Here is a 144,179-nt window from a genome sequence, read left to right on the forward strand (position 1 = left end):
CATGAAGGTTGCAACTTTCAATCAAGTCCTCAGCAAAGCTTTTCAAACAGTTTTATGGTAGTCATGTGGTGGAAATTTCCAAATTTGACGCTTTAATAACAAAAATATGTCCAATTTAATTCCCTATTTCAACGTGTACTACATGCACCCGCGTTTTTTCAGCAGAATGATTGACTTGCCCTTGCATGTGTTTATGACCGGTGTCACCGTCAGGGCAGGATACGCTCACATTGTCGCGAACACCCGGTATCAACACAATTTCATAGAGATTCGTTAACACATGCACATGATACAGTCGGGATCGTACAGTCGACTCAGCTTTTAGCAGAAATCTCTGATAGCTAGGGAAAAGGGTTCAGTCACTTATATTGTTGTCACAGGTAATGCGCAACGCAGTGTTTACAAATGTGGTGTAAGGACAGTAAGGTTTTTGTACCAGAAACCGAAACGGAGTAAAGGTATTAACGATATGCTACGTTTCATGTGTGTAGTGAGTGTGAGTTGGGTTTAACGCCGGTTTTAACCGTATTCCAGTTATATCACGGCGTGTCAGCTTAATGTGGGGGCAAAGCCCGAAGTGATGCAGGTCTCAGACGTTTATCACCTCGGTGAAACCCACGTGCACGGGTATGGTGCTGACAAACCTAGAAACATAAATGGGGCGAACCGGGATTCCAACCCACAATCATAGGTTTCTGGCGTGTTTAAGGGACGCAACTCTGCACAGCGAATCGCGGCACCTTAGACTACTGGGCCACCCGTGCCCCCTTCATGTGTGTAAGTACGCCCAGGTTAGCCGCATAACCCACTGAAAGGAAATAGTGAGGAAACAATATAGACATTTTTACACAAAGAAAATGTTCGACTCGTTTCGGAAAACTTCATATTCACATCACTACTCGCTAAGTTCTTTCAGTTGGGTGTTCCGGGATAAAATAGATCCTCGTTTACCCCTGCATCCGACGTGAGGGATCTTGACTTGCTTCGTATGTGAGGTGAGGTGAGGTGAAATGGGGTTTAACGTCGCGTCCAAGATTATTCCACTTATATAGCGACATGCATGTACGTGTGTGTGTTTGTGTGGCTGCTTGTACTAGTCCGGACTTATGCCGATTTATAGTGCTAGTCCACTGAGATACCATGCCGCAGTTTAACATGAATACCCGACTCAGACACAGTATACTGACTTCGAGCCGACCAGTCCTGGTTTTAGCCCCTTAATGCCGAGCGCCAGACAGGGTAACAACAAGTACCATCTTTTAACGTCTTTTGGTATGACGCGGCTGGGGAACGAACCCCGGACCTTCCGCTCTCCGGGCGTACGCTCTACCATTAGACCACGGAGGCGGTCCTTCGTATGTAAATTACGGATTTGCCTAGCCACGGTATTTCTGTGGTATGTAATAATGGTGGTTTTGGTGGAGTTACAGACGTACTAAGCGTGCTTTACACCACACTGTATTTACTATGAATTGAAACTAGTTGTCAATCAAATATCATTCTTAATGTCTAAATGTGTATTCAAACGGCAGTTATGCCCCATATGATTCAAATATCAATTCTAATGTGACATAGCGGGCCCGTGAAGATCCGGGTGGGAATTTGTCTTCAGCAACCAATTCTTGTCGTAACGGCATCGGATGGTCAGGATCGCTGACTTGGTTGATGCGTGTCGATGATCCCATTTGCGTAGATCGATGCTCGTAATATCAGTCATTGGGTTGTCTGATCCAGAGTCGATGATCTACACACTGCCGCCATATAGCTGAAATATTGCTGAGTGCGGCGTTAAACAACAAACAAACAAATCTATAGCTTTACTTCTCATTACGTCAGAATATAACCCCCTCCCTGTCAGATCCACGCCATGCACTGGATAGTATACCAGGACACACTTGGGTTCACAGGATTTTGACAAGTGTTTTTTTTTCATCTGTAATACGCCTTGAAAGCTTTCAGCGTAGTACACTTTTAAAGTTTGTTGTTCTCAAAATATCTTCATTTCGGCTGTTGTATTTTATGAGACCATCCTTCTGATATTCGGGGTGGTGTCTTCTGACAAAAGAATTTGTTCCAGAACAAGAAAACAATTTGCTTCAGATTGTACGAAAACAAAATAAGTTTTCGCTTGTCAAAAGGTGTAAAAAATGTGGTTTATGTCCTCCGCTCACAAAATAAAATACATTTCCTGAATATGTGGCCGAAAATCTCTTACAAAAATCGCCTTTTCAAAGGTGCGTTACGAAATACAATTCAGATTTACACATCAAATTGATGAAAATATCACAATACTGATGAGCTTCCTGGAAATGATAATTTAATATCACTCTTTATTGAGGAACTCCGTATCAATTAGAAGGAAATTACTGCTTCGGGACGCACTGCGGTGCAAAATATGGAGATGGTTTTTGTTGTGTCGTTTCTCATTGCCGGTGCTAGTCGTGATACTTATGCCTCCTGGGACCAGCCTCGTCTCTCACGACTCTGTTGGTTGCCTTTTTCAGCATTCAATATATTTTAGTATTATTGAGACGTTCTATAAATCGGCAAACGGAAACCTTTAAGATGCAAGCCTGGCAGCGCTAAATTGATGTCCCCGGAAATGAGCGGGTCGAACACCATAACGGCTTTCAGATACGTCTGACAAACACAACCAGGCTCTATCACAATAAGTGTTAATGACTCGCATATGGAAAGAAAAATTGACCGCTTATAAATAATGTATACTTATTGTAATTATAGCTCGAAGCACCTCTGGCTATCCATGGTTTCAAGGTCAAACATCAGTGACCTCGAACGCCCTAGTGTGTCTGTTCAAAGACCACACCACCACATTCATGAATAAGGTCAATAATGCCAATTGTATCGACCCACAAACAAAAGCTAGAGACATGAGAGTGTGTTGAACGTAAATCATGTTATGATCTTTGATATTATGACGTAAGTAAAACGTTGGGTCAAGGTCAAATTGTCCTTTCTTCGGGGTACACAATGAAAGCCCCTTGGTATAGACTTTGTTGGGGCTGAAGCACCAAAATCTGGATGAGTGAGTGAGTAAGTAAGGTTTTACGCCGCTTTTAGCAAAATTCCAGCAGTATATCGGCGGGGGACACCAGAAATGGGTTTCACATATTCTACCTATGTGGGGAATTGAAACCGGGTCTTCGGGGTGACGAGCGAACGCTCTAACCACCAGGCTACCCAACCGCCCCAAAATTCTGGATAAATATTGATGGCAACGATACTTATTTCTGATTCAGATTATTTCTCCAAAAACCACCATCGATGGTACAAAAGTAAATATATAGTATGTGTATATCAAGATGGCTGTGTAGAGTTGTGTTTTAATTTCAATTTATTAAATACAATTAATATGAAAGCAGACAGGCATTTAAATACTTTTAACTTAGTAGTTGTTGTCAAACATTTCAATGAATGTACATAAGACCATACAAGATATTTCTCAGGTGTATCTTTTATAAGAAAGGCTTCACAACGGAACGTAGATTTCAACATTAATTCGCGAGGAACAGATATTCCGTAATTCGGAGTAGCGGGGTGTCCTTTATAGAAGTCATTGTGTTTTTCTCTGATCACCTTTCTCTCTGTTCCTCATCTTAAGCGGAGACATGAGCTCATTTATTGTATTGTTGGAACGGCGTCACATTAAATCATTTGTGATGTTTTCAACAATGCATGACGTCAATGCATTTACATGACGTCACTTACTATGGGTTTATTAAAAAAAAAAATAACAAATGAAACAATTGGAAGGCGCTAGCCAATCAACATTCAGCAAAAAGTATTAATGCTGAAATTAATTTCACTTCAATCTCATTAAAACTACTACTACTACTCCGCTACTCCAAGATCTGAGGTCATCCCATTACAGGGCATGTCAGAACGACTTTACATCCAACCAATCAGAGCGTCGCTTACGATATCACGAGGGCGTATTTTCTGATCTTGCAACCCGTGAAATGTTAACGCGATGCATTCCGAACCACAGTTACGAGCTCTCCGACTGATTCCATTAATCTCTCGCTTCAATGGGATAAACGTTTCCAACGGTAGTGACATCCCTAGCCATTGGAGAACACTGCCATACAATCTATACATCTATTAGAACTTTCAGATTTTCTTTTGTTCAATTTTAAAATGTTGAATCAGGAACTTTGTCAACATATTGTTTATAGTGTAGCCTGGAATGGATGTTGCCAGTTTGAAGCTAGTGCCATGAAGCTCGAGAAAGCTGCGTTCTGATTAGCTAATGTCGACTTCCTGTTAGTCGTTTCATTGGTCGGTCAGATTCGCGAACGGTCATTCTGACGTGACCTGTAATGGGATGTCTTCAGGTCTTTGGGTTGCGGAAGTTCAGATTAAAATGAGATTTTAATTAGATTGAATTTCACGTACATCCTCGTCCCTATGGGAATTATTCAAAGCACCGTTCCACACCTTGCATTCGTTAATCGGGACATAGTGATATTTATTATATGACTTGGAACTACAGCATAACAGCGTTTTTATTTTTATATGCATCACAGTGTTTGTGTGTTTGTTTGTTTGTTTGTTTGTTTAACACCGCATTCAGCAGTAGTCCAGCTAAGTGACGGCAGTCTGTAAATAATCGAGCCACACAATCCAGTGATTGACACCATGAGCATCGACCCACGCAATTGGGATACGATGACATGTATCAACCAAGTCAGCGAGCTTGACCATCCGATCCCGTTATTCGCATTTTACGACAAGCATGGGTTTGTGAAGGTCAATCGTTACCCGGATCTTCACGGGTATTCAACACAGTAAAAGACACTTCGTATTCGTAACTATGTTCCAGAAGGACGACACGGACAAACGAAGCATATTATAACATGTGGCTTGTCATCGTGATCTCCTATGACGGATTGTTTATTTCTTGACAGAAGGAAGAATTGTATCGGGGGAAATATGTGACTTTATTGATGTTGTGTCATGCCATTCTGGACACATCTTACATACACGATTCTCGATGAGTGACTGAGTTGGGTTTAACGTCGCTTTTATTCCAGTTATATCACGGCGTGTCAGCTTAATGTGGGAGGAAAACCCGAAGTGATGCAAGTCTCAGACGTTTACCACTTCGGAGAAACCCACGAGCACGGGTATGGTGCTGACAAACCTAGAAACATAATCTGGGCGAACCGGGATTCGAACCCACAATGATAGGTTTCTGGCGTGTCCAAGGGACGCAACTCTGCACAGCGGATCGCGGCGCTTTAGACGACTGGGCCACCCGTTTCCCCGATTCTGGATGAGAAAACCCCAACATAAAGAGAATGTGGAGATAAGCATTATGTGGTTAGTATTTTCAGATTTGCAGGTGTTATTGAATATTTGAAACCAACACATTTCATTTGGAACCGACGGCCATGTTACCGACACTGTAACATAATATGCATCAATCATTTTCTTTTTCTCTCCACGTTATCTTCCCGAGGCAAGAGACTTATAAAAGTCTATAAAATCCATTTTCCACACTTGCCAAACTAGGCTGGAATTATGGAGTTATATATTGGTTGGACTAACGAGTCTATGAATAGTCCAATAAAAATCGCGTAGCGATATCGACATCCGGTTCATAAATTGTCGTGCAGATTTCGTTTGATTGCAGTATTTGCAAAGCATGTGTATCGCTAACTCGGCGTCAACAGATATATTCCAGATCTTTTCATGTTTTTAACACTTGCTCACTGCACGAAGCAAAACAATATAGGTTTTGATTGTCGATCAGATCGTCTTTACTGGGCGTCGACGTTTTGTTTGAAGCAAAAATGCAAGTACAATCTGATTGGTCAATAGGGTGTGTGTGTGGGGGGGGGGGGGGGGGTGGGGGGGGGGGGGGGGGCATAGAAGGGACATAACTCGTAATAGCTACTGGTGGCGAGATCGAGCCCAGAAATTCCAAACCAGTTCGACAAGGGTTGTAACTGGATTTTTTTCAGTCAGTTAACTCCCTTGCCTCGGGAAGATGTTCTATGTGAACACTCACATTTGTGACACAGATATGATGTCATGATACTATGGACAAAGTCACTAATTCCGTTATGACTGGAAGTGAACTCGCCTGGTTAGCTGGGTGTGCAAGGAAAATAATAAACCGAAGTTGTCCTGATAAATATTGTTTAAACTTTATATCATTTCCTATAATATTTAACTAATGTGGTATCTATTTCGCCAAGCTGAATGACCTTTTTGTCAAATTCTGTATTGAAAGGAAAATGATACTTATCAAGAAATGTATACACAATGATTCATCCACACAAAAGATTTCCGGGTTTCAAATTCCATTTAACAATGCTTTTCATCCAATCAGCATCCACTCTGTTTGTATCACAATCCACTTTTAATAACATTTATATTTAATCATTAACATTACAAATCCAACTGTGATTCCAACAAAGAGACTTATTGATAGCAATAAATGTTCTTTAAATTGACGATTTTATAGATCACTGGAACCTCAACCTACCTGTGTCACTATGGTAACAGAATAAATGCAGAATGCATATTCCATTAGTGCTTTCATATTACGTCCATGTTTGTGGAGATTAGCCACGCATCCTGTGCGTGAACGTTCCTTCCTGTGACTGTGTCCGCGCTGCGTTGTGATAGCTACGATCAATAGTTAGGGTTTATATTAACATGATTGATGTCATTTATATGGTTTGAAAATACACAGGTTGGATCACTTTATTAACCTTTTCATGGTATTATTTCATTCAAACCTATGCATGGACATAATAAGAAGAAACTTCTTTATAAGTGAGTGAGTGAGTCAGTCAGTGAGTGAGTGAGTATGATATTACGCCGCTTTTAGCAATATTCCAGCAATAGCACGGCAGGGGACACCAGAAATGGGCTTCACACATTGCACCCCTGTCGGGAATCGAACCCGGGTCTCCGGCTTGACGAGCGAACGCTTTACCCACAAGGCTACCCGACCGCCCCTACTTCTTTATAAACACGGTCTACGAAACCCAAAAATAATCATTATGAAAAGAAAATTAAAAGCAGAGGTTTTGTATTCCGTCGATCAGAAATATGTAAAACGTTTAAAAAAACTTATTTACTGTCGCTATCAATATAAAGAAATTATTTACAATACTATAATTAAAACCTGTTGGAAATTTTAAAAACTCCCGCCCCCACTTTATATTGTTAATTGCTCTTTTCCCCTCTATTAGATCTGACGAAAATCAAAATAATATGTCTGAAATTAGACAATTTAATTTTTAATTGTTATGTTTCTCGAACTACCGACCTAAGTACAAATGTTCCAGAATAACGTCATTGTTCGTAGCAGCAAAAATCGCATAAAAAATGCTTTGCTTTGTATCTCACAGTATGCAAATGTGTCTAATGTAGCGTTAATCCGTACTTAGTGAAACTTATTGAAGGGGATAAACCTAGGACAACTAGGCAGTTTTCGCTAAATTGATTAAAATCACTCATCCGCTTCCGCTATATCTCATAACCGTTCCATTGCTGGACTCTAACAGTGACGTTTGTGGTTCTAGAACACTGATTTCAAAGAATAACCAATGAATGCATTCAAGGGAGAACACTCGACAGAATGAATTGGACTGTATTCCAACTTGTTCGTATTCCTGTACAATAAACTGCAGGCATTCAGACGTCATATTTATTAATTGATCGTGTCATTGTGGCAGATCCTCCATATGCATCGATTGAAAAATTGCGAAATGTACTTTACGACATATTAGATGTTGGTTGAAGGCGGTGCCGTGCAGGTCAGTGAAGTTAATATACAAAATTATACTCAATATCTCAGATAGATCGAGCTTAGTGTCACGTGGGTATGTCAGTTCTCTGACTATGCCTACACTTTGAAGGGTGTTCCCTGTAACAAAGGTTGACGTCAATTATCTAACGGGGAAAGTTATCATTCAGCTGCCTTTCTGGTGTCTGTGTCTACGCTCTAACTGGTGAATTTGCTCCAAGCAATCCCGTTAAGAGATGAACGGTTGGACATATTTTCATGTAGGGGCAGTGCCGATTCTCTACGGGTTGGCATTGAAATGTAGAAGCCCATATGTTGTCTTCATGCCTACTCTCTAACGGGTTCTATGCCTACTCTCTAACGGGTTGTCACTTACGTGTAGGGGCCTATATATTGTCTTCATGCCTACTCTCTAACGGGTTGACACTATCATGGAGCGGCCTGTATGATGCTTTCATGCCTACTCTCTAACTGGTTCTATGCCTACTCTCTAACGGGTTGTCACTATCATGGAGGGGCCTTTGTGTTGCTTTCATGCCTACTCTCTTACGGTGTCTATGCCTACTCTCTAACGGGTTGAGACTGTCATGAAGAGGCCTTTATGTTGTCTTATACCTACTCTCTAACGGGTTGACACGATCATGTAGAGGCCTTTATGTTGCTTTCATGCCTACACTCTTACTGGCTCTATGCCTACTATCTAACTGGTTGACACTATCATGTAGAGGCCTTTATGTTGCTTTCATGCCTACTCTCTTACGGGTTCTATGCCTACTCTCTAACGGGTTGACACTATCATGTTGATGCCTTTATGTTGTCTTCATAACTACTCTCTAACGGGTTCTATGCCTACTCTCTAACGGGTTGACACTAACGTGTAGAGGCTTTTATGTTGTCTTATACCTACTCTCTAACGGGTTGACACTATCACGTAGAGGCCTTTATGTTGTTTTCATACCTACTCTCTAACGGGTTGACACTATCACGTAGAGGCCTTTATGTTGTTTTCATATATACTCTCTAACGGGTTCTATGCCTACTCTCTAACGGGTTGTCACTATCATGTAGGCACCGTTTGATTGCTTTCATGCCTACTCTCTAACGGGTTCTATGCCTACTCTCTAACGGGTTGACACTATCTTGAAGAGGCCTTTATGTTGTCTTATACCTACTCTCTAACGGTTTGACACTATCATGTAGAGGCCTTTATGTTGTCTTCATACCTACTCTCTTACTGGTTCTATGCCTACTCTCTAACGGGTTGACACTATCATATAGAGGCCTTTATGTTGTCTTCATACCTACTCTCTAACGGGTTCTATGCCTACTCTCTAACGGGTTGACACTATCATGTAGATGCCTTTATGTTGTCTTCATAACTACTCTCTAACGGGTTCTATGCCTACTCTCTAACGGGTTGACACTAAGGTGTAGAGGCCTTTATGTTGTCTTATACCTACTCTCTAACGGGTTGACACTATCACGTAGAGGCCTTTATGTTGTTTTCATATATACTCTCTAACGGGTTCTATGCCTACTCTCTAACGGGTTGTCACTATCATGTAGGGACCGTTTGATTGCTTTCATGCCTACTCTCTAACGGGTTCTATGTCTACTCTCTAACGGGCTGACACTAACGTGTAGGGGCCTTTATATTGTCTTCATGCCTACTCTCTAACGGGTTGACACTATCATGTAGAGGCCTTTATGTTGCTTTCATGCCTACTCTCTAACGGGTTCTATGTCTACTCTCTAACGGGTTGACACTAACGTGTAGAGGCCTTTATGTTGTCTTCATGCCTACTCTCTAACGGGTTGACACTATCATGTAGAGGCCTATATGTTGTCTCCATGCCTACTCTCTTGCGGGCTCCATGCCTACTCTCTACGGGTTGGCATTGAAATGTAGGGGCCTTTATGTTGCTTTCATGCCTACCCTCTGACGGGTTCTATGTCTATTCTCTAATGGGTTGACACTAACGTGTAGGGGCCTTTATGTTGTCTTCATGCCTACTCTCTAACGGGTTGACACTATCATGTAGGGGCCTTTCTGTTGTCTCTCCCTGTGTTCGTTCTAACGCGTTGGCATTGCCATGTAGGGACTTTTGTCTTCATGCCTTTGTTCTAACGGGTGGATATTGCAGGGTACGTTAGTTTAATACGGTATTACTATTCAATGCGGCGTTAAACTCACACAAAAATATCTTGCCTACAATCCTCGCTCATGTGGAGATTTCACAGATGGATTTGAGTGCCCTGATGAATATATAACCGGATTTAATAATACCCCTGAGATTGAAAAGGGTGTTTTATATCCTTTATGAAAATAATCCTCCTTTTTTATGCGTTTTCACAATAACTTGTGTTTCACATTTAGATGATGGCCTGTACATTCAGGGACGACGTCGGCGTCGACTACGTCTTCTACTACTACCATATAATACGCATGCTGAGACGTTAATGAATCAAGATTAGCTCCATCCGGGTCCCCGGTATACACGGTCTCTAGCAATGTAATTAGTTGTATGTGTTGTGTATCATTAAGACTTGATCGATGACCCCGCCTAGAGAGGAGGGTCCAGCGTTGGGAGGCTGATGTCACGTCAACGTCTCCGACGGAGAGGTAGGAAGCGTATGTTTCACGTGCACGGTGGGATGTGAGAGTGTGGACAACGAACGTCTAGGACGACCGGTATACAAGTTGCAGACGGCAAACTGCACGACTTCAGCGACTTTTAAAGGTGAGACAAACATAGGTAAATTGTTGGCGTTTTAATGTTCAGTATAGTCTCAGAGATTGTTGAGCTGTGGCTCACGTGTCAACGTGATAATATAGATTTTAATTTTATAGATCCTTCAAATGTATTTCACATGTCTCCGAATTAGTACTGTAGCGTTTCGTGAGTCAACTTTCTCATGTTTAGTTCAGTCTCCGAAATAGTACTGTATTGTTTCATGTGTGAACTTTCTTATGTTTAGAACAGTCTCCGAACTAGTACATTTCTGTTTCATGTGCCAACTTTCTCATGTTTAGTTCAGTCTCCGAAATAGTACTGTATTGTTTCATGTGTCAACTTTCTCATGTTTAGTAAAGTCTCCGAACTAGTTCACTTCTCTTTTATATGACAACTTTCTACTGTTTAGTAATGTCTCAGAGATTGTGCAGTTATATTTCACGTGTCAACTTTCTAATGTTTAGTAAAGTCTCAGAGATTGTCCAGTTAAATTTCACATGTCAACTTTCTTATGTTTAGTAGTCTGCGAACTAGTACACTTCTGTTTCATGTATCAACTTTCTTATGTTTAGTAAAGTCTCCGAGCTAATACACTTCTGTTTCAGGTTTCAACTTTCTTATGTTTAGTAAAGTCTCCGAACGAGTACACTTCTGTTTTATGTGTCAACTTTCTCATGTTTCGTACAGTATCCGAGCTGGTACAATTCTGTTTCACGTGTCAACATTCTAATGTTTCGTACAGTATCCGAGCTGGTACACTTGTGTTTCATGTGTCAACTTTTTCATGTTAATTAAAATGTCCGAACAAGTCCTGTAGTGTTTCATGTGCCAACTTTCTTATCTTCAGTAAAGTCTCAGACCTATTACACTTGTGTTTCATGTGTCAACTATCTCATGTTTAGTAAAGTCTCAGAGATTGTGCAGTTATATTTCACGTGTCAACTTTCTTATCTTCAGTAAAGTCTCCGAACTAGTACACTTCTTTTTTATGTGTCAACTTTCTCATGTTTCGTACAGTCTCCTAACAAGTACTGTAGTGTTTCATGTGTCAACTTTCTCATGTTTCGTACAGTCTCCTAACAAGTACTGTAGTGTTTCATGTGTCAACTTTCTCATGTTTCGTACAGTCTCCTAACAAGTACTGTAGTGTTTCATGTGTCAACTTTCTCATGTTTCGTACGGTCTCCTAACAAGTACTGTAGTGTTTTGATGTGCCAACTTTCTCATGTTTCGTACAGTCTCCTAACAAGTACTGTAGTGTTTCCTGTGCCAACTTTCTCATGTTTCGTATGGTCTCCTAACAAGTACTGTAGTGTTTCCTGTGCCAACTTTCTCATGTTTCGTACAGTCCCCTAACAAGTACTGTAGTGTTTCATGTGCCAACTTTCTAATGTTTCGTACAGTCTCCTAACAAGTACTGTGGTGTTTCATGTGCCAACTTTCTCATGTTTCGTACAGTCTCCTAACAAGTACTGTAGTGTTTCCTGTGCCAACTTTCTCATGTTTCGTACAGTCTCCTAACAAGTACTGTAGTGTTTTATGTGCCAACTTTCTCATGTTTCGTACAGTCTCCTAACAAGTACTGTAGTGTTTCATGTGTCAACTTTCTCATGTTTCGTACAGTCTCCTAACAAGTACTGTAGTGTTTCCTGTGCCAACTTTCTCATGTTTCGTACAGTCTCCTAACAAGTACTGTAGTGTTTCATGTGCCAACTTTCTCATGTTTCGTACAGTCTCCTAACAAGTACTGTAGTGTTTCATGTGTCAGCTTTCTCATGTTTCGTACAGTCTCTTAACAAGTACTGTTGTGTTTCCTGTGCCAACTTTCTCATGTTTAATACAGTCTCCTAACAAGTACTGTAGTGTTTCATGTGTCAACTTTCTCATGTTTCGTACAGTCTCCTAACAAGTACTGTAGTGTTTCATGTGCCAACTTTCTCATGTTTCGTACAGTCTCCTAACAAGTACTGTAGTGTTTCATGTGCCAACTTTCTCATGTTTCGTACAGTCTCCTAACAAGTACTGTAGTGTTTCATGTGTCAGCTTTCTCATGTTTCGTACAGTCTCTTAACAAGTACTGTAGTGTTTCCTGTGCCAACTTTCTCATGTTTAATACAGTCTCCTAACAAGTACTGTAGTGTTCCATGTGTCAACTTTCTCATGTTTCGTACAGTCTCCTAACAAGTACTGTAGTGTTTCATGTGTCAACTTTCTCATGTTTCGTACAGTCTCCTAACAAGTACTGTAGTGTTTCATGTGCCAACTTTCTCATGTTTCGTACAGTCTCCTAACAAGTACTGTAGTGTTTCATGTGTCAACTTTCTTATGTTTCGTACAGTCTCCTAACAAGTACTGTAGTGTTTCATGTGTCAAATTTCTCATGTTTCGTACAGTCTCCTAACAAGTACTGTAGTGTTTCCTGTGCCAGCTTTCTCATGTTTCGTACAGTCTCCTGACAAGTACTGTAGTGTTTCATGTGTCAATGTCCCAGCGGCCTGCAGTTATATTTCACGTGTCAACTTTCTAATGTTTAGTAAAGTCTCAGAGATTGTCCAGTTAAATTTCACATGTCAACTTTCTAATGTTTAGTACATTCTCCGAACTAGTACTGTAGTGTTTCATGTGTCAACTTTCTCATGTTTCGTACAGTCTCCTAACAAGTACTGTAGTGTTTCCTGTGCCAGCTTTCTCATGTTTCGTACAGTCTCCTAACAAGTACTGTAGTGTTTCATGTGTCAATGTCCCAGTGGCCTGTAGATAACCGAGTACGTAACAGGCAAACTAGTGCGTGAGAGCATGAGCAGCGATCTACGTCTGACTGGAATGTCGTTCATGCTGATCCAGGTCACTCATTGTGTAGATCGAGAACATTTTGACACCTATTCAAGTGAACACATACGTTTGGACAAAACGTGAATAGGTAAATACACGTAACATGATTAGCTTGGCCATGGCGTACTTGTTCCGACAGGGTAGGTCGATCTTGCCTACGTCGACTTTGTCTTCGCCGACCTTAATACATGTACATGGATATTATTGTTATACCTTATACTGTTAACATAGCCTTGTAGGCAGTGTTGATGTGATGCCGTGTTTGTAGTAAACAGCAAACAGCTGATTTAGAAAATATATCAAGGATGTTGGCGTTACTCAAATAAACAGACTGAAATATAGCTTAATGTGAAATCAACAATGATGACATCGTCCATTTGAATACCTTTATTGACCGAGGTTTTGATAGGTATTTTTGGACAGTCTGACCCTTGAGGTTTCTAACACCTGCCTCCTTTTCAAAGAAACTCAGTAAAGATTAAGAAAACCTTTAAACATTTCCGCTGTGCTAATAGTGAAATATGTTCCACTTAAAGTTGCATAAATATATCCTGTTGATAATTCTAAATATGTGATTTCTGGTAAATACTTGAAAATGTGTGATTCCTGAATGATTTGATGTTAAAAGGTGCATAATAAACCCATCCAGTAAATTCCTCAAAATGTGTGTTTTCGGGTTTGTTCCACTTTAATGAAAGGTAAAGAGGTAACTATTGCTTGACCAACCAACCTTGACTAAACCTGGTATGTGAGGTGCGTGAAATATAAGTAAGTTAAAGGGTGCTTTGAAACTGGTTTTGAATTAATTACCCAAATATATCATCACTGCGAGTAACAAGGTAATTTCCAGGTAATTGGATTATTCTATCAAATGGTCGTTCCTTATATTACAAAACGTATTTGTAGCAAGGATAATCCAGGAAACAACATACATTGATTCATGCCTCCTGCTGTGTTTTCTAATTCATACCATGGCGAATCGTATTTCGGTATTAGTGGAGACGAAATAACACAAGATTATATTTCATAAGGCCCCCATGTTGATAAGGTTAAAACAAATTAGGACATCAGATGGGATTAGCCCGAGCGTTTATTTAGTCAAGGTACGCTTTTAAACGGGTTACTATAATATAGACTTCAGTGGTTAACACACTTTTTTATATATAATATGAAGCCTATAGTCCTTTAACTAACATAAGGGTGGAGGGGGTGCGGGCGGGTGGGTGGTGTCACGGGTGGTCCAGTCGACTTAGACACCATTCGCTGTAAAGAGTTACATCCCTTAGGCACGCTACAAATCTATGATAGTAGGTTCGAATCCCGGTTCGCCACGATACTGTTTCTTGTTTTATCAGCACCATCCCCGTGCTCGTGAGTGTCACCAAAGTGGTAAACGTTGGGCTTTCCTCTCAGACAGTGATGGAACTGGTATACAGTTCAAATCGGCGTAAAACCCATCTTACTTACTCACTTAAGACGTAATGTGAGTCAACATCACACTCGTTTGGTTTCACCAAAGTGGTACCAATCCAAGAACACCACTTCAGGCTTCCTCCCACATGAAGATGCCATGCCCTGCTATACCTGAAATACTTTTCAAAACGGGCGTTAAAACAAACTCACTCACTCACACAAGGTGACTGTATAAAATGGAGGCTAGTCTCCTCAGTCCGAATAGGTACCCAGGACGTCATAACCGTCTAGTACAGTGGGCGAGTGAGTGTGGTTTTACGCCGTTTTTAGTAATATTCCAGCAATATCACGGCGGGGGACACTAAAAATGAGCTTCACACATTGCACCCACGTGGGGAATCGAACCCGGGCTTTCGGCGTGACGAGCGAACGCTTTAACCACTAGGCTACCCCACTACCCAAAAGTACAATGGGCTTGGCTGACAGTTTGTCATCGTACCGGATAGCGTGTATCAGGCTCGGTAACCTGACTGTGTGGATCGCTGATCACAATATTAATCACTGATTTGTCTGGTCTCGATAATTTACAGGCTGCAGTCATGATTCTGTAAAACCACAGCGTAAATCAAACAGACACAAATCGTACAATGTTTGGCAATATGTATTACCTTGCTTGACAACGGTATGTGTCTATACGGAAATGTGGCTTCACAGTAAAAATAACGAAGTTGTTATCAATAAATTGTGTCAACTTTGCCATCCTTCAACTTCTAAGAAATGCCTATCCAACAGTAATTATTACCTGCTTTCTTCAACACTCTGGTCCATCTGTTTTGGGTAAGCATATTAAGACAACAAGAAACGTCAACCACACAGTCACGGTTATCCACCGATAAAAGGTAAAATAGCGGTGGAAATTATATGAATGGATCACTAAACAAATATAATAGGTTATTCGCTAAGACACGTCTTCAACGATGTTTGCTGCAAAGTGTGATGTACTTATTTCACTAGCAACTTCTTTTGTTCTTTGTCACGACGTTTCAGAGCTACTTCTTGACGCATTCACCCGAGAAAGGAGCCAGAAGTAGCTCTGAATCGTCGTGACAAAGAACAAAAGAAGTTGCTATCCATAAAAGTGTCATGTATTCAAGTTCTAAATGCCTATCAAAGCCTTGATGCATTTATTTGTTTTCGCATGTGGCAACACCAGCTGGCGTTCTCTAGACGCGATAGTAATTGGCGACAGCTTACAGGAGATATTTAGGGAATAAATAAAAAATGATTAAAAACTGCAATACATGCGAACATGGTAGATGTAAGGTTGATTGAAGTTCTGAGACTCATATGCTTAGGAATTGCGTAATAGCGAAATCATTTGCGTAGACATTACATGACGTCGAAGAGGTTTACCGACAAAACGCTTCAGTCAGCTGGCTCCTAACTGTTTCGCTGTGACATTTTAATAAGACGCTATGGAAAATGGACAAACTTGAGGGACGTGCAGTGGTAAAGTACTTGCAGAAAAAGGGCTTAACACCAAAAGCCATCAATGAAGCTATGAGTATAACACTAGGGCAGGATGCCCCTTCCTGTGCCACTACAAAGAGATGAGCAGCAGCGTTTAGTGAGTGAGTGAATTGGGTTTAACGCCGCTTTTAACAGTATCCCAGTTATATTACGGCGTGTCAGCTTAATGTGGGAGGAAAGCCCGAAGTGATGCAGGCCTAAGACGTTTACCACTTCGGTGAAACCCACGAGCACGGGTATGGTGCTGACAAACCTAGTAACATAATTGGGGCGAACCGGAATTCGAACCCACAATCATAGGTTTCTGGCGTGCCCAAGGGGCGCAACTCTGCACAGCGATTCGCGGCGCCTTAGACGACTGGGCCACCCGTGCCTCCTGCAGCAGCGTTTAAGCATGGCAGGTAGAGCCTTGAAGACGACCACTGTCCTGGAAGGCCTGTGACGTCAGCAACACCAGGAATGATCCAGGGATGATCCACAGAATCCTGATATGGTGATGACCGGCCAGCGATTGAATGAGCGTCATATTCTTCAGTAGGCATTTCCCTGGAGAGAGTACAGTCCATTATCACAGAAACGTGGCAATGATGAAAGTATCAGCTCGCTGGGTTCCAAAACTTCTAACATCTGATCAAATACTCACCAGGCTCAACATGTCATTGGTTATTTTGTGCTCAGTTAGAAGCTGATCCAGGAATATTTTTGCAACGATTACTGATTGTAGATGAACCTGGATTCACAACTTCCAGCTTGAGTCCAAATAACAATCAACATAGTGGAAACATTTGACTTCATCGACACCTTAAAGGGCAAAGACATTTCCGGAAAGGTTATGGCCTCCGTGTTCTGGGATGTCGATGGATCATTATGGGGAACTATCTTCCAGTGTTAAGGGGGGCACGGGTGGCCCAGTCGTCTAAGGCGCCGCGATTCGCTGTGCAGAGTATCCAGGGTACCTTATACCTTGGACCCGTTCGCCATCATTGCTTCATTTCGGCAACCCACGTCTGTTCAGGAACTGATGCCCAAATGATAACCGGCACGTGTCTTTATATGTCAAGAAATATTTCATGCGATCGAAACGTTAAAGAATAGCCATTACTGGCAGAAAATCTGAAAATTTTCAATTTCCATATGTAAAATAGTTCTAATTAAACCCAACAGCAGTTGCCTATTATGGTTGTTTTTTTTAAGTTTTATATCAAATCATATTTTAAAGAATATAACCACTCAGAAATATTTTTTGAGTATTTACTAAGTGCCAGTACAGTTTTAGATATGATACCGTTAATGATTCTCCCAAATTATGTTTCTACGTTTGTCAGCACCCTACCCATGATTGTGGGTTTCCCCAAAGTGGTAAATATCCAAGACCTGCATCACTTTCCTCTTCCATCAATCTGAAACGATGTGATAACTTAATTAATGTTCAAAGCGGCGTTATTTTAAACTTACTATTGACAGAGACATCATTTATGCACTGATTCGACAAATGCCATGAATGAGAAAAAAAGTAGATTTTGGAGAAGATGTGGATGAGTAATGGCAAAATATGATTGTCTATAAGGGACCAACCTTATTTTAAGTCAGTGCCTCAAGACATAGTTATTTATTACCCTCGCGTGATTCTTATTCGTAAATATCATATATTTTGGAATAAAAACTGTTATTGCTAATATACGATATTTACCATACAGAAGCACACGAGGGTAATAATAACTTTATAATTTAATGTCTTTTTCAGAATAATTGATGTTTACGACGTTATTTCTCTCAGTGAAGTGGAAATAGAATCCGCGCATTTTGGAGTGAACCGCGCTATTTGTCACATAATGTCAAATGTCTTTCAGCCATGTTTCGTACTATGTTTGGGCGAGGCATTGTGAAACCCTTACCTGACCAAATTGCATTTTTATTAAAATTAGATTTAAGTTCTTGCTACCGAGAACCAAAGTTCTGAGGACATCGGAGGTCACCTCAGAACCATCTTTCGCGAACTTTGACCGACCAATGAAATGACTAACAAGAAGTAGACATTGGCCAATCAGAAAGCAGCTTTCTCGAGCTTTACGGCAATAGTTTCAAACTGACGACTCCCATTACTGACTACGCTTTGAAAATATTTTGAAAAAGTTTTCGATTCAAAATTTGAAAACTGAGCAAAAGAAAATTCTGAAATGTCTAATAATTGACAGAGATGGAAAATCTCTTCTGTTGAAAATGCTGATCCCATTGAAGCGATAGATAGACGTAATTGTGACGGAATAAGTCGTATAGCCCGTAACTGTCGTTCGGAATACCCCGTGTTAACCTTTCCGAGGTTGCATAATTAGACATTCTGACTGACACTTTCATGATCTGTTTAGCGACGCTCTGATTGGGAAAGGGCGTTCTGGGGGAGCCTTAATTGGATGTCCACAGATCTTTGTTTCAGTTGTCATAGAAGAAACACGCATACTTTGTTATAATATCGAACTATGGATCAAAGGCCTCTCAGTTTGCCATGAACAAACAATTTGAACAATGTAGCAACATTATATCTTTTTGTTTCATGTTTCAGATACCACGATGTCCAACATCACCGACTCGACGGGTCCCTTCTTGTTGGGAACTCCCGCTGCCATCACCATAGCAACGTTCACGAGCATCATGGGTGTCCTGACGACGGCAGAGAACCTGCTGGTGTTCCTGGCATTTGCCACTAACAGTTCCTTGAGGAAGTTCTCCGACTACTTCATCCTGAACCTGGCCGTGGCAGACTTTCTGATTGGTTGTGTCTGCATCCCGCCCTATATTCCCTACCTGCTGACAGGAGTATGGGAGCCCGGCAGGGCCTTCTGCAAGATATGGCTTCTATTTGACTATATATGCCCTGCTGCATCCACCATCAACATCTGCATTATCAGCATTGACCGCTACTTGCAGGTATCTTTCCCTTTCAAGTACAGAGCCAGACAAACCACGACGATGCGGATGGTGATGATGTTGATCCCGTGGATCATCGCAGGGCTGACGTACCTGCCCTCCATCCTGTTCTGGGAGATGTGGACTGGGCTGGATACCATTCCTCACAAAGTGTGTTTCGTGCCATACTACTACACCTTTGAGTACGCCATATTTGCGTCCATGGTCGAGTTCGTCATGCCGTTCACTGTTGTGGGGGCCTTCAACATTCTAATCTTCATCCTCATCCGTAAACGCTCCAGGGGGATTTTAGGACAGAGCAGAGTCGAGCCCATGAAGCAGGTTCAGGGAGAAGCGACAAAGGATTCACAGACGTCAGGGCCAGCGAAACCGTCCCTGGCGAAGGACAAGAAAGCAGCACGTTCCTTATTCATCCTTGTGTTGGTCTTTGGCATCTGCTGGATGCCCTACGAGGTGTGTGCGCTCATCTCCAGCGTCTGTGCCGACTGTATCAACCCCGTCTTCTTCGAGTTCACTTTCTGGATGCTGTGGGTAAACTCCACCATCAATCCGATCCTCTACCCACTGCTGCACAAGCGCTTCAGAGAAGCGTTCTTTAAGCTAATTGGGCTCCAAGCCAGAAATACAGCCAGGGTCGCAACACTGGCCACAGTTCAGTAAGTGGACGACATCGTCGACGGTGGCCCAGGACATACCACCGCATGATATTATATAACTATGGTTGTGTTCATCAACAGTGGCCAAAGTGCAGGTGGTGAACGACAGCGTCGACGGTGGTCCAGGACATACCACCTCATGATATTATATAACTATGGTTGTGTTCATCAACAGTGGCCAAAGTGCAGGTGGTGAACGACAGCGTCGACGGTGGTCCAGGACATACCACCTCATGATATTATATAACTATGGTTGTGTCCATCAACAGTGGCCAAAGTGCAGGTGGTGAACGACAGCGTCGACGGTGGTCCAGGACATACCACCTCATGATATTATATAACTATGGTTGTGTCCATCAACAGTGGCCAAAGTGCAGGTGGTGAACGAAAGCGTCGACGGTGGTTCAGGACATAATACAGCATGATATTATATAACTATGGTTGTGTTCATCAACAGTGGCCACAGTGCAGGTGGTGAACGACAGCGTCGACGGTAGCCCAGGACATACTACTTTATTATATTACTTCGTGCTCAGCAGAAAACCCCTGAAATGTTCGGCCGTACTTGACTCACAATCTGTACTTGCTGTTATATATTCGTTCAATTTCCCATTCAGTGAGATCAGTGCTTAAAGCTGTGACTCCTTACGCACAGCACCCGGGTTCGATTTCCCGCAGGGGTACAAAGTGTGAAGCCCATTCCTTGCGTCCACCCGCCATGATACGGCGTTCAGAGCGAGGCAAAGCCATACTAACTCCTTCACATATCGGGGCGGTGGGTGGCCTTGTGGTTAAAGCATTCGCGCGTCACGCCGAACTCCTGGGTTCGATTCCCCGCATGGGTACAATGTGTGAAGCTCATTCCTGGAGTCCCTCCGCCGTACTATTGCTGGAATGTTGCTAAAAGCGGCGCAAAAATACAACTCACTTTCACATATCAAACTGTGTCTGTGTACATGTGTGTCTGTATTTGCATCTGTTATTAAACCAGTGTCGTCGTACATAAAATAATGGTCATTGATTGGATGGTTGTGGGTTCTTCACTTTATTCAGTACTTCCAAGCCACGGGCCTTTTTGTACAAACGAAATACAATTTAGGTGCAAACAGTATAAAAATACAACACATTTCTTTGCTTTTTTTCACAAAAGCAGTTTTAACATAAATCCATATTATCAAAGAGTGTTTGTGTTCTTACAGCATTGGCATAAAACAAGTACTTTGCTGTATTCATATTGATAATAGGGTCTTGCGATGACAGTAGTGTATTAAACTTCAGAATATTTTAAAGATGTAAAATTAAGAGTTTATGTAACTTTGCCTGTGAAGCTGGGTAAATTAACAAAAAGTGATATTCATTTTCGATATGGTTTAAGTTTGAAACGTGTTTTCTCACACATTTCAAGGGTAGCCTAGTTGTTAAAGCGTTCGCTCGTCACGCCGAAGACCCGGGTTCGATTCCCGACATGGGTACAATGTGTGAAGCCCATTTCTGGTGTCCCCCGCCGTGATGTTGCTGGAATATTGCTAAAAGCGGCGTAAAACCATACTCACTCACTCACACATTTCAAGACTTACAAGTAAGTTGATGATCATAGACAGTATACGGATTATTATTTATTTTTAAATGAAAACAAAAACACAAACCACATGTTGATGCAAATGTATGAAGAAAGTATGATCATTTGGTGAGATATAAACTCTGATAAACACACTATTGATCAATATCACAGATCGCACACAGCACTGGGGCTAAACTAGGCGATTTCAAAGATTACACTGAGGACATGCGAGTAAAGATGATCATTACTGTCACTAAATGAATGTCAATTCATACGGTCATGGGTTGTGTTGCACCCCGGGTATATGCACGTGACACCCGGGGTACGTTCATGGGTTGTGTTGCACCCCGGGTATATGCACGTGACACCCGGGGTACGTTCATGGGTTGTGTTGCACCCCGGGTATATGCACGGGACACCCGGGGGTACGTTCATGGGTTGTGTTGCACCCCGGGTATATGCACGGGACACCCGGGGTACGTTCATGGGTTGTGTTGCACCCCGGGTATATGCACGGGACACCCGGGGTACGTTCATGGGTTGGGTTGCACCCCGGATATATGCACGTGACACCCGGGGTACGTTCATGGGTTGGGTTGCACCCCGGGTATATGCACGTGACACCCGGGGTACGTTCATGGGTTGTGTTGCACCCCGGGTATATGCACGTGACACCCAGGATAAGTTCACAGGCTGTTGTCGCAAGCCGAGTATATGCACGAGACACCCAGGATAAGTTCACAGGCTGTTGTCGGAACCCGGGTATATGCACGAGACACCCAGGGTAGGTGCATGGGTTGTGTCGCACCCCGGGCATATGCACGTGACAGGAGACATCCAGGATAGATATGAACTAGATCCGATACCGCATCCGACCGTCACAACTTGAAGATGAGGGAAGTATGGAATCCTAGTGGGGGCATTGTCGCGTTGTCGCATTGCCGCCCTTAAAAAGCAAAAAGTGTCAACATTAACCAAAGCGCGACAATGTGACAATGCGCTTTGGTTATGTTCCTTCTATGATGCCATAGGGAAGAGAATGAAGGGGTCATAAAATATAGAGGTATCACAGGAAATACGCACTTTCACTTGATGTATCCAAACATTTCCCTTTTTGTATATTGTATGGGTATATTTTATTTTCATAAAACCAATGTAAAGTATGCTATGACGTGGTTCATATTTTTTTTGTATCTCATATTGCCATCAGTCTTCACATCGGATTTTAATATGATGCAAAACACTTTAATTTGCTTTTTTTAATACCGATATCAACAAAGTTTCCACATGATGGCGGCCTGTAAATAACCATGGAATAGAATCGAATCGTACAGTGTACACTGGGCAGGATCCGGGAATTTGAAAAGTTTTAAAATGTACCATGGTTGGTTTGTTTGTTGTTTAACGCCGCACTCCAGCTATATGACGGCGGTCTGTAAATAATCGAGTGTGGACCAGACAACCCAGTGATTGATATCATGAGCAGCGATCCACGCAATTGGGATCGATGATATGCTTCAACCAAGTCAGTGAGCCTGACCACCCCATCCCGTTAGTCGCCTCTTACGACAAGCATAGTCTCCTTTTACGGCAAGCATGGGTTGCTAAAGACCTATTCTTTGCATCAACCCAAAAAGCCTTTCTTGAACACCACGGCAGCAGGAACACATTGTTTTAGGTTAGACCACAATGAAATTATCTGAATTTCATTAATTTTATTTATAATACGGTTGGCTAAAGGTCATTAATTATATATTTTTTTAAACTAACTTCAAGACAAATGTTTAAGAAAACAGTCGATGGGTGCGATTCATATGAAGCTTGAATTTTGGGCAGGACGACGCATTTTGTGTTTGTTTATCAGTGAGTGAGTGCGCTTTAACGCCGCTTTTAACAGTATTCCAGTTATATCAGGGCATATCAGCTTAATGTGAGAGGAAAGACCGAAGTGTTGTACGTGTCAGACGTTTACCACTTCGGTAAAACCCACGAGCACGGGTATGGTGTTGACAAACCTAGAAACATAATCGGGGCGAACCGGGATTCGGACCCACAATCATAGGTTTCTGGCGTGCCCAAGGGACGCAACTCTGCACAGCGAATTGCGGCGCCTTAGACTACTGGGCCCCCCGTCCCGTTTGTTCATCAAGCAAAAAAGGAACCCATTTAGCGACTGTCTCCCCAGAAAGCACATATTCTTCAAACATATAAAAATCTGCAGAAAAGGGTATTTTAAGAGAAAATGGAAAGGCAACTTTATAAATGACCTTAACCTTATATGCAGGTCAAGGAAACGATCTTTGGATCAGAATACCATGTACCACTGACCTGTTTCAATCCTTAGAATACTGTAAACTATGTTTATAACTTACTGATGTGGACGAACTGGATTTTTTTGTCCCGGCTATTTGCTGACTATGCTGCATATATGCTTATAACCATGATAACGAATTCTGATCATAACGAACTAAAATTAGCAGTCCCTTTGAGTTCGTTATAACCATAGTATACTGTATTCCAATACAAATCAGTCACACCGGAATTACTGTACGCGAATATGATAATGCATCATGACAATAATAACACAAATTCTGCAAATCGTAAAATCATTTTATTCATCAATAAGCAAATATGTAATGTTTTGCCTGCTTAACATATAATCTCATATAAATTAAAGATACATATTTTGTTGGTTTAAATAGCATGACATAGAGTTCTGGTAAAAGATAAGAAAAAAGTACATGAGACAGGCATTACAGAGGAGGGAATAGTGACACAGCACTCCATCAGTGAGACAGGAGACGTCACTACGTCACTGCCGTGTTCCTCTACCGTGAATACATACAGATGCTCAGAAATGTATTTGACATTTTCAACAAACAATAAAGACATGGCCTGATTCCAGCAAGAGGGAAACAAGTGACTACGCAGACCGATGGACAGCCATACATCTCACAAACAGCAGTATTTCTCCTGCATCTGCCATTGTCTGCATCTATGCTACTCAAGAGAGTGAATAGGTTGGGTTTACACCCCTTTGAACAGTGTCAGCTTGAAGTGGGAGGAAAGCCCAAAGTGATACAGGTCAAAGACGTGGACCTGTTCCGAGAAACCCACAAGTACGGTGCTGACAAACCTAGAAATATAATCGTGCGACTCAGGATTCGAACCCAATTCATAGGTTTCTGGCATGCCCAAGGGACGCAACTCTGCAAAGCGAATTGCGGGACCTCAGACGAGGTGAATTTCATAAACAGCCTTACTTAATTAGTTGCCTGAAAATACACATCACAACTCCTTCTACACCACAAGGCAGCCATATGTATCCACTGTGATGAGGAACATGGTTATACAAACCTCTGAAATATTGACGAGGGACTCACAACCAGACATGCTCCTTGTTAAAATAACTCACACTACAGCAATACGTCAACACAAAATAGCAGACCTGATACATGTCACTACAAAGCAGGAACAATTGGACTAAATCTAATGATGAACAGACAACTCAGGAGATCAAGTGATGAGGACCACCATGACGCAATACATCCAAAAAGACTCCATTCCACAAATGATCTTAGAGCTAGGACTGTTGTCAGTGTTGTCGTAAGGAGTCATTGGGGCTGGGACGGGTAACTCAGATACTCAGGTCGGGTGGGTAGAGGGTCCTGATGGGTTTTAATGCTTAACGTAAAACACCTTTCAAACACTATCGTAAACGTAAAATTCATCTTTTTTTTATCGTAAATGCTTATCGTAAAATACCAAAAAATAACTGCTTAATGTAAATAAATAATTTACTGCTTATTGTAAAATGATTAAAATGATCAAAAACAGTCAGTCTTCAAGACCCAAATGCTTCGCCACAGAAAGCAGGCTGCGCAACTGACGCAGGGGACCAGTCTAGAATGTTTAGCGATTTGAGATTTTACCAGGTATTAAAAATATGAATTGTCGGGATGAAACGAAAACACAATTAAAAGTCCCATGTCCCTCCATGGACGATTTAGGAATTTTTCGCGACGATTTTATTGAAAAAGAAGAAAAATTACAGCTTAATGAAAAAGTACCCTAAATTTTACTGCTTACTGCTTATGGGACCCACCCATCAGGACCCTCTGCTAAGAATGACCCAAGTACCCACTGAACTACCTGGACCCCTGGTTTGTCACGTGATATATTGTTTAATAACAAATAATCTTGAACAATATGGTTACACTACAAGTCACTAATGTTTGCATTTCTTTCTGACTATGCATCCAGACTTTTATATGTGTGAACAAAGATATAACTTCCGTCAACTTCAGTATATGCATGACCAGATCGATTTATACTTGTATCAAAATACATTTTGTCCAGGGCTTGTCAAACTTTTCCCAATCGGACATTTTGTACCTATTTCTTGTGACCTACAGTGGGTACCCGGGCAGGGGCAGGTAATAGGTGGGTGGGTACCTGGGTAGTAAATTTGGACTCGTCCCAGCCCTAGAAGTCATGATACTCAGCTTTAAGGATGCTTTGTGGATGGGTGTTTGCTACAGGTGGATGAATAGTGGGGTAGACAGGAGAATGCTGGGTAGACACTAGAATACTTGGTAGACACTGGAATGCTGGGTAGATAGACTCTGCCATCAAGTAAGGAGTCATTAAAATAATGCTACAACCTACCACAACATGTGGCAGGGAATTATATAGTGGAGCCATTTCTTAGAAGCTCGGAAGCAATACTGGGGTCAACGGAAATACTGGGGTAGACAGCAGGAAACCTGGGTAGATAGCAGCATACTCGGGTAGACATTTGATTACTGGGGTAGACACTTGAATACAAGGGTAGACAGTGGATTACTGGGGTAGACAGTTCAATACTGGGGTGGTTGCCTGGCAACATGAGACAAAGGGGAAACAAGCATCTGCATCAACAACAAAAAGAGACAACTATATAAAGTAAGCATGTCTGGGTAACCATGGTAACAAGATACAAGTGATGATATCTGTATGTAGTAGTGCTACGATAGGCTTACATCAAATGATGGCGTCACGAGTCTTGAGGTACAGAAACACAGTTTCAGCCATCTGCACCACAGGGCCACATTCCACAAAGCGATCTTAGTACTAAGGTGATCGGAACTTTGATCCCAAACTTTAACAGAGGCTTACAATCATCGAATAGCTAAGATCGATTTGTGGAATGGGGCCCAGTGCTAAGTTTATTTTTAAAATCACACACCCCTCTCAATATAAAATAACATGGGGAGAGGTATTTGATAGTAGAAACACATACAATCATCATCACAATCAGAATTGGAATCCTGTGGCAGCGCCTGTACAATCATGTAATAATAAGGCATGAAAATAATGCTACAACCTGGCTTTTGTGTCTGGGAATTATCAGTAGGAGCCATTTCTAATTTCTCAAAAGTTTTATAATGACAAAGATATACAGTTAATTGAATGTTTTATCCATAGTTTACCTACACAAGGCATCAATGTTTCAAAGCCCCATCCACAAGTAAGTATTAGGCATTGGACAATGTTTAATGCTGCAAGCTCCAGATGTCTATACATTGAGGTGATATATACATAATGATATGTCTTCTTCAAAATAAATTACAAAATATATCCAACAGTAAGTATAAACATGTATCTATGTATCAAACAATAACTGGTAAGACTAACGAATTGGAATGTCTCGAAAACATCTTAAATGTCAAGTCAACATAGTGTCAACACTTCATCAACAAGTTGTCAACATAGTGTCAACACTTCATCTACAAGTTGTCGACATTGTCAACACTTCATCAACAAGTGGTCAACATGGCATCAACACTTCATCAACAAGTTGTCAACAAAGTGTCAACACTTCATCAACAAGTGGTCAACATGGCGTCAACACTTCATCAACAAGTTGTCAACATAGTGTCAACACTTCATCAACAAGTTGTCGACATTGTCAACACTTCATCAATTGGTCAACATGGCGTCAACACTTCATCAACAAGTTGTCAACAAAGTGTCAACACTTCATCAACAAGTTGTCAACATAGTGTCAACACTTCATCAACAAGTTGTCAACAAAGTGTCAACACTTCATCAACAAGTTGTCAACATAGTGTCAACACTTCATCAACAAGTTGCCAACATAGTGTCAACACTTCATCAACAAGTTGTCAACATAGTGTCAACACTTCATCAACAAGTTGTCAACATAGTGTCAACACTTCATCAACAAGTGGTCAACATGGCGTCAACACTTCATCAACAAGTGGTCAACATGGCGTCAACACTTCATCAACAAGTGGTCAACATAGTGTCAACACTTCATCAACAAGTTGTCAACATAGTGTCAACACTTCATCAACAAGTTGCCAACATAGTGTCAACACTTCATCAACAAGTTGTCAACATATTGTCAACACTTCATCAACAAGTGGTCAACATGGCGTCAACACTTCATCAACAAGTTGTCAACAAAGTGTCAACACTTCATCAACAAGTTGTCAACATAGTGTCCACATATCATCAGCAAGTTGTCAGCAACGTGTCAGCTTGCACAACAAAGCTTCTTATATTCCAGTGTCACAACTCGGAAACAGAAACTGATTTGAATATCTCACAGTGATTCTTCTATAACTATTGGAGAGTTCCGGGACGTCGACCTTGTCCAAATCAACATTTGATAGGTTTGTTCTCACTCTGCCACGAGGCTCAGTAAGTGTTCACCTATTATATCATAAATTGATCATTTATCAGTAATCTATGTATTTAACTTAAAAACAAAGGGACCACAGTATTCAAATTTTATATAAATATTGTATCTTTCCCAGTAAGTGTCAAAAACTGCATTCTGTAAATGTATTGTCCATATTACATAAGATAATACATGTAATAACGCTTTAATAAAACTGAAAATAATATTTCATTTTGTGAGCTTAATGAAGTAAATAATGAAAAATACTTTATTTATGTTGCAGATACAATATGTCCAGACAATTACACTCCCTGTGCCTGCAGCAGTCTTCACTAGAGTCTGGAATATGCTACAGTCTTAATCCCCATTGTTCTAGGGATTATCTGGGTCTGGGGATTTTCATAAGAGAACAATACTTGCCGGCAAAGTGAGAACACCCCAGAGAGAGGGGCTGATATAGACCAACAAGTAAGCTCAAAATGATCAATTTGAGCAAGGACATAATAAAACACAAAAACCCTGAAACAATGACTTCATAGCATCACAGACAAGGGAATACTAAACTCACACTATCATAACAATCAGTTTGTAATCATCGACTAGAATCATTTTAATATATTCCCTAAATTTCATAATGAAATGCCCCACACAAAAGTGTGGACAGGTCCATATGGTAGATGAAGGGGAGGTGGGTGGGTATATAGTTCAATGATAACACAATGCCACAACAACAACAAAAACAACAAAACCTTCAAGCCAAAATCACAACAATAAAACACAAAGTATGTATATGACAGTAGCGATAGGGCAAATAATTGTACAGCGCTGTGATAAGTTCGAATTATCTTGGGTAAATGTTATACATCACTGCTGAAAAGATGGACAACACATTTTTCAATAAGTGTATCCAGACACAAAATTAAAATCAGACCTTTTACTCCATTGTGATAACTTTCTGCTTGAACATCTCACAAACCCTTCACAGGCTATTGCTTCAGTTGAAATAATCAAATGTCAGATTTCTAAAATGATTAAGCTTTATTTCTTTGCCTCATTTGCACATTTCAATCTTAACAAAAGTAAATGAGACAAACATACCCTCTATAGTACACCCTTTTTGAATGCCATGCCACTCCAAAACGAAAAGGTGTATAAAATATCCCAAACATAATTCAGCTTTATTATTTTCATTCAGAACTGTCCATTTGTGTTATATACCTTGTTCAATTGACTGATTAGAAAGCTCACCAAAAGGGATCTGCTACAGTCATGTCAGATCTTCATGCAGAAGGGGATCACACAGGAAGTAAGAGATTCCATGTTCACATAGTTTTTCCCTACATATCTTATCCTTGCCGGCCATCTCACCTTAAGAAGAGCGTCACCATGCACAAAGAGTGGATGAGGGTAAAATCAAGGTGTAACGACACATTGAAACTCTAATGCACAGCAATACATGGCCTTTAATACCTTACCAGATACATACGGACATGTATCGCAATATACAACTATACAACTATACATATAACGCCTTTTTAACTTTCATAACAAAACATTATAACCTAAATTAATAAGGTTAATGAGCTTTAAAATCAGGTTTTTGGTGTCAATTTGGCTTCCCTATAACTATTTCTGATGGACTTGGAACAGTTCACAAGAATAAATAGTCTATTGACATTTTCTCACTAATCTTTGTGTTATCTGGCACATAGAGATACGTATGGTATCTTGGCCTTCCGCATTGCTGCACCCCTGGTTTAAATGCTGCCTCAAACAGTACTTCTGTCAGATCAAGGTGTTTTAACAGTTTTTGATTTGATAAAAACCGAAAGTGATCATGACTAAGACTAGATGGTTGTCACTTTGGTGGGGCCACATGCATGGGTAGGACACTGAAATACCACCTAACAGGGCTCGGCATCCGACATAATAAAAGAAGGTTGGCACCCTCAACAGTGACAGCTTATCAGTTCTGTGTTGCATGTATCCATGATTAATCTCAGATGGCCACAAATGCAATGAAGGAGGAAGTTTGGTATTTTGTATCAAAATATCACAACCATAATAATAAAACTATCCTTTAAAGGTTTAATAATTATTATCATGATTATCAATGATTACCATCTACATTGCATATTGATTCCTTCCTCAACTACCAGAATACCACTCAAAGACATGCTGTTTTGGCGCCTTGACCACCAGACCATCATGGATGTCTGATATCTAAAAACAAAAATGTATACTTGAGTTTAACAAATCCCAATAAGTCAAGCAACAGTAAGGAAACAGTGGGGCCACAGTGCTTTCATTCTCAGATTTTCATATCCAATCAAATTATATATCATTATATATTGCATCTGTTTCATTTGTAAACAAACAAAATAGTTATAAAAGTAGTATACAAATATATAACATGTATAATGCACAGCTCAAAATGCTGACACCGAAGATAAACCATGCTATATTATTTACAAGCTAGCACAAGCTCTTGTTTGTAAGAGTTATCTCCCCTACCATGCACACAAACTGTTCAAGCCACATTAACAGAAGGTAGTGACAAGTCTTGGCAAATTATTTCTGAAGTAGGCATACTTCTTATCGGATCAAGCATGCCAGAGTTTGAACAGGGTCAAGATCACAGCTGGTAATTTGTAATTACCTACAACAAAGATGGTTACCATTTACAGAGCTCCAGATAAGCTTTTGGTGTTGTGGATATTTTACCCATGCATTTTAAAACATTGGGTATCAGTAATTCTATCTGGGTATTCAAATTTCTGTTACCCACTAGTTTTTACACATGTGGGTATTTAAGTTAAATATTTAAAAACACTATTCATCTAGACCCTGCAAACTGGTGTCATGTAGGTTCGAGAGCGTTATAGGACTAAAAAATACCACAATTCTTCCACAAGAAAGTGTGATGGCAAATGATCATGATGTAACTGTCATTGTGGAGTTTGGCAAGGTTGACAGAATGCCCGTTTATAATTTCAAAATATTTTGATGATACGCACAAGTTTTATTTTCGTAGCGTATCTGTAATGTTCATTGCGTATTTGATACGCTTGGAATTTATTTTACTGCGTATTTCTGCATTTCTGATGCGCAGATACGCAGCTTATCTGGAGCTCTGCATTTATCATCTTGATCATAATACTACAGCTTCAAGGGGAAATCACCCCAATTTACAAATTAAAGGAATGTACATGTAAAAATGTCCTTTTGTATAAATAGTATATTTGTAGTCATTCTAAACAATGACTGTTGATAAGCCAGATAAATGGGTCTATAACTGTACAACCAAGACGAGAATCCTGGTGCACATAAATAACAACCCTGACTGATGTTTGATTATAGATGTTTTGGCTTCTGATACTGAGAAGGGACATACTTCTGACTAACTGTGTATGAGACTAGAGTTGGGACAGACATCAATGAATACAGTCTTGGTGAGGGTGTCGTATATAAACACATATACATGGGTTCTTATTGTGAACATGATATAACAAGGCATACTGTTTGCACCAAGAATTTGATATTTACAGTGTATATGTGTGTACAGTGTGTTTGTGTGTGTAAGTCTGTGTATTTACAGTGTGTGTGTGTGTGTGTTTGTATCTGTTTGTGTTAGTGATTCTTCAGCTGCATTGGGAAGCATGGCAGTAGTCTCACAAGATACCAGGAGTCAGGGAGTCATCCCCTCCTCCCAAAATAAAAGACACACTAGGTCCTTCGAGTCACACTAGGTCCCAGGAGTCACACTAGGTCCCAGGTGTCACACTAGGTCCCAGGTGTCACACTAGGTCCCAGGTGTCACACTAGGTCCCAGGAGTCACACTAGGTCCCAGGTGTCACACTAGGTCCCAGGAGTCACACTAGGTCCCAGGTGTCACACTAGGTCCCAGGAGTCACACTAGGCCCAGAAGTCACACTAGGTCCCAGGAGTCACACTAGGCCCAGAAGTCACACTAGGTCCCAGGAGTCACACTAGGTCCCAGGTGTCACACTAGGTTCCAGGAGTCACACTAGGGTCCAGGAGTCACACTAGGTCCCAGGTGTCACACTAGGTCCCAGGAGTCACACTAGGTCCCAGGTGTCACACTAGGTCCCAGGAGTCACACTAGGCCCAGAAGTCACACTAGGGTCCAGGAGTCACACTAGGTTCCAGGAGTCACACTAGGGTCCAGGAGTCACACTAGGTCCCAGGAGTCACACTAGGTCCCAGGTGTCACACTAGGCCCAGAAGTCACACTAGGTCCCAGGAGTCACACTAGGTCCCAGGAGTCACACTAGGTCCCAGGAGTCACACTAGGTTCCAGGAGTCACACTAGGGCCCAGGAGTCACACTAGGGCCCAGGAGTCACACTAGGTTCCAGGAGTCACACTAGGCCCAGAAGTCACACTAGGTCCCAGGTGTCACACTAGGCCCAGAAGTCACACTAGGTCCCAGGTGTCACACTAGGTTCCAGGAGTCACACTAGGTCCCAGGAGTCACACTAGGGTCCAGGAGTCACACTAGGTCCCAGGTGTCACACTAGGTCCCAGGAGTCACACTAGGCCCAGAAGTCACACTAGGTTCCAGGAGTCACACTAGGGTCCAGGAGTCACACTAGGTCCCAGGAGTCACACTAGGTCCCAGGTGTCACACTAGGTCCCAGGTGTCACACTAGGTCCCAGGAGTCACACTAGGTTCCAGGAGTCACGCTAGGGTCCAGGAGTCACACTAGGTCCCAGGAGTCACACTAGGTCCCAGGAGTCACACTAGGTTCCAGGAGTCACACTAGGGTCCAGGAGTCACACTAGGTTCCAGGAGTCACACTAGGTTCCAGGAGTCACACTAGGTTCCAGGAGTCACACTAGGGTCCAGGAGTCACACTAGGTCCCAGGAGTCACACTAGGTCCCAGGAGTCACACTAGGGTCCAGGAGTCACACTAGGGTCCAGGAGTCACACTAGGTCCCAGGTGTCACACTAGGTCCCAGGAGTCACACTAGGTTCCAGGAGTCACACTAGGGTCCAGGAGTCACACTAGGTCCCAGGAGTCACACTAGGTCCCAGGAGTCACACTAGGTTCCAGGAGTCACACTAGGGTCCAGGAGTCACACTAGGTTCCAGGAGTCACACTAGGTCCCAGGAGTCACACTAGGTTCCAGGAGTCACGCTAGGGTCCAGGAGTCACACTAGGTCCCAGGAGTCACACTAGGTCCCAGGTGTCACACTAGGTCCCAGGTGTCACACTAGGGTCCAGGAGTCACACTAGGGTCCAGGAGTCACACTAGGTCCCAGGAGTCACACTAGGTCCCAGGTGTCACACTAGGTCCCAGGTGTCACACTAGGTCCCAGGTGTCACACTAGGTCCCAGGAGTCACACAAGGTCCAAACCATCACACTAGGGTCCAGGAGTCACACTAGGGTCCAGGAGTCACACTAGGGTCCAGGAGTCACGCTAGGGTCCAGGAGTCACACTAGGTAGCTTTAGTCCCACTTGACTGACCACTGCCATGCTGTGAGTCCTGCTGTAGATGAGTACAATTAGTAGAGGATCATGCCGTTGTCCAGCTCCTTCTCCCCCGCCCGATTATAGCTGCAGGACAACTTCTGGCCGGACACCAACAGGATGACGTTACTGGCGATGAAGGACAAAACTGCTCCGACCACAAAATAGAACGAGTAGTCCAACTTTGTGCGGTCTTTCGAAACCCAGCCAACTTCCACATCATCTTTAGGTAACACATTAGAGGACAAATCTTTGGTGAACAAACCGACGAAGAGAAGTGCCCCTAGTAATGAGAAGGTGCCTGAAACAGAAAGGACCAATCATTGATATCTACATCAGTATCGCCAACAGAAAGGACCAATCATTGATATCTACATCAGTATCGCCAACAGAAAGGACCAATCATTGATATCTACATCAGTATCGCCAACTGAAAGGACCAATCATTGATATCTACATCAGTATCGCCAACAGAAAGGACCAATCATTGATATCTACATCAGTATCGCCAACAGAAAGGACCAATCATTGATATCGACATCAGTATCGCCAACGGAAAGGACCAGTTATTAATATCTACATCAGTATGGCCAACAGAAAGGACCAATCATCTACATCAGGTTCTTTAACTGTATGGACCAATCATTAACATCATCATCAGCATCGAATGTGTGGACAAGAGGTGTGTCATATTAGTGGTATACTACAATATTAAATGCTAATAAACATGATAAATATGTATCGCCATGATCGCAATGCGTTTGGAAAATACTGGTATCTTGCAATTTTCAAAATCCTGCATATTTTCATCTTGTTGGCAAAATTTATATAAGTGACAAGTCGAGATGAAATTATGAAATCCACAAGTTAGCCACTTGATTCCTGTGATTGAAAAATGAAACTCTTCACGACCAGCTTCCTGTAAATGATAATGTTTACATTGCAAAGAAATATTTATTTGAGAGACCTGAAGCATGTTAGACCCGTGAAGATTCCAGGGTAGAATAGGCCTTCAGCAACCCATGCTTGCTGTAAAAGGTGACTATGCTTGTCGTAAAAGGTGACTAACGGGATCGGGTGGTCAGGCTCGCTGACTTGGTTGATGCATGTCATCGATCCCAATTGCGTAGATCGATGCTCATGATATTAATCACTGGATTGTCTGGTCCAGACTCGATTATTTTACAGACCGCTGTCATATAGCTGGAATATTGCTGAGTGCGGCGTTAAACATCAAACCAACCAACCAAGCATGTGGTCCAAAAGCAAATGTCAGATCAAGTCAAACTTTTAAATACTGACAAAAATAGGAACTGGCACTGAATCTCACTACTATCTAAACAAATACAAAATTGTATTCAACATGTTCAACTTTGAACAAAAGTGGTTGAGTTGTGTTTAACCAGACACAAATTCCTATAAAAACTGAAAGCATCCACTGGGTTGCAGAAAAATTGGTGTCCATGTTTTGGGATGAATGCTACTATTTCATAATTTGGTACCACTTAAAATTAATTTCCATTATGGATTCACTTCAGTGGGGAATTCCATATCTATTGTTAAACAATGCCTCTGAACGAAATCTACATGACAAATTAATGTTTCTGAAAAATATGTACAAAGGAGAAAATCGCTGTGAAAAAAAGGCTTATTTGGACTTCATTTCATCATTTCTCTCCCAATTTGACCCCATATTTTTATCTTTTTAACTTTTTTTCAAGTAATTTGTTAACTGGTATATTTATCAATAACTAACTAAAGTTTTATTATTTTAATAAATGACACAAGTACGCATTAAGGGGGACCCATCTAGCGTACTTCATGTACATGTTATGTCCTCTGCTGGTCACTGGTTACAGGAGTACTGTATTTAATCTTGGATATCTCTGGCTTCGAGTCCCCTGGGCCTCCCAAAGTAAATAACCCATGTTAATCCCTGGTATAGTGACAATGCCTGTTGTTACTTGCCCTAAACATGCTAGGCTGACTGGAATTAGCGTGACCTGCCTCCTTAAACATTGATCAAGTGTGAGCCACGCCCTCACTGGCTTCAACACAACTGCTATCAGTTACTCACATGCCTGAGATAAGGGTTCAGAGAAGGTAATCTCATACGTTCCTTATGTTGACCACGCCAAACACTAAGCTTGGTGTTACTGCGAGATTGTCCTACTTCCTGGTGGCTACTGACACAGCTTTATCTTGCAACCACCCACTCTACCTCTCTACAGCAGGCTCACCTACGTTCCATCTCACTTTCATCTTTACATCACACAGTTTCACCTACATAACATCACAGTTTATATATACATAAGTTTCACCAATCTAACATCACAATTTCACCTTTATAACATCATTTTCACCCATATAACATCACAGTTTCACCTACAAAACATCATTTTCACCTATATAACATCACAGTTTCACCTACAAAACATCATTTTCACCTACATAACATTACTGTTTCACCTACATAACATCATTTTCACCTACATAACATCACAGTTTCACTTACATAACATCACAGTTTCACTTCCATAACATCATTTTCACTTATAAAACATCATAGATTCACCTATATAACATCAGTTTCACTATATAACATCAGTTTCACCTATATAACATCAGTTTCACGTATATATACATAACATCACAATTTCACCAATATAACATCAGTTTCACCTATATATACATAACATCACAATTTCACCAATATAACATCAGTTTCACCTACCGTTTCATAAGCATATCTGATACAGCATCAGTCTCACCTACTATAGGGGGCGGTCGGGTAGCCTAGTGGTTAAAGTGTTCACTCGTCACGCTGAAGACTCGGGTTCGATTCCTGACATGGGTACAATATGTGAAACCCATTCTGGTGTCCCCCTGCCGTGTTATTGCTGTAATATTGGTAAAAGCGGCGTAAAACCATACTCACTCACCTACTATACAGCATCAGTTTCTTGTGAGTGAGGGAGTGAGGGAGTGAGTTGGGTTTAACGCCGCTTTTAACAGTATTCCAGTTATATCGTGGCATGTCAGCTTAATGTGGGAGGAAAGCCCAAAGTGATGCAGGTATTAGACGTTTACCAATTCGGTGAAACCAATGAACACTGGTATTGTGCTGACAAACCTAGAAACATAATCGGGGCGGACCAGAATTCGAACCAAAAATCATAGGTTTTTGGCATGCCCAAGGGACATAATTCTGCACAGCAAATCGCTGCACTTTAGACGACCAGTCTCTAGTAGTCATTATTGTAAGGTTTTCATCAAAATACATCACCTGCTGCATTTTATTACAAAGAAAATGAAATCGGTAAACCTTCCCAACAAGCACTAACAAGGCGAATAGTGAGCAAAAAAAAATTAATATTTTTTTCAGAAAATACACACACTAAAATACCACTCTGCACAGCATCTCTCCTATTAGTACAGAAAGTGTCCCCTTTGTTTAAAAAGAATCCATGATGTAGACCTCAAGTTATAGGTCACACAAACGTTGCAGTAACACGAACATTGTAAGTTCAAAACATGTAAAATTCATATTTTCTAACAAAAAATCCACATGTCAAAATTAAACTTTGCACTACACCTCTTCTGTTAGTATGGAAAATGTTCTCTAACTTTGAAAAGAATCCATGTAATAGTTTTTAAGTCACAGGTCACACTAATCTTTAAGTACATAGATTCTACTGCGAAATAAAAAAATGATAAAAAGCTGCATTTTTCTGAAAATTCAAATATTAAAATCAAACTTTGCACTGCACCTCTCCTATTGTTATAAAAAGTGTTCAACAAGTTTGAAAAGAATCTACGCAGTTTTCAAGTGATAGGTCGCACACAAAAAATGTTCTCAGAAGGACAGTTGGTATATATTCCATGGTATAAGTATATATAATTGCCGTAATCTGACAGTCAGCTTTATCTGACACTAACGATGGGAACCAACTAAATCAGTACTATTTTGACCCGTTAATCCAACCAAAATTACTCATTAATCAGTCTCGTTTATCCGACACAGTGATCAGCTTATTCCGTGGTCATCTTCCCGCAAGTACACAGCCCCGTTTTGATGCGATACGAGTAGGCTAGTGGCTGCATATTGCAATGGCTGCAGAGATAAACTTGCTTAACAATAAATACTGTGCTTGCTACCGCTACACAAAGATCTGAGGTCATCCCAAAATAGGTCATGTCAGAATGACCTTTCGCAAATTCTGTCCGACCGATGAAATGACTAACATGACTAACAGGAAGTCGACATTAGCCAATAAGAAAACAGCTTTCTCAAGCTTCATGGCACTTTTTTGAAACTGACGACTCCCGACTACGCTTTGATAAGTATTTTGAATCGTACAACCCCGAAATGTTGTACGAAATATCCTGTGTTAACTTTTTTGAGCTTGCATGATTAGAAAACACATTCCGCTAACAATATAATATGAACATTTTCATTCTAATTCTTTTATAACAACATACATATATAGTTGTTAAATATCGTGCAGTTGTGTCATTTTTTATCACAAATGTTTATAATACTAATTTGTTTATCCGACATACTCGTTAACTGATATAATCTTATCCAACCAACCAAGAAAATCAGCAAGCATTAGGAGTGAGTGAGTTTAATCTAATACAGATTTGAACAGTATTGAGTCATATCACGGCGTGTCCACTTGATGTGGGAGAAAGCCCGAAGTGATGCAGGTCTCAGACCTTTACCACTTTGATGAAAACCTGAGCATGGTTCTGGCCCTGACAAACTTAGAAACATAATCAGTGACAATGTTTGTTGTTTAACGCCGCACTCAGCAATATTCCAGCTATAAGACGGCGGTCTGTAAATAATCAATCTGAACCACAATCCAATGTTTGACATCATGAGCACTGATCTATGCAATTGGGATATGATGACATGCATCAACCAAGTCAGCGAGCCTGACCACCCGATCCCGTTAGTCGCCTCTTACGACAAGCATAGTCACCTGTTACACTACAGCAAGCATTGGTTGTTGAAGACGTGTTCTAACATTGTCACACCATGCCCGCTAGAGATGAACATCACCATCATTCTTGCGAAATGTTACGTGTCAAGATAAAGACTGACGATACCACTGGTATCGAGATACACCACACTAAATAGTAAGCAATGATGAAATCGCTGAAATCATACTCTAAAACCTCTGGCTTCTACATAACTACTAGACACAATCTGTATACAACCTTTTTCTGAGTAATTTTCCACCAAGTTTACAGGAGGCGATGCTATATGTCGCTGTAAGGGAGGTAACTCCCATCAGTTCCTGCGCTATATATGGCACATCGCGATCTCACAAACTGATGATTCAAGTATTGTCTGTACCTAAGTATCGATGACATCATAGGTGTCAGTGAATCATTACAGCCCTGATGCCCACTGTTAACAATGGTAAACATCTGGATACAACTGGCAAGAACAAGGCACAGGAAACGGCAGCCAGTACTTAAACAATGTTAAAGACTGGTGACCTTGGACAGTGAGCTTATAATTTACGTTTATGATAAAACATAATAAAACTGAAAGATATTTGGCTGCATGATTTGTTTCTGAAGAAAAGTTTTATTTTACTTAAATTGTCTGAGTCACTTACATGCCAGTCCATTCCAAAGATACAGTCCCGCTGGGCCGGTGATGGTCTCGATGGGTTTGCCGACAACGTTGAAAGCGGTGAATCCGAGGGATACCAAACCCCAGACTATGCCCAAGGCAAGCATAACGATGGTGGACACCCACAGACCAAAGTTAAATAAACCATATTCGATGAGATCCTTCACTGAAACCAAGAGAACCAGGTGAGCTACAAACAATGTGGAAGGTGAGCTACAGATGATCACAATCTCCCTGGCATCACAAACATCTTAAACATCTTCAGTCAGTCATTGCTGATTTTAAGAAGCCAAACAACTATTTTGATAAGCAGGCGCTTTTTAGAACCACATTACCTCGAACATATTAACACAACAAATGCCAATTCAATCTTATACATTTACATATATATAATAATTTATACATATGTATGTTAAAAGTTAATGAATCCGAACACAGCTTGTGGTCATTAATTAAGAAATTATGCATAGTACTTAGAGACTTATGTCATGAATTTGGGGGGGGACAGGACTGAATACACATTTGTGTTACAGGGAGAGGGGTGGGGGAGGGGGGTGAGAGAAGGAGTGTGGAGGTTCCTCAAGCCCCATCGTAGATTGCTTTGGTATACAAAGTTACAGTAGCGTCATCTCCATCAGAGCATAAATGTAAAGTTTTATTTACCACCAGTAATGCTTTCACAATCAATAATCTTGCCAAGTTTACATTCTTTGCTCTTAAAATGAGGAGCAAGCAGTTGTCCATTATATAAATTATTAATTCTACCACCATATGTATATGGTCTCAGATACCCTTGTACTGATTAGTATCAATATTACTACATGCACTTGTGGTGCAACATGTTTGAATGCTTGAATATATATTGTAACATGGGCCTGTGGCCTGATTGACTGAAATAAACCACTACTACTACTAGTAGCGTCAATGACATGTTAATCATGTTAATGTTATGTACAAATTATCTGTAAGAAATTTCTATCTATTGCATTCCTGAAATAGAAAGAGGTACTTGGTCAGTTGTAGACAAGCCATGTCCTTGAGAAATAATCCTGCAGCTGCTACAGCAAGTCAAAGAGTCTCTGGTGTGTGCTATGCAGGAAATATGCTGCAGCATAGCCTGATATTGACATGACCTCTCTATCTGTGGCATGGTCTCCTGATTGTTGACTGTGTATATTTGCTCAGAGGCTTTCATATGGTTATGTCTCAAATAATATTTAAACAATCCCTAACATATTAAATCCTGAAACAACATGTTTTCCTCAGACCATTTAATCCAAACATTAATCGGTAAAGATTTAGATCAAGTCAGGTTCTTGTTGTTTAACTGACATCAGAGTTGTGGCAACAATTGAATTTTCCCCTGTATACAGGCTGTTGTCTGTGGTCAGGTGGTGTGTATACTCACCCTGTTGTCTGCATTTAGGTGGTATGTCAACTCACCCTGTTGTCTGTGGTCAGGTGGTATGTCAACTCACCCTGTTGTCTGTAGTCAGGTGGTATGTCAACTCACCCTGTTGTCTGTTGTCAGGTGGTACGTCAACTCACCCTGTTGTCTGTGGTCAGGTGGTATGTCAACTCACCCTGTTGTCTGTAGTCAGGTAGTATGTCAACTCACCCTGTTGTCTGTAGTCAGGTGGTATGTCAACTCACCCTGTTGTCTGTGGTCAGGTGGTATGTCGACTCAACCTGTTGTCTGTAGTCAGGTGGTATGTCAACTCACCCTGTTGTCTGTAGTCAGGTGGTATGTCGACTCACCTTGTTGTCTGTAGTCAGGTGGTATGTCGACTCACCTTGTTGTCTGTAGTCAGGTGGTATGTCAATTCACCCTCTTGTCTGTAGTCAGGTGGTATGTCAACTCACCATGTTGTGTGTAGTCAGACGGTATGTCGACTCACCATGATGTCTGTAGTCAGACGGTATGTCAACTCACCATGTCGTCTGTGGTCAAGTGGTATGTCGACTCACCATGTTGTCTGCATTTAGGTGGTATATGTCAACTCAATATGTTGTCTGCGGTCAGGTACTATGTCAACTCACCATGGTATGTCAACTCACCATGTTGTCTGCATTTATACGGTATGTCAACTCAATATGTTGTCTGCATTTAGGTAGTACGTCAACTCACCATGTTGTCTGTAGTCAGGTAGTATGTCAACTCACCCTGTTGTCTGTAGTCAGGTGGTGTGTCGGCTCACCCTGTTGTCTGTAGTCAGGTAGTATGTCAACTCACCCTGTTGTCTGTAGTCAGGTGGTATATTGACTCACCCTGCTGACTGTAGTCAGGTGGTATGTCAACTCACCCTGTTGTCTGTAGTCAGGTGGTATATTGACTCACCCTGCTGACTGTAGTCAGGTAGTACATCAACTCACCATGTTGTCTGTAGTCAGGTAGTACGTCAACTCACCCTGTTGTCTGTAGTCAGGTAGTACGTCAACTCACCCTGTTGTCTGTAGTCAAGTGGTGTGTCAGCTCACCCTGTTGTCTGTAGTCAGGTGGTATATTGACTCACCCTGCTGACTGTAGTCAGGTGGTATATTGACTCACCCTGCTGACTGTAGTCAGGTGGTATATTGACTCACCCTGCTGACTGTAGTCAGGTAGTACGTCAACTCACCATGTTGTCTGTAGTCAGGTAGTACGTCAACTCACCCTGTTGTCTGTAGTCAGGTAGTACGTCAACTCACCCTGTTGTCTGTAGTCAGGTGGTGTGTCAGCTCACCCTGTTGTCTGTAGTCAGGTGGTATATTGACTCACCCTGCTGACTGTAGTCAGGTGGTATATTGACTCACCCTGCTGACTGTAGTCAGGTGGTATATTGACTCACCCTGCTGACTGTAGTCAGGTGGTATATTGACTCACCCTGCTGACTGTAGTCAGGTGGTATATTGACTCACCCTGCTGACTGTAGTCAGGTGGTATATTGACTCACCCTGCTGACTGTAGTCAGGTGGTATATTGACTCACCCTGCTGACTGTAGTCAGGTGGTCAGGTCAAGTAGGGTCATTAGAGACAGTTACTTCAGGTACGGCTGTTACAGATGGGTATGTCAAGTAGGGCTGTCATGACAAGGTATGTCAGGTAGGGTCATTATATTTATAGGTAGGAATGTCAGGCAGGGTAATCATATTAATAGGTAGGAATGTCAGGCAGGGTAATCATATTCATAGGTAGGAATGTCAGGCAGGGTAATCATATTAATAGGTAGGAATGTCAGGCAGGGTAATCATATTCATAGGTAGGAATGTCAGGCAGGGTAATCATATTAAAAGGTAGGAATGTCAGGCAGGGTAATCATATTCATAGGTAGGAATGTCAGGCAGGGTAATCATATTAAAAGGTAGGAATGTCAGGCAGGGTAATCATATTAATAGGTAGGAATGTCAGGCAGGGTAATCATATTAATAGGTAGGAATGTCAGGCAGGGTAATCATATTAAAAGGTAGGAATGTCAGGCAGGGTAATCATATTCATAGGTAGGAATGTCAGGCAGGGTAATCATATTCATAGGTAGGAATGTCAGGCAGGGTCATTATATTAATAGGTAGGTATTGTCAGGCAGGGTAATCATATTCATAGGTAGGAATGTCAGGCAGGGTAATCATATTAATAGGTAGGAATGTCAGGCAGGGTAATCATATTAAAAGGTAGGAATGTCAGGCAGGGTAATCATATTAATAGGTAGGAATGTCAGGCAGGGTCATTATATTAATAGGTAGGTATTGTCAGGCAGGGTAATCATATTCATAGGTAGGAATGTCAGGCAGGGTAATCATATTAATAGGTAGGAATGTCAGGCAGGGTAATCATATTAAAAGGTAGGAATGTAAGGCAGGGTAATCATATTCATAGGTAGGAATGTCAGGCAGGGTAATCATATTCATAGGTAGGAATGTCAAGTAGGGTAATCATATTCATAGGTAGGAATTTCAGGCAGGGTCATTATATTTTTAGGTAGGAATGTCAGGCAGGGTATCATATTCATAGGTAGGAATGTCAGGCAGTGTAATTATATTAATAGGTAGGAATGTCAGGCAGGGTAATCAAATTAATAGGTAGGAATGTCAGGCAGGGTAATCAAATTAATAGGTAGGAATGTCAGGCAGGGTTGTTAAAGTTGATATGTAAGGAGAAGGTGTAGCAGGTAGGTATATTGAGTAGAAGGTATTTGGAGTGGGTTGAGAAAATATTACCAGTGCCATTAGTCTTGTTGATGTTGACAAATTTGACAACACGCTTGATATAATCTGCTCGCTTCGCTGAGTCAGAACTGTTTGACCAGGCGCACACCCCATCTGACCCACTACACACAACTGAGAAAAACAGACAACATGCAGACACAATGCTATCTTCTCCTGTCTCGGGATCAACTGAACATGCCCAACACTGGCATCAACCCCCCCCCCCCCACCCTTCTTACTCTACCTTACCACCACACTCCTACCATATCAGCACCCCTTCCTACTCTACCCCACCACACACTCCTACCATATCAGCACCCCTTCCTACTCTACCCCACCACACACTCCTACCATATCAGCACCCCTTCCTACTCTACCCCACCACACACTCCTACCATATCAGCACCCCTTCCTACTCTACCCCACCACACACTCCTACCATATCAGCACCCCTTCCTACTCTACCCCACCACACACTCCTACCATATCAGCACCCCTTCCTACTCTACCCCACCACACACTCCTACCATATCAGCACCCCTTCCTACTCTACCCCACCACACACTCCTACCATATCAGCACCCCTTCCTACTCTACCCCACCACACACTCCTACCATATCAGCACCCCTTCCTACTCTACCTCACCACCACACTCCTTCCATATCAGCACCCCTTCCTACTCTACCTCACCACCACACTCCTACCATATCAGCACCCCTTCTTACTCTACCTCACCACCACACTCCTACCATATCAGCACCCCTCCTACTCTACCTTACCACCACACTCCTTCCATATCAGCACCCCTCCTACTCTACCTTACCACCACACTCCTTCCATATCAGCACCCCTTCCTACTCTACCCCACCACACACTCCTACCATATCAGCACCCCTTCCTACTCTACCCCACCACCACACTCCTTCCATATCAGCACCCCTCCTACTCTACCTTACCACCACACTCCTACCATATCAGCACCCCTCCTACTCTACCTTACCACCACACTCCTTCCATATCAGCACCCCTCCTACTCTACCTTACCACCACACTCCTTCCATATCAGCACCCCTTCCTACTCTACCCCACCACACACTCCTACCATATCAGCACCCCTTCCTACTCTACCCCACCACCACACTCCTACCATATGAGCACCCTTCCTACTCTACCTCACCACCACACTCCTACCATATCAGCACCCCTTCCTACTCTACCTTACTACCACACTCCTACCATATCAGCACCCCTTCCTACTCTACCTCACCACCACACTCCTACCATATCAGCACCCCTTCCTACTCTACCTTACCACCACACTCCTACCATATCAGCACCCCTTCCTACTCTACCCCACCACACACTCCTACCATATCAGCACCCCTTCCTACTCTACCTCACCACCACACTCCTACCATATCAGCACCCCTTCCTACTCTACCTTACCACCACACTCCTACCATATCAGCACCCTTCCTACTCTACCCCACCACACACTCCTACCATATCAGCACCCTTCCTACTCTACCCCACCACACACTCCTACCATATCAGCACCCCTTCCTACTCTACCTCACCACCACACTCCTACCATATCAGCACCCCTTCTTACTCTACCTCACCACCACACTCCTACCATATCAGCACCCCTTCCTACTCTACCCCACCACACACTCCTACCATATCAGCACCCCTCCTACTCTACCTTACCACTACACTCCTACCATATCAGCACCCCTCCTACTCTACCTCACCACCACACTCCTACCATATCAGCACCCCTTCCTACTCTACCCCACCACACACTCCTACCATATCAGCACCCCTTCCTACTCTATCTCACCACCGTACACCTACCATATCAGCACCCCTCCTACTCTACCTCACCACCACACTCCTACCATATCAGCACCCCTCCTACTCTACCTCACCACCACACTCCTACCATATCAGCACCCCTCCTACTCTACCTTACCACCACACTCCTACCATATCAGCACCCCTCCTACTCTACCTTACCACCACAATCCTACCATATCAGCACCCCTTCCTACTCTACCCCACCACACACTCCTACCATATCAGCACCCTTCCTACTCTACCTCACCTCCACACTCCTACCATATCAGCGCCTTCCTACTCTACCTCACCACCACACTCCTACCATATAGGCACCCCTTCCTACTCTACCTTACCACACACTCCAACCATATCAGCACCCTTCCTACTCTACCACCATATCTCCCCACGCCCTCCCGCCATATCACAACCAAATCTTACTCTACCATGTTACCACACCTACTTACCCTACCATATCAACCCCCCATCTTACTCTACCATATCACCTCCCCTCTTACTCTACCATGTCACCCACCCTCTTACTCTTCCATATGGCCACCCCTCTTACTCTACCATATCGCCACCACTCTTACTCTACCATTTCACCACCACTCTTACTCTACCATATCGCCACCACTCTTACTCTACCATTTCACCACCACTCTCACTCTACCACCCTAGGACCCTACAATAGATGTCGATAATTGAAGTAAAACATCTGATTCATTGAAATAGGAGGAAACAGCATTGTGTTGAAAAATCACACAGAAGAGAGTTGATACTGTAGTCAAGAAAAGGCAAACACTTATGAAAATTCTTGTACAGCTGCATAAGCCACTGTTACACTGAATGTGTTGGATGAACACAGTATCATTGAGGATCGTCCTTTGACAGTGAGCATGATCTACCACACAGGATGTGTACCAAACCCATGAAACAGTGTTGACTCATGATGGAATTGATCTTCAGCAACCCATGCTTGCCGTAAAAGGCAACTATGCTTGTTGTAAAAGGTGACTAATGGGATTGGCTGGTCAGGCTCGCTGACTTGGTTGATGCATGTCATCATATCCCATTTGCATGGATCGATGCTCATGCTGTCAATCACTGGACTACCTGGTCCAGATTGGTTTATTTACAGACCGCTGTCATATAGCTGGAATATTGCTGAGTGCGGCGCCAAATGCCAAACAAAACTGGATGTGTACAAATTATTGCACTGCTGCAGTATGCTTGTTCTACCACAATGGAATGTACTGTGTTGAACAGTGTCGTATACAGTGATGCAGAGTGTCGAATACAGTGATGCACAGTGTCGCATACAGTGTTGAACAGTGTCACGTATAGTGTTGAACAGTGTTGTATACAGTGTTGCACAGTGTCGCGTACAGTGCTGAACAGTGTTGTATACAGTGTTCATGGTGTTGAACAGTGTCACGTATAGTGTTGAACAGTGTTGCATATAGTGTTGATCAGTGATGTATACAGTGTTGAACAGTGTTGCATATAGTGTTCATCAGTGTTGTATACAGTGTTGAACAGTGTCGCATATAGTGTTGAACAGTGTCGCATATAGTGTTGAACAGTGTCGCATAGAGTGTTGAACAGTATTGTATACAGTGTTGAACAGTGTCACATATAGTGTTGAACAGTGTCGCATATAGTGTTGAACAGTGTCACGTATAGTGTTGAACAGTGTCGCATATAGTGTTAAACAGTATTGTATACAGTGTTGAACAGTGTCGCATATAGTGTTGAACAGTGTCGCATATAGTGTTAAACTGTGTCACGCATAGTGTTGAACAGTATCGCATATAGTGTTAAACAGTGTCGAATACAGTGATGCACAGTGTCTTAACAGTGTTGAACAGTATTGTATACAGTGTTGAACAGTGTCGCATATAGTCTTGAATAGTGTCACATATAGTGTTGAACAGTGTCGCATAGTGTTGAACAGTGTCACGTATAGTGTTGAACAGTGTCGCATATAGTGTTGAACAGTATCGCATATAGTGTTGAACAGTGTCGCATATAGTGTTGAACAGTATTGTATACAGTGTTCAACAGTGTCGCATATAGTGTTGAACAGTGTCGCATATAGTGTTAAACTGTGTCACACATAGTGTTGAACAGTATCGCATATAGTGTTAAACAGTGTCATATACAGTGATGAACAGTGTTGTACACAGTGTTGAACAGTATTGTATACAGTGTTGAACAATGTCGCATATAGTCTTGAATAGTGTCGCATATAGTGTTGAACAGTGTCGCATAGTGTTGAACAGTGTCACGTATAGTGTTGAACAGTGTCGCATATAGTGTTTAACAGTGTCACGTATAGTATTGAACAGTGTCGCATATAGTGTTGAACAGTGTCGCATATAGTGTTGAACAGTGTCGCATATTGTTGAACAGTGTCGCATGTAGTGTTGAACAGTGTCACGTATAGTGTTGAACAGTGTTGCATATAGTGTTGAACAGTGTCATGTATAGTGTTGTACAGTGTCGCATATAGTGTTGAACAGTGTCATGTATAGTGTTGAACAGTGTCGCATATAGTGTTGAACAGTATTGTATACAGTGTTGAACAGTGTCGCATATAGTCTTGAACAGTGTCACGTATAGTGTTGAACAGTGTCGCATATAGTGTTGAACAGTGTCACGTATAGTGTTGAACAGTGTCGCATATAGTGTTGAACAGTGTCGCATATAGTGTTGAACAGTGTCGCATGTAGTGTTGAACAGTGTCACGTATAGTGTTGAACAGTGTCATGTATAGTGTTGTACAGTGTCGCATATAGTGTTGAAGAGTGTTGCATACAGTGTTGAACAGTGTCGCATATAGTGTTGAACAGTGTTGCATATAGTGTTCAACAGTGTCACATAGTGTTGAACAGTGTCGCATATAGTGTTGAACAGTGTTGCATACAGTGTTGAACAGTGTCGCATATAGTGTTGAACAGTGTCACATAGAGTGTTGAACAGTGTCGCATAGTGTTGAACAGTGTCACGTATACTGTTGAACAGTGTCACATAGTGTTGAACAGTGTTGCATACAGTGTTGAACAGTGTCGCATATAGTGTTGAACAGTGTCGTATACAGTGTTGAACAGTGTCTTGAACAGTGTTGAACAATGTTGCATATTACAGTGTTGAACAGTGTTGTATACAGTGTCGTATACAGTGATGAACAGTGGCGCAAACAGTGGCGCAAACATACAGTGTTGAACAGTGTCGCATATGGTGTTGAACAGTGTCGTATACAGTGTTGAACAGTGTCTTGAACAGTGTTGAACAATGTTGCATATTACAGTGTTGAACAGTGTTGAATACAGTGTTGAACAGTGGCGCAAACAGTGTTGAACAGTGGCATATACAGTGTTGAAAAGCGTCGTAAGAGCTGTCAACCTCTTCGTAAGTGATTTTTCCAGTATTAAACAAAACAAATATCATAGAGAATGAAATCAACACACACACAAATAATATCAACATAAACAAACAAAATATATAGAAGCAAGTTGAGAGCAAGAATTTACAAGAAAGAAAGTTTAGATCAAATGCACCATATAGACATTATAGTAGTAGCATACACAACATGCAAAGATCATAAATACTAAAGATACTATAAACAGATAGTAAGAAATCAAAGATGCTTATTAGTATTATGTAGTGTTATTGACCATGCTTTTGTAGCATGGATGGGTTAATAACAGAGAAAGCTATCAAGACTACAATAATATATATATATATATATATATATATATATATATATATATATATATATGAGGCTTAAGAGGCTTAATTAGACGTCAATTATGGGCTCATTAAGACATCTAGCAAGCCAACCTGTGTCAGTCATAGGCTTAGACATCGAAGGTCATATATATAAGTAGGTGCTTTCATTACCATTGAGGTATGTCACCTCCTATATGTGCCTTTTGTTCGCGTCCTAAGAGAAGACAGTGTATATAGTTGCCCGCATGCACGTACCTCCTCCCCTTTTCAAACCTCCGATTCCACTAAGACTTAAAATTACCCTTATTCACTACAAGAAACATTCTCTCTGGTGCTTTTTACATGTTGAATATCTGCAAGACGAAATCTGGAACTACGATCACACAAAACCAGGTGTTGCCTCGAATGAAATTACCATTTATATCCTGAGGTCTCGGGCCAATTCCGTAATCCAGGACACGGTGTCCACGAAAAAGTCCGAATGTGATATTGCCTGTGTACTTTGTAGCACTTCCATCTGTATCATTTCCTGGAGTTTGAGTGGACCGCTGAAGTACCGGTGACGATGTCACCCAGTTGTCGGTCGCAAATGAAGCGATGAGAAGGGAAACACCCAAAATTCCCAAAACCAAAGTCACAGCCATCGCGTTTTTCTTTTTCGGCTCCATTCTCGTATCAATTCCGCCAACACGTATATTCCAACGACTAGAAATATTTCACAAAAGTATTATCTCGTAATCCTTTAAAGGAAGCTGTTGTTATCTTTGACGATATTCACCTGGATGAACAGGTGCATGAACTCAGTTTGAACCAATCACGCAAATCGACACAGAAATATGTCCGTTAAAATGGTCATGATTGGCTGTCAGGAAAAGTGTCAACAAACTCAGGTATTGTGCTATTTTCCAACCGACAACTTTCGGAGATTGTATTTACAGAAAGCAGTCGAGGAATAGTGCATGTAATTATTAAAATCATGGAAATAATACCATAATGGTGAAATGATGCTAAGCCATGGTATCCACACCTCGTACAGGCCAAGGAATGATATTATAAGACCCCTTTTAGACACCAGAATTTAAACAATTTGCAAATTTGTTAGCAATTGTTATGAAAGTTGTCCGCATTGTTTACAAGCATGAAAACTGTGGACATTGTCCATTTCAACATTTGCATTTTATTATTTAAAACATCTAACATTACAAAAGGTATGGTTAAAAAGAAGACTAACAAATTAGTGTACGCAGGATGAATTAGTAGGGTTTCGGGAAGAATTTAATTCCTACTCGTGGAAATCTCCCTCATGTATGCAATTGTTGTGACTGTTAATCCCCCACCTTCTATATATATATATTCTGTGCCATGTTCATCATTCAGTCTTGCTTGACAACGTATAAGGATCTTTACCGAAACATCGCCTTTTCCGTAATAAAGAAGTTGTTTTCCATCAATTGTGTCTACTTTATCATCCGTCAACCTTTAAGTAATGCCTAGAAAGATATAAAATAATATATATATATATCCAATTCATCTTGGGTGATGGACATGTTCAACGTTAGATTTGCAGAAAAACGACTACGAGTGTGATAGAAGTAGAAGATTATGTATTTGTAACTACGCAATATATCATAGTTAATTAGGCCATTTTAAGAAAATCGTCAAATATTTCTGATATGTTACAAACATTGTTTATATACATCAGAAACATGATATGAATGTGTTCATCACATCCACTGGTGGACATTGTTAAGAAGACTGAAGATGAGGAGACAAAGGAGATGACAAATCCAGTCTACGCAGACACTGGGTTTCGATCCTGAGTAAACCTCTCTTGCGTTAACAGATTAATATTAATCCACAGATTATGGGCTTACCTTATAATCCGATTAACTCATAATCTGAGACAGGTATTTCATTAGCGTTTCACGTCACAAAATAATACAATGCTGTAAAATGTTGTTGATTGTTGTTTAACGCCGCACTCAGCAATATTCCAGCTGTATGACGGCGGTCTGTAAAGATTCGAGCCTGGACAATCCAGAGATTGACATCATGAACATCGATCTACGCAATTGGGATACGATGACAGGCATCAACCAAGTCAGCGAGCCTGACCACCCCATCCCGTTAGTCGCCTCTTATGACAAGCATAGCATCCTTTTTCGGCAAGCATGATAAGCATTATAACCCGGATCTTCACAGGTCTGTAAAATGTACATACACGCCATCCGTTTACGTGTGGCAAAGTGGTTAACGCCTCCTTCAAGATTGCTGCATTTATATAGGAACGTGAATGTAGATGTTGGTGTCTCTGTGTGGCTGCTTGTTCTCAATTCAATTCAATTCTTTATTTGCTGTACTTGAGGCCAGTGGCCCATATGATATAATATAATGAGAGACTATAGCTGCTTGTATCGGTCAGGGCCAATTATAGTGACAGCCCATTGAGATACCTTTACCCAGTAAATGTATACTGACCCGTGAAGATCCGGATTAGAATAGTGAGTGAGTTGGGTTTAACGCCGCTTTTAACGGTATTCCATTAATATCGCGGCGTGTCAGCTTAATGTTGGAGGATAGCCCGAAGTGATGCAGGTCTCAGACGTTTACCACTTCAGTGAAACCCACGAGCACGGGTATGGTGCTGACAAACCTAGAAACATAATCGGGGCGAACCGGGATTCGAACCCACGATCATAGGTTTCTGGCGTGCCCAAGGGACACAACTCTGCACAGCGAATCGCGGCACCCTAGACGACTGGGTCACCCCACCCTACAACCAAACCCAAACCCCCGAACAATAAGATCACATCAATGGAGATTTCTGTAGTGCTGGGGGACACGGGTGGCCCAGTCGTCTAAGGCGCCGCAATTCGTTGTGCAGAGTTGCGTCCCTTGGACACGCCAGAAACCTATGATCGTGGGTTCGAATCCCGGTTCGCCCCGATTATGTTTCTAGGTTTGTCAGCACCATACCCGTGCTCTTGGATTTCACCGAAGTGGTATACCCAAGCGGTGTTAAACCCTACTCACTCACTCCCTCACTCACTCACTGTAGTGTTGACATGTCTTCCGTTCTTAACTTTCTCTCTTTAAATGACAAAGATGTCAATAGAAAAACTTCTCGAAACAGATTAGGGTTGACACTATTCATTCACTCTCTACAGATTATCCCTCATTCCGCGTATATAGTTTGTTAATTCTCTAATCCCACTACGACATTTCTGTTTGTTTACAATTCGTAATACTTTCTTCAAAGGTTCAAAGAAGAAGTTTATTCACCTGAAATTTGTTATTTTTTCAACACAAGAGATAATAAGAACGAAAACAATGCTATAGCCAACGAATCTAGTCATCATTTAAAGATGCCAATATAAAAATATTTATGCACGTGTCTGGTACTTAAACGACAAAACAAACGACCACACAAGTCCCCGGGCCCTCTCAGTGAAGGGGAGGGGAGGGGAGGGAGGGGGGGGGGGGGGGGGGGGGGGGGAGGTTGCCACTAACCATGCTCACTATAGTATTTCCTAATATACTACCATCTGGAGGTGAGGCGAGGTGAAATGGTTATTGCACTTATGTAGCAACGTGCATGCATGCATGGTGTATGTGTGTGTGCGTGCGTGCGTGCGTGATTGCGTGTGTGTGTGTGGCTGCTTGTACTAGTCCGGATTAATGCCGATCTTTCACTTCAAGCCACTAAGATCCCATGCCGCAGTTTAACATGAATACCCCACCCAGACACAGTGTACTGACTCCAAGGCGACCAGTTCTTATCTTAGCCTCATAATGCCGAGCGCCAGGCAGGATAACAACAAGCATCATCTTTTAACATCTTTTGGTATGACGCGGCCGGGGATCGAACCCCGAGTCCTTCCGCTCTCCGGGCACTACCACAAGGCGGTCACTATCATCTCGATATTATATGAAAGCATAGACATAGTTCATCCACCTGTTCCTGAGTAATTGATGTGTTTAAATATTTTTGCTCAATATATACAAATTAGTGAAGAAAGTTGTTTTACTGATAGTATTTTCCCCTCCATATGGCTACGTTTATCTGTTTGAATTTATACATTTATCATATCGGGTCGTTTTTCACCAACCCTTGCGGCCGTCTTCACCAATCTTAATTTTAGGGCCGTTCTCTGCTATATCTTTGGACCGCTTTCGACATTTCGCGGGACAAACGTGACTAAAACTGAGGCAGTTTTGTATCACCATAAGTATGTTTTTCGCCCCTTTAGCAATATTCCAGCAATATCACGGCAGGGGACCCCAGAAATGATCTTCACACATTGTTCCCATGTGGGAATCGAACCCGGATCTAATCTTCACGAGCGATCGCTTTAACCACTTGGCTACCCTACGCCCCTTGATAAGATGAGCAATAGCGGACAGTACCAGATAGCAGGACAAAAGCCGGGTCTCACAATGCTCAGTTTTACAGGTTTAATGGCAAACAAGCTCCGAAATGGAAAAAGTGTCTTTTCAATGTTATTCACATACCACAATAGTATATGGTCTCTGGTTGACTAATATCGTGATATGTTGGCGTATTGCTAAATCAGAATAAAATATCATTGTTTTGATAAACTGTTTGTTCTTATTTTGTGAGATATATAACCTACAAACTGTTAAATACAACGTGGCTTTGTTTAACCATGTGCCATTCTGATAAACACTTACAGATTCTATTTTAAGACATGTTTCACGTGACATTGATTTTGAAGGAATATGTCATTTTTGAAAACTTTATAAAATAAATATACAATAAAACAAAGTTTGTATGTTTAGGACGTAGTCTTGTTATTAGACTCTTCCCTGATTTTCATACAATGATGCCTTTTTAAGTTTGAAATTAAAAATAGCTTGTATGGTTTCCCATTTAAATGACTGGACTTAAACATTGCTCGAATATTTTTTTCTATTCTGTTAAATATTTTCTTTGCCCTTCATTAAAATGCTACTATGCTCTACATTCTGGAGTCTAACTAAGTACCATTGATGCCTGCATTACTTGACCTGTGTTTACTAGAAAGATGGCGATATATAATAGAGGGAATATATGGATGTCAGCTTCTTTATTATGAACAACACAACTTTTCGGAGTATATGCTCACTCCTTCATCATAAGCATATACTCCGAAACGTTGTGTTCCTCATAATAAATTTTCTCTCTTAGGCTATGTGTATCACTTCTAAATGAATTCAAATACTTATAACGGAATGTGTTTCAAATGTGCACCACATTCGCCACACACATACAGTCAGCACATTTACTACAATTAGTTGTGTTGAAACTAGTAGCAGTGAGTTCTCAATGGAATGTAGCGAACATGGCATTGTACGACATGCGTTTGTTTAGAACAAATTCTGTACAAATATTAATTCATAGTATTTCATTATTTGGTAATTGCCGTGGTCTCTCTTCATATATATTTAGTAAATTCTAGAGTGACAATTTCTGCGACGCTACATTTCAGTATTCTGCGCAACTATCGTAAGAAACTCAATGCAGCGCTGTGATAATCTACTGTAACGTTTAAGCGATCCCTTCAACAATGTGTAGAAAATGTAACAATGGCGGCAAGCTTGACGTGCTTTTGTAGAGAGCATCATCTATTGCTTTGCGTTTTAATTGAAGATTGAAATGTACATGGAAGACTTGCCACGCCCATTTACCTTTTAGGATACCATCTCAACACATCTGAATGTTGGAACTTTTTGCCTTCTCACACGCTGGGAATCCGCGGAGAATCAACATTTCAGCCATTTGATCGAATTTTGCTGGATAATTTCGAACTTGAAGTGACAACAAACACAAGGTAAATGTGTGCGCAGGTCCGGTGTGTGTGTGTGTGTGTGTGTGTGTGTGTGTGTGTGTGTGTGTGTGTGTGTGTTTTGCGTGAATGGTATTCCTGTTGTGGTCCATTGATAATGCGGCTTCAATCTAAAATCAACCTGTCAGCTTACTGTCAGTGCAAACAGCGCATTTTAGTTCATTTTAGCTCGGATTTTTTGCCTGGGTTAATATGAAATAGGTGAAGCCTAAAGAGAGAGCGCAGTATGCTGTGGCTAAAGAGAGAGGGCAGTATGCTGTGGCTAAAGAGAGAGCGCAGTATGCTGTGGCTAAAGAGAGAGCGCTGAATGCTGTGGCTAAAGAGAGAACGCAGTATGCTGTGGCAAATTGGTCATGTCACTTGTGTATCGAACTTGCCTGTTATCATGGTTATGGCCGTCATAACATTGGTCTGAATTTACTTTAAAACAATGAACATATTATCAGTTTTATCCTGGTTGACAACACAAGCATGTGTGTGGATTTTCCAATCCCTGGGATGCTCTATTGATATCAACCATTAATATAAATATGATAAAATTGTACTTTCTTATCCCAAAAGAACTGTGATTGTGTCAGTTTCAGTTTTGATAACAAGTGGTTCTCTGATGCCACTCCAACACACTGTCCACAGCTTCATTAGCCGGCAATCCGTATTCAGAGGACTATCTTGCTTAGTCTCTGAGGAATATTATTTTGATAGAAATTAGTAACTATATACAACAATGTCATTATGAAAAGACACAACAGAGAGATATAAACAACATCTACATTGGGATACACTAGAGTCATCATTAACATGATTAATAAAACAGTCTACATGGTCTATAATATCCTAACACCATAATATTAAGGTTCAAATGACACTTGACAGGCATATTTGGTGGTCATTTCCTTGGGGTGTGAACAGTGCTTGCTTCTGAATATCACCTTGTCTGGCCAAGTCCTTAATCTGTGGAAAATCTTGTCTTATTTTATTTGTCGCAATTGAATAACAGTTACGATTGGAGTGAAGGGGAACTAATAGGAACTATTTTAAATAATAATTTCTTAAGAGACTTGCAGTGTCCAAAAGAACTGCCTATACCCACCTGCCCATGGCATGTAACTTTTCTGTCAGGCTGGATGGACATGATGAAATTTTCCTCCAACTGTCTGGCAGATAATAAGACTAGATCTACTTACGTATTCACTTTTATTAGCTGATCTGTTGGTGGTTTTTAAATATTTATTATGACTGAATGGGGGAAGGTAACTTTGAAGATGGGCAGGCAACACTTATGGGTCACCTGCCTGACAGTTTTGTTGGACAAGGTAGACACAATTTTATGGACATGATGGATAACAACTTCTTTAATACTGTAAAAAGCAACATTTTGGTATAGATCCTTATCATGCTTATAGCATTGTCAAGCAAGACTGAATGAGGGACATGGTACAGAATATATAGTAGGTGGAGGAGTAACAGTATAGGATTAACAGTATAGGATTAACAGTGTAGGATTAACAGTAACAACAATTGCATACATGAGTAGGATGACTGCTACTGTGGACAATCTTACGTAGGGGGGGTGAGGGGGGGAATTTATGAGGTATTATATTACGGTTCATTGTAATCACTTGGTAATGTGAAGAGGCGGCACATGGAATTTAGAAAACTTGTTTTAGACTGTCCCACCTGTTGAAAGCTTTGGAGTAACTGTTCCATACGTAAAATATATCCGGGAGTGTGGTTAAATACATTTTGCGTAAGCTGCAACTAAAACAACCTGATATTGGAACATCTTTTTCCTGTAGAATAATAGTTTCACATACAATGTCTTCCTGATCATTGCAATAGAATACTTTTATGTTATATAAGGGGGTGTTTTTTTACTACATTACCAGTAGATCTGTGAGAGAATGTATGGCCAGTTAGCTGATTGCTATTATCATGATTATTGGCTTAGTTTATGAGACAGTTATCTTAATATAAAACAATACCTTGCAGAACATCAAATACAAATGAAACAAGATGTTTCAATTGGTGATGAATTAAGCATGACAAAGACTCCAAATGAAATGTGCATAGGCAGGGATTTTCAAGAAAGTCGGTCGCAGATGAAATAATAAATCTGGTAATTATTTATTGGAGAATTATTTACATCTTGACTTTGACTTCATAATCATATTTGCATACATAGTCACAAATATAAATATATGAAGAGGTCACAAGCATAATACAGTGATAAACCTTGGATTTTTTAACATGATTAGAACATTTTGTTGTCTAGAGATGAAGCTGCACCAGGGACCGGTGGACACGTGGTCGACGAGGGAGAAGCTGGCTCTGGCCTGCTCTGTCATGAAGAGTGGGGACCAGAACTGGTAAGAGCTTGGATCCCTCCTCACTTCTCTCTGTTGTCTGTGTATTGTAACCATGGTAACAGTTGTCTGGAAATGATGACATTTTTTCACCTGTCTCCCATTATGCTCCCGTATTCCTGATGCCTACAATGTATGCAATGTATGTAGTAAGCAGTGCTCCCGTTTACCTGTAATTACCATTTTTTACAGGTACCATTAGACTTGGACCGGTAATTCATGTGACTGCCAGTCCCAGTAGACCGGCAAATAATGTAAATGTTAAATCTTTGTTGTTGAACAAAACATCTATGATGTTCATATACATGATATAAGTATATTTGCCAACAAATCAGCTTGTCTGTTACCATCAGGGTTTCTCCTTGTCTATTTTTAGTGCAAGGAAATAAGATATTGCTTTGCTTCAAGGTTAAATATATGTTTGTTGGGAACTAGTCTCGAAATATTTAAAAAAACCAGAGACAATTGTGACTGAACTTTGTGTGAATGACATGTAGATCTAGCTACGTTACTTCAGAGATGACGTCATTGCATTGAACATGATGTTAAAAGAATTAAAACCAGGTTATTTTCATACGTTTTTATATTTGTTGAAAGTTGGGACTAACAAAAATTAGGGGAACTGGTCATTTTTAGAGTTGCCAGTCCACAAGAACTGGCAGTTTCAAAATCCAGTCAGAACACTGTAGTTAGACTATCCACTTTATTCTGCAGGGTGTCAGTAAGCAGGGCTATCAAGCCATATGTGGAAAGCCAGTCGGAACACTGTACCGGTAGTTTGACTATCCACTTTATTCTGCAGGGTGTCAGTAAGCAGGGCTATCAAGCCGTATGTGGAAAGCCAGCGGAACACTGTAGATAGACTATCCACTTTATTCTGCAGGGTGTCAGTAAGCAGGGCTATCAAGCCGTATGTGGAAAGCCAGCGGAACACTGTACCGGTAGTTTGACTATCCACTTTATTCTGCAGGGTGTCAGTAAGCAGGGCTATCAAGCCATATGCGGAAAGCCAGCGGAACACTGTACCGGTAGTTTGACTATCCACTTTTTTCTGCAGGGTGTCAGTAAGCAGGGCTATCAAGCCATATGTGGAAAGCCAGCAGAACACTGTACCGGTAGTTTGACTATCCACTTTATTCAGATTTCTGCAGGGTGTCAGTAAGCAGGGATATCGAGCCATTGTGGAAAGCCAGTCGGAACACTGTAGTTAGACTATCCACTTTATTCTGCAGGGTGTCAGTAAGCAGGGCTATCAAGCCATATGTGGAAAGCCAGCAGAACACTGTACCGGTAGTTTGACTATCCACTTTATTCAGATTTCTGCAGGGTGTCAGTAAGCAGGGATATCGAGCCATTGTGGAAAGCCAGTCGGAACACTGTAGTTAGACTATCCACTTTATTCTGCAGGGTGTCAGTAAGCAGGGCTATCAAGCCATATGTGGAAACCCAGCGACCAGCAAACTGGTTTTCCCAGAAGGTAAGGAAATATCACTCCTTTCAAAAGTTCACAGCATCGTCAAAGTGAGCCCATGTCATGGACCTTTGTCCTTCAATCCATCAGTCCATCTTCGATTCTGTTTTCATAAATGCCATAAAGCTAAGAGTAGCTGACAAATCAAATAACTTAAATGAGCTCTAATATCTCCAATGAAAGACACTAACGTGATTAAGATATTGACGTCACTTCCGCTATGTAGAAAGTTTCCAGGGTACTTATCATGATAGTAATAAGACATACAGGCTCTACTGAACATGTTGAAGGAACTGGATTTAACTTGCACCAGGTGCATGTTGACATGAAAACTTAGTTGCCCCAGACAAAACCAGGTGGGACCCTAGTCCCAAAAGTTTATCAAAGTTACAACATACATGCAAAAACTAGTCTAAAAATATGTACAATCTCAGAACTCGGATGATTGTGCCATGTGTCATGAATTACATATAACATATAATTGAGGCTGGACCAGACAGTCCTGTGATTGACATTATGAGCATCGATCCACGCAATTGAATTGCATCAACCGAGTCTGCGAGCCTGACCACCCGGTCCCGTTTGTCGCCTCTTAGCACTATCATAGACACCTCTTACCACAAGCATAGTCTCTTTTTACAGCAAGCATGGGTTGCTGAAGACTTCATAGAACAAAGGGATCAGTGATGTAGTATGGTACATAGAGGTTACAGGTACTGAGTGTGTTACAACATCGGACAAGTTAGGGTTCGTCAGACAAAAATGTGATTTTTTTTTCCATGCAGTTGGTGCATGTAGAGATAAATTTAAATAATTCGAGTTATGAGGTCCAACACAACAGAAAATGATGAATAAAGAAGGAATATGGAATTGTTTTCGCAATTAGGGGAGGGTGCAAATACGTGGGTATCTTTGCTCAACCAGCCAAAATATGAGTACCTGAATATAAGCATGATAAGTATTTGACTGTAACCATACAGTAACTGTATCCTCTCCTGTCTTCAGAACTGTGCCTTGCAGTACTCCGATCTCCTGGAGAAGGTGGAGACACCCAAGTGAGTCAGTTACATTTGTAGACACATGTGATGGTGCCTGGGATAATGTTAAAATATTTTGCGACTTCTAGCCCGACCTCTGCCTAGATATCATTTTCAGTAGATCTTATTTTTAGTGTTAATGTATGGATTTTTATTTGCATAGCTTACTAGACTGACCAAACTTTTCTTAACTTGGATTTGACTAGTGGCTGAAGTCACGGACTGTGTTTGTAGTTGACAGAAGCTTGCATCACATTACCAGGATTTTGTCTAGGATTCCAAATTATGTCAAGTGCATTTAGCAGGCAAATTTGGATGGTTTTTTTATTTTATTCAAAATTATAATTGTTTTTGACTTTCCTCTTTGTATTCAGTGCAGTAATGTAAAACTGAACATTTGACACTTGTTTTTTAGGTAGACCTCTTTTCAAATTTAACATGAATTGGGAAGATTTTATTTCCAATATAGGGTTTCTTTTTGAAATTTCTTGAAATTTTCTGGAGATAATGGGAAAAATTATTAAGATGGTGGTACGATAAATGTTTTGTGGGCTTATCCAATGAGGAATACTGCTTGATGTACCTTCTTCTCGGGGTACACAGGGTACACAGGGTACATCAAACCATATTCCCGTCATGAGCATGGCATTATCATGTGTTTGATTCCCTCAGACGGAAGCGGGGCGATGGAGGAGAGACTGACACACCTGCAGACCAAATCTTCCGTAAGCTGATGACAGAGAGAATTGAGGAACTTCGTAAGATTGCCCTGGGGGAACAGCAGAGATACAAGTAGGTTGGGCTAGCTGCAGTGCATGAAACTGCTTGTTGTGAGGCTGCCAATATTTCTGTTTTACTGCCTGAAATTGTCTGATCACAAGAAACAAGTATGGTAGGACATCCTTTTGTGATGTGTCCTATCTCAAAATTAGAATGGAGGAGCTTTAAGTATATCATCATCATCATCATCATCATCATCATCATCCGTATCATCAACAGCAGCAGCAGCATCTGACATTTCTTGGATTATTTTGCTCAAATTATTGGCTTTTGTCTAATTGTAAAATCATGCTCATTTAAAATAAAGAATTGTATTCTATTAAACATAGTTTGCATGGAAATGAAAATACTACTGGAAAAGTCAATGGTAGCCAAGTTGTTAGCCTTTGAACATGTTTGTATACATGAATTTCTGTGAGTTGTGTAGTTGGGAAAAGTGTGTGCATAAAGTGTAAATGTTCATGCACATTAATGACATGCTATGGAAATATGTCAGTTCATGCGGGAATACACAATTTATGCATGTTTTCTTTACTTCAGAAAATTGAAGAAAGATGTGGAGTGTATCAAGTCCGGACAATATGATGACCGCCTCACGGAGATGTGGGAACAGATGCAGGTGTACGTACTTGTAGCTGGGATCAGGACTGTATGTGCGATGTGTGCTGAGTGCCTGATGGAGGTGTGAAGTGTAGGTGTACGTACTTGTAGCTGGGATCAGGACTGTATGTGTGATGTGTGCTGAGTGCCTGATGGAGGTGTGAAGTGTAGGTGTACGTACTTGTAGCTGGGATCAGGACTGTATGTGTGATGTGTGCTGAGTGCCTGATGGAGGTGTGAAGTGTAGGTGTACGTACTTGTAGCTGGGATCAGGACTGTATGTGTGATGTGTGCTGAGTGCCTGATGGAGGTGTGATGTGTAGGTGTACGTACTTGTAGCTGGGATCAGGACTGTATGTGCGATGTGTGCTGAGTGCCTGATGGAGGTGTGAAGTGTAGGTGTACGTACTTGTAGCTGGGATCAGGACTGTATGTGCGATGTGTGCTGAGTGCCTGATGGAGGTGTGAAGTGTAGGTGTACGTACTTGTAGCTGGGATCAGGACTGTATGTGTGATGTGTGCTGAGTGCCTGATGGAGGTGGGATGTATAGGTGTACGTACTTGTAGCTGGGATCAGGACTGTATGTGCGATGTGTGCTGAGTGCCTGATGGAGGTGGGATGTATAGGTGTACGTACTTGTAGCTGGGATCAGGACTGTATGTGCGATGTGTGCTGAGTGCCTGATGGAGATGTGGGAACAGATGCAGGTGTACGTACTTGTAGCTGGGATCAGGACTGTATGTGCGATGTGTGCTGAGTGCCTGATGGAGGTGTGAAGTGTAGGTGTACGTACTTGTAGCTGGGATCAGGACTGTATGTGTGATGTGTGCTGAGTGCCTGATGGAGGTGTGAAGTGTAGGTGTACGTACTTGTAGCTGGGATCAGGACTGTATGTGTGATGTGTGCTGAGTGCCTGATGGAGGTGTGAAGTGTAGGTGTACGTACTTGTAGCTGGGATCAGGACTGTATGTGTGATGTGTGCTGAGTGCCTGATGGAGGTGTGAAGTGTAGGTGTACGTACTTGTAGCTGGGATCAGGACTGTATGTGCGATGTGTGCTGAGTGCCTGATGGAGGTGTGATGTGTAGGTGTACGTACTTGTAGCTGGGATCAGGACTGTATGTGTGATGTGTGCTGAGTGCCTGATGGAGGTGTGAAGTGTAGGTGTACGTACTTGTAGCTGGGATCAGGACTGTATGTGTGATGTGTGCTGAGTGCCTGATGGAGGTGTGAAGTGTAGGTGTACGTACTTGTAGCTGGGATCAGGACTGTATGTGCGATGTGTGCTGAGTGCCTGATGGAGGTGTGATGTGTAGGTGTACGTACTTGTAGCTGGGATCAGGACTGTATGTGTGATGTGTGCTGAGTGCCTGATGGAGGTGTGAAGTGTAGGTGTACGTACTTGTAGCTGGGATCAGGACTGTATGTGTGATGTGTGCTGAGTGCCTGATGGAGGTGTGAAGTGTAGGTGTACGTACTTGTAGCTGGGATCAGGACTGTATGTGTGATGTGTGCTGAGTGCCTGATGGAGGTGTGAAGTGTAGGTGTACGTACTTGTAGCTGGGATCAGGACTGTATGTGTGATGTGTGCTGAGTGCCTGATGGAGGTGGGATGTATAGGTGTACGTACTTGTAGCTGGGATCAGGACTGTATGTGCGATGTGTGCTGAGTGCCTGATGGAGGTGTGATGTGTAGGATGTTGTCTTGTGTGTGACTGGGAAGCGATGTTCTTGTCCGCTGGTTGACGTTCATGATGTCTTGTGTGTGACTGGGAAGCGATGTTGTTGTCAGCTGGTTGATGTTCATGATGTCAGAGAGCCGCCTCCGTTGTCTTGTGGTAGAGCGGAAGGTCCGGGGTTCGATCCCTGGCCGCATCATACCAAAAGACGTTAAAAGATGGTACTTGTTGTTACCCTGTCTGGCGCTCGGCATTAAGGGGCTAAAACAAGGACTGGTCGGCTCGGAGTCAGTATACTGTGTCTGAGTGGGGTATTCATGTTAAACTGTGGCATGGTATCTCAGTGAGCTAGCACTAAAAACTGGCATCAGTCCGGACTAGTACAATCGATGTTCTTGTTGATGTTCAAGATGTTGTCTTGTGTGTGATTGGGAAGCAATGTTTTTGTCAGCTGGTTGACGTTCATGATGTTGTCTTGTGTGTGACTGGGAAGCGATGTTCTTGTCAGCTGGTTGACGTTCATGATGTTGTCTTGTGTGTGACTGGGAAGCGATGTTCTTGTCAGCTGGTTGATGTTCATGATGTTGTCTCCCGTGGGACTGGGAAGCGATGTTCTTGTCAGCTGGTTGATGTTCATGATGTTGTCTCCCGTGGGACTGGGAAGCGATGTTATCAGGTTTTTAACCATTGGAAGCGATGTAGCGATGTTGTCAGCTTGTTGATGTTGATGGTGTTGCAGAGAGAAGGCCGCTGAGGATGCTACAAGGGAGGCAGAGAAGAAAGCAATGGAGGACGCCCGGGCTCAGGCCCAAGGTAAGGGGGACAGAATGTGTTGTTACCAACCTGGACAGAATGTGTTGTTACCAACCAGGACAGAACATGTTGTTACTACCCAGGACAGAATATGTTGTTACTACCCAGGTCAGAATGTGTTGTTACCAACCAGGACAGAACATGTTGTTACTACCCAGGACTGAATATGTTGTTACTACCCAGGTCAGAATGTGTTGTTACCAACCAGGACAGAATATGTTGTTACTACCCAGGACAGAATATGTTGTTACTACCCAGGACAGAATATATTGTTACTACCCAGAACAGAATATGTTGTTACTACCCTGGACTGAATATGTTGTTACTACCCTGGACAGAATGTGTTGTTACCAACCAGGACAGAACATGTTGTTACTACCCAGGACAGAATGTGTTGTTACTACCCAGGACAGAATGTGTTGTTACTACCCAGGACAGAATATGTTGTTACTACCAAGGACAGAATATGTTGTTACTACCCAGGACAGAATATGTTGTTACTACCCAGGACAGAATATGTTGAACTACCCAGGACAGAATATGTTGTTACTACCCAGGACAGAATATGTTGTTACTACCCAGGACAGAAAATGTTGTTACTACCCAGGACAGAATATGTTGAACTACCCAGGACAGAATATGTTGTTACTACCCAGGACAGAATATGTTGTTACTACCCAGGACAGAATATGTTGTTACTACCCAGGACAGAATATGTTGTTACTACCCAGGACAGAGTATGTTGTTACTACCCAGGACAGAGTATGTTGTTACTACCCAGGACAGAGTATGTTGTTACTACCCAGGACAGAATGTGTTGTTACCAACCAGGACAGAATATGTTGTTACTACCCAGGACAGAATATGTTGTTACTACCCAGGACAGAATATGTTGTTACTTCCCAGGACAGAATATGTTGTTACTACCCAGGATAGAATATGTTGTTACTACCCAGGACAGAATATGTTGTTACTACCCAGGATAGAATATGTTGTTACTACCCAGGATAGAATATGTTGTTACTACCCAGGACAGAATATGTTGTTACTACCCAGGACAGAATATGTTGTTACTACCCAGGACAGAATATGTTGTTACTACCCAGGACAGAATATGTTGTTACCAACCAGGACAGAATATGTTGTTACTACCCAGGACAGAATATGTTGTTACTACCCAGGACAGAATATGTTGTTACCAACCAGGACAGAATATATTGTTACTACCCAGGACAGAATATGTTGTTACCACCCAGGACAGAATATGTTGTTACCAACCAGGACAGAATATGTTGTTACTACCCAGGACAGAATATGTTGTTACCACCCAGGACAGAATATGTTGTTACCAACCAGGACAGAATGTGTTGTTACCAACCAGGACAGAATGTGTTGTTACTACCCAGGATAGAATATGTTGTTACTACCCAGGACAGAATATGTTGTTACCAACCAGGACAGAATATGTTGTTACTACCCAGGACAGAATATGTTGTTACTACCCAGGACAGAATATGTTGTTACTACCCAGGACAGAATATGTTGTTACTACCCAGGACAGAATATGTTGTTACTACCCAGGACAGAATATGTTGTTACTACCCAGGACAGAATATGTTGTTACCAACCAGGACAGAATATGTTGTTACTACCCAGGACAGAATATGTTGTTACTACCCAGGACAGAATATGTTGTTACTACCCAGGACAGAGTATGTTGTTACTACCCAGGACAGAATATGTTGTTACTACCCAGGACAGAATATGTTGTTACTACCCAGGACAGAGTATGTTGTTACCAACCAGGACAGAATATGTTGTTACTACCCAGGACAGAGTATGTTGTTACCAACCAGGACAGAATATGTTGTTACTACCCAGGACAGAATATGTTGTTACTACCCAGGACAGAATATGTTGTTACTACCCAGGACAGAGTATGTTGTTACTACCCAGGACAGAATATGTTGTTACTACCCAGGACAGAATATGTTGTTACTACCCAGGACAGAGTATGTTGTTACTACCCAGGACAGAAGTTGTTACTACTCAGGTTACCAACCAGGACAGAATATGTTGTTATGAACCAGGACAGTATGTGTTGTTACCAACTATGACAGAATGTGTTGTTAGAACCCAGGACAGAAGATGTTTTTTCCTTTTGTCATGTTGACTAGATTTGGAAATTGATCATAACGTCATGATTGAAGATTGGATCATCGAAATTACTGTTTACTGTTTTAGTGGTCAGTCAAACTAGATCACGTTTAGCCACAAAAAACAGAAATTCTTTAGAAGTTTAGTTTTGTTATCAGAAGACACTGGCATACATAAAAGTGCCAAGTAGTAGGAAGTGAATTAGCCTTTTCAGGAAAAAATACCGGCTTGGGTTCTGTTTGAAATTAAACTAATAATATATAACCTTTCCTCTGGCACTTTGACCCATAACATTGTTTGAGTTCGATTATGGAAATGGCCTTGCTTGCCTGGTCATGTAGTTATGTATATACATCTTAGTCAGTCTATATCATACCCGTGAAGATCCGGGGTAGAATAGGTCTTAAGCAACCCATGCTTGTCGTAAAAGGCAACTAACGGGATCGGTTAGTCAGGCTCGCTGACTTGGTTGATGCATGTCATCGTATCCCAATTGCGTGGTTCGATGCGCATGACGTCAATCACTGGATTGTGTGGTCCAGACTCGATTATATACAGACCACCATCATATAGCTGGAATATTGCTGAGTGCGGCGTTAAACAACAAATCAACCCAAATCAACCATCAGTCTATATCAAGGTGCATGAGCTGATGTTTATGTCTGTGTTGTTCACAGCCCAGCAGTGCAAGCGTGTGTTGGGCCCCAAGCGTCCATCTGTCACGTCACAGAGCAGTATGTCAGAACAGGAAGACACGCAGGAGTCTTACCCAGAATTCCCTCTGCTTGAGGTTCCAAAGGTAAGAGGTCACGGATCATAACAAATGGATGTGCTATTATGGTACATGTGTTTCAACTGGATTATTTTAAAAGTGATGATTTTTTTAATATTATTTGGAATGTAACCATGGTAACATTATTGTCGGCATGTTGATTCCATGTTTGATGGTATGTTTCAGATGAGTGATGACGACCCACCTCTACATCTGTCCACAACACCGTTGGGGGTGTCAGCACAACAGCCTGAACCTCGTACCAAGGCTGTTCCTCCTACCTCCCCACTTCTGTCATCTCTATTACAGAGTAAACTGAAGTCTGCCAACAGTCTGCAACAGCTGAAGAACGTGAGATGTCACATTTGTTGCTTTAACACATTCTTTCATCACACATGTTAAACTGTAGCATGGTATCATAGAGTGCTAGTACTACAGGACCGTTAATAGAACTTTCAGCCACACATACACATGCATTCACGTCGTTGAGCTCCCGGCCAATCGAAATGCTTCCTTTCTTGTGATAATATGCTATAAACATAGCTGTCTAAGAAAATTCTTTTCTTCATTTTATCCAAGGCATTTCGAAATGTTTTGAAATTCCAGTCTGCCTTTCTAAGTGAGTGAGTGAGTAAGGTTTTACGCCGCTTTTAGCAATATTCCAGCAATATCATGGCAGGGGACATATGAAATGGGCTTCACACATTGTACCCATGTCGGGAATCGAACCCGGGTCTTCAGCGTGATGAGCGAACACTTTAACCACTAGGCTACCCGACCGCCCCCTTTCGAAATAAGTAAATGTCTTTCCGACCAACCACGGAAACCATATACCCCTGTAAATCAGTGGCAAGATTGTTGAGAGTGTTTGGAGGGGGAGAGGGTTCTGTCACCCCTTCATATTTCTTAAGGGGCGGTCAGGTAGCCTAGTGGTTGAAGCATTCGCTCGTCACGCCAAAGACCCGGGTTCGATTCCCAACATGGGTACAAAGTGTGAAGCCAATTTCTGGTGTCCCCCGCCATGATATTGCTGGAATATTGCTAAAAGCGGCGTAAAACCACACTCACTCACTAACTCATATTTCTTAAATATAATGAACCAACCAATACTCAGTTTGTTCGGCACTGACTTGATCCAGATGGGGAATTGGCCACTTTCCTCCTTAGTCACCTTCTCCATACCAGGCATTGCACTTTTCACTGTTTCTGTATCCTGTCAGTCAGTGCGGGTAGAAACAAGCTCTCAGACAATGGTGCACACACTCATTCACTCACTCTCTGCTTGTCGCAAGAGGTGACTAATGGGATCGGGTGGTCAGGCTCGCTGACTTGGTTGAAACATGTCATTGTATCCCAGTCGCGTGGATCGATGCTCATGATGTCAATCACTGGATTGTCTGGTCCAGGCTCATTATTTACACGCCGCCATCATATAGCTGGAATATTGCTAAGTGTGGCGTTAACCAACAAACAAACACTCAAACTGTTTCAGGAGGCTGAGCAGGCCGAGGCTCTTACACAGGCCCAGCAGGTCCAGCAGCTGGCACTACAGCTGCAGCAGTCGGCTGAATCAGCTGTGAGCCAGGCGAGGGAGGCAGCTGTCAATCAAGCCAGGGAAGCACAGCAGCAACTCCAGCAACAACAGCAACTCCAGCAACAACTGAAAATCGCAGCTAGTGCTGTCCAGAATATCCCCCTCACAGAATCCCTGCCAACATCCCCATCATGTGGTCAGTGGTCAAGCAACTCCCTCACCTGTTAATTTAGCTTAAGGTTGAAGACATTTCTAAAATGGTGGAAATGTGTGCTGCAATTTTATAGGCTAAAGCTCAGGGTTCTAAATAATATTTCACTTCCACCGATCATAAAACATGTAGTCTTTGTCTCAGTATTGAGAAATACATTAGACTGCAGACATATAGCTGTGTGGTAAACAATGGTCTGTTGGTTATGTCACTGGACTAGCAGCATAAAGGTCCAGGGTTCGATCCCAGGATCAGGCAAAAGTTTTTGTGACTTATTATCAGTTGGGGTGCATCATGGGATTAGTTTCTGGTCATGTGACCTCATCCACTGTCGCCTTCAGTTTGAAAGGTCTCCTTGGTTGGAGAAACATGTCATGAACTATTGCAGAACACAGATGTAAGTTTATAACCTGCTTATTCATATTTATACAATGTGTGTACATCTAAAGTAATGTTGAAGCTATTATAATATTTGTAGAATTTTGTATTTGTAACAACTTAGCCAATTCACTGTTTACACTGTAACTTAGCAGATTTTCTTGTTATTTTCTAGTTTCTTGAACCTCAACACTGTTCATTCAACGCTAATGTTCAAAGGAAAAGCATGATAACAGATCCAAACGAATGAGCTTTTCACTTATTATTGTCATGGAATAACGGACAATAAACATCAATTGAGAGTATCAAGACTGTTGATTTCTGCCATAATAACTCCCCTTCATTCATTCTTCAGCTGCCCCGACACTGTCCAAACTGTTGTTCACAAGGGCACAGCCAAAGCCAGTGTCTGAGACCACCCCGTCGTCCCACACCGTCACCAGCGCCCCCCTCATCACCGTGACTGAAGTACCCTCGCCCCTTGATATCCTAGAGTCTGGCGAACCCAAGTCCACGGAACCCCTGGATCAAGGTGGGTAGCATCAAATGGCACCTTATTTCCCCTAACAGGAACCCCTGTCTCTATCTAGATACATACTCTATAAAGGGCTAGGTTTGAGAGTAAGATTTTCAAAGCATTTGAATACCATAATAAGGTTGCTGATTGACCCCAAAATTGTATTGCAATATATTGGGTACTGAGATCCGTATTGCAATACATATTGCGACATATTGAAACCTGAGGTGTTTGACAGTGATTGACACTGATTCTACATGCAGATCCTATTTACAACATGCTATTAAAAGTAAATATTAAGATAACAAAGTCAGCATGGTCAGTTGACGCCATTTTGTTGTCATGGATACAGGAGATAACACTGTGAGAGAAAAATCAATTCCATGTTTCCGCTTTTTGGCAATTAATTTTGTAGGGCAATCATTTGTAAATTAATTCGGTGTAGATTTCAGGTTTTAAAGTGCAAATACTTTAAAACTTAATTTTTTTACCCATTATACAAGGGGGCATGGATGGCCCAGTAGTCTAATGCGCCGCAATTCGCTGTGCAGAGTTGCGTCCCTTGGGCACGCCTGAAACCTGTGATCGTGGGTTCGAATCCCGGGTTCAGCCCGATTATGTTTCTAGGTTTGTCAGCACCATACCCGTGCTCGTGGGTTTCACTGAAGTGGTAAATGTCTGAGACCTGCATCACTTCGGGCTTTCCTCCCTCATTAAGCTGACATGCCGTGATATAACTGGAATACTGTTAAAAGCGGCGTTAAACCCAACTCACTCACTCACTCACCCATTATACAAGGACGAGGGAAAAAATATTTCAATACATAACGTTCAAAAAGCATATTAAGGTATACCAGTATCCCATTAATACTGTGCAGTTCTAATGATAAAGTCGACTAAGCCAACCCTTCACAGATATAACAGCAATAATGGCTGCACTTATGACAAATGCCGGCCTCTTATATGGGTCAGGTAAGGACATGTAAGTAATGGCTTGGTCTTGGGCTATTGTCTAGGAAATACGGACTATATGTATAGTGTGTAGACTGGCACAAAATTGCTGGACACCTTTGATCAGTAAAGTAAAGTGAGAGGATGAAATATAGGGATTGTTGATGTTTTTTTCTTTAGACTCGGCTGATGAGAGTGTCAATGTGGATGTGACGGCAGTTGAGGTCAGCTCCAATGATGGTGATCCACAAGAAGGGTCAGCTGACCAGTCATGTGACCCCTCATGTGACGGTGGAGATGGGAAGGATGATGTGGCAGAGGATGATGGGACGGCTGATGAGATGGCCCAGGCTGACTATACTCCACAACACCGACCTGAGCATAAGGGTGGTGGGAAGCAGGTGACCGCAAGTCAGGTGTGTGTGATCCCGGGGTGAGATGACCGCTGGTCAGGTGTGTGTAATCCCGGGGTGAGATGACTGCTGGTCAGGTGTGTGTGACACAGGGATGAGATGGCCGCTGGTCAGGTGTGTGTGACACAGGGATGAGATGACTGCTGGTCAGGTGTGTGTGATCCCGGGGTGAGATGACGGCTGGTCAGGTGTGTGTGACACAGGGATGAGATGGCCGCTGGTCAGGTGTGTGTGATCCCGGGGTGAGATGGCCGCTGGTCAGGTGTTTGTGACACAGGGATGAGATGACTGCTGGTCAGGTGTGTGTGACATGGGGATGAGATGGCCGCTGGTCAGGTGTGTGTGATCCCGGGGTGAGATGGCCGCTGGTCAGGTGTTTGTGACACAGGGATGAGATGGCCATGGGCAGGTGTGTGTGACACAGGGATGAGATGACTGCTGGTCAGGTGTGTGTGACACAGGGATGAGATGACCGCTGGTCAGGTGTGTGTGATCCCGGGGTGAGATGACCGCTGGTCAGGTGTGTGTGATCCCGGGGTGAGATGACCGCTGGTCAGGTTTGCGTGACACAGGGTTGAGATGACCGCTGGTCAGGTGTGTGTGATCCCGGGGTGAGATGACCGCTGGTCAGGTATGTGTGATCCCGGGGTGAGATGACCGCTGGTCAGGTTTGCGTGACAACGGGATGAGATGACTGCTGGTCAGGTGTGTGTGACACAGGGATGAGATGACAGCTGGTCAGGTGTGTGTGACACAGGGATGAGATGGCCACTGGTCAGGTGTGTTTGCCACAGGGATGAGATGACAGCTGGTCAGGTGTGTGTCACAAAATCTTCATGTGTTTTGATAGGCATGTGTTTGTAGCCTATTTCATGTCTAACTTTTGCCATGTTATAGTTGCAAGAAGACGATGACTCCAGTGAGATTGCAAGCAGCAGTTTTGTGTGTGTGGATGAGGAGGTTTCAATCAAGGAAGACCCAGCATCACCAGCCAGCTCTGTGTCCTCCAAGGTCAGCGAGAGTGGCGGCAAGTCATTCAAGCCACGCAGGAGGAAAGGTGAGATTTGGTCAACCTGTATTCTTCTCCCTCATCTAACCCAGTATCTATTATCTCCATGTTAGGCTTAAAAAAATAAAAGAATTGATTCGCAGGCAATGACCTTTGAAAATATAGTGTTTCCTTTTTTTTTAGCATGTTCAAACTAGTATGCAGCCAAATAAACAGTTGTGTACCATCAATATAGGGTAAGGGCCTCCCTACATAAACAAGCTTACAAACTCGTATTGCCGCCATGACCATAACATGAGATGCGCAGTCAAGTACTGCACATGTAAAGGGAAATAACTGGGTGCTATATTGGATCACTTCTTTTATTTTTTAGTATAAGGAGGAAGTTTTTGGAAAATGGAAATAAAAAATGTAACATGAGACATACATTATGATGATGCAAGTGGTGCCTGAGAACCAAGACTATTATTTTTATTAGCCCTTAGATTATTATCACTTGATACCTGAGCAAGCTGAAGTACAGCACAGAATACCACATCACCACAATTTTGCAAGATTTGCCCACTCTAACACCATCGATAGAAGTTCAGTAGAGATCCAGGGGATACGGGTGTCCCAGTCATCTAAGACCGCCTCTGTGGTGTAGTGGATGGAGCGTCTGCCCGAAGAGCGGAAGGTCATGGGTTTGATCCCCAGCCGCAACAGGTCATGATTTCTGTCACTGGATTGTCTGTTCCAGACTCTTATTTACAGACTGCCGTCATATAGCTGGAATATTGCTGATTGCTGCGTTAAACGACGAACAAACAAACATACCAAAAGATGCTAAAAGATGGTACATGTTGTTACCCTGCCTGACACTCGGCTTTCATTGGTTAAAACAAGGACTGGTTGGCTTGAAGTTGGTATACAGTTTGCCTGGATTAAGTTTCTAGGATTTTCAGCAGCATAGATGTGCTTGTTATTTTTTGCCAAAGTGGTCAGGTTTTCCTCCCACATCTAGCTGAGATACTGTAAACCACTGAAATACTTTTCATAGCAACGTTAACCCAAACTCACAAACTCAGGAGTGGTCCGCCATGATAATATCTAACCCATCAGATATCTGACCTTCTAATGTTTGTATCTGTTATTTTGGCAGGTCGCGGAAGTCGAGGGGGTCATCGAGGGAGGCCTTCACGACGATCTGTGCAGGTTTGTCATTATCTCGCAGCTGTAACTTGATAATGTTTACATATCATTCCTATGATCTAGAACTTGATATCAAATATCACATCGAGAACCTGATAACATATATATCTCACATCTAGAACTTGATCACATAAATATCTCACATCGAGAACTTGATAACATAAATATCTCACACCTAGAGCTTGATAACATAAATATTCGCATCTAGAACTTGATAACATAAATATCTTATATCTAGAATGTGATCACGTATACATCTCACATCTGGAACGTGATTGTGTATACATCTCACATCTAGAATGTGATTGTGTATACATCTCACATCTAGAACGTGATAGTGTATACATCTCACATCTAGAACGTGAATGTGTATACATCTCACACCTGGAATGTGATCACGTATACATCTCACATCCAGAACATGATCACATATACATCTCACATTTAGAACGTGATTGTGTATACATCTCACATCTAGAATGTGATTGTTTATACATCTCACATCTAGAACGTGATTGTGTATACATCTCACATCTAGAACGTGATTGTGTATACATCTCACACCTGGAATTAGATCACGTTTACATCTCAAATCTAGAACCTAATGGTGCCAATATGTCATAGTTTGGTCAAGCATGATGATCTGGTGATCACTGTGTGGAGACTGATGACGTGATGTGTATTCTGTAGGAAGACGACAGGAAGGATGACACCAGCTCCAAGCACAGTGATGTTGATCTATCTGATGACGAGATGCGAGAGAGTGACGACCCTGTGCCTACCAGCGGCTCCATCTTCTCCGAATCCATTCCAAATAGTCCTGCCTCCTTGTCCATGTGGTATGTATATAGAATAACCATGATACATGTTGGTGTTCTTTCATATATAAATGATATATGGTTCATATTTTGGATATTCATGGTATTTGTAGGCGTAATATGGATATACACAATACATGGTGGTCATACTGGATATTCATGACACATGTGGGTGTTACTTTGGATATTCATGAATAATGTAGGCGTTATATTAATATTTATAAAAATAAAAGTTGTCAGATTGATTGTGCACATTGTGTGAAGTTGTTGTGTAGGACATGCATGACATGTGTACACGGTTGTTCATTTTGCCTTCCCTATGTTTCAAGCAGTGACACGGAGGACGAGAAGGCCTTCAAGACATGGAAGAAATCCATCATGTTGGTGTGGCGATCAGCGGCCAACCACAAGTAAGTCAGCTGTTGTTTGAGAACAAGTAAGTCAGCAGTTGTTTTGGAGAACAAGTAAGTCAGCTGTTGTTTGAGAGAACAAGTAAGTCAGCTGTTGTTTGAGAACAAGTAAGTCAGCTGTTGTTTGAGAGAACCACAAGTAAGTCAGCTGTTGTTTGACAGAACAACAAGTAAGTCAGCTGTTGTTTGAGAGAACAAGTAAATCAGCTGTTGTTTCACACAACTACAAGTAAGTCAGCTGTTGCTTCAGATATCAAGCACTATGTCAAATCTTGTTGTCATAAGGTGAATATTTGTAGGAGTTGATCCATTTAGGTGGAGTAAATAGTCGGTTGATAAAGCGTTGTGTCCATGTGTGTAATGTGTTGAAATGGTCTGTTTCAGATATGCCAATGTATTCCTTCACCCTGTCACCAATGAAATAGCCCCAGGCTACAAGGGAATAGTGCACAGGTGAGTAACGTCTTGTTGAAAGTGAGACCAACAGCACACTAGTACATGTGAACACTGACATAGCTGATGGCACAGATGGCCTTCACAGATACTGCACTTGAGAATTGATAAATAATATGATCAGATTGGGTGTTGCTCCTTGCCTTGGTTGTATAACATCCTGTTGTTCCCAGCCTTGGTTGTAGAACATCCTGTTGTTCCTGTCTGTGGTTGTAGAATGTCCTGTAGATCCTGTCCATGGTTGTAGAATGTCCTGTTGTTCCCGGCCTTGGTTGTATAACATCCTGTTGTTCCTGGCCTTGGTTGTAAAATGTCCTGTTGTTCCTGGTTTGGGTTGTATAACATCCTTTTGTTCCTGGCCTTGGTTGTAGAATGTCCTGTTGTTCCTGGCCTTGGTTTTTAGAATGTCCTGTTGTTCCTGGCCTTGGTTGTAGAATGTCCTGCTGTTCCTGGTTTGGGTTGTATAACATCCTGCTGTTCCTGTCCATGGTTGTAGAATGTCCTGTTGTTCCTGGCCTTGGATGTATAACATCCTTTTGTTCCTGGCCTTGGTTGTAGAATGTCCTTTTGTTCCTGGCCTTGGTTGTAGAATGTCCTGCTGTTCCTGGCCTTGGTTATATAACATCCTTTTGTTCCTGGCCTTGGTTGTAGAATGTCCTGTTGTTCCTGACCTTGGTTGTATAACATCCTTTTGTTCCTGGCCTCGGTTGTAGAATGTCCTGTTGTTCCTGGCCTTGGTTGTAGAATGTCCTGTTGTTCCTGGTTTGGGTTGTAGAATGTCCTGTTGTTCCTGGCCTTGGTTGTAGAATGTCCTGTTGTTCCTGGTTTGGGTTGTAGAATGTCCTGTTGTTACTGGCCTTGGTTGTAGAATGTCCTGCTGTTCCTGGCCTTGGATGTATAACATCCTGTTGTTCCTGGTTTGGGTTGTAGAATGTCCTGTTGTTCCTGGCCTTGGTTGTAGAATGTCCTGTTGTTCCTGGCCTTGGTTGTATAACATCCTGCTGTTCCTGTCCGTGGTTGTAGAATGTCCTGTTGTTCCTGGCCTTGGTTGTATAACATCCTGCTGTTCCTGGCCTTGGTTGTAGAATGTCCTGTTGTTCCTGTCCATGGTTTTAGAATGTCCTGTTGTTCCTGTCCATGGTTGTAGAATGTCCAGTTGTTCCTGGCCTTGGTTGTAGAATGTCCTGCTGTTCCAGTGATGTTTCTGTGTGAAACTTGTTAATGAAACCCTGGATTATGTTTAGGCCAATGGACCTTGGAACCATCAAGAAGAACATTGAAACAGGAGTGCTGAGGACCACTCCAGAGTTCCAGCGAGATATGATGTTGATGTTTACAAACGCCATCATGTACAACAGCACGGACCAGCCTGTTTTCAAGATGGCCACGGAGATGTACAATGATGTCATGCAACACATTGAGGTAACCATGACAACATCTTTTAGCCTGCGAGGGTCTTGTCTTGTGAGGGTCTTAGATATGCATTATGACTTGGGAATCAAGCTTGACTTAAACATCAGTCATTAGTTATTGTTTTGGGGTTTTTTTTCAAATCAACCAAGAAACAATTTATACACAAATGCTGCCAAGTCAGCCATGTTGAAAATTTAGCCATTTCTTTACTTCCACTTACAAGTTGTATTAGTGGGAATGTAAAAGAATATGACATTTTTTCTGTTTTATTTTCATTTTTCATCTTGTTTTTTAAATCGAATTTAGTTAAATAACAGATATTTCTTCTCTGAACTCACAAGGCCTATGAAGCTGAATCTCAAGTCTTTACAATCCCATCAAATGTCTTACTAAAATTTGCTCAAAGAATCCTGATACAATTTCCAGTATGGCCACACAGCCATATTTAAGATCCTATATCAGACCCTAACTCTACCTGCATCTGTGTTAGATGTGATGAGCTTATAGTGATTGTGTGTTGTCTTCCAGCAATATGTCAGTACCCAGTTGATGGTACAGAGCAATGAGACGAAGATGCTGCGCCAGTCTCGCCGGGGAGAACTCCAGGAGAAGGTATGTGTGTGCAGGGGTATGGTTGCCAGGGGATACACTCGTCGAAGCAAGGCCAGATTCTTCTTAAAACTAGGTTTATGAATCTGCCGATTCCCAAAAATTGAAATGTGGAAAAACATAGATGAAAAGCAGCTTTGTTTTATTCCACTGATCGGATGTAAGTAAAATGTAATAAACCCAACTCATTTACTGTCGCTGTCAGTATAAATTAATTACTTAAAATACTACAATCATGATGAAATAAGTAAAACTTCCCACAAATTATCTAAAATCTTCAAAACCCAACAAATCATGACGACTCCCTCTTCCTCCCACCCCAACTTTTCTTTTTCCAACCTAATTAACATTTAGACGAAATTAAACATTCATATTTGAAATTGAAATTTAAAAGAAATGAAATTGGCAAAGGTGTTATTAGACAAGGTGTTTATTGAGTAAGACGTAAATGATCAAGGTGTATCAGTGTCAAGGTATATCAGTGTAAAGTGTACATTTGTCAAAGTGTGTTTTGGCTGAGGTGAAGACAGCTTTTGGACCCGTGAACATCCGAGTTAGAATTGGTCTTCAGCAACCCATGCTTGCCGTAATATGGCAACTATGCTTGTCGTAAGAGGCAATTAACGGGATCGGGTGGTCAGGCTCACTGACTTGGTTGATGCATGTCATCGTATCCCAATTGCATGGATCAAAGCTCATGATATCAATCACTGGATTGTCTGGTCCAGACTCAATTACTTACAGACCACCGTCATATAGCTGGAATATTGCTGAGTGCAGTGTTAAACAAACAAACAGTGAAGACAACCTTTGAGAAGTTTTATCTCAAAGTGTATGCAATTGTAATTTATTTTCATTGTCAAAGAATCAAAACATCTTGAGTTGTCAAACTGAAATTTGTCCCTATCAAAGATGATTTCGAGAACACTCCAAATCCCCAATGTTTATAGCAGTTAATGGTTATGTTGTTTTTTACAGGAGGAGGAGGGAAAGAAAAGGAGAACATCCTCCGAGCAGCCTCCAGAGGGTGGCAAGACAAAGAAGCGCAAAACTCGGGCAGACGACACCTGACTATAAGGACACAACTTCGTACTTGATCTGTTGTACATGTCGCTGGTTAGCACGGAGTTATCTCCCTTCAACGCGGATTCAAACTAGCCTTCACATTGTCTATGCTGTTTATGTTGGAACAAGCAGCCATTTCCACTTCTGTCAGTGAGGTGTGTAAGAAGTCGTCTTGTACACTACAGTATGCTGCCTAAGCATTCACCAGATACATGGGTTGTGCATTATGTGCTGCCTGTATTGGAACGTTTGTGTCCCTCTGACCACCTGGCAGTGTTGCAAACATGGTGTTTGTATGTACATGTATGAATGTAGCTGTCCTGTTGTCAGTATCAAGCTTCTTGTAGAATAAATGTCCATCAAATGTATTGACTTCTGTTATTGCCTACATGACAAAATAACCAGAGAGGAACTGCCTCCGTGGTGTAGTGGATAGAGCGTCTGCCAAGAGATTTGTTTGTTTGTTGTTTAATGCGGCATTCAGCAATATTCCAGCTATATGACGGCGGTCTGTAAATATTAGAGTCTCGACCAGATAATCCAGTGATTGACGTCATGAGCATCGATCCATGCAATTGGGATACGATGACATGCATCAACTAAGTCAGCAAGCCCCACCACCCAATCCCGTAAGTCGCCTCTTACGACAAGCATAACTATGACTTTACAAGTCAAGTTTCCACCCTTGCTGAACTAGGCTGGAATTCCTGGGCTCGATCGTAGCGCCACCAGTGGCTATAGCGAGTTATGTCCATTCTATGCCTCTCCCATATGGACCAATCCGATTCCACCTCTTGTATAACATGCATTTGCTTCAAACAAAATAGTGGCGCCCAGTCAAGATGATCTGATCGACCATCAAGATCTATTTTGTGATAAAACGGTTCTTACTTCGTGAGGTACATCAAATCATGTGAGCACCTTGATTAAAAACATGAAAAGATTTGAAAATATCTGTTGACAACGAGTTGGCGGTGCACATGCTTTGCAAATCCTGCAATTGAGAGAACTCTGCATGACAGTTTACGAACCAGATTTCGATTTCGGTGTGCGATTTTGATTGGTCTATGCATAAGACTCGTTAGTCCAGCCAAAATGTTACTCCATAATCCCAGCCTAGTTCGGCAAGGGTGGAAACTGGACTTTTCTAGTCAGTTAACTCACTTGCCACTTGGCTTTTATGGCAATGCAACATATCCAAAGACATTAAAAGATGGTATTTGTTGTTACCCTGCCTGGCACTAGGCATTTTGGGGAGAGAACAGGCACTAACCGGCTCGGGAGTCAGTATACAGTGTCTAAGGGGATATCCTTGTTAAGCTGTGCCATGGTGTCTCAGTGAGCTACCATTATAAAACCAGCATAAGACCGGACTGTTACAAGCAGACACACACACAACACATGTAGCAGACGTCAAGGTGGGTGACCAGTTCCCCCTGCCTAACATGGTGTTTAAATCCCACACAACACTGTCAAGACACGGTCTATATATTACTTCATCTGAGATGATGATGTGCATAAATTCAGTCAAAGCCAATGAAATGTACATGTTTATTAGTGTTCAATGTTTTCAGTAATGCAACAACCATATACAGTTGGAATACCAATCTTCACAGCTTGTCAATCTCATTAAAATCAGATCTTAGTTTTCGCTACCGCTAAACAAAGATCTGATGACATCCCAATACGGGGCACGTCAGAACAACCTTTTGCGAATTTTGACCGACAAGAAATCGACATTAGCCAATCAGAAGGCAGCTTTCCTCGAGCTTTACGACACAAGTTTCAAACTGGTGACTACGCTTCGAAACATATTTTGACATATTCTCGATTTAAAAAAAAATTAAAACTGATAAAAAGAATATTCTGGAATGGCTTATAGATGGCCTAGATTGTATGGATATAATCATAAAACCCGTAACTGTCTTTCGGAATACTCCGTGTTAAATATTTAGTGGTTGCATTATTAGGAAACACATTCCGACTGTCACTTTCAAGCACTAAGATCAGTCAAAAGGTTTTCATGACTTTTAACATTGTTCTGGTGGCTTCACCAATGAACCGTAACCATGGGAATTCCAGGGTGGAATTGGTTCCAGGCAACACACAGCATGGATTGCTGTCCATAATTACACTTGACAGACAGACACAGATGCACACGCGCACGCACTCACCTTCCTTCATAAACATGGACGCTAATATTAAACATCCGGTCACCTTTCTGAGGCGAGGGAGTTAGCTGACTGTAAAAGTCCAGTTGCCATGGCTGGAATTTCTGGGCTTGATTCTGGGAGGTACACATGCGTTGCAAATCCTGCAGTCGACCAAAATCTGCATGGCTGTTTACGAATTGGATGTCGTCTTCATTATATGATTTTGATGGACTATGTAAGACTCGTTAGCCTAGCCTCCATAATTCCAGCCCAGTTCGGCAAGGATGGAAACTGGACTGTTATAGTCAGTTAACTCCCTTGCCTCAGGAAGATGACATCTGGTTAGACTAAGAGACAAAGGCTGGACATATTTACAATAGTTGACACACATGAACATTGGGTCACAGCTACATTTATGTACAACGGGTTGGGTGGCAAGTCAGTCCTGATTTGTGTTCATTGATGAATTGTCCACATGGATGTATATCTACACTGAGGTATATTGGGAAGCAGTGACCAGACCTCCCAGTCAGAACTTAACAAGTCCTTCACACGCTGCCAGGCTGAACAGGAAGTTCTCTGTCGCTGGTGGCATCTTTCGTTGTTTCAGGTTGTCCAAAGTCAGCGTCAGTCGCCCGTCTCCCTCGTCAGAGGCCAGAGACCGGAGGTTGCTCAACAGCTCCTTGGTCTTCCCAGCCAACTCCTGCAAAGAAGGTTGATTGCTGCTTATCTGCATCATATTTGTTTCAGCATTTGAGGAGGTATTTCTCACTGGGTAAATTGTCAACAGAGGAATGATTGAGTGAGTGAGTGGTTTAATGCCGCTTTTAACAGTATTCCAGTCATATCACAGCGTGTCAGCTTAATGTAGGAGGAAAGCCCCAATTGATGCAGGTGTCAGACGTTTACCACTTTGGCGAAACCCACAAGCACAGGTATGGTGCTGACAAACCTAGAAACATAATCGGGGTGAACCGGGATTCGAACCGGGATTCGAACCCACAATCATAGGTTTCTGGCGTGCCCAAGAGAGGCAACTCTGCACAGCAAATTGCGGCTCAGACAACTGGTCCACCCGTGCCCCCAAACAGAGGAATGAATACATAAAAAGTAGCACAGGCATACTCTTGTTTCTGGTACCTCACCTTTATCACCCCATGAATATCCAGGTTAGATAGGTCTTCAGTAACCCATGCTTGCCTGAAGAGGCAACTGTGCTTGTTGTAAGAAGCGACTAACAGGATTGGGTGGTCATGCTCGCTGACTTGGTTGATGCATGATCGTATCCAAACCGCGTGGATCGATGCTCATGGCATCAATCACTGGATTGCGTGGTCCAGACTCGATAATTTACAGACTGACGTTATATGGCTGGAATATTGCTGAGTGTGGCAAACAAACAAACAAACAAACAAACAAACAAACAAACAAACCTTTATCATGTCCTCATCCGTGGTGTCAGCTGATTCGACTGTTTGAACCATCAGTAGTGCTATATCCTTGTGGAGTTTCCCCATCGCCAGAGCATCTATAAAGCCACAACAAACTGATCAGCAATGTCCTGGGGATTCCAACAGCTGGAGGTGTTGCTTCTTGACTTTGTTTCAACTATGTCAATGCAGTGTGAGCAAGTACTTCATAACACTATCGTGTTCACTTACATCCTGTTCGTCAAGTTCGTCAAGGCAACAAGGTTTTATTTGGGATGCTCATTTCCTAATAAGTTACCATGAACTTAAATATTCATCTGTCACATCATGGGCGGATACAGCTTTTTTGAAAAGGGGGGGTGCACAATTAAGATCTATTTATTGTCTTTGGTGGTAATTTATACAGAAATAAAGATTTTTTTCGAAATAAAAGGGGGGGGGGGTGCGCACCCCCGCTCTGTATCCGCCCATGCACAGGCAAAACCACTTGTAGCCTCAGTTTGAACAGTCGGGTAGCCTAGTGGTTAAAGCGTTCTCTTGTCACCGAGGACCCGGGTTCGAATCCCGACATAGGTACAATGTGTGTGAAGCCCATTTCTGGTGTCCCCCGCCATGATACTGCTGGAATATTGCTAAAAGCGGGGTATAACCAAACTCACTCACTCACTCACTCTAGCCTGAGTTATGTAATACGTTAGAAATATGAAGTCTCAATACCTTATGGCCAATACTTTCAGAGTAAAACTATGTGACTGAATGACCTTCAGTAAACTTAAAGTGATCTTGACCTTTGACACAACCATGACAAATGACTTGTTGATTTAATAGTTTGTCTTCACTGACTGAAAAACACTTTTTTCAGATTTGAACTTTGGTTTGAGCCAGAGGTCACTGTAAATGCAACTGCAACCTTTATCTAGTGCTCATGGATATTATTATCCCATCAATTCAAATCATGAATATTCAAGATATAATACTCTCAAACTGATGGACTGCCAGTTCACACTCAATAACTTGAACTTCAATGTCAACGAATACTGTCAGAAAAAGTCCCAAGATGAATATTTTCAAACTTAATGAGAAATCTTAGCACTACGATGATCATAACTCCCATACTCTAACATAGAATTAAGATTGTCATTGCGCTGAGATCGCCATGTGCAAGTGGGCCCTGCCTAGGTCAGAATTAACAGTTAGGATGAAGGAAGTCTTGAAGCATTTGACATCAGAACTGGTATATATATCTGTAATATGTGGAGTCACAGCATACAGGCCTATATATGCTGAGAGAGATACCATTCTTACCTTTAGCATGAGACGCTACAGTTATCTGTCCAGAAGGGCCGTTCACAAACACATCATATAGATCTGGTCTGAAAGGAGATGTGTTTAGGTTAGTGGGGAAACCATGGTTACACAGAAGCGTCTTCTGTCTGTGTCTACAACTGTCTCCATCAGTCCATGGACCACCTCCGTGGTTTAGTGGTTGAACATCCGCTGGAGAGGGAAAGGTCCGGGGTTTGATCCCTGGTCGCGTCATACCAAATGATGTTAAAAGATGGTACTTGTTGTTACCCTGGCTGGCGCTCTGCATAAAGCGGTTAAAACAAGGACTGGTCGGCTCAGAGTCCGTATACTGTGTTTGAGTAGGGTATTCATGTTAAACTGCGGCATGATATCTCAGTTGGATAGCACTATAAAATCGGCATCAGTCCGGACACGCACGCCTGCACACACGCACGTTGCTATATAAGTGCAATAATCTTGGACGCTATTATCTTGGACCTCATTTCACCTCACTCATCAGTCCGTGTGTCTTACACCAACCTACCTCCCCTCTACCTCAGCCACAGTGAACTCTGCCAAAACTGTCTCCATCAGTCTACACATCTCACACCAACCTTCTTCCCCTCTACTTCTGCCTCAGTGAACTCTGCCACAACTGTCTCCATCAGTCTACACATCTCACACCAACCTTCTTCCCCTCTACTTCTGCCTCAGTGAACTCTGCCACAACTGTCTCCATCGGTCTACACATCTCACACCAACCTACCTCCCCTCTACTTCTGCCTCAGTGAACTCTGCCACAACTGTCTCCATCGGTCTACACATCTCACACCAACCTTCTTCCCCTCTACTTCTGCCTCAGTGAACTCTGCCACAACTGTCTCCATCGGTCTACACATCTCACACCAACCTTCTTCCCCTCTACTTCTGCCTCAGTGAACTCTGCCACAACTGTCTCCATCGGTCTACACATCTCACACCAACCTTCTTCCCCTCTACTTCTGCCTCAGTGAACTCTGCCACAACTGTCTCCATCAGTCTACACATCTCACACCAACCTACCTCCCCTCTACTTCTGCCTCAGTGAACTCTGCCACAACTGTCTCCATCAGTCCATGTGTATCACACCAACCTACCTCCCCTCTACGTCAGCCTCAGTGAATCCTGCCACAACTGTCTCCATCAGTCCATGTGTATCACACCAACCTACCTCCCCTCTACTTCAGCCTCAATGAACTCTGCCACAACTGTCTCCATCAGTCCATGTGTATCACACCAACCTACCTCCCCTCTACTTCTGCCTCAGTGAATCCTGCCACATAATGGCTGACAGCTTTCAGCCCCTCCAGCTCGATGCTGGTGAGTGAGACGTAGGGATATACGATGCTCCAGTTCTGTCGATGCCAAACCAAGGCAGGCAGGGATCTGCAAGAACAAGGACATACACCAATCGTGTACAGTGACAGCACTGCAGTTATATCAACATGTCAATCTCATTAAAATCATATCTTGGTTCTCGCTACCGCTAAATAAAATGTCTGAGAACATCCCATTAGGGGTCACGTCAGAACTACCTTTCAGCCAATCAATCAGAGCGTCGCTTACCAGATCATGAAAGTGACAGTCGGAATGTGACTTCTAATCATGCAACCTCGAAAACTTTAACACGGGGTATCCCCAATGATAGTTACAGGCTTAACGACTGAATCCATACAATCTGGACCATTTAATAGCCATTCCAGAATGTTCTTTTGTTCAGGTTACAAATTTTTAATCGAGAATTTGTCAAAATATGTTTGAAAGCGTAGTCGCCAATTTGAAATCAGTGCCGTAAAGCACGAGAAAGCTGCCTTCTGATTGGCTAATGTCGACTTCTTGTCAGGGTTCACACAAGGTTGATCTGACATGACCCATAATGGGATGTCCTCAGATCTTTGTTTAGCGGTAGCGAGAACTAAGATCTGATTTTAATGAGATTGATCAACATGTGAAATCCTGATGAGAGGGGGGCGGTCGGGTAGCCTAGTGATTAAAGCGTTCGCTTGTCACGCTGAAGACCCGGGTTCGATTCCCGACATGGGTACAATGTGTGAAGCCCATTTCCGGTGTCCCCCGCCGTGATATTGCTGGAATATTGCTAAAAGCGACATAAAACCGTACTCACTCACTCCTGATGAGAGGGGAAAGACCCAAGTAGTACAGCGTGAGTGAGTGAGTGAGTTTTTAGTTGGAATAAATACAGAGCACGATGGTTAGTATTTTTACGGTAAGACATAGAGTTGTTTATATGTCTTCTTCTGAGATGGTTTTGCTCTGTGAGAGGGGGTACCTTGTGAACACCAGTAAGTCTGCCAGAATATGTGGATGTATGTGAGAAGGAGGTACCTTGTGAACACCAGTAGGTCGGCCAGAATATGTGGGTGTATGTGAGAAGGAGGTACCTTGTGAACACCAGTAGGTCGGCCAGAATATGTGGGTGGATGTGAGAAGGAGGTACCTTGTGAACACCAGTAAGTCTGCCAGAATATGTGGGTGTATGTGAGAAGGAGGTACCTTGTGAACACCAGTAAGTCTGCCAGAATATGTGGGTGTATGTGAGAAGGAGGTACCTTGTGAACACCAGTAGGTCGGCCAGAATATGTGGGTGTATGTGAGAAGGAGGTACCTTGTGAACACCAGTAGGTCGGCCAGAATATGTGGGTGGATGTGAGAAGGAGGTACCTTGTGAACACCAGTAGGTCTGCCAGAATATGTGGGTGTATGTGAGAAGGAGGTACCTTGTGAACACCAGTAGGTCTGCCAGAATATGTGGTTGGATGTGAGAAGGAGGTACCTTGTGAACACCAGTAGGTCGGCCAGAATATGTGGGTGGATGTGAGAAGGAGGTACCTTGTGCACACCAATAGGTCTGCCAGAATATGTGGGTGTATGTGAGAAGGAGGTACCTTGTGAACACCAGTAGGTCGGCCAGAATATGTGGGTGTATGTGAGAAGGAGGTACCTTGTGAACACCAATAGGTCGGCCAGAATATGTGGGTGTATGTGAGAAGGAGGTACCTTGTGAACACCAGTAGGTCGGCCAGGGAATGTGGGTGGGTGTATGTGAGAAGGAGGTACCTTGTGAACACCAGTAGGTCGGCCAGAATATGTGGGTGGGTGTATGTGAGAAGGAGGTACCTTGTGAACACCAGTAGGTCGGCCAGAATATGTGGGTGGATGTGAGAAGGAGGTACCTTGTGAACACCAGTAGGTCGGCCAGAATATGTTGATGTGTGTGAGAAGGAGGTACCTTGTGAACACCAGTAGGTCGGCCAGAATATGTGGGTGGATGTGAGAAGGAGGTACCTTGTGAACACCAGTAGGTCGGCCAGAATATGTTGATGTGTGTGAGAAGGAGGTACCTTGTGAACACCAGTAGGTCGGCCAGAATATGTGGGTGGATGTGAGAAGGAGGTACCTTGTGAACACCAGTAGGTCGGCCAGAATATGTGGGTGGATGTGAGAAGGAGGTACCTTGTGAACACCAGTAGGTCGGCCAGAATATGTGGGTGGATGTGAGAAGGAGGTTTCTTGTGAACACCAGTAGGTCGGCCAGAATATGTGGGTGTATGTGAGAAGGAGGTACCTTGTGAACACCAGTAGGTCGGCCAGGGAATGTGGAGGAAAGTAGATGGCTATTCGTTTCTTTAACATGAGAGCTGTGTACAACAGTATTGTCTCCAGGCCCAGTGTCTGGACAACATCTGCAACACACAATGACACAACAATGATAAAACTACATTCTCAGGGCATTGTACAGTATTCTAGGTATACCACAGCCTGTCAGCTTAATGCAGGAGGAAAAACTGAAGTGAAGCATGTCTTCTACGTTTACCACTTTGGTGAAACCCACGAGCATGGGTATGGTGCTGACAAACCTAGAAACATAATCATGGAGAACCGGGATTCGAACCCATGATCATAGGTTTCTGGCGTGCCCAAGGGACGCAACTCTGCACAGCGAAAGGCAGCCCCTAAAACAACTGGGCCACCTGTGCCCCACATCAGTTGTGAGATACAATGGGCTATAAAATACTACATACATAAACACTTCTGACACAATGATGACACTTCTGACACACACAGGACCATACAAAACTTAGAGGCCAAACCTTGTTGAAAATTTCAACTGTAATCTTTATCAATTAAGTCACGAACGTGATCTAAAAACAGATTTATGTCCTTGCACATCACAATTAATGATAGAAAAACAGAAAACAGTGTCAAATAATGAACTTTGGTAGCAGAATGTCCATGTGAAATATGTGAGGTGGGTGTTGGAAAGTCCAAGATGGCAGTTACTGATGGTATACGGTCACATATTAGGCCAGAATAAAAAATTTTGGATTTTTGCTGACGGTATACAGGCTCATGTGGGGTCAGAAGTACTTGGGTTGGGTGGGTACTTAGTAGGATCTGGGTACCTACAGGTCTACCAATACCCGCTGTTAGTCACGTGATATACTGTTCAGTGAGAATAATTCATGTTTACCTACTAGTTGCTAATGTTCGTATATCTTTCTGACAACATGCGCATTCTTTCTGACTGTTATATGTTTGAGTAAAGCTTCAGTTTCAGTCAACTTCAATGTCAGCATGAACAGATCGTTTTATACATTTTGTGGTATTAGCTAAACCCTAAGTGGGCCCCATCCTTAAATGGGCCTCAGCCAAAGACAGGAGGGGAGATAACTCTCATGAGTATGCTGCTGACTGCAAGCACATGGCTTCAGCCACACTCTTGTACACTGCTACACTTACAGTGATTAAACACAGTTAACAAACGAAGACATCTTTGTCATATCGCCACACATGTATCTACATATTTTTTAAACAATTCCAAATGGGACATTTTGTGCCAAACTCTCTGGGTAGGGTTGGGTAATAGGGGTCGGGTTCCCGGGTAGTAAATTTTGGACTCATCCCAGCCCTATTTGACACATAATGTTGACATGCTTGCGACACACAAAACTGCTACAAAAGCAGGAACTCACTTTTGACATTGCTTTTGGCATAGGCTTTTCTGTTACCAAAGTCTTTGACTGAGAACTTCCCATTATCATCCGTAGCACAGACTCCTCTCGTCACCACGCCCATGTACGCCTCCAGCATGGCGGACGGACTGCCCTTCTCACGGTATAGCTTGCTCAGGATCTCGCCCAAACGCTCATACTTTTCCGGGTTGAAGTCCCTTGTCACCAACACCAGTGAAACATTGGTCACCTTTAAGAAACCAGACATACAGGTAGAGATGTTTCATTGGCATTTGGCAGCAGTTTTTGAAATATTTCTAAAACCCAACAAGTCAGTTGGGTAGGTGACCCATCAGTGTTGCCTGCTTATCTTCAAAGTTACCTGCCCGCATTCCAATCTCTTTAAAATCAGATCTTAGTTTTCTCTACCGCTAAACAAAGATCTGAGGACATCCCATTATGGGTCACGTCAGAACGACCTTTCGTTAATTTTGACCGACCAATGAAATGACTGACAAGATATAAACATTAGCCAATCAGAAGGCAGCTTTCTCGACCTTTACGACACTGGTTTCAAACTGGCGACTACTTTCGAAACATATTTTGACCTATTCTCGATTCAAAATGTTAAAACTGATAAGATGAACATTCTGGAATGGCTTATAGATGGAATAGATTGTATGGATATAATCATAAAACCCGTAATTGTCAATCGGAATACCCCGTGTTGAATATTTCATGGTTGCATGATCAGAAAACACATTCCGACTGTCACTTTCACGATCTGGTAAGCGACGCTCTGATTGGTTGGATGAAAGGTCGTTCTGATGTGACCCGTAATGGGATATCCTCAGATCCTTGTTTAACGATAGCGAGAACTAAAATCTGGTTTTAATGAGATCAGAAGATGACAAATCCCTGGTCCCCCAATACCAAAGGCACCACTTCACCCCTGGTTAATACACGTACCAAGTTTAATGAAAAATCTTTCACGGTTTTCAAATACGGATGTATGGACAGACAGACCAGATGATGACCATAACAAATCTGAATAAATCTGAATACGTAAGTAGTCTTAAGATTATCTGCTAGACAGTTGGCCACAGGTGGTGCCATAATCGAGCTACGAAATTCCAGCCTAGTTGGCAAGGGTGGAAACTGGACTTCAATAGTCAGTTAGCTCCCTTGCCCTGGTAAGATGAACAAGAAAGACTTTGTATTTTTGCATTTTTTTTATCAGATTTATCACAACATCGTAAATAATCTAAAGAAATAAAATAATATTAGCTCTGGTGACATCAAAAGGAGGTAATACTGTGTGGAATTTGTCTTACTTTAGGCAGAGCAGGTTCCTCACTGATGTCTGTGTGCAGCAGGTAATACCATCGCTGTTGCCACTGGTAGAAGATGAAGCTCAGAGGTTGGAGCAGCCCTGAGCTGAGTCCGCACTTGTGGAGGAGCATCTCCCTCTGGTCTGGGGATGCAGACGGGTAGGACCAGGTCCACAACACATCCCCATTCCTGTCCTTCTCTGCAACATCATGGCCACACAATGTTCAGGCCTCAAAGTTTCAATTTTTACCAAGTAGCCATATGGCTACGAGTATTTTTTTCAGATAGCCAGTGGTAAAATCAAGAAGTCACGCCAATATTGAAGGTAGCCAAAAGCATTTGAAATGATCTTTTATCAAGTAACTATTATAATATGTACAAGTCATAGCAGTAGTCTTGAAATTGTATATTAGTGGAAACTGTGCTTGATTTTTGTTACTTGTGGCTCGAAGAAAGATGCATTTTATGTTACTAGATTTTGTATGTATATCCTTGTTTATCAAATAAGCATTGTCTACTGAAATAAAATACTACTGACATTAATATTTATGTATTTCTGTTCATTGTCGACGTTAGGAGGTATCATATGCAAGTACAATTATTAGGAGACATGTTTTCCACAATCAGCTGTGAAGCAATAGAATTTAATTGCCACAAGATATTTTTCAAGGAAGTCATTTGGCTACCTCTGAACTTTAGGGACATACCACATGGCAGTCTGTAGTGTCAAAGGAGAATACAGGATTAGACAGCATGGCTACAGACAGTGATATATGACAACACAACATTGTATAGGTGAAAATAACATGGGGATCATTTCGATTTGCTTTATGTTTTTAACTCTTTGTTCATGTGAAAAAAAATTCATGTGATCAGGGCGATTTTAGTGCTAAGATTATCATACCTCTCATGCTTTAAAATAGACTTATGACAGTCGTAGCGCTAAGATCGATTTTGTTGAACAAGGACCAGTACAGCTCTGGTTTTACTGCTATAAGGGACTCTATTCAAACGGCCTGTACGTTGACTGTTCCTGGTGTTTTTAAATCCTGAAACCCACAACCCAAGCACTGCGCAGAGTAACTGAGTTATTAAAATACTAAATGCCCACTTGATTGGATTAGAAGCTGGTGTATCTCAAAGCCTTGATTACAATAAAATGCCTCGATTCAGAGCTCCAGATAAGCTGTGTATCTGCGTAAAATACACATCAGAAATGCAGAAAAACGCAGTGAAATAAAATTCAAGCGTATCAAATACACAACGAACATTACAGATGCGCCACAAAAATAAACCTAGTGTGGGTTGGAGAACACCCGTTTCTGGAGTAAAACACAAGACTAAAAACGTAAAATGCTTCGCGGAAATAAGCACGTGAAATCCGTGATTCAAAGTCCAGCTGTGGCTTCAAAATACATGCACTAATCAGTCTAGCCTGGGTTGTCAAAGGGGCAACATATCAATTATTCCCGGTAAGGGATGTTTGTTGGGCTTGGCTCAAAGCTGATCTTGGTTAGGTCAGACTGTTGTCAGATGGGCAACAGGGGAAACTAGTCCCAGTAAGGGACCTTGAATTCATATTTAACAGAACCAACTGTTAACAAAAGCAAACAACATGTCTCCACTGTTTAGGAGACGATTGTAAATACATTTGTATATACTTGTGGGTTAATTAAAGGTGTAAAAGTTAATTTTGTATTTTCATTTTGGATGGTTCACTAATCATCACTTCATTTATTGGTAGCAGAGCGTGGTTTGTTTTAAAAATGAGTTTTAGAAGTAATTTGTAACTGTTTGATATTGTTATCACTAAGTTGAACTTAAGTCAAATCACAATGGCAGTATTTGAGTGAAATTTGAAGTTTTATATGCACTTTTGTTTAGGCTGTTAACATGTCCTATCTGGATTATGTGGAATATGTTCCCAATGAGCATAGAGCTCAAGGGATAGATGAGCACGATATCGGCCAGATAATTCGTGGTTTAAAGCATCAAAAGGCAAAAACTAAAACAGCATTTACAAAAGCTGAAGACCTGAAGAGTGTGATATTCTGGTCAGACAGCAATAATGTGCTCTGTTGGATAAAAAGCAACAGCCGTTCATTCAAAACATTCGTTGCCAACAGAATTGGAAAAATACAAGCTGCAACTAATCCCTCTCAGTGGAATTATGTCCCTTCAGAATTGAATCCTGCAGACATGATATCCCGTGGTGTATCATCTTCTATTATGCTCAACAGCATGTGGTGGTGCGGACCAGATTTCCTACAGCAAGGGGAAAATAACTGGCCAAAACAAAACGTAAACTCCCTTCAGAAAAAGTCCAATAGCGTTATCTTAAAAAGTAACAGTGCTTATGTTATTGATGAATGCATTGAAGATGAATGCCGATTAGAGCCAGCAAGATATTCCAGTTGGACAAAACTCACTAGAGTAAACGCTTGGGTCTACCGCTTTCTCCACAACTGTTCTGTTCCAAAGGAGTTGGCAAATGTCGGTGAATTGTCTGCCGAAGAGATCGAAGATGCTGAGGCAAAAATAATCTGCAAAGTTCAACAAACATGTTTCTCAGATGAGTATCAAGCTTTGTCAAAAGGAAAACCATTGTCTTCCAAATCCAAAATAATCAGTCTTACTCCAGTCCTTGATGACAGAGAACTCATGCGAATTGATGGGAGACTCAAACATGCAGAGTGTCTTTCCTTTAACTCAAGGTTTCCAATAATTCTACCTAGAAGAAACTGGGTTACTAAACTCATAGTAAAACACTTTCATGAGTTAGGAAATCACTCAACAGGCACAAATCAAACACTGGCATCCCTGTCTTCCAAGTATTGGATCATCTCGAGCAGAGAAGAAATACGAGAGTGGGAACGAGAGTGTGCAACATGCAAACGAAGCAAGGCTAAGCAAGCTTGTCAAGTAATGGCACCATTACCAAAATTTAGACTGCAACCTTCATTGCGAGCTTTTACTCCTGCTGGAGTAGACTTTGCTGGTCCTTTTGTCACCATTCAGGGTAGAGCAAAGAAAAGACAGAAACGCTATCTTTGCTTATTTACTTGTCTTGCCACCCGAGCCGTTCATCTTGAGATTTCATATGGATTGGATACGGATTCGTTTCTGAATTCATTTTATCGCATGGCAAGTAGAAGAGGACTTCCTGAAGTAGTTGTATCTGACAATGGTACTAATTTCGTTGGTGCAGTAAAGGAATTAAAAGAACTTGTACAGCAAATCAATCAAAATGCTGTATCTAGATCTCTTGCCAACAGAGGTGTAAAATGGTATTTTAACCCTCCACTTGCTTCACACTTTGGCGGTGTCTTTGAAAGCATGATAAAGGCTTCAAAACGTGCAATATATGCTATTCTCGGAAATGGAAGCATTACAGATGAGGACCTCATCACCGCAATGGCAGGAGCAGAAGCTCTTATAAATTCTCGTCCACTGACCTACCAGTCAGCTCATCCTCTCAACGATACGCCAATAACACCAAATCATTTTCTCCATGGGCAGGTTGGAGGTGTATTTGCGCCACAGTCAGTTGATGAAACAGACTTTAATCCTAGAAAGAGATGGCGCAAGGTGCAAGAGCTGGTAAAACAGTTCTGGAAGAGGTGGATGCGAGAATGGCTGCCAACATTGAACACGAGGAAGAAGTGGCAAAAACCACAAAAGGATCTAAAGGAAAAGGACATGGTGTTGGTCATTTCTCCAAATGTACCTCGAGGAGAATGGCAGCTTGGACGTATAATAAAGACGTTTCCAGGGTCTGATGGCCATGTACGAGTTGCTAATGTTCAAGTGGGACAGTCTATTCTGTCCAGGCCAATCAGCAAATTATGCCCATTGGAATGGAATGAAGAAGATGGACAGGATGAGTCTAGCAGACCATGAACAGTTTGGACATCAGAACTTCAAGGAGACTTCAGGACTCTGGGATTCCAGGATATAAGATTCCAGGACTCTGGGATTCCAGGAGACAAAGATTCCAGGATACAGATTCCAGGATACAGATTCCAGGATACAGATTCCAGGATACAGATTCCAGGAGAGAGATCGCTAAGATTCAAGGATAATTTGTTTGTGAACTTATGGAATAACGACAGTGCTTTCGGACAGAAGAATTGTGATTTTGTAAGTACTGACAACAGATGTGACTAAAATGTATTTTGTTTCAAAAATGAGACTATTTGTTCGTAAGAATTGATTTTTTATGGACATTTCCAAATTCTCAGAATGCATTGGTGTTTTGAAAGCTTTTGATCTTTTGAATTGATGTTTGATACTTTTTATGTATTGATGCATTTTCAAAAATTTGATATGTGATATGTTAAATGAAATAATGCATCTATTTATTTAACTTGATAGATTAGAATCTATCAAGGAGAGGGGAAATGGGTTGGAGAACACCCGTTTCTGGAGTAAAAAACAAGACTAAAAACGTAAAATGCTTCGCGGAAATAAGCACGTGAAATCCGTGATTCGAAGTCCAGCTGTGGCTTCAAAATACATGCACTAATCAGTCTAGCCTGGGTTGTCAAAGGGGCAACATATCAATTATTCCCGGTAAGGGATGTTTGTTGGGCTTGGCTCAAAGCTGATCTTGGTTAGGTCAGACTGTTGTCAGATGGGCAACAGGGGAAACTAGTCCCAGTAAGGGACCTTGAATTCATATTTAACAGAACCAACTGTTAACAAAAGCAAACAACATGTCTCCACTGTTTAGGAGACGATTGTAAATACATTTGTATATACTTGTGGGTTAATTAAAGGTGTAAAAGTTAATTTTGTATTTTCATTTTGGATGGTTCACTAATCATCACTTCATAGTGCGTATCATCAAAATATTGTGAAGTAACCCTGCGTATTCGATTAGCAAATCAGCAACTTATTTTGAAATTATATACGGACATTCCGTCAACCTTACCAAACTCCACATGACAGTTACATCATGATCATTTGCCATCACACTTTCTTGTGGAAGTATCGCGGTATTTTTGAGTCCTATAAAGCTCTCGAACCCAAACGACAAGAGTTTGCAGGGACTAGATGAATAGTGTTTTTAAATATTTAACTTAAATACCCACATGTGTAAAAACTAGTGGGTAACAGAAATTTGAATTTGCAGATAGAATTACTGATACCCAATGATTTTAAAATGCATGGGTAAAATACCCACAACACCAAAAGCTTATCTGGAGCTCTGTCGGTTGTAGGAAGATAATCCCTCTCCTACCAAGCGTAGAACCTGTCACATCATCACATCTTGCACAGTCCACTCAAGATATTGCATCAGTTGATGATTCATTTTTGACGAGTCTACACATTTAGAAAAACATATTTCACGAAATGTGTAACTTTCATTGACAACATATCCTAAAGCATGAAAAACTATTTCCATTTGCGTATTGATTCTCCACATGCTGTCACCTGAGCCCTGAAGGTGAGGTTGTGACAGTCACTTTGATGTCTACAGGTATATTGTCATACACCTCGCTGTCATAGTTGTGGTAATATATTAATATAATGATGCAAAACAATACGTAAAGCAAACAGAAAGGCTTGCATCAGGCCCATCTGTACTTATTTCAGTTGGTTGGTTGGTTGGTTTGTTGTTTAACGCCGCACTCAGCAATATTCCAGCTATATGACGGTGGTCTGTAAATAATCAAGTCTGGACCAGACAATCCAGTGATGGATATCATGAGCATCAATCCACGCATTTGGGATCGATGACAGGCATCAACCAAGTCAGTGAGCCTGACCACCCGATCCCGTTAGTCGCCTTTTACGACAAGCATAGGGACTTCACCTTTTATGGCAAGCATGGGTTGCCCCGGAATCTTCATTGGTCTCTTATTTCAGAATAAGTGTACCATATTTCAGAATAAGTGTACCATATTTGTTTACAAACAAGAAAAAGGTCTGGTCACATGATTAGCCTACACCTACAATGTGTTCACTGTAGCAGAAACTTCTCTCGCAGAATACGGCAAGCAGAGCAGAGTAAGCTCGGATGGGGCATCTGTTATTGTTTACAAACAATGCTTCAGAACACTCGACGTACTGGCCCTTTAGTTGGTGTTTGTTGAAAAAGTTCAATGGGCACAAGTTTATTTCCATCTCCAACCATTTTAATTAATTAGATGATATAACATGGCTGCCTGTCCATATATGCGCTGGAGTTGTTGCTCTGTCAACACCTACTTCATGACCCACAGCAAGATCACAAGACTGCTCAATTAAATTTATGTTACATAAGAGGTAACTGCTGTTATTACTATAGAACAACTATGTCAGCTTTTGTTGTTCTTCACGACGGGTGAACATACTTCTTATGTAATTATGTCAAAGATTTCCATATTTCCATTAAATATCTAGCTTGGCACCAAAAGGGGGCGTGTCATACAATTCAGTGCCGGTTGTGTGTACACGACCAGAGTAAAATAGAATGACATCATTGCAAGTACGAATAAAAAAACCAGAGCGTCACGTATGATGAAGGAAAACCACTTACTCATAATTTTGTCATGTCTACATATCAGTTAGAAAATGTCCTCTAAAACTCACCAATAATCCCCGCAGATAGGAGATCGCAGAGCGCCGCCATATTGGACGACTGGGGTCAGACTAAAACAGCATGATAACAAAATGGCAGTAAGGAACGTGTCCAAAACGGCAGCATGTATCACATATTCACACATATGAACGTGTTGTTTGTTTTATGTTTACGACGCATTCTATATGACAGCGGCCTATAAATAATAGAAACTGGACAATACAAACCAGTGACTGATATTATGAGCAACGTAAGACCAAGGCCTTCGGGATACGATGTACCGCAATGAACCAGCACAAAAGCGATCGTAGCACTAAGACAATCGTAACTCCCATACTTTAACATAGACTTACGACAATCGTAGCGCTTCAATCGCTTTGTGGAACAGGACCCAGGTCACCAAATTAATCCATTACATATCCTCACCAGACGGGATTCCCAGTAAGAATATTGAACGCCATCAAGAGGCGACGACATGGATCCGGTGGTCAAGCTCGACGACTTGGTTTATGTATGTAATCCTAACCCAATTGCGTGGATCAATGCTCATGGTGTCAACCATTGATGGAGTGGGTGGTTGTGCATTTAAACACGATATGGTCATATCAATAATGTTACCACGATTCGCATTTTCATGTTCTAGTTTTAGTCCAATGAAGAGCAAGGTCAGAATTGGTCTCCCGCAACTTATGCTTGTCGTAACAGGTGACTAAAGAAATCGGGTGGTCAGGCTCGCTGACTTGGTTGGCACATGTCATCGCATACCAACTGTGTAGATCGATGCTCATGATGTCAGTCACAGGATTGTTTAATTGTTGTTTGTTTAACGCGGCACTCAGTAATATTCCGTTTTGATCATCAAAATTAATAAAATTATAATGGCAGTGCTTAGAGTCGTGGGTTATATAAGTGAGTGAGTGAAGTTTTACGCCGCTTTTAGCAGTATTCCAGCAATATCATGGCGGGGGACACCAGAAATGGGCTTCACACATTGTACCAATGTCGGGAATCGAACCCGGGTCTTCGGCGTGACGAGCGAACGCTTTAACCACTAGCCTAGGCTACCCGACCGCCCCGTGTGGGTTAGATGAGAAGTAGAGAGCAGCGGTCAGGAAGACAGTGATCGTAGAAGTAGTTGGGCAAAGTTAACAACGCGTTGGTTAAGCAACATTTCTGGTGTCCCCCACCATGATATTGCTGTAATATTGCTAAAAGCGACGTAAAAACATACTCACTCACTCATCGTGGGACCGTTTTATTGTAATTGTTTCGATAGAGTGCCGTTTTAGCTATACACCTTCTGACTTGGCTACTGTCTACTGACACATACAATTGCGCTTTACAAATAATGTACCAGTTATCTCACATATACAGAATAAGTGGTTTGTTCTCAGTATCGGTAGATCTTACTACTATTAAAATTGCGTGTTTCTTATTCATAACTTACTGGTACGAGTGGGGTTTTTCTCTCCCAAAACGCACTCAATATTACGTAATGACAGCAGGAATACTGCTTCCCTAAAACTACCAACATCTACGAATGTTGAACTTCAGCCGAATTGTTCCTTTTTCGCGAAAACCAAGCTGGCATCATCACTATTAGATAATGATTCATAAACACATGCTCATGATATAGTCGGAATTGTACAATCGACTGGGGAGGAAAGATTTCTTATATATTATGGAAAGGTTTTTTTGTCTCGTTTTATTTGGCGTGTGCTCTAACAGTGAGGTATATAATGCATATGCAGATTCAGGGAGAGGGTGGGGTAGGGGAGACATCCAGGGGTGCGTATCCCCCATCTGTTTAAACAATTAACTGACTCACTTTTGGCTATTAAACATAAAAAATCTCGAGTTGCTTGCGTTAATTTAAAAAAAATAATAATTGAAGTGCACGTCCCTTTCCAAAAAGCCACGCCGTAATGTGTGGCTTGTCCCGGAAGGAGATTAGTTGGACACAAATGGACGTGGGCAGTGATGGCCATTCACAGGACCAAAAGTCGGATTTTAAACATTTCAAACCAACGCAGATACAGCGGGAAATGCACGCAATGGCCGGATTTGCATATGATTCCCGACAACTTTGGGCGTTTGTTTCTTATAAGGCTACACCTTTGAAACATATGATCATCGTGTATTGCCGTTCCACAAGCATCATTGTCATGAATACTACGACCGGATTTGGATAATTTCCTAGCATAAATTCCGAAGTTGATACCTTTTCATTGTGTGTTTCAAATGCATTTAATTTGATTGCTCGCGGTTGTAAACTTTCTGACTATTATAAAATCCATTTGCAAGGGTTTGAACTATGAGCATTTCCTTGGGCGGGGAAACATTTGCAAATTTGTTAATTTGATTTGTTAATGATTTCTGCATTTCGAAATCGAACTAAAACGACAAGTTCCGAAAGTAGAAAAAAAAGGCAGCGACATTATATTGTTGTGGAAATATAAATTAAATACATTCCGTTTCTGAGGGTCATGGCCTCTAAAGCAAAATCAGTGTATACCATCGAACGTGTATGTACTTTCTATGTGAGTTTTCATTTGTACAAATCGAAATTTCCAAATCAAGGCGGTAAAACAAAGAACCCGTACCAATTTAGAAAGCTATCTGTTGGTTGGCTCGAGAACACAGGTATCACTCATTAATTTGATTTTGGAATATTAAAAAATGGTTTGTATCGTAAATTGTGAATATGTGTTGGAACTTGGTTTTTGCAGTTCACGTGATTGACTCGTATCAGGGGTATATATACATATGACCCATATATGATCTCTTCTTTGATCTTCTCTAACGTTTGGGGAAAAACGATTCTAATATAATCGGCAACGAATGTATTTTCATTTCATAGCTACGAATTGTTTCGCTTTCGTTAATTTATATTTTCAACCAAACAATTCTTAATTGTCATTTTTCATGATTAAATTTTGTTGCGGCCCAACACTCTATCACCATGTATTAATAATCATACGTGTGGAAAATATTATTTCGTGGAAGCTCACAACATTGTCGAAACACGGGCAAATAGATTTAGGCTTGTATAGCGATGCCTATGCGCTGCTCAGAGTTCTAAAAAGTACATGTGCGTGATTGCCGCCATTGTGGACGAGGATAATCGCAACGTATTTAGGCAAAAACGCTAAAGTTAGCGTAAAGAAATTCTAAAACAACGGCGTCCTTGATCCTAATGTCGTAAACATGCCGACTTACTTTCAAAGGCCAGAAAATGCCCTTAAACGGGCTAATGGTAAGCAACTGATTCCACGTTTATAAGACGATTGCTCCATATGTCTGCAATGACATGCGTTAAGCTGTAGCCTATAAAGTACATCTTTTTGGAATGTAAATGGAGATATTATATGCAACAATTTGCAGTCTTTAGCCATGCAATCTTGCCAGTGACGGTTTGGTAAAATTTGGTTCTCAGACATGTTTAGATATGACAACATATGTTTCATACCTTCAGCCCGGATCCGGGTTTAAATTAGTCGGTAATCAGTGTGTAATTGTAGATTACTGCAATGACATTATGACAAGTAACTGTACTTTCTCATTGACTAATTTGAATAATTTAGCCTATGCAGCTTGGCAAGGACAAATCGTGGATAATCACATATTGGGATATTGGTTCGATTGTAGTATCTGTCTGCCACTCAATAGTAGATCATAAAAACTAGATGGCCGATGGCCGATATCTGAAGAAAAAGTATCGGAAAATGCATGTTTACACATGATTCTTGGATCATAAGGGTTGGTTGTGTTCTGGTGAGAATAGGCTAATTACGAGCTGTTTGATCCTTGAAAGAAAATAGGGGCGAACATTTTCTTTAGCGGCTCCAGGATATTAGGCCATATGTCAGTTGTGATACCTCTACAGTAGGCATGGTAGGTCTATTGATACCTGATAGATTTAGTCCAATATTGTATGTTTGCATGCTTCGTGAGATTTCATGTCTTCAGAGTCTCTTACCAGTAAAAAAAAGTAAACTTTTGAGTCATTAATATTGTTGCTTTATTTCCATTCTGGGGAAATATTGAGAAAAAGGATGGAGTAACCTTGTCATGGATTTATCTAGATCTGCTCTGAGCCTGATATTCAGTGCCAAGTCTACATCAAGTAAAAGAAAAGTTCTCAAAAGGGCATTACAAATTTCCCAGATCATATTAACCTGTTAATATGGCGTTAGCAAATTTTATGGCACTGTAAGCAATGGTAAACATGGTAAAGGTGACTTGTTTTACTGATAACAGGACAAATAAACATGAAAAAGAGTCATGAATGCTTAAAATGCTTTAATTTAAACCATTGCATCGAATGCAATGTTAAAATAAAGTGATAATTACATTTCTGAAAATATTTTTATTTTTGTTCAAGATCCCAATAATGAACAGAAGAGCAATATTACTTTGATATGCGTGCCAAGGGCACTAAATTATGAATCCTGAAGAGTTCCCTGTTTGTTTAACTTGGCAGCACTATTTCCAGCTATATCTATGGTCTGACAGTAACCTAGGCAGGCAAACAAGCGGTTAATGGCATGAGCAAATAATCAAAGTACTTGACAAATGCATCTCACGTTTGGTCCTGATTACTTAGCTTGTGTTTTTCTCTTCTTGCAGAGTTCATTGATGTGGGCAAGAAGCAGAGGGCATTGGATGCTCTGTACGATGTCATCAAGAGCAAGAAACATCGGACATGGCAGAAGATCCATGAGCCCATCATGGAGAAGTATCTGGAGCTGTGCGTGGAGCTCCGGAAGAGCCATGTGGCCAAGGAAGGCTTGTACCAGTACAAGAACATCTGCCAACAGGTGCTTATCCCCTCAGTTTGTCGTGTTGAGACCATGTAGATAGACGCTCACTCAGGGTTGTATACAGACCTGTTCAGAGGCCGATATTCCACCCCAGGTTGCAGCAAATGTCATTAAAAATTACCAAATTGGAATTATTAATTTCCAAATTCATGAAGTGACCTAACCAATTTTATGTCTTTGTAGAGGTAACCTTTATTTCACTGATAGCAGAACCGATAAAGAAGAGGATTTTAATTCATTGAATGCAATCTCAAAATATGATGTTAAAATACCTCTGAATGTAAGACAATAGACTTTACAGAAGCCCGAAATAATGTTTTTCCCAAATGGCCTTTCAGGGGCGCTTAGTTTAACATCCTATGTAAATCCCTATACAGTAGTCTTGACAGGTGTATGCGTTCTATGTCAGGATTCTTGTATTCTCTAGAGGTTGCCATGCTTCCATGTTTTCAACCATGCTAACCATGTAATCAATATAGGGTACATCATTTTAGATATAATCATTGTGTGATCCTTGTAATGAATTATGTTGCAACACCTGAAAGCCTTTTAGATATCCATCTTTAAAGAAACAGATTATTTTATCCAAAAATCAACAACGTGCAAGATGCAACCAATATGCTATATTCCTGATATCATTTCTGTTTTCATGATCTGTGTATTGTTTATGATGCAAGGAGGAATCCTGTGTCAGAGTCCATTGATCATGGTTTCTAATCTGAGATTCTTCCTGATCATAACCACCTCCGTAGTCTAGTGGTAGAGCGCCCGCCCGGAGAGCGGAATGTCCGGGGTTTGATCCCCGGCCGCGTCATACCAAAAGACGTTAAAAGATGGTACTTGTTGTTACCCAGTCTGGCGCTCACCAATAAAGGGCTAAAACAAGGAGTGGTCGTCTCGGAGTCAGTATACTGTGTCTGAGTGGGGTATTCATGTTAACCTGCAACATGGTATCTCAGTGAGCTTGCACTATAAATCGGCATCAGTCCAGACTAGTACAATCAGCCACACAAACACACACACGTACATGCACGTCGCTATATAAGCATGATAAGTGCAATAATCTTGGACTTGACGTTAAACCCCATTTCACCTCACCTCTTCCTGATCATTATCCCTGGTCTTGTGAGAACCATACATAATCATGTGGGTTGAACATAAGTAGCGTGACCTTGTGTGACCTTGATCACTTTAGGCTTCTCCATTTAAGTTAAATCCCTTGAAGATTCCAGGTTAGGATTGGTCTTCAGCAACCCATGCTTGTTGTAAGAGGCGACTTACATGCGTCATATAGCTGAAATATTGCTGAGTGCAACGTTAATCAACAAACATACATTAACAAAACTGACTTCTCTAAAACCTTAAACAATCTTCTTGTTTGCAGGTGAACATCCAGTCTCTTGTTGATGTGGTGAGGAAGTATATATCCCTGGCAGAGGAACAGACGGAGTTGGCTCGCAAGGAGTCCCACCAGACTGTACTTGACATTGACGACCTTGACCTCCCAGACTCCCCAGAAAGGTGAACCTAATCACTTTGTTGTAGAGTTAGATGAAGCAGGTAGTGAAGGACTGTACCTAATGTATGGGGTAGTTTGCAAAATTCTAGCGTTGTGGTCAGGTGTGTTTGTAACTAATATGTACTAAAGCATGGTTTGAGAAATCCAATATTCATTCCCTGCAGTGAATAGACCCCCACGGTCATTGTTGATGAAAGTCAACTTGTATGAGGATCGAACTGTAATGTGGTGTTAACTGGCTGAATGTGAAGAAGCTAAGAATTGTAACAGTATTAGTGTCTGTCAATCATAGGCGTTGTCATGGTGACCCATGTTTTCATGATGTCAAGAGTGGACCAACATCTTTGACGTGAAACTATAGGTTTTCCAGGACAGATAGACTTCCTCATCTGCTGCTTTTCCTAATGATGGCCAGATAAACCTCTGCCTGAGAGGGGAAGGTCATTGTTTAATCGGGGGGACGGACGGCCCAGTCGTCCAAGGCGCCATGATTCGCTGTGCAGAGTTGCGTCCCTTGGGCACGCCGGAAACCTATGATTGTGGGTTCGAATCCCGGTTCACCCCGATTATGTTTCTAGGTTTGTCAGTGCCATACCCGTGCTCGTTGGTTTCACCGAAGTGGTTAACGTCTGAGACCTGCATCACTTCGGGCTTTCCTCCCACATTAAGCTGACACGCTGTGATATAACTGGAATAATGTTAAAAGCGGCATTAAACCCAACTCACTCACTCATGGTTTAATCCCCGACCGTGTCGTAGCAAAAGACCTAAACGAACTGTACTTGTTGTCACCCTGTCTGGCGCTCGGCATTAAGGGGCTGAAACATGGATCTTTATACTGTGTTTAGAGCGGGGTATTCATGTTAAACTCTAGCATGGTATCTCAGTGGACTAGCACCGTAATATGGACATTGGTACGGACCAGAGCATGCATGCATGCACACACTCGCACACACGTCGCTATGTAATTACAATAATACAAACACAATGTCAGAGCTCCAGATAAGCTGCGTATCTGCGTGAAATACGCATCAAAAATGCAGAAATATGCAGTAAAATATAATCCAAGCGTATCGAATACGCAACGAACATTACAGATAAGCTACAAAAATAAAACTTGTGCGTATCATCAAAATATTGTGAAGTAACCTCTGTATTCGATTAGCAAATCAGCAACTTATTTTGAAATTATAAACGGGCATTCCGTCAACCTTGCCAAACTCGACGATGACAGTTACATCATGATCATTTGCCATCACACTTTCTTGTGGAAGTATCGTGGTATTTTTTAGTCCTATAAAGCTCTCGAACCCACACCAGTTTGCAGGGTCTAGATGAATAGTGTTTTTAAATATTTAACTTAAATACCCATATCTGTAAAAACTAGTGGGTAACAGAAATTTGAATTTGCAGATAGAATTACTGATACCCAATGATTTTAAAATGCATGGGTAAAATACCCACAACACCAAAAGCTTATCTGGAGCTCTGCAATGTTAAACCCTATTTCACCTACAATAGTATTGTTAATGTGGTTGCTGGACGAATGTTACACCTTGCGTAAGAAGTTAGGTTCCGTTTCCTACGAGACGCTTTCTTCTGTTCCTCTTGCTGTTACGCCTTATGATGTGTTCACAGCTTGCTGTTGAAAGCAGTCAGTGGGGAAGATACACAGGACCGAACCGACCGTGCCATACTGACACCATGGGTGAAGTTTCTATGGGAGTCCTACAGACAATGCCTGGACCTGCTCAGGAACAACTGTCGAGTAGAGCGACTGTACCAGGACATTGCACAGCAGGGTACGTGATGCAGCAGGTTGTGGGGGGCACAACAGTTACGATTTTGAGCTTATGAGTACGCTTTGACATGTGTACCCCCTCATGTTATTGGCATATGTTAACAGTGTGAAACGACCTGCTCACTCTCATATTAGATTCTAGAAGCACGGGTTGCCCAGTCGTCTAAGGCACCGCTATTCACTGATCAGAGTTGCCTCCCTTGGGCACACCAGAAACCTATTTAGTGTGGGTTCGAATCCCGGTGGTGCGGTCATGATTCCCGACATGGGTACAATGTGTGAAGCCCATTTCTGGTGTCCCCCGTCGTGATATTGCTGGAATATTGCTAAAAGTGGCGTAAAACCATACTCACTCACTCGAATCGCGGTTCGCCCCGATCATGTTTCTAGGTTTGTCAGCACCATACCCATGCTCGTGTGTTTCACCGAAGTGGTAAACGCCTGAGACCTGCATCCCCTGGGCTTTCCTCCCACATTAAGCTGACATGCCGTGATATAACTGTAATACTGGTAAAAGCGGCGTTTAACCCAACTCACTCACTCATTAGGTATCTGTCTTATTTTCAGCTTTCAAGTTCTGTTTGAAGTATGCCCGGAAGACCGAGTTCAGAAAACTATGTGACAATGTGAGTAGAAATAATTACCCACCTTGTCATCTTGGAATCATTTGATTTTGTAAGATATTTATTAATTTACTCTGTACGATAAGCAAGAATCAACTTTCAAAATTAGCAGGGGTAATTTGAATGTGTGAACATCTGGTATGAAAGGTAATAGGTTTTCTTGTTGCCACCTACAGCTGCGTACCCATCTCGGCCACATCCACAAGCACCAGCACCAGCAGACAGCAATCAACCTCAACAACCCTGAATCCCAGGCCATGCACCTGGAAACAAGGCTGGAACAGCTCAACAGTGCCATCAACATGGAGCTGTGGCAGGTACGGAAACGCGAGTGTCATGTCTCCCCGGCATCAGTCTCCGTCTATGTAATACCAATAATAATAGGCCTGTTGTGTTGTGCATATTTCCCAACCACACAGGAGCATGCTGAAAGCGTTATTGATAACCGGCTCACTGGATCAGTTTGCACTCAACAATCATTCTCAGCTCTCAGGGGCGGTCGGGTAGCCTAGTGGTTAAAGTGTTCGCTCGTCACGCCGAAACCCGGGTTCGATTCCCGACATGGGTACAATGTGTGAAGCCCATTTCTGGTGTCCCCCGCCGTGATATTGCTGGAATATTGCTAATAGCGGCGTAAAACCATACTCTCACTCACTCACTCACTCACTCAGCTCCCTAGGGAGTATCCAATTGTGCATAGGACCACGTGCCAACACCACTACATATTGGTCTAAGTGTACACCTGACTGCCGTTCTATGGCTTGAATATTGCTGAGTGTGGCGTAAAACAACGAAGTGTACACGTTTTATTCACCATGTTTGCGTTCAAACATATTCCTCTTCTTGGTCTAAATGTACACCTGACCCGTGAAGATCCAGGGTAGAATAGGTCTTCAGCAACCCATGCTTGCCATAAAAGGTGACTATGCTTGTAAAAAGCGACTAACAGGATCGAGTGGTCAGGCTCGATGACTTGGTTGATGCATGTCATTGTATCCCAATTGAGTGGTTTGATCACTGGATTGTCTTGTCCAGACTCAATTATTTTTCAGACCGCCGTCATATAGCTGGAATATTGCTGAGTGTGGGGTTAACCATCAAACAAAATGTACACCTTCTCAGTTTCAGTGTAAACCAAGTCTTAGGCAAGTTTAGTGTATGTCAGCTCCAAGTGTGCACCATGTCTTAAGTCAAGGTTGTCATGCCTCCATCTTTGTGTACACCACATCTTTATGTGTCAATCTAAGTGAATACAACTTCTTATGCTAATTGTACACCACATCGCTGTCTAATCTGACACCAAGTCTAAGCATATGCCATGTCTCGATCTAAGCATTACCATGTCTAGATCTAAGCATATGCCATGTATCGATCTAAGCATTACCATGTCTCGATCTAAGCATTACCATGTCTCGATCTAACCATATGCCATGTCTCGATCTAAGCATTACCATGTCTTGATCTAACCATATGCCATGTCTCGATCTAAGCATATGCGATAGCTCGATCTACAGTCGTCCAAGTGTCCAAGAGTAAACCATGTTGTTGCAGGAAGCGTTCAAGGCTGTGGAGGACATCCATGGACTCATCATTCTGTCCAAGAAGTCGCCCAAGCCTTCCCTGATGGCAAATTACCTGCAGAAGTTTGGCCTGGTGTTCTGGAAGTCTGGCAATCACCTGTTCCACGCATGCACCCTGCACCGCATCTTCCACCTGTCTCGGGAGCAGAGGAAGAACCTCACCACAGAAGAGCTACAGAAGTAGGTAGAGAGCTATAAGGCTAATAAAAATAATAGTCTTGGTTCTCTATCACCACCTGCATCATCATAAAGTCTGCTGCATGTTTGTTTGTTTTTTCCATTTTCAATTTTTTTTACCAAAATAATTGGAAATCGAAACAAAAACAAAATGTGCAATTAACTTTTTGATGATGGGGGGCAGTGTCTGAGAACGAAGACTATTATTTGTTTCAGCCTAATGTGTGCAAGTGTAAAGATGTGTGCCGTGGGAGGTCTGTGAGTCTTCATCAATACCTCACAGATTTGTATATACAGTGAACTGTGGTTCTAACGAACGAAGGGATCATGAATTTTAGTTAGTTATAACCGTAGTCCATTCTAAGCATATTTGCAGCATATAAACATCAAATGGTCGGGATAAAAAAACAACAGTCCACTGACCCAAGTCTATGGACCAGTAAAACGAAGGAAGAGAGTTTATGGATGTCAACTTCTTATTATGAAGAACACAACATGTTCAGAATAAATGCTTTTTCCTTTATCAGGTGAAACATTCAGGAAGGAGTAAGCTATACTCATAAAAATGTTGTTCCAAATAAGAACTTGACATAAGCCCTCTTCCTTATGTGTATCACTTACGGATTGACTGTTTATTTTGTTTGGTTCTTTGAGGTATGAATCGATAAACCGATGTGCAAACTGTATGAATCCGCATAGCAGATTCTTACAAAAGTTTGCCCATCGGTTTTTCGATTCATACCTCAATGAACCGTACAAAATACTCAGTCAATCCTTATAATTAGATTCGACTACGAGAACTTGTGTTATGCACAAAAGTTTAATCAAACTAGGTTATATAAATCAAAGAAGACAAAAATATCGAGATTGATAAACATTCCAGGCAAAGGAATACATACCGTGGCCTGACATGAATTGGGTGATTTTTTTAATTTATGCTCAAAACTTGACACGTCCACAAATCTGTAGCCAATCAACGGAGAGAAGGATCAAAATTAACTTCATAGGACCTGTCAATCAAAGCAAGAGGCGAGAAGCACTGCAACAGTCAGACTGTAACGAACCGGAACAAATATATGTTTCGGAGAAATTTGACATGAAATTTGTGGAACCCAAACGAGCGGTTGAAAAACAGGCGAGCGAGCCTGCACGTTTGCTGTTTCATTCCTTCTCTGCCTTCGGTCTCAAAGGGTAGTTTGGGTTAATGAAAATGCAAGAATTTCGCTAAATGTCCTGTGCATGACGATACACGTGAGCAGAAATGGAATTCTCTGGTCTGTCATATTGGGATTCCTGGACATTCCGTACGTAGTAATAAAAGTAGTCCCCTTCGGTTGGCATGGCTTAATTTTTTACATTCATTACATCCATTTCAGCTAATCAGAATGCAGGAATTACAATGAACACAGCGAATATTTAATTATTTCTAAATGGCATCCAAAGACTCATTAAAATTAAACTAAATGGTGGTCCACAGGAAATGAACAAAGTAATGATCTAACAGGACCAGTAGATATGTTTAAGTGGTGGTCCTTTGGACAAACACCATTGAAGACTGACCATTCAAATATGAAATACATTTTAGGATTGATAGTTTTGGATTTTATGTAAATTTATTGACGTCCTTTTCCAGAATGGCTTCTCGTGTTGTGTGTGCAACATTGGCAATCCCCATCGCTACGTCACGCAACACCATGGGACAACTGCTTGAGATGGATGAATCTGTGATGGAGAAACAGCGACGACTTGCAACACTGCTCATGTTGCCTGCCCCGCCCACCCGTCAGGCCCTCATCAAGGATCTGGTAGGTAGTAGTCACACTGCTCAGGTTGCCTGCCCCGCCCTGCCCTGCCCTGCCCTCCAGTCCCCACCCCACCCCACCCCAGCCCCCCCCCCAGCCCCCCAACTCATCAGGCCAAGAGGATCTGGTAGGTAGTAGTCACACTGCTCAGGTTGCCCGTCCCACCCACTCATCAGGCCCTCCTCATCAAGGATCTGGTAGGTAGCAGTTACACTGTTCATGTTGCCTGCCCTGCCCTGCCCTGCCCACCCCACCCCACCCCACCCCACCCCGCACTCATCAGGCCAAGAGGATCTGGTTGGTAGTAGTCACACTGCTCATGTTGCCCGTCCCGCCCACCCGTCAGACCCTCAAGGATCTGGTAGGTAGTAGTCACACTGCTCATGTTGCCCGTCCCGCCCACCAGTCAGACCCTCAAGGATCTGGTAGGTAGTAGTCACACTGCTCATGTGCCCGTCCCGCCCACCCGTCAGGCCCTCATCAAGGATCTGGTAGGTAGGAGTTACACTGTTCATGTTGCCTGCCCTGCCCTGCCCTGCCCTGCCCTGCCCTGCCCTGCCCTGCCCTGCCCTGCCCCGCCCCGCCCCACCCCGCCCCACCCCCCACCAGTCAGGCCCTCATCAAGGATCTGGTAGGTAGTAGTCACTGTGTCACAAGTGTCTGACTTAGCTGACATTTAGGGGACATTGACTCGTAATGATTATGATTTTGTCTTGCAGCTGAAGTACAATGTGACACAGTATGTGCACCCCGAGCTCCAGAACCTATACCGCCACCTGGAGATAGACTTCCATCCACTGAGCCTGGTGCAGAGGGTCACACCAAGCCTGGAGTTCATCGGGAAAACAGAGGAGCTGAGCTGTTATAACCCAGCCCTTGAAGACATTGTCATCACTCGAGTACTCAAACAGGTATGTCGCCACCAGCAGAGATGCCACCGTTACGCTTTTTAACCTCAGATTACGCTTTTACTCTTGTCCTTCCCAAATTACAATTTTTGATTTTTTTTTACAAAATATTTGCATGTATAACATTTATGGAACGTAAATTCTTTATGCACTGGGCACATGAAACAGGGAACTTGTTCTGCTCAATCCATTGTATTCTTCCGAAAAGCCATAATCATCACATCTCTGATTTTGCCATCACATTTTGATCAAGGTTAAAATATAATTTCTTCGCAGGTGTCACAAGTGTACCAAACAGTCGAATTTTCTCGATTTGCTTCACTGGTCCCGTTCGCTACCAAGTTCCGTTTGGAGAGAATAATTGTGAATGCTGCCAAGAACCTAGAACTGCAGGTATGTGTGTCTTTCTGTCACATATGTGTCTTTCTGTCATGTACGTGTCTCTGCCATGATGAGGGGCGGTCGGGTAGCCTAGTGGTTAAAGTGTTCGCTCGTCATGCCGAAGAACTGGGTTCGATTCCCGACATGGGTACAATGTGTGACGCCCATTTCTGGTGTCCCCCGCCGTGATATTGCTGGAATATTGCTAAAAGCGGCGTAAAAGCATATTCACTCACTCACTCTGCCGTGATGAACATGTCTCCACCATGAACTCATATCCTCCTGAACGTGTGTGTTGTGGATAGTGGTAACTATTACAGTTTTATCCAATTTTCAGGTCTTAAGCAACCCATGCTTGCCGTAAAAGGCGACTATGCTTGTCGTAAGAGGTGGGATCGATGCTCATGATGTCAATCACCGGATTGTCTGGTCAAGACTGGATTATTTACAGAGCGCTGTCATATCGCTGGATTAGTCAGCGTTTAACAACAAACAAACAAACAAACAGTTCTGTCCCTGTCCTGCAGAACATGTTTATTATGACCTCGGATGTTTGTTGCAGGTGCGGATTTGTCACAGCACCCGATCGCTGAGTTTTGGAACCAACCTTGGTGTATCACAGAAGGAAGATGTGCCTGAAGGTCCATTCATACAGAGCATGCCCAGTGAAAACATCCGCAACCAGCTGACATCACTGGCCGCTGCCCTGCAGAAAGCTATGAACAAGATCAAACCCGAGAATATTGATGTAAGCATCTTTGATAAACGTAAAGCCTTGACTGTAAACTTTCTTGGCTCTCATGGTCTGCTTACAGAAACAAGTCCATTATTTTACTATGATTTTATGAAATTGTTACACCTGGGTGTTTAACATTCCCAGACTAAAATACTATTGCCCGAGAAGCAAGTGTTTTGAGTTTTTAGCCTAATACAAAGCCTGTGTCTTTAACCAGAGTCTGTAGCCTGTGTCTGTAGCCTGTGTCTTTAACCAGAGTCTGTAGCCTGTGTCTGTAGCCTGTGTCTTTAGCCTGTGTCTTTAGCCTGTGTCTGTAGCCTGTGTCTTTAGCCAGTGTCTTTAGCCAGAGTCTGTAGCCTGTGTCTGTAGCCTGTGTCTGTAGCCTGTGTCTTTAGCCTGTGTCTGTAGCCTGTGTCTGTAGCCTGTGTCTGTAGCCTGTGCTTTGTTGTGTTGCAGGAGACAAATGAGCTGCGGGCCCAGATCATCAACAACTACCGGATGACAGGACGCAAGGAGCACATGCGACTGCTGCAGCGACGCCAGATCATTGAGGACAGGAAGGAACAGCTGGAACACATGAATGATCAGAGGGTAACTTAAATACTGCTGTGGCTTCTGCATTAGTGTAGACAGCCACACTCAACAGCCACACCCAACAACCTCATCTAACCACACCCAACCTCACAGAACAACCTCAACAACAACACCCACACTCAACCTCGCCCTAGCAAACCCAGCTGCCTCACCAACCCCCTCCAACAACCACACCCAACCTCACAGAACGACCTCAACAACCACATCCATCAACATCACCCAACAACCTCACCTATCCACACACAGCAACCAACAACCACACCACCGAACCACATGCATGCACATCCACATCCTCATCCAAACGCTTACAATAGCAACCTCGCCCACCATAAGACTTCCCCATCTGATATTCTCTTGCTTCCAAAAGCCTCAAATCAACAACACCCACATCCACACCTGTCATCACTCTTGTCCTTACCAAGTGAAGTTTCCGAAGTAGTGTTGAAGATAATTTGAAATGACGACGGTAATGCACCAGGGTTATGGAAGATGATCTGTGTAACATAGGCTTAAAATGACGGCGGTGATGCACCAGGGTTAGGGTAGATGATCTGTGTAACCTGAGTCTGAAACGACGACGGTAATGCACCAGGGTTATGGAAGATGATCTGTGTAACATAGGCTTAAAATGACGGCGGTGATGCACCAGGGTTAGGGTAGATGATCTGTGTAACCTGAGTCTGAAACGACGGCAGTGATACTACAGAGTTAGGGTAGATGATCTGTGTAACGGGGGTCTGAAATGACGGCAGTGATACTGCAGAGTTAGGGTAGATGATCTGTGTAACGTGGGTCTGAAATGACGGCAGTGATACTGCAGAGTTAGGGTAGATGATCTGTGTAACGTGGGTCTGAAATGACGGCAGTGATACTGCAGAGTTAGGGTAGATGATCTGTGTAACGTGGGTCTGAAATGACCGGTGATGCACCAGGGTTTGGGTAGATGATCTGTGTAACGGGGGTCTGAAATAACCGGTGATGCACCTGGGTTAGGGTAGGTGATATGTGTAACGGGGGTCTGAAATGACGGCGGTGATGTTGCAGGAGAAGGAGGAGATGGAGCAGGTGGAGTCCCAGCGCCGCAAGGCATATGAGGCGGAGATGGCTCGCCTGGAGCGGGAAGCGGAGGAGAGGAAGAAGCAGCGACAGCTGATGGAGCACCAGGAGATCAAACGTAAACACGTCAAGGAGAGGATTGAACAGCTGAGAAAGACGGATCTTGGGGCCAGGATCTTCAAGGATATAGACGAGGAGGTAGGTGCAGCACTAACTGGCACTTGGCTAATGTCTACATCTCACAACTTTATTCGTGTTTGTTTATTGTGACCTACGAAGTTTAGAAATGTTTTGATTAAATGCACATATGCTTCTATGGTTGTTCTCCTGTATTTGACAGTACTTACAAATGGTGTGCGAGATGTGTTTAAATATTAAAGTTGCATGCCAGATCTGCAGTGGAGCTTTGTTGCTCTACCAAAAGCTAACTTTGAGCTAACTACAGTATAAACATGCACAGTGCTCAGGCTCACTGACTTGGTTGATGCATGTCATCATATTCCAATTGCGTGGATCGATACTCAAGATGTCAGTCACTGGATTGTCTAGTCCAGACTTGATTATTTACAGACCGCTGTCATATAGCTAAACGCACAAACAGAAATATAATAAAAAAGGTATGCACAGACAAGATAAAATAGTGCTTAAGATGGGTCACCCAACATGTAGAATTGTTTATCCACAAAAAGAGAATGTCACACAGTTGGGAATCCCCAGAATTGGTCCAAAATATCCTTTGTTGCTGTGAGAAGTGACTTTGTGGTTTGGTGGTCAGTCTTGGGGAATAGGTTGACTCCATCTCATTGAACGCTGATCGTGTTGGTCGTTGCTTATGATATCAACCACTGGTTTGTCTGGTCCAAACTAGTATGTGATGTGATGTAGCAGGAGTATTGACCGACCTCGTGATTGCAGGAGTTTGCGGAGCTGGATGTGGACGAGATCATGGCCAAGCAGGTGGAGCAACTGGAGAAGGAGAAGAAAGAGCTGCAGGAGCGCCTCAAGACTCAGGAGAAGAAGGTGAGGAGGAGGAGGTGGTGGCTGGGGGCAGGAGGGAGGCTGAGGGCAGGAGGGAGGCTGAGGGCAGGAGACCATGGGGACAGGAGACCATGGGGACATCTTACTTGGATTTACCTTAGTTACTTATTTTGGGGGTCCAAGGGACTCACAGCCTTTCATTATAGGGATCCCAGGTTAATACATGGAGGTACCAGGTTAATAAATAGGGGCCCAAGGTTAATACATGAGGGTCCTAGGTTAACAGATAGGGGTCCAAGTTTAATACATGAGGGTCCCAGGTTAATACATGAGGGTCCCAGGTTAATTCATGAGGGTCCCAGGTTAATACATGAGGGTCCCAGGTTAATACATGAGGGTCCCAGGTTAATACATGAGGGTCCCAGGTTAATTCATGAGGGTCCCAGGTTAATAAATAGGGGTCCAAGGTTAATACATGAGGGTCCCAGGTTAGTACATGAGTGTCCCAGGTTAATAAATAGGGGTCCAAGGTTAATGAATAGGGGTCCAAGGTTAAAGGGCAAGTTCACACGGAAATGAACCTTTTTTTCTTGTACTTTTTCCACATTAAAAGTGTTAACATAGAAGTGTCATAGACAAAAATATAAAAACATCATATTTAATTAACATATTTTTTGCACTAAAACGATTTATATTTTTCACATTTACCAAGTGTTCTATTTCCATAACAAAAACACCATGGCTTATGTCCCTTGCAATATGACGTCATTGGTGCCAATTGATAAACATTATGACGTCATCATGCTTTGTTAGAGCCGCTTCACGTGGTGTAGGTACAGTTTTGTGATTCTAGCATCTCAGATGCCAGCCAGAATTGTGTTATGCTGAGTCACCACTGCGCCGGAGTGTGTCGTAGACCATGTTGTTTTACCGCAAACTGGTCCTTGATATCTTTTGCGTTGAGAATAGACAGGGGCCCAGTTGAATTGGCACCAATTACGTCATAATCTAAGGGGGATAACTCAGGCCTATTTCGCTCGTAAAACGAAGGCCTCATAACGGCATATCACTTTCACACTATTGTGAGCTTCCTACTTTCACTGTGAAAAAAAATGAGTGTATATTTTCAAACACAGATACTAACTAATTCTAAAATTGCCTTTTGTTTAGAAAAAGAAAGAAAGTGATTTTTGCGTGTACACTTCCCCTTTAATACATGAGGGTCCCAGGTTAATACATGAGTGTCCCAGGTTAATAAATAGGGGTCCAGGGTTAATACATGGGGGTCAGAACTCCTATACTTGGATATATTTTCAGAAAAAATGCTGCTACTTACAGCTGTGTACATGTGTACTGTGTTTTGTAGGTCGACTTCCACCAGAGGGCCATGCGTCTGATTGAAATCCCACTCCTGCAGCAGCAGTACAACAATGAAAGCATCCAGGCCAAGGAGTTCTGGGAGAACCAGGAGCTGGAGCGGGTGAGTCAACACTGGCTTTTGTTGAAGAATTGACTCTTCACACACAAGACCTGGGTTTGATTCCCAACATTAGTACAGTATTGATCATTTTGTTTCTCCAGCTTATGATGTGGCTGGAATAGTATTAGGGTGTGAAATCCTACTCGCTCTATCCGACTTATATATGACTTCTTGGAAGAAGGGTGGCCGAGTTAAGACTTGATGTTTTCATGGAGGAAGGGTGTGTCAAGACTTGATACTGGACATCTTTGAGGGAGGGTGTGTCAAGACTTGATACTGGACTTCTTTGAGGGAGGGTGTGTCAAGACTTGATACTGGACTTCTTTGAGGGAGGGTGTGTCAAGACTTGATACTGGACTTCTTTGATGGAGGGTGTGTCAAGACTTGTTACTGGACTTCTTTGAGGGAGGGTGTGTCAAGACTTGATACTGGACTTCTTTGAGGGAGGGTGTGTCAAGACTTGATACTGGACTTCTTTGAGGGAGGTTGTGTCAAGACTTGATACTGGACTTCTTTGAGGGAGGGTGTGTCAAGACTTGATACTGGACTTCTTTGAGGGAGGGTGTGTCAAGACTTGTTACTGGACTTCTTTGACTTGGTAATTACTTTGATTTGTACTGCCCTAAACAAGCCATGGGCTTTATGGACAAAAGCCTCTTTCATGTTTTGAGAGTTGAACTCTTTTTGCCCATCATAGGCGTTGTCATAGTGACTCATGTTTCTGTGATGTCAAGGTGTGGCATATATTAATTTGTTCATCATAGGCGTTGTCATGGAGACCGATGTTTCCATGATGTCAAGAATGGACCAACACCTTTCGTGTAAATATGATATCCTGGTTATACTTTAGAGAGTTGATTTGCATAACAAAATGTGTGTGCCTCAGGTCTCCTCGTGTTTGAAATAGGTTCTGAAGTTTGTTTTAATGCAACTGGTGTGTCAAGACTTGTTCCTGGACTTCTTTGAGGGAGTGTGTGTCAAGACTTGATACTGGACTTCTTTGAGGGAGGGTGTGTCGAGACTTGATGCTGGTCTTCTTTGAGGGAGGGTGTGTCAAGACTTGATACTGGACTTCTTTGAGGGAGGGTGTGTCAAGACTTGATACTGGACTTCTTTGAGGGAGGGTGTGTCAAGACTTGTTCCTGGACTTCTTTGAGGGAGGGTGTGTCAAGACTTGTTCCTGGACTTCTTTGAGGGAGGGTGTGTCAAGACTTGATACTGGACTTCTTTGAGGGAGGGTGTGTCAAGACTTGATACTGGACTTCTTTGAGGGAGGGTGTGTCAAGACTTGATACTGGACTTCTTTGAGGGAGGGTGTGTCAAGACTTGTTCCTGGACTTCTTTGAGGGAGGGTGTGTCAAGACTTGATACTGGACTTCTTTGAGGGAGGGTGTGTCAAGACTTGATACTGGACTTCTTTGAGGGAGGGTGTGTCAAGACTTGTTCCTGGACTTCTTTGAGGGAGGGTGTGTCAAGACTTGTTCCTGGACTTCTTTGAGGGAGGTTGTGTCAAGAATTGATACTGGACTTCTTTGAGGGAGGGTGTGTCAAGACTTGATACTGGACTTCTTTGAGGGAGGGTGTGTCAAGACTTGATACTGGACTTCTTTGAGGGAGGGTGTGTCAAGACTTGTTCCTGGACTTCTTTGAGGGAGGGTGTGTCAAGACTTGATACTGGACTTCTTTGAGGGAGGGTGTGTCAAGAATTGATACTGGACTTCTTTGAGGGAGGGTGTGTCAAGACTTGATACTGGACTTCTTTGAGGGAGGGTGTGTCAAGACTTGATACTGGACTTCTTTGAGGGAGGGTGTGTCAAGACTTGTTCCTGGACTTCTTTGAGGGAGGGTGTGTCAAGACTTGTTCCTGGACTTCTTTGAGGGAGGGTGTGTCAAGACTTGATGTTTTCATGGAGGGAGGGTGTGTCAAGACTTGTTCCTGGACTTCTTTGAGGGAGGGTGTGTCAAGACTTGATACTGGACATCTTTGAGGGAGGGTGTGTCAAGACTTGATACTGGACTTCTTTGAGGGAGGGTGTGTCAAGACTTGATACTGGACTTCTTTGAGGGCGAGTCTGTCAAGACTTGTTCCTGGACTTCTTTGAGGGAGGGTGTGTCAAGACTTGTTACTGGACTTCTTTGACTTGGTAATTACTTTGATTTGTACTGCCCTAAACAAGCCATGGGCTTGATGGACAAAAGCCTCTTTCATGTTTTGAGAGTTGAACTCATTTTGCCCATCATAGGCGTTGTCATAGTGACTCATGTTTCTGTGATGTCAAGGTGTGGCATATATTAATTTGTTCATCATAGGCGTTGTCATGGAGACCGATGTTTCCATGATGTCAAGAATGGACAAACACCTTTCATGTAAATATGATATCCTGGTTATACTTTAGAGAGTTGATTTGCATAACAAAATGTGTGTGCCTCAGGTCTCCTCGTGTTTGAAATAGGTTCTGAAGTTTGTTTTAATTCAACTGTTGTGTCAAGACTTCTTACTGGACTTCTTTGAGGGAGGATATGTCAAGACTTGATACTGGATTTCTTTGAGGGAGGGTGTGTCAAGACTTGATACTGGACTTCTATTAGGGAGGGTGTGTCAAGACTATATGTTTCCTTTGAGGGAGGGTGTGTCAAGACTTGATGTTTTCATGGAGGGAGGGTGTGTCAAGACTTTGATACTGGACTTCTTTGAGGGAGGGTGTGTCAAGACTTGATGTTTTCTTTGAGACTAGATCTTTATTATGAGGGAGGTAGTAAAAACTAGACGCTAGCCTTCCAGGTGGTAGGGGCTGGGGCAACTCTTGACTAAATTTCAATATGGAGGGAAGGTAGTGGTTGTCCAGACATCTACAAATCACAAATCTGAAACTACAAATCCTTATTGATTTTAGAATTTTATTGATATTGATATTTGGTCCTTGTTCAGATTGAAGCTTTGAAGAATGAAAGACAACATGCCCTGGAGACGCAGAAGAGACTGAGCCGTGTTATTGAAGACAAGAATGAATTCATAGGACGACTGCGGGAGGCCAGGAGATCCGACTATGAGGTAATTACTTTGATTTGTACTGCCCTAAACAAGCCATGGGCTTTATGGACAAAAGCCTTTTTCATGTTTTAAGAGTTGAACTCTTTTTGCCCATCATAGGCGTTGTCATAGTGACTCATGTTTCTGTGATGTCAAGGTGTGGCATATATTAATTTGTCCATCATAGGCGTTGTCATGGAGACCGATGTTTCCATGATGTCAAGAATGGACAAACACCTTTCATATGATATCCTGGTTATACTTTAGAGAGTTGATTTGCATAACAAAATGTGTGTGCCTCAGGTCTCCTCGTGTTTGAATTTGGTTCTGAAGTTTGTTTTAATTCAACTGGTGTTCATCTTTACAGATAGGGTCATAATAATAATATGCTATATAACAGTTTTCAACGTGTTTGAGTATAGTTGTAGCTACACAGCTGAAAAATGAGTGATCAGGGGTGTCAGGTAGAGTTGTTTGTGTCAAAAGGAGTTAGGTGTAGCAGATAAATGCAGAACACAGCTGAATAGGTAGTGATCAGGTGTGTCGGGTAGAGTTGTTTGTGTCAGAAGGGGTTAGGTGTAGCAGATAGTTGCAGAACACAGCTGAATAGGTAGTGATCATGTGTGTCAGGTAGAGTTGTTTGTGTCAGAAGGAGTTAGGTGTAGCAGATAAATGCAGAACACAGCTGAATAGGTAGTGATCAGGTGTGTCGGGAAGAGTTGTTTGTGTCAGAAGGGGTCAGGTGTAGCAGATAGTTGCAGAACACAGCTGAATAGGTAGTGATCAGGTGTGTCGGATAGTATTCTTAAAGGGGCAATGGGGTAGCCTAGTGGTTAAAGCGTTCACTCGTCGCACCCTAGACCCGGGTTTGATTCCTATCATGGGTTGAATGTGAGTAGCCCTTTTCAGGGGTCCTCCCACTGTGTTGCTTAACTCTTTCAACACCGCAGGCCGGTTATCCGGCCAAGCCGTAGTCACGTCAAAACAGAAATATTTTTATGGACCTACCTGTGATATCATTCATTTATTAAATCTATCACATTTCACAATGTCTGAAATACGTATTCCATTTCAATTTATCATTTTTTATCGATAAATTAAAAAATTATTCACTATTTCCCGCAATGTTATTGAAAATACAATTCTCGGACACACATTTCCACAACGGGCCCACATCGAACATGTCAAAGAGCAAAATAAAGACGTTTTAAACAAATCTTTAAATATATTATACAAAGTAATAAATGAAATCAACAACAAAATATCTTAAAGTAATCAAACTTACATCTAAGTTATTATTTCCATCTTTTCGTGCGATCGCGTGTAATGTAAGTCAAATGACATCTCGGCTTTCGTCGCCTCGAATTCTCGGCTCGGACACAATGTTTAATGCAAAAATATATGCATGAAAAATCTTTGTCACAGCTCGTAACCTAGCACGATACATTCACAAAGTTCCATATTTTTAATATATATCGTGATTTCCTGCTTAAAACGTTCAGAATAACACGATTTAACAAAAATCTTTCGCCAACTTGTGAAATTTATCAAACACGAGCTTGGTATCACAGCTGTAATTTGATTGGCTGCCTTAGGTCACATGCTCAAAATAGACCAATCAGGAAACTTGTTGCAGATTTCAGCAAGAAAGCGTCATTAGAAACCAATTTTAATCCAATGAAATCGCTTGTTATAACTACGAAAAAAAACAGGCGATGTTACGAGCATGTAGATGAAGGAATAAGCTTTCCAGCGATGTGTCACATGCCATTCTTCGACGAACGTGCTTTTCATACGAAGCCTCGAAAACGGGGGTATTTCTTCATGTTACTGAGCGGACAGCCGCTGTTATCGGGTAATGGGTGATGATATAGATACTGTTTATAATTCTTTTTAAAATGATTTTCAATCACGTAAACAATGAAAATAAAACAGAAATAGGTAAGTGGATTTTATGAAATCTTATATTTGCCGAAAATAGTCAAGTTTTCGCCTCCTTGGTCCCTAATCTGGACGTTAACAACGTTTTAGCTTACATATTTTATTTACAACAAACTTAAATAAGTTCTAAATGCATTATTTTAAATAATGTGAAAAACATAACTTTCATATTTATAAACCATAGGATCAGATCTTTCAAATGGTGTATAACATGTAGTGGCAAATATATTTTACAAGCAGATATTTTCTTTGATAAATGTTTGCTTCATCTATCACACAAGAGTCTCTGGGAACTCGGTGTCCCAGCAGTAAACACTTCTGGTTGACTGGTGTTGAAAGAGTTAAAGTATTGCTAATTTGGTGCTCTGGTTCTAAGAGTGTGAGGTATAAATGTTGGAGGTAAAATATGAGTGCCCTCTATGCAGCAGAGGTTTGAAATTACTGATGACGTGGTGAAGTATCTTCATGTTATTCTGAACAACAGCATAAGCTGGTCACACAAAGGCCAGTGTTGTATTCACCATGTTATTCTGAACAACAGACAGCACTGCCCTAACCAATTCATTGTGTGTATGAATAAAGCCTGTTTCATGTTTTGAGAGTTGAACTCTTTTTGCCCATCATAGGCGTTGTCATAGTGACTCATGTTTCTGTGATGTCAAGGTGTGGCATATAGTAAACTGTTCATCATAGGCGTTGTCATGGTAACTGATGTTTCTATGATGTCAAGAGTGGACAAACACCTTTCTAATACAGTAAACTATGTTTATAACGAACATGCTTATAACAAACTGACGGATATAACAAACTTATTTTTTAGTCCCATACATTTGATGCATATATGCTGTTTATATGCCTATAACAAACTATGGTTATTACAAACTAAAATTACTGGTCCCTTTGAGCTCGTTATAACCGTAGTTTACTGTAATAATAATAATGATAATAATAATTTGCAATATGCAACGTGACAGGAATTAAGATTGGTACTTTTTCTCGGACATTGACCAATTGTCTTTCAAAATGTCATGAATTCTCTTTTTTTCTTTTAATTTGGTAGTGACAGACATCCTATCAAGAAGTGGTAAAATCATGAAAAAATTCAAATGCCATTTGCCCGTTCACTGTACATAATGACCTGAAAATTGGGCCACCTTTGACACATGCAAGTTCAACTTGTGTTTGATTTTTGTTCAGCATTCAAATTGGGGTTCAGCGATACTCTGTATTTGGATCATATTACTGTGTTAGTGCCCATCCCAGTATGGACAGTTGTCCTGTTGGAGGGAATGATCGTGTAAACTGTAATATGATGAACCAAGATTATTTATTCTTCAAATCTTGCAAGATCCATAAAGGCTTGAAAAGGCTTTGAATTTTAATGTCCCTCTTGAAAAGCCTTGTATATGTTTTTTAGTGTCCACCTTGAAAAGCCTTGAAAATGGCTAAAATAGCTTGAAAATGGCTAAAATAGCTTGAAGAGCTTTGAATTTGTACAAAATGACATATACCATACTTGTTAATAACCATTAAAGTGTCATTTATCACAGCGATAGATTTGTGTGCCTAAGACCATACAGACTTCATGACAAGGCTGAATGTATTTTGTTTGTTGGTTGTGAGAACAGGTATTGTTGGGAAATGTCTGATGTTCATTCTACTGATACATGGCCGTTCTACTGATACATGGCCGTTCTACTGATACATGGCAGTTCTACTGATACATGGCCATTCTACTGATACATTGTCATTCTACTGATACATTGCCATTCTACTGATACATTGCCATTCTACTGTTACATGGCCATTCTACTGTTACATTGCCATTCTACTGATACACGGCCATTCTACTGATACATGGCCACTCTACTGATACACGGCCATTCTACTGATACACGGCCATTCTACTGATACATGGCCATTCTACTGATACACGGCCATTCTACTGATACATGGCCATTCTACTGATACATGGTATGGTGGATTTAAAAGATGATGACAGACTAAGGCTAATAACCCGAGTAATAAGGTCTTATAAAAGCCTTGAATGTTGTGTTTCATATCTGTATGAACCTTGTCTTGCAACAGGCAAACTTGAAGGAATTTGAGCAGAAATTGGGAGAGGAACGAAAGCGGCGCCTGATAGAACGCAAAGAACGCCGCAAGGAAGAGAGAAGGCGGAAGTGGATTGAAGAGAAAGAAGAGGCAACACAGCGAGCCAAAGATGAAGCCCTTAAGAGAGGTAAACATCTTCCCACAGTTGCCCCTTAAGGGTTTGGCCGTTTTACATTCTGTGAGTTAGGGTTGGGATTTAAAGTATGTTGGGACTATTGGCTGTAATCATGTTCCTGGCTGAGGTTGCGGACTGGGTAATCGTCCTAAACCATTTAAACAGATACATGCAGTGAGGCCTAAGAAGGGTAAATTCTTTAGAATGTTGTGATAATCACTAAAGTGGATGAATTTAAGTTTGCCATAAGTCACAAGTACCTTAATGCAGAAAAGAAAACTATTATGACTTTGGTAAAGTAGCTCAGACTTTTGAGAGTCAGCCTCCGTGGTCTAGTGGTAGAGAGTCAGCCTCCGTAGTCTAGTGGTAGAGAGTCAGCCTCCGTGGTCTAGTGGTAGAGAGTCAGCCTCCGTGGTCTAGTGGTAGAGAGTCAGCCTCCGTGGTCTAGTGGTAGAGAGTAAGCCTCCGTGGTCTAGTGGTAGAGAGTAAGCCTCCGTGGTCTAGTGGTAGAGAGTCAGCCTCCGTGGTCTAGTGGTAGAGAGTCGCCTGGAGAGCACAGGGTTTGATTCCAGGCCGCGTTATACAAAAAGATGTTAAAAGATGGTACTTGTTGTTACCCTGTCTGGCGCTCTTCATTTAGAGGCTGAAACAAAGACTTGTTGCCTCGGAGTCAGGATACTGTGTCTGAGTGGAGTATCCAGGGCTAGATTTTTTAGTTCACATATTGTAGAAAGTGTAAGAGGAGACGGATCAGATGAATTGCCATCAGTCCTGAGGGAATAAGAAAAATGTTTCTAAATTAAGATGTACACGTCAAGTACATTCATACAACTAACTGCTACATATGACGAAGTGCAAACCCTAGGGGGGTCCTGGTAACAGAGCTCCAGATAAGATTTTGGTGGTGTGGGTATTTTACCCAAGCATTTTAAAATCATTGGGTATCAGTAATTCTGTCTGGGTATTCAAATTTCTGTTACCCACTAGTTTTTATACATGTGGGTATTTAAGTTAAATATTTAAAAACACTATTCATCTAGTCCCTGCAAACTGGTGTCGTGTGGGTTCGAGAGCTTTATAGGACTCAAAAATACCACGATACTTCCACAAGAAAGTGTGATGGCAAATGATCATGATGTAATTGTCATTGTGGAGTTTGGCAAGGTTGACGGAATGCCCGTTTATAATTTCAAAATAAGTTGCTGATTTGCTAATGAAATATGCAGGGTTACTTCACAATATTTTGATGATACGCACAAGTTTTATTTTTGTAGCGTATCTGTAATGTTCGTTGCGTATTTGATACGCTTGGATTTTATTTTACTGCATATTTCTGCATTTTTTATGCATATTTCACGCAGATACGCAGCTTATCTGGAGCTCTATGGTAAGAAGAGGTCCGAAGAACCTTTGTTTGTCGTTAGCGAGGACTTAATGGTGGTCTGACTCCAGACATGATTATTGACAGGCTGCTGTCAGAAGGCTGGAATATTGCTGTGTTAGTGGTCAGCCAAAACACCGACAGGGCAGTAATTGAACTTTGATGTATGAATGATGGGTTTCAGAACGTGAGGAGAAGGAGAACTTGGAGAGGATGAAGCGGGAGGAGGAGGAGCGGGAATATAACGAAAAGCTGGCGAAGCTGGAAGAGCAAGCGGAGAAACAGAGACAGCGCGAGAGGGAAATAGAGGAGAGGGAGGCCAAGCGTCGCCAGGAAGAGAGCGGCAAGGGGTGAGTTTCAGATATACTGACCCACAATGCAAAAGCACCAAGTTTTCAAGCATCAGACATGTGTTTTTGTGCTGAAGTCAATCTCAAAACACAAAACAAAATTGAATGTTTTTTCAAAGTCTTTCAGTGTAGTTGTAGCCACACAGCTGAATAGGTAGTGATCAGGTGTATCGGGGAACAGTTGGTGGTGTGAGAAGGGTGTTAGGCTGAATAAATTGTGATCAGGCAGAGAGAGGCAGTATTGGATAGTTGACAAATTTCTAAGGTAGTGGTCAGGTGTTTGTAACCAACTTATACTGTATGTGCTAAAGCATGAGAAATCCTGTATTGATTCCCAGCAGTGAATAGACCCCCACTGTCATTGTTGATGAAAGTCAACTTGTATGAGGATTGAACTGTAATGTTGTGTTAACTGGCTGAATGTGAGGAAGCTAAGAATTGTAACAGTATTAGTGTCTGTCAATCATAGGCGTTGTCATGGTGACCCATGTTTCCATGATGTCAAGAGTGGACAAACATCTTGGACATGAAACTGTGGAACTTCCACCTCTGGTGCTTTTCAGAAGATAAAAGGTCTGCCTGAGAGTGGAAGGTTATGGTTTGGTCCCCGTCTGTGTCATAGTGAAAGACCGAAACAAACTGTATTTGTCACCCTGCCTGGCACTCCCCATTAAGCAGGGTTAGAAACTAACAGTTTTCGTCCACTAGTCCTTATAATGATAACATATAGCAAAACCCTTAAAAAGGGCACATTTCTACTAGTCCTAATGATACCTTTACCATTGGGCAGTTTGGCAAGGACTACAGGACTAGTGCCAATTTCTACTAGTCCTTAGGATACCTTTACCATTGGGCAGTTTGGCAAGGACTACAGGACTAGTGGCAATTTTTAACGCTGCATTAAGGGCTAAAACAAGGACTGGTCAGCTTGGAGTCTGTATACGGTATCTGAGAAGGGTATCTGTGTGAAAGTATGGCATAGTGTTGGCCATGCACCAACACACCCTAAAACGCACACAAAGGATATTTTCTTGTCCACTCTTTCTTGAGCAGGGTGGTAGGGCGGTGGAAAAAGCATAAGCTGGTCACACAAAGGCCAGAGTTTTATTCAACATGTTATTCTGAACAACAGACAGCACTGCCCCAACCAATTCCTTGTGTGTATGAATAAAGCCTGTTTCATGATTTGAGAGTTGAACTCGTTTTGCCCATCATAGGCGTTGTCATAGTGACTCATGTTTCTGTGATGTCAAGGTGTGGCATATATTAAATTGTTCATCATAGGCGTTGTCATGGAGACTGATGTTTCCATGATGTCAAGAATGGACAAACACCTTTCGTGTAAATATGATTTAACACTAGGGAGTTGATTTGCATAACAAAATGTGTGTGTCTAAGTCCTTTTGTATTTGAATTTGGTTCTGAAGTTTGTTTTGTTTGAACTGGTGTTCATCTTTTCAGATTTGGGTCATAATGATGATATGCAATGTGACAGTGTTTCAGATCAGTTTGAACTTTTCCTTGGACATTGACTGGTTGTCTATTAAAACACCCTCAAAATGTTTTTCAAATATGGTATTGACAAAAATATTTCCGATCAAAAAGTGATGAAGCATGTCATTTTTACCTTGCATAATGACATTTGTCCCAGGTGTATCAGTATTGGTCAACTAGTATAAGCACAGACTGTCACCATGGTCTAGTGGTAGATCGTCCGCCAAGAAAGCAGAAGGTTGGGGGTTCAATCCCCCGCGTAATACCAAAACTACACTACACTGCACTACACTACACTACACTACACTACACTACACTACACTACACTACACTACACTACACTACACTACACTACACTACACTACACTACACTACACTACACTACACTACACTACACTACACTACACTACACTAATCACCAGTAGATTCTGAGAAACGTGTGTACAGCTGATTGCTACTTCCGGCTTAGTTTATGAGACAAGATACACAGTAATCTCAATCTCTGCATATAAAACAATGCCAATCAGAACAGGAAATACAATTTAATCGGTAAACCATCATGTCTAGTGATGTTATATCTCAAAATTCAATGCACTGGTGATGTGCTTCGTTCCGATTCGCTTTACAGACGGGGTATATGAATAAGCATTTCCCGCTCATTTTACGAGACTAATACACATGTAATTGTAAATCTTAACCTCTGCGCATGAAAGATTGTCCCGCATACAGCACACAAATACCATTGAATTTGTAAATCATTATGTCTGGTGATGTTTTATCGTAAATTTAATATTTTCGTTGACCAGCACACTAACTCCTATTGCCGCCATGACCATAACCATGATAACACACGAGATGCGCAGTAAAGCAGTTTATTACTTGCCCGTGAAGAGATCACCCGTTTAATAAACATACAGCTGTATTACACATTGTGTAATACCAAAACGCGTGCTTATGTACTCTCGGAACACGTTTCACGAACAAATGTGAAAGCTCTCAACATCCCTTGGCTTATTCAACGACATTGCGTGTGGAGATGATAGATCACTGAGAGGAGCTTATGCGCACTCGATGACCCCAGCAACCTTGTTGCTAGGCTGACGTCACATGGCATTGTTTCACCAAAGGATCTTGCAACAAAATTCCACAAATTACGTCATCGGATATTGTGACGTGATTATAAACTTTCAGGCGCAAGGCCCCGTTCCACAAGGTGATCGTACGGTAGCGCGACGGCAGTCGTTGGTCTAAGTTAAAGTATATGAGATGCGATAACCTTAACGCTATGATAATTTTGTGGAACGGAGGCCTGAATTCTAAAGGTGGACCGTTGGATGGTATTAAATTCATGTTTAAACTTTTGACATATTTGAAGTATTACAGTGTTAAACTCGGTTGGATTATGCTGTGGATCGTGTAGTTGTCAGCCTATTCACACTCAACAGTATAATTCTAAAAACGTTATAAATGGCCAGTAATAAATAAAATACTAAACAAGCTCCCGTGTAAAATCAATTTTATGAAACTCGTGAATAATTATGGTATCTGACTCGCTTTCGCTCGTCAGATACCAGAACTATTCACTCGTTTCATAAAATTGGTATTACACGGGAGCGAGTTTAGTATTCTATATGCACACGAAAAGGGAAGTAACTGCACATTATATATTGGATCACATTGTTTTCAAGTATTGTAACATTTCACTTTTGGTGTCGTATGTTCAAGATGCGGACTATTTAAGGATTTTTAAATTTTTCTTTAAATGGAACTGAAAACGAAACGTGCCGCAGACCTTGTGATGATGCCACAGTGCCTGAGAACCAAGAAATATTTTTTAGCCAGAGACTTATTTTTCACTTTTTTGGTGTGGAGGGGGTACATAAATCTGGGAATCAGAATCACTTGATAGTAATGGTGTATTGATATTTGCTAGCATCAGTGAAAGGGAGCCAAGTGGACCATCGGAATGGAGGAGGGGAGGAGAACCTGAGGAGGAGAGGAAGGCGTGGCGCCCCAACCCAAGCAAAGTTGGATGGAGAGAACGGGAAAAGGAGCGGGAGCAGAGCTGGAACAGGCCAGGCATGGAGGACCGGTAAGACACAGTGGACAAGTTACAAGTATAGCAGTAGAGGAGTTAGGGCTTTGTTAAACTAGCTTCTGGGTTTTACTACTGGTGAATAGTATTTAGGACAGTGGTATATTTTTTCTGTTTCTCTGTTGTGTGTTTTCTGGGAAGGAATTTTTAAAGTAAAAGTCATTTTGTCACTATTTTAAGCATTGTTATTAATTGTAAGTATTTGACAGTAATTTGTAAGTAATTAGAGAAGTTAAGTATTAGTTACTTTCTTCTGAACCCCAGGTGACTTGCATAGTACAGGGTTTCAGCAGATGAATTCAATTGTATAGACACTGAACCATCCTGACTGATTGTCATAAAAAATATCCTGAAGATTATTTTGTTAATTTGGTAATATGGATTAATGTCTTATAAAATATTGGTAATAGTTATGAATTTTACCTCAGGTTAGTTTGTTGTCAGGGACTTTAAATTAATTCTCTGGTAATATAATGTAAATGATTTAACATGTTTAAGAAAAGACCTACAGTAAACTATTATAACGAAGACGCTTATATCGAACTGGCTGATATAACAAACTGTTTTTTTATACCGTCCATTTGCTGTATTATATACGCTGTATATATGATTATAATGAACTATGGTTATGACAAACTAAAATTGATGGTCCCTTTGCGTTTGTTATGACTGTAGTTATCTCGTCCTCTCTAGTTATCTCGTCCTGACTAGTAGTTCAATCTGCTTCAGCCGAGACGAAGGGCCATCATGGCGTGAACGAGGAGCAGCACCGAGGGAAGACTTCCGTGACTCTAGAGGACCACACGCCGAAGAGAGAGACTTTGGTGATCGAGGACCACCTCGAGATGAAAGAAATTTCCGTGACCGAGGGCCACCTCGAGATGATAAGGACTTTGGTGATAGAGGAGGGCTGAGAGACAGGTTCAGTGACAGAGGTCCCCCGAGAGATGACCGATTTGGGGACCGCGATGGACCTAGAGAAGAGAGAAGTTGGCGAAGCGGTAGAGACACCCGAGACAGTCGAGACGACAGAGGTGGTTGGGGTCGCGATGGTGGCCAAAGTGATAGAGGTCCAGTGCGAGATGGCTGGAGGGATCGAGGAAGTAATGAAGGGGGGATGAGAGACCGACCAAGGGAAGACACTTGGAGCAGAGGAGGGGCTCGGGACGAGCCTGGCTCAGACCGAGGTGGGGACAGAGGGGGCTGGGGCAGAGATCGTGAGGACAGTTGGCGATCCAAAGCTCCATCTAGAGATGACGGGAGAGGACCGAGTGATGGTGGAGGGGCATGGAGAAGGGAAGATCGAGGTGGAGACTTCCGTCGTGGTGGGGACGATCGTGACTTCCGTCGTGGTGGGGATGATCGTGACTTCCGTCGTGGTGGGGATGATCGTGACTTCCGTCGCGGTGGGGACGATCGTGACTTCCGTCGTGGTGGGGACGATCGTGACTTCCGTCGTGGTGGGGACGATCGTGACTTCCGACGAGGGGGAGAAGATCGTGACTTCCGTCGAGGAGGCGACGGAAGTGACTTCCGTCGTAGGGGGGATGATAGAGATGTGGAAAGAACCCAACGTCGTGATGATCATCCACCTGCAGATAGAGAGGAAACGTGGAAGAGAGGAGGTGAGAATTTAATTAATACATGGAAAAGGTTGAAGGTCAAGGTCATTAAACATGGAAGTGCTTATGGCTGAGTTATTTACATCGCTAAAGAAGTTGTTGTTTCAAAGGGGTACTGCATTGGGCGTCTGAGGTCATTTGTGGCCCTATGTGGTGAAGTTACAATGGTTGATGTTTCTGATGCGTTCGGGGCCTTCAGGATAAGGCTGTTCATGCACAAGAACCCAACACCTTTCAAGTTCAGAGTGCATTACAGTAGACTCTGTGACGAAGGTCAGACTACTTGCTTGTGTTATTATAGTTTTGTTTGTTGTTTAACGCCGCACTCAGCAATATTCCAGCTATAAGACGGCGGTCTGTAAATAACCGAGTGTGGCCCAGACAATCCAGTGATTGATATAAGCATCAATCCATGCAATTGGGATACGATTACACACAATAACAAAGTCAATGAGTCTGACCACCCAATCCGTTAGTTGCCTCTTATGACATGCATAGTCGCCACTTATGACATCCATGGGTTGCTGAAGACCTATTCTAACCTGAATTTTCATGGATCAACAATACATATGCTTACATTTTAATATGTTGGAAGGTATGAGTTCTGTGGTCAAGTCTTTCTATGTGAGGAACAGAACTCAACAGGAACCTCTGTAAATGTTGTCAGCCGGGAATGGCCAACATTTTAAATTATGGTAGCTGTAGGCAACAAGAGGCATAAGACTTTGTGGCGAATATGTCCTGCATGTGGCATGTGCCTTCCTGAACTGCAAACGGTGTCATTAAACCATAAGTTCTAATGAAGAATAATGAAGGAATATGCAGCTTATACTTTGAGACTGCCGTAAGCTTGACAAAACACTGACTGTAGCAAGTGCAGATGTTTGACAGGTCACTGATTTGGTGAAATTTGAAAGTAGCAGTGGTGTTATGATGTCATTATCAACTGGTGTCATTACTATCCCGATTGCGTAGGTCGATGCTCATGATGTCAATCACTGGATTGCCTGGTCCAGACCAATCTCATTAAAATCAGATTTTAGTTCTCGCTACCGTTCATTTAAGATCTGAAGACATCCCATTAGGGGTCATGTCAGGCCGACCTTGCGCGAACTTTGACCGACCAATGGAATGACCAGTCAGAAGACAGCTTTCTCGTGCTTTACGGCACTAATTTCAAATTGGCGACTACGCTTCGAAACATATTTGGACAAATTCTCGATTACAAATTTGAAACCTGAACAAAAGAACATTCTGGAAGTGCTAATAGATGGGCTAGATTGTATTGATTCAGTCGTTAAACCCGTAACTATCGTTCTGAATAAAGTTTTCTAGGTTGCATGATTAGAAATCACATTCCGACTGTCACTTTCATAATCTGGTAAGCGATGTTCTGATTGGTCGGATGAAAGGTCGTTCTGATGTGAGCCCTAATGGGATGTCTTCAGATCTTTTTTTAGCGGTAGCGAGAACTTAGGTCTGATTTGAATGAGATGGGTCCAGACTCGATTACCCCTGAAGATCCAGGATAGTACAGGTTTTCAGCAACCCATGCTTGCACTAAGGGGCGACTAACGGGATCGGGTGGTCAGGCTCGCTGACCTGGTTGATGCATGTCAACTTACCCAAAATGTGTGGATCGTTACTCATGATGTGAATCACTGGATTGTCTGGTCCAGATTTGATTCTTTACAGACCGCTGTCGTATACCTGGAATATTCAATTGCTGAGTGCAGCGTTAAACAAACAAACATTACTAGCACCTTTGGTATTCATTGACAGTCTAATGTTTAGTCAAAAGTGTGTTCCTTATCAAATGTTGATTAGTAGAGTTTAGGTGGGAAAATTTGGGGCGTTTAGGAAATGTGGAGATGGGTCTGCTTCATGTTCAGTGTGTTAGGCAAACACCTGTCTGTTTTATCTCTCTTCTTGATGATATGTTTCCTTTATCCTACAGGTGAGCAGCGTCCGCCGCCAGCCAAGGAGAGTGGAGGTATGTTGTCGTCAATGGAGCAGATACTGAGTTGTCCAGTGTTCATGTTCCTTTAGAAGTTGGAGATATCCCTTAAACAGATGTATATCTGCTTCAGCAGTATTATCATCAGGTTCCTCACGGGGGCACGGGTGGCCCAGTCATCTGAGGCGCCGCGATTCGCTGTGCTGAGTTGCGTCCCATGGACACGCCAGAAACCTATGATTGTGGGTTCAAATCACGGTTCGCCCCGATTATGTTTCTAGGTTTGTCAGCACCATACCCGTGCTCGTGGATTTCACCGCAGTGATGAACGTCTGAGACCTGCATCACCTCGGGCTTTCCTCCCACATTAAGCTGACACGCCGCGATATAACGAATACTGTTAAAAGCGACGTTAAACACAACTCACTCACTCACTCACTCACTCACTCAGGTTCCTCACTGAACTAATTATTGCGTCCTAAAACAACTCTCACTCACTCCAGTAATATACAGTCAAGTCTCGTTAATCTGACATTCATTAATCTGACAATCGGCTTTATCCGACACTAATGGTGGAAACCGATTAAGTCAGGGCTATTTAGAACTGTTAATCCAAGACACTCCGACTCTGACACACCTAATTTGCAACAAATTACCAAAATCACTCATTAATCAGTCTCGTTAATCCGACACAGTAATCGGCATACTCCGTGGTCTTCTGCCCGCAAGTGCACAGCCTGTGTTGTGATGCGAGACGAGTCAGTTGGTAGCTGCATTTAACAACCGCTGCAGAGATAAACTTGCTTAACAAGCTAACAATGTAACATAACAATTTAAATATTTATTACGTGTTTGTATCGTTATCTATCGTGCAGTTGTCTGATTTTCGATCACGAATGTTGATATCACTTAATTGTGTTAAGCCGACATAAACATTAATCCGACATAAACATTAAGCCGACATAAACGTTAATCCGACATAATCTTATCCAAATAATCATGTCGGATTAACTGGACTTGACTGTAAACTCATCGCCAAAACTAACACGAATACCATACATGTTGGTTAATATTTGAAGACTTAGTCATATTCAAGAGATATTAGATTGGTTCAATGCACAAACGAACATACTGATATGTTGTGTGAACCGATGCTCATGAGCGCATTACATACGTCGCAGATCCATTACTCGAGATGCACCATTCGTCTCATGCGGGATTAGAAGAAAGAATAAAGACACTCTGTGGTAACACTTGGCTGGTTGTTAGTTTTGTCAATAATTGGTAACCATGGAAAACATCTCTACTTCACATACATACTTCTTTATGTGTTTCTTTGGTTCGTGTTTCTTTTGGTGATGAGTATATATTGCTACTTGTTAGGTTCAAGTTATTAGTATTGAAACACCCATACTTGCTGTAAAACGCGACTATGCTTGTCGTAAAAAGCGACTAACGGGATCGGGTGTTCAGGCTCGCTGACTTGGTTGATAGTTGTCATCGATCCCAATTGTGTGGATCGATGCTCATGATGTCAATCACTGGATTGTCTGGTCCAGACTCGATTATTTTACAGACCACCGTAATATATAGCTGTAATACTGCTGAGTGCGGCGTTAAACAACAACAAACAAAATGAGTGTTGTAACAAGTATAATTTAAATATATATTTTGTCGGCTTCTTGGGTTCAGGATCTTTGTGTTTCCATGGGTATTGTTGTAACATTTATGTCTTTTTCCGGGGGCACGGGTGACCCAGTCGTCTAAAGTGCCGTGATTCGCTGTGCAAAGTTGTGTCCCTTGGACACGCCAGAAACCTATGATTGTGAGTCCGAACCCTGGTTCGCCCCGATTATGTTTCTAGTTTTGTCAGCACCATACCCGGCTCGTGGGTTTCACGGAAGTGGTAAACGTCTGAGACCTGAATCACTTCGGGCTTTCCTCCCACGACATGATATAACTGGAAAACTGTTAAAAGCGGCATTAAACCCAACTCACTCACTCACTGACTATGTCTGTTTCCAGGTGGCCAGAAGGAGCCCGAGGATGATGGCTGGACGACAGTCCGTTACTGAAGAAGCGGAGACAAATGGCATCCTTTGGAATGTTAACAGAGGACTGCAAATCCTTGTAGAAATGTGTTAATCACTGATGCAATTGGATGTTTTCCTTAACATTGTGTGGAGGAATTGGCTTTCTATTGTGGTGGTGTTTATATGACAGTCAAACAAATTCTTTCACAATTGACAAAATATTTAACTCTGCAACTCAAATGTTTCTGATTGTATAAATGACCAGTCAAGTAACTTTACCTTCATCAAAATGTATCCTTGCATAAATATATGATGTAATGTATTCAGTGCTAAGTTCTATTGCTGAGTTTCTTCTCTGTACTGATTCTGACTTTATGAATTGCGATTGTATGTTGTCCATACTTGATTTAAAAACAAGTCATGAGCAGTTATATAAAAATTGGAAAGTATGAATAAAACTAAATAGTTAAACTTTGTTTTGTCCTTAAAGCAACAGTTCGTCCTTTTGTCCAAGGACTGCCTCTGTGGAGAAGTGGATAGAGCGTCTATTGAGGGTTGGTGGGTTGATCCCCGGACACATCCTACTCAAAGACGTTAAATGATAGTTGTTATTGCCCTGCCTGGCACTCAAAGGGATGACACGAGGACTTATCAGCTTGGAGGCTGTATGCTGTGTCTGAATGGGTGATCCATATTTAACTGGTGCATGGTCAGTGGGCTAGCACTATAAAGCCGACATTACTGTGGACTACATGAAGGAAACATGCATGCACGTTGCTATTTATAAGTGCAGTTATCTTAAATCCAACATTTTTACCTCATGTCAGCGTTTGTCCATCTGTCACATGGATTCAGGGCAACGTGTGGCCAACTCTAAAGAGTGGAGAGTGTCAAAGGTGGTTGTTTATAACCTGTCAGATATTGTGTAGAGGTGACATGGTTATTGTTTGTTGTACGCCGCACTCAGCAATATTCCAGCTATATGACGGCGGTCTGCGGTCTGGACCAGACAATCCAGTGATAGACATCATGAGCATCGATCCACACAATTGGAATACAATGACATGCATCAACCAAGTCAGGGAGTCTGACCACCTGATCCCGTTATTCGTCTCTTACGACAAGCAAAGTCGCCTTTTAAGGCAGGCATGGGTTGCTGAAGACCTATTCTACCCTGGATCTTCACGGGTCTACATTGCAGGATGAGATTAATTTCAGAGCACTTCAAACTGAATGTTTCATCAGTCCCATGTGAAACTACACACACTATGTTAAAGGGAAATACACCAATGTCTGGCAACGAAAGTAATTGATATTTGTGGCAAGAACATTTTCAAATAAATTAAGCAACCCAAGGGTAATAACTCCAGCTCAGGCCAGATTTGTCAGAAGGGTGACATCAAGACATCATTTACAAACAGCCACTCAGATAAAGGACTGGTTGCAACAGGTAACTGGTGTAAGATTACATGCCCAGACCTAGCAAATCACATGCACAGATGGGACCCGTGAAGATTCCGGTAGAATAGGTCTTCAGCAACCCAAGCTTGCCGTAAAAGGTGACTATGCTTGTCGTAAAAGGCGACTAACAGGATCGGGTTGTCAGGCTCACTGACTTGGTTGATGCATGTCATCGATCCCAATTGCGTGGATCGATGCTCATGATATTAATCACTGGATTGTCTGGTCCAGACTCTATTATTTACAGACCGCCGTCATATAGCTGGAATATTTGCTTAAACAACAAACCAACCAACCAACATGCACAGATGGCATTTGCTGCATGACGCCCACGTGTCCTTCCACAACATACTGCAGTAAGGTGTGGTGGTGCTGTGAACGACATCACTGCCACAATCAACGTTAGTCGGGCTCATGTATGTTTTCTGACGAATCGAGGTTCACTGTGTACTTCCGTGACCGAAGGAATCGAGTTTGGATACGTCCAACTGAGTTTTTTATGGACATCAACGTCATACAGCATGATCGTTCAGGGGGTGGGTCGTAATGGTATGGGGTGGTATCACAATGACTGGCACTCCTGAAGATCCGGGGTAGAACAGGTCTTCAGCAGCTCATGCTTGTCATAAGAGGCAACTAAATGGATCGGGTGGTCAGGCTCGCTGACTTGGTTTGATGCATGTCATCGTATCCCAATTGCATGGATGATGTCAATCACTGGATTGTCTGGTTCAGACTTGATTATTTACAGACCGCTGTCATATAGCTGGAATATTGCTGAGTGCAGCGTTTAACAACAAACAAGCAAACCAAAAGTATTCATTTCTGGAGTGTTATTAAGAATCAGTTTATCTGTTCTTTATTAAGTATCCGAGGTAGAACTCTCCTACACAGAAGTTCATACTTTTTCTCTTCAACTATTTCTCTGAACCTAAGCGGATACATGAAGCTGTAGCCCTGATGAAAGAGTCCAATATCACTGGGGGCATCCACGTGTTTGCCCTTTAGAAGCACACGATCTGCTTCATTGATTGTCCAGTATATGACCGACGAGAACACCGAACCATCAAACAGTGTGGACTGCTCAAATTGTACCAGCAAATCCAACACATTATTCTTCAGAACGTATGGAATGTAGACCATGTTCGTCTGATGCTGATTGGCACCATTTGTCTCAGAGATGACCAGGCTACCTGTAGACCTGTATTCAGAGGTGTGTGGGCCTTGGTCAGGTGAAGCTGGCGACAAGGGTCCATGCCACACCTTGTCCACTGGCAGGGAACCCACGGACCACACATTGAGTAACGTGTCGTCCTGCACGTACAGGTAGCCATCGACTGTGTACCCCATCTCCATCGCCCTGGCCAGACAGTGTCGCCTACAACACTCCCCAGTCTCCACCTCAATAAACGTCACAGGGAATCCGAGTTGTCTAGGGAGGGATTCAAATGCGAGCATGTCCTGTCCGCAGTACACAGTGTTGGGAAAGTGCCAGCCATACAGTAAGTCCAACACCTGTACATGCTGGAGAGTGGTGTTGCTGATGCTAATGATGAGAAGAATGTTCGAGTACACTTTGCTGTCATGAATAGTGTGAAAAGAAACATTAAATTTCACATTGGGACAGAATTTCATCATCCGGTCCAAATAGCTATATTCAAATGCTCGACCCGTATTAGTTGATAATTTTAAGGGCGGTGTCTGTTCATTGGGGCAGAAATGAACCTTTGTCTTCTTGAGCCTGATTGAGGTAGTCGTTGCTCTAGATGGTTCTTTGTATCCGATCTGTTTCAAGTCGTAGATCCATCTCTTGATCAAGTCGGCATCACAGACTTTCCAAAACCCCTCCTCAGCCATGGAAACCGAGAGGTCATTGACGCACTGAAAGAAGGATAGGTGCCTTCCACATTTCCATTGTTTAAGGAATGATATTAATGCATCAGTCTTATAATAGAGATCCTTCTCATCAACAGCATCTTCAAAGTCGGAGTGGGAGTTTCGTTTCTGGACCGCGTTTGGGGGGAAGAAAGCTAGGGACCCTCCTGTTTCCCACAGAAGTCTCTGAGCCCAGTACCCCCTCCAGATGTCGCACACGCGGAACCTTGTACTTGTTGGGATGAAGAGGGCCCAGAAAGCATCATAAAGAAATAACGTGTTTTGGGAGTTAAATGGCGAAAATACTCCTTCGGGAACAATGCCAGGCGGTGCCCTTCCATCAAAGGTCACATTCAATATGGGTACAGTTTTCTTCCGCATCAGTCTAGATATGGCGTCCAGGTCGGGGTCTCCGTCCACAGTGCCTTGTTGGATAGAGGGAGTCTTCCATTCGCCTAGCAAGTAGAGAATACTTTCATTTTCGCCCACAAAACTCAACGGATAGCCCCGAGGCCAGAGGGTCGGCTGGCCAAAGTGTCTGTAGGGATTGAACACCTCGTCGCCATTATACATAAGTCCCTTTATCACAGGGTTGAGGGTGAATCTCTTGAGTGAGTCCGTGAGTCTGTTGTCATCGTCAGTTTCATAGATAACCTTTGCTCCATTAGCAATGGCATACAAATAGCCAGCGTTCTTTCTGGCGTAGCTACTCTCTGGGAGGAAGTGCACAGTGGTCAGATGGAGACTTTGCTGGTCTTCTAAGCTTAAGTACACACAGTTGGGGTAACTGTAATAAAAACAAAGATATTCACGAAAACATTCAGGTTAGCCCAAAATACAGTAAACTACGGTTATAACGAACTCAAAGGAACCACTAATTCTAGTTCGCAATAACCGTAGTTCGCTTTAAGCATAAATTCAGCAAAAACACATCAAATGGCTGGGACTAAAGAATAAGTTCATTATATCGGTCAGTTCGTTATAAGCATGTTCGTTATAAACGTAGTTTACTGAATATGTTCTGTTATATCTCTGATTGTTCAAATCCTGCCTTTGTTGATATATATTGTTACGTACGATGCAGTCGCGACTCGGATGCTTGTTGCTTTTGATGTAATTCAGACGTTTTGTGCAGCGTTCGGTTATAGCGTTCGGTTATTAGAATTTGAGTGACCTGAGTCAACCGAAGTTACCACATTTCTGGACATAGTTGACACGATTCAACATGAGTTGACTAGTGTTAATCAAGGACAACTTAGGACAGTACCCGAAATAAGACGCAGAAAACCTTAAATGCAAAACGAAATGTTCAGTTTCATTACTTCGTGCGGGTACAAAGCCAGAAGTGACGTAGATCTGTACCAGGGCGGTCGGGTAGCCTGGTAGTTAAAGCGTTCGCTCGTCACGCCGAAGATCCGGGTTCGATTCCCGACATGGGTACAATGTGTGAAGCCCATTTCTGGTGTCCCCCGCCGTGATATTGCTGGAATATTGCGATGAGGGGCGTAAAGCCATACTCACCCACTCACCGTACCACCTGTTGGTGAAATCCACTGAAGATCAACGCATGTTACTGAAGATCAACAATATATATATGATGCGCCAGGAAAGTAACTAGTCTCGATTTTGCACGAGAGTCAAGGCAAAATAGTGGTAAAAATGATATGAATGAATCACTGAAAATCAGTGACACCAGGTGTTCGTGGAAAGGTAAGCATGTCCTGCTGTACCAGTATCATCGCCTTTCTCCCAATGTACGTACTCTCTTTACTAAAGCATTCGTGACCAACTCGTGTTATTCCGGGACAAGCTGAAAAGCGACTCGTGCCCCTCTCATGGCCATTTTTGCGACCGGGTTCCGTCTTAGCGCAAACGGGCATACCTAAAACAATTGTTAACTCATTGCGTAATGGTTCACATATATTTCCCCATATATCATATATATTTCAAATGCAATTTAAAGCACATCGGGACATGCGGACTTATACAGTATGATTGAAGACATTTAACTGTGTCTTGGGTATATTTTTAGATGTAAGACATATGTAAAATCAAACTGTATTTCGGAGGGATTCTTTGCTGCAGAACTTGAAATCCAACGCGCATTCTGATTGGTTTGTCGTATTTTCGCGCATAACATTCATCGATAGGGGGACGGGTCTTCTTGCAGGTTACGGAAAGGGGCGAGCGGTGACGAATGTTACTAAAGATGAGAACTAGCTCCAGCTAAATACTCACTACCAGTCACGCGGTGTTTTCCTGTCGCCGACAACGACGACCGCCCATCCAGGCAGCGTGGACAGGTACTTGATATTCTCCGTGGGAGGAAAGATAGTTGTGACGACGATCCATCTGTCCCGGCTTCTGTGGTTCAGAGGGACCCCCGATCCACGCTCCCCCCTCGCAGCACCCTTAACTGTATTTCCCGGCTTCTGTTCCTCCCACAAGGAAGACCCGGCTGTTGTGGTGCTGCTTGATTCGCTGCCAGGCTGTTCGGAACGCTCCATGTATTTCCGGAAGTGGTCAACTGGGCTTTGTCTGTTGGTTAACCAACGATGGTTGTAGGATATGGTTATGTCATAAGTAAGTTTGTAAAACTGTAATTAAAATCGCCAAAACCTTTTGCGTATTCATAAGAAATGCCAAAAGCAGAGTCGATTGTACGATTCCGACTATATCACGAGGATGTGTTTATTAATTATTATCAAATGGTGATGATACCAAATGTTCACAAAAAGGTGAGTGTATCCTGCTCTACCGTTGGCACCCGTCTCAAACACATGCAAAGGCAAGTCAATTGTTCACCACGGGGGTGGGTGTGTGGGTGTGGGTGCATGTGTTGGGGAATGGTGTGTGTGTGTGTGTGTGTGTGTGTGAAGGCACGGGTGGCCCAGTCGTCTGAAGCGCCGCGATTCGCTGTGCAGAGTTGCGTCCCTTGGGCACGCCAGAAACCTATAATTGTGGGTTCGAATCCCGGTTCGCCCCGATTATGTTTCTAGGTTTGTCAGCACCATACCTGTGCTCGTGGATTTCACCGAAGTAGTAAACGTCTGAGACATGCATCACTTGGGGCTTTCCTCCCACCTTAAGCTGACACGCCGTGATATAACTGGAATACTGTTAAAAGCGGCGTTAAACCCAACTCACTCACTCACTCACCTGAACAATCACGAAAACATTTGGTACAAGTCAAAATGGGGAATTGCAATGGACATAATTTTGGTCCCTGATGAATAACATATGAAAATGGCCGCCACATTTTCACTACGAGACCGCCTCCGCGATCTAGTGGTAGAGCGGAGAGCAATAGGTCCGGGGTTCGATTCCCGGCCGCGTAATACCAAAAGTAGTTAAAATATAGCACTTGTTATTACCCTGCCTGACGCAGTAAGGACTGGTCGGCTCTTTGTACACTTCAGATAACATTGCTTTCATTTTGGACACATTGTCTTACATCTTGGAAGACCGAGATGTAAGTGTATTATCCGGGTCATTACGTGTGACAGATGCCTCCTGGATCAGGGGATATGTGTCGGGTTGGATAGTGGCGTGGAAAAATCAAAATGTTTTGCAATAATTAATACGTTACGGAGATTGCACAAATGCAAGTAAATCTTATGAGTTTTTGAGAATAAGCATGGTATTAATTACACGTGCCTCCAAAACCTCTGTAATATACAGAAAGTCTCTCTTTGACTGTTTAGAGGAATATGGTGAATCTCATTTGGTGGAACATTTGGTTGACCAGGAATATCTCTCTTGGCACGGATTTTATGGAACTTTGGAATCCTGGACAGAAGAGGCATTGACAAGTGTTCAGGTTTTCGAGTCATGCCATAGTTTATATTACTGATACGTGGTTTTGGAAGATTTCTTCCTCCCAAAACATAATGTCTTTTTTTATGGCATTTTTACACCAAGTTCTTTGATCAAACAATTTATGCAATGATGCTGACGTGTACTGGTCAGAGGTATGCTAATCGACACAGACCGCCTCCATGGTCTAGTGGTACAGCGTCCGCCCGGGGAGCGGAAGGTCCGGGGTTCGATCTCCGGCCGCGTCATACCAAAAGACGTTAAAAGATGGTAGTTGTTGTTACCCTGCCTGGCGCTCGGCATTAAGGGGCTAAAACAAGGACTGGTCGTCTCGGAGTCAGTATACTGTGTCTGAGTGTGGTATTCATGTTAAACTGTGGGCTAGCACTATAAATCGGCATCAATCCGGACAAGTACAATCAGCCACACAAACACACACACGTACATGCATGTCGCTATATAAGTGCAATAATCTTGGACGCGACGTTAAACCCCATTTCACCTCACCTCACCTCACCTCACCTCACCTCACCTCACCTATTCGACACAAACTTTCCTTGGAGGGCAGCCCGACTTTGGATGACAGATAGTTGTGACAGAATGGGGTTATTCCATTTTCCTGATGTTCAGTGTAGATGGCACCAATCCAGGCCAAGTGTTAAAGGCAATTTATACTTATCCAAGTCTTGTGTGAACTGTAGATTACACCAGACAGGTCCCAGTTTTACCGGCAAGTTATACTTATCCAAGTCTTGTGTGAATTGTAGATTACATCCCTTAAGTCCCAGTTTTACCGGCAAGTTATACTTATCCAAGTCTTGTGTGAATTGTAGATTACATCCCTTAAGTCCCAGTTTTACCGGCAAGTTATACTTATCCAAGTCTTGTGTGAATTGTAGATTACATCCCTTAAGTCCCAGTTTTACCGGCAAGTTATTCGTATTCAAGTCTTGTGTAAATTGTACATTTCACTAATCGCTTAATCGCTTACCGCGCCATGACTGTGGAATATATATGCATACTAAAAGCTTAGGCAAGTCTAGATCCAACTAAACCAAGTCTTTGATTCAAAACACAGTAGCGCAGGCTCTTTTGAAAAAAATAACAATTATTTTAAAGAAATGTTTCAGTCTTATCTTTTACTTGTGATAACTTTAATTTACCCCAATCTGAACAATGTTTTAACAGTTGATAACGTTAATCTATACCTGATGTTAAATCAGGCTGCACAAATCTGCCCCTAGTGTAAGCAGTGTCACATGCCACTCTATGCCTGTTGTTAACTGTAGACAAGACTAATTCAAATGTAGACTGTTAGATCCAGTGTTAACTGTAGACAAGACTAATTCAAATGTAGACTGTTAGATCCGGTGTTAACTATAGACAAGACTAATTTAAATGTAGACTGCTAGATCCAGTGTTAACTGTAGACAAGACTCATTTAAATGTAGACTGTTAGATCCTGTGTTAACTGTAGGCTATACAAGGCTATTCCTGGTATTAACTGTAGATAACGAAACTTTATGCCTAGATTTGATTGTAGATCCGGTGTTAACTGTAGGCTATACAAGGCTATTCCTGGTGTTAACTGTAGACAAGACTAATTTAAATGTAGACTGCTAGATCCAGTGTTAACTGTAGACAAGACTAATTTAAATGTAGACTGTTAGATCCTGTGTTAACTGTAGGCTATACAAGGCTATTCCTGGTGTTAACTGTAGGTAACGAAACTTTATGCCTAGATTTGATTGTAGATCCGGTGTTAACTGTAGGCTATACAAGGCTATTCCTGGTGTTAACTGTAGATAATGCCTAAATTTTATTATAGATCCGGTGGTATGGTAACTGAAGGCTATACAAGGCTATTCCTGGTGTTAATTGTAGATAAAGAAAGTTTATGCCTAGATTTTATTGTAGATCCGGTGTTAACTGTAGGCTATACAAGACTATTCCTGGTGTTAATTGTAGATAAAGAAAGTTTATGCCTAGATTTTATTGTAGATCCGGTGTTAACTGTAGGCTATACAAGACTATTCCTGGTGTTAATTGTAGATAACGAAACTTTATGCCTAGATTTTATTGTAGATCCGGTGTTAACTTTAGGCTATACAAGGCTATTCCTGGTGTTAACTGTAGATAACGAAACTTTATGCCTAGATTTTATTGTAGATCCGGTGTTAACTGTAGGTTATACAAGGCTATTCCTGGTGTTAACTGTAGATAACGAAACTTTATGCCTAGATTTTATTGTAGATCCGGTGTTAACTGTAGGCTATACAAGGCTATTCCTGGTGTTAACTGTAGATAACGAAACTTTATGCCTAGATTTTATTGTAGATCCGGTGTTAACTGTAGGCTATACAAGGCTATTCCTTGTGTTAACTGTAGATAACGAAACTTTATGCCTAGATTTTATTGTAGATCCGGTGTTAACTGTAGGCTATACAAGGCTATTCCTGGTGTTAACTGTAGGCTATACAAGGCTGTCCCTTGGGTTAACTGTAGATTATATGCCTGGTGTATAATGTACACTACACACATGTGTGCCTTGTGTTAATCTGTAGGCTATGCCAGCCTATTCCTGATATTAACCGTAGATAACTCTACTCTATGTCTGGCGTTAACTTAGAACGGCGGGTATCTGTAGGCTATACCGCAACGAGCCTTGTGTTAACTGTAGGCTACACCAGCCTACGCTGACCTATCCATAATCTTACCTGGGAGGGTCTGTTGCTGATGCATTCTGGGATACCAGCCAGTTCACGTATAGGACATAAACACTAGTTGCCATGACAACTGCGATGAAGATCCGTTTGCCGTTCATGATTCCATACGATGTGGCGACCCCATATCCCCCGAGCTTTCCTCGCGTATCGGAATTACATGTAGGACGTCGCCAGTGTCAACAAGCCTCGCCTTCAATAGTGTGAAGTGACAAGCTTTCAGTGCTACTATTGTGTTGGTCCAATAGCTTTGAGCTCTCGGGTAATGTCATCAGCTGAACACACAGGAGCCCCTTTTGTGCAGCAATTCACTGCATGTTATATACTTCAGGGCCGATATGTTGAGTGTGTGTATGTTAGTGTGTTTGTTGTGAATACAATATTCAAGCTGTGTGTTGTGTGTGTGTGCGTGTGTGGCCTAGTCGTCTAAGGCGCCGCGATTCGCTTGGGCACGCCAGATACCTATGTTTGTGGGTTCGAATCCCGGTTCGCCCCGATTATGTTAATAGGTTTGTCAGCACCATACCCGTCCTCGCGGGTTTCACCGAAGTGGTAAATGGCTGAGACCTGTATCACTTAGGGTTTTCCTCCCACGTTAAACTGACACGCCGTGATATAACTGGAATACTGTTAAAAGCGGCGTTCAACCCAGCCCACTCACTTACTCCAGCTGTGTGGCGACATGTAAATAATCGACAGGCCAGGAATAGATATGATATGTTAAAATTGAGGTGAAGTGAAATGGGGTTTAACGTCGCGTCCAAGATTATAGCACTTAAATAGCGACGTGCATGCACGTGTGTGTGTGTGTGTGGCTGCTTGTACCAGACTGATGCTGATTTATAGTGCTAGCTAACTGAGATACCATGCCGCAGTTTAACACAAATACCCCACTCAGACACAGTATACTGACTCCGAGCCTACCAGTCCTTGTTTAAGCGCCTTAATGCTGAGCGCCAGACAGGGCAACAACAAGTACCATATTTTAACGTCTTTTGGAATGACGCGGCCGAAGATCGAACCCCGGACTTTTCGTTCTCCGGGCGGGCGCTCTGTTGCTAGATCACGGAGGAGGTGTGATTTGTTAGGAGAAACATGTACAGTTTTGATATAGATACATCTTGTGCACATCACCTGTTGTGAGATACACATTGATATGATGTATGTAATATCGACAAGAACTTTTCTTATTTTGGCATACCCCACTTTCATGTTTTGTTCAAAATATCAATACGGGATTTGCTGAACATGTAATTCAACCAACCTGACCCCAGCTTGCTTCTGATATAAAGGGACCCAGAAATGTACACGCAGACACTCAAGTGACAATACTCTCCCTGAAACACAAGTGACAATACTCTCCCTGATACATAAGTGACAGAACTCTTCCTGTCATGCAGATAAACAAGTGACAATACTCTCCCTGATACATAAGTGACAGAACTCTTCCTGTCATGCAGATAAACAAGTGACAATACTCTCCCTGTCATGCAGATACACAAGTGACAATACTCTCCCTGATACATAAGTGACAATACACTCCCTGATACACAAGTGACAATACTCTCCCTGATACACAAGTGACAATACTCTCCCTGTCATGCAGATACACAAGTGACAATACTCTCCCTGATACATAAGTGACAATACACTCCCTGATACACAAGTGACAATACTCTCCCTGATACACAAGTGACAATACTCTCCCTGTCATGCAGATACACAAGTGACAATACTCTCCCTGATACATAAGTGACAATACTCTCCCTGATACATAAGTGACAATACTCTCCCTGATACACAAGTGACAATACTCTCCCTGATACATAAGTGACAATACTCTCCCTGATACATAAGTGACAATACTCTCCCTGATACATAAGTGACAATACTCTCCCTGATACACAAGTGACAAAACTCTCCCCGCTACACAAATGACAATACTCTCCCTGATACACAGGTGACAATACTCTCCCTGATACACAAGTGACAATACTCTCCCTGATACAGAAGTGACAATACTCTCCCTGAGCACAAGTGACAATACTCCTCCTGATATACAAGTGACAAAACTCTCCCTGATACACAAGTGACAATACTCTCCCTGAGCACAAGTGACAATACTCTCTCTGATACATAAGTGACAATACTCTCCCTGAGCACAAGTGACAATACTCTCCCTGATACACAAGTGACAATACTCTCCCTGAGCACAAGTGACAATACTCTCCCTGATACATAAGTGACAATACTCTCCCTGATACACAAGTGACAATACTCTCCCTGATACACAAGTGACAATACTCTCCCTGATACTCAAGTGACAATACTCTCCCCGCTACACAAGTGACAATACTCTCCCTGATACACAAGTGACAATACTCTCCCTGATACACAAGTGACTATATTA

General features: G+C 42.2%; 5 protein-coding genes, 1 non-coding gene and 1 pseudogene across 8 annotated transcripts; 4 read left to right on the plus strand and 3 right to left on the minus strand.

Annotated features, from left to right (window-relative positions):
* Positions 1 to 10,465: 10,465 nt before the first annotated feature.
* On the plus strand, positions 10,466 to 19,881 carry LOC139453383 (histamine H3 receptor pseudogene; annotated as a pseudogene).
* A 13,538-nt stretch (positions 19,882 to 33,419) lies between these two features.
* LOC139452631 (clarin-3-like) lies at positions 33,420 to 49,820 on the minus strand. Of its 2 annotated transcripts, XM_071234168.1 has the most exons (4): positions 49,449 to 49,820; positions 43,471 to 43,590; positions 39,259 to 39,441; positions 33,420 to 33,926 (listed from the first exon to the last, which is right to left on the minus strand). In XM_071234168.1, exons 1-4 carry the CDS (start codon positions 49,699 to 49,701, stop codon positions 33,661 to 33,663), a joined length of 822 nt encoding a protein of 273 aa, XP_071090269.1. In that variant the 5' UTR covers positions 49,702 to 49,820; the 3' UTR covers positions 33,420 to 33,660. The 2 variants fall into 2 exon arrangements, with proteins under 2 accessions (XP_071090269.1, XP_071090270.1); XM_071234169.1 differs by lacking the exon at positions 43,471 to 43,590.
* Positions 49,821 to 54,578: 4,758 nt separating this feature from the next.
* Positions 54,579 to 77,875, plus strand: LOC139452828 (bromodomain-containing protein 8-like). Of its 2 annotated transcripts, XM_071234453.1 has the most exons (20): positions 54,579 to 54,864; positions 57,152 to 57,245; positions 58,650 to 58,719; positions 59,719 to 59,768; positions 60,423 to 60,542; positions 61,071 to 61,151; positions 63,549 to 63,622; positions 66,457 to 66,578; positions 66,738 to 66,902; positions 68,044 to 68,281; positions 69,030 to 69,206; positions 70,323 to 70,558; positions 71,453 to 71,612; positions 72,706 to 72,758; positions 73,446 to 73,594; positions 73,903 to 73,983; positions 74,368 to 74,436; positions 75,681 to 75,858; positions 76,378 to 76,461; positions 77,437 to 77,875. In XM_071234453.1, the coding sequence occupies exons 2-20, from the start codon at positions 57,154 to 57,156 to the stop codon at positions 77,527 to 77,529; spliced, it is 2,292 nt and encodes a 763-aa protein (XP_071090554.1). In that variant the 5' UTR covers positions 54,579 to 54,864; positions 57,152 to 57,153; the 3' UTR covers positions 77,530 to 77,875. The 2 variants fall into 2 exon arrangements, with proteins under 2 accessions (XP_071090554.1, XP_071090555.1); XM_071234454.1 differs by lacking the exons at positions 54,579 to 54,864; positions 57,152 to 57,245; positions 58,650 to 58,719; ... (1 more) ...; positions 60,423 to 60,542; positions 61,071 to 61,151 and adding an exon at positions 61,816 to 61,840.
* Positions 77,876 to 79,719: 1,844 nt separating this feature from the next.
* On the minus strand, positions 79,720 to 95,357 carry LOC139452414 (DENN domain-containing protein 10-like). The gene is made up of 8 exons (XM_071233885.1): positions 95,314 to 95,357; positions 88,740 to 88,936; positions 87,427 to 87,655; positions 86,019 to 86,136; positions 83,678 to 83,818; positions 82,412 to 82,479; positions 81,110 to 81,204; positions 79,720 to 80,379 (listed from the first exon to the last, which is right to left on the minus strand). Exons 1-8 carry the CDS (start codon positions 95,351 to 95,353, stop codon positions 80,206 to 80,208), a joined length of 1,062 nt encoding a protein of 353 aa, XP_071089986.1. The 5' UTR covers positions 95,354 to 95,357; the 3' UTR covers positions 79,720 to 80,205.
* A 3,020-nt stretch (positions 95,358 to 98,377) lies between these two features.
* On the plus strand, positions 98,378 to 132,365 carry LOC139453321 (eukaryotic translation initiation factor 3 subunit A-like). Its single transcript, XM_071234988.1, has 22 exons — positions 98,378 to 98,558; positions 99,932 to 100,122; positions 101,510 to 101,646; positions 103,283 to 103,446; positions 104,013 to 104,071; positions 104,245 to 104,385; positions 105,620 to 105,828; positions 107,459 to 107,630; positions 108,347 to 108,538; positions 108,812 to 108,928; positions 109,479 to 109,664; positions 110,109 to 110,243; positions 111,291 to 111,500; positions 112,218 to 112,322; positions 113,647 to 113,760; positions 116,690 to 116,812; positions 120,821 to 120,974; positions 122,528 to 122,693; positions 126,121 to 126,279; positions 127,012 to 127,907; positions 129,862 to 129,897; positions 131,887 to 132,365. The coding sequence occupies exons 1-22, from the start codon at positions 98,510 to 98,512 to the stop codon at positions 131,934 to 131,936; spliced, it is 3,765 nt and encodes a 1,254-aa protein (XP_071091089.1). The 5' UTR covers positions 98,378 to 98,509; the 3' UTR covers positions 131,937 to 132,365.
* LOC139453432 (small nucleolar RNA SNORA17) lies at positions 119,345 to 119,476 on the plus strand. The gene has a single exon (XR_011652420.1). It is a non-coding gene; the product is annotated as a small nucleolar RNA SNORA17 (small nucleolar RNA).
* Positions 132,366 to 134,198: 1,833 nt separating the features above from the next.
* On the minus strand, positions 134,199 to 141,881 carry LOC139452894 (uncharacterized). The gene is made up of 3 exons (XM_071234528.1): positions 141,764 to 141,881; positions 137,469 to 137,768; positions 134,199 to 136,017 (listed from the first exon to the last, which is right to left on the minus strand). The coding sequence occupies exons 1-3, from the start codon at positions 141,868 to 141,870 to the stop codon at positions 134,199 to 134,201; spliced, it is 2,226 nt and encodes a 741-aa protein (XP_071090629.1). The 5' UTR covers positions 141,871 to 141,881.
* Between the last annotated feature and the right edge of the window lie 2,298 nt (positions 141,882 to 144,179).

This window comes from Haliotis cracherodii, unplaced genomic scaffold, assembly GCF_022045235.1.
Source record: "Haliotis cracherodii isolate W230 unplaced genomic scaffold, xgHalCrac1.p SCAF_9, whole genome shotgun sequence".
Lineage (NCBI taxonomy): Eukaryota > Metazoa > Mollusca > Gastropoda > Lepetellida > Haliotidae > Haliotis > Haliotis cracherodii.

What these genes read in the sequence shown, in the direction of transcription:
- LOC139452894 (XM_071234528.1), bottom strand. Translation starts at nt 141,870, where the DNA reads ATGAACGGCAAACGGATCTTCATCGCAGTTGTCATGGCAACTAGTGTT. An exon ending in TCAGCAACAGACCCTCCCAG is followed by an intron (nt 137,769 to 141,763) that starts GTAAGATTATGG and finishes GTTAACCAACAG; the next exon opens with ACAAAGCCCAGTTGACCACT. An exon ending in AAAACACCGCGTGACTGGTA is followed by an intron (nt 136,018 to 137,468) that starts GTGAGTATTTAG and finishes TTTTTATTACAG; the next exon opens with TTACCCCAACTGTGTGTACT.
- LOC139452414 (XM_071233885.1), bottom strand. Translation starts at nt 95,353, where the DNA reads ATGGCGGCGCTCTGCGATCTCCTATCTGCGGGGATTATTG. An exon ending in AGGAACCTGCTCTGCCTAAA is followed by an intron (nt 87,656 to 88,739) that starts GTAAGACAAATT and finishes GGTTTCTTAAAG; the next exon opens with GTGACCAATGTTTCACTGGT. An exon ending in TGCCAAAAGCAATGTCAAAA is followed by an intron (nt 86,137 to 87,426) that starts GTGAGTTCCTGC and finishes TGTGTGTTGCAG; the next exon opens with ATGTTGTCCAGACACTGGGC.
- LOC139452828 (XM_071234453.1), top strand. Translation starts at nt 57,154, where the DNA reads ATGAAGCTGCACCAGGGACCGGTGGACACGTGGTCGACGAGGGAGAAG. An exon ending in AAGAGTGGGGACCAGAACTG is followed by an intron (nt 57,246 to 58,649) that starts GTAAGAGCTTGG and finishes TTTATTCTGCAG; the next exon opens with GGTGTCAGTAAGCAGGGCTA. An exon ending in GTCTGCAACAGCTGAAGAAC is followed by an intron (nt 66,903 to 68,043) that starts GTGAGATGTCAC and finishes AAACTGTTTCAG; the next exon opens with GAGGCTGAGCAGGCCGAGGC.
- LOC139452631 (XM_071234168.1), bottom strand. Translation starts at nt 49,701, where the DNA reads ATGGAGCCGAAAAAGAAAAACGCGATGGCTGTGACTTTGGTTTTGGGA. An exon ending in CAACAAGACTAATGGCACTG is followed by an intron (nt 39,442 to 43,470) that starts GTAATATTTTCT and finishes TCTTGGTTTCAG; the next exon opens with TGAAGGATCTCATCGAATAT. An exon ending in TCTTTGGAATGGACTGGCAT is followed by an intron (nt 33,927 to 39,258) that starts GTAAGTGACTCA and finishes TTTCTGTTTCAG; the next exon opens with GCACCTTCTCATTACTAGGG.
- LOC139453321 (XM_071234988.1), top strand. Translation starts at nt 98,510, where the DNA reads ATGCCGACTTACTTTCAAAGGCCAGAAAATGCCCTTAAACGGGCTAAT. An exon ending in CCAAGAACCTAGAACTGCAG is followed by an intron (nt 108,929 to 109,478) that starts GTATGTGTGTCT and finishes TGTTTGTTGCAG; the next exon opens with GTGCGGATTTGTCACAGCAC. An exon ending in CAGGAAGAGAGCGGCAAGGG is followed by an intron (nt 122,694 to 126,120) that starts GTGAGTTTCAGA and finishes GATATTTGCTAG; the next exon opens with CATCAGTGAAAGGGAGCCAA.